This window comes from Eurosta solidaginis, chromosome 5, assembly GCF_040869045.1.
Source record: "Eurosta solidaginis isolate ZX-2024a chromosome 5, ASM4086904v1, whole genome shotgun sequence".
NCBI lineage: Eukaryota > Metazoa > Arthropoda > Insecta > Diptera > Tephritidae > Eurosta > Eurosta solidaginis.
The window spans coordinates 35,877,909-36,019,525 of NC_090323.1; the positions used below are offsets into that span (position 1 = coordinate 35,877,909).

Here is a 141,617-nt window from a genome sequence, read left to right on the forward strand (position 1 = left end):
ATCGTCCAGCATGCATTCGTTCAACCATATTTTGCAAAGAAGCTGGTGCATGGTAGTTACTAACTCCTCGCCGTCGTATTTGAATAGCTCCTCAGACAATCCATCAGCGCCCGCGGCCATGTTTTTTAACCTGTATATTGCTATTCTTATAAGGGGGGATACTAACTCCATCATAATAAAAATACAATATTTATTTTGCTGCGAAGGCAACATTTCTGAATACGATATGAATTTACTGATAAAGAAGCGCCACATCAGTTATTTCGGTACGGATTGTGTAAATGCATATGAAACGCTCAGAAAGGCCTATGACTCTGTGCTGGCATCTCATAAAATTAGCCTAGAATCAGCCTTACTCGCCATGGACATGAAATTTAAAGATTTACTTGCGGGAATTGGCTGAAATATAAAATGCTATAAAGCATTTCAATGCAAAATAGGACGACTCGAACAAGAACAACGAAAGATATGTGGAAGTAATGACTGACGGCATCAACACAATAAAAAATGTTGTCAGCTCTATCAACAATCCGAAGCCTTTGAGCAGTGGTATTAATAGTTGCGCGCTCACACCACATGATCTATCGGTCTCACCTACACGAACTCAACCATGTATGCATTGCCATCTGCTCGCCCGATCACCTGTTTATGCAAATTCTGCTGTTATCAACTGAGAGTCTTATTTTGCTGTTACGCGTCAAATCAATGACAATCAGCATGGTTTTATGTCCGGTAGGTCCACTGTGACAAACCTTTCAATTTTTTCTGATTTTTGCGTATGCGCTTTCAATAGCCGTCTTCAAGTCGATACTATATACACGGATTTCTCGAAAGCGTTTGATAAGGTTATTCACTTAATCTTGATCTCTAAGTTAGACTATCTGGGTTTTCACTCAATATTTTTATCTTGGTTAAAGTCATACCTTAGCCAACGGACTTATGTTGTAGTGGTTGACAATACGCATTCTAATACTTTTATAGCCACCTCCGGGTTGCCTCAAGGTAGTATTCTGGGGCCATTGATATTTGCAATTTTTATAAACGACATTTCGGCCTGTTTCCAGCACTCTAAGTTTCTTTTATACGCCGATGACTTAAAAATTTTCAATACTATCAGATTCATCAGACTTAGACAATGTTGCTATCTGATGTAGAACCAATAACCTGCCGCTGAATGTTAGGAAATGCTGTCATGTAACATTTTCTTAATCGCGTGGCTACACTTCCACCTTGTATTCCGTAGACGGTACCCGTCTCTCTACTCTTAACGAGATTAAGGACTTAAGGCCTTCGCCTCTGCTTTTTTCTTTCTGCAAAGGCATCCCACTTTCCTTTTCAACTCAGGGTAGCGGTCACACACACTTTTCTTAATGCGCTCGCTTTTAACGTAGCCCTGTAGACAGCGTACCTTTTTTCGATTGCAACGCAGTATTCTTCATCGTACCAGTTCCACTGGGTTGACTTGTACTCTCAGAGAACAGATGTGAGAGTTGATTTGCGAAATCATTTGCAGGCTGTTGCGTGTTACGGTCCACTTGGGAGCATTTTCGTGCGAACACACCTAGTGACTGGGGATGGGGCGAAAGTTGCGATACAAAAGTATCGAAAAACAAGAAAGAAAGACCGGCGATCACTAGCGAAAAAATGCCATAAGTTTCCGGCCATGGAAAGTAGAAGAACTTGAAAAAATTTGCAAAACGAAAAAAAAGCAAAGTAGCCATGTGTTTCCGGGCTTAAAACAAAGAAAAACTAAAGAGAAACATTAAATTGTAAAGAGAAAAGCGGCATTCACCGAAAAAGGGACGAGAAGCGACACATAGAGGCGACAGCAGTGAAAAACCACCAATACGGAATTGTAAAAGTGCTCCTACTAATTGCACACTGCTTGCCGTTTAACTGAGCCCCACATGCTTATCAACCAACTACCCGGTCAGCACATTGGCAAAATAATGTTTGCGAATACTTTTTCGCCTTCTAATTGTGGCGAAGCTTTTAGCTAGTATCTAACCGTTTGAAATCTTCCGTCTTTTGTTGCAATTTCCTGCGGACCAAAAAGGACATTTAAGAAACAATTAACGAATCTTGCTGATACGACAGCATCGACAAGTCCGAATTGAAATACCCATTGTTATAATAGTACCAGCACAAGCGAAATTGCTGGAAGACTCTTAAACCAAGACTTCCGCCTCCAGGGCCAGCAGTACGCTGCAGCGTAATACAACGAACGCCAAATTAGCACCAAATCATCCAGGTCGTAAAAGTCAACACGAAGTTTTATTGCCACCAAGTTCACTCGATCACCTCGGACCAGAGCGCAACAACCACCAGCAGTACCAACACAGCGCGCCCAAGACCGCGCACCACCTACAACAACAACGTTTGAAACCGGGTGAGTCCGTTCCAACTCGGGGAAATTATATTATGTATTTATATGAAGTGATAAAATTCGTCACTTACAGATTATCGTTTCAAATTTTGTAATTCACTCCAAACACACTTAATGAACCTAAAGACCCTTTTCGAAAATACGGTATATGAATTCGGAAATTTTAGTGCTCTTAACTCTATTGACCCGTCGGATATGTGCAATGTAAAACCAGTTCTGTAATCTTGCGAGTAAGAAACATTGTTCTGCAAAGCATGTGAAAAGTCAATACAGTCAAGAAATCGAAAACCAAAATTATAAAAGTTCGAATTCTGCGAATTATTTTATTCAAGTCCAGTTGCAGAATAGTGTCGCCGGTATATATATAGTAATTTATATATTTAAATGTGCCACTTTGAATCATAATTTTTTTTATATACATGTGAAAGCCATGGAAATACGGTATATGAATTCGGACATATTGGTGTTCTTAACTCTATTGACCCGTCGGGTATGTGCAATGTAATCTTGCGAGTAAGAAGCATTGTTCTGTAAAGCTCGTGAAAAGTCAATACAGTCAAGAAGTAGAAAGCCAAAATTATAAAAGTTCGAGTTCTGCGAATTATTTTATTCAAGTCAAGTTACAGAATAGTGACCAGTATATATAGTACTTTACATGTTTGAATGTGTCACTCTGAACCATATTTTTTTATATACATCTAATATATATTATAAATGGGAAAGTTTGGATGTTAAGATGTTTGGATGTTTGGATGTTTAGATGTTTGGATGTTTGGATGTTTGGATGTTTGGATGTTTGGATGTTTGGATGTTTGGATGTTTGGATGTTTGTCCAGACGTTTGTCTTTGTGACTCAATAACGCAAGAACGACTGGACCGATTTGGATGAAATTTTGCACACATATAGCCAATAGTCTAGAAGGATCTACTAGCTATATCTTTTTCAAAATGGGCGTGGTCCCCGCCCCCTAGGAACAGTTATAATTTAATTATTATATTTTTTCGTCTTTGCGACTGAATCACGCCAGAATGGCTACACGGATTTTGATGAAATTTGGGACACAGACAGTAGTCTACTAGCGAAATTTTTTTCGAACATGGAAAGAGGGGTGGGGGTCCCACGACCCTTCGAGAAATTATTTTTCATAATTTTTACACATTATAACTTTACGTATACTGGCCTTCACCAATATCACAGACTCAAGGGGTCAAATAAGTCGAGGGCTTACAAAGTAAGCAGTGACACCCTCCGCCCGCCCCCGTTTATCTCCCCCTCTGGTGTAAAATCCATAAATTGTTATAACTCAATCTAAATTTTCTCCTAAATCAATAGTTTTTGGTATCTGGTACATACAGAACGAGATCTAGACAATTTTGGAGGAACGATCAGTGGTCCTCTCCTCTACTCCCGCCATCCGCCCTCCATCAATTGTTTTTATTAGCACGCTTTTATTAGCTTTACCTGTATGTTTCTATCTAACTTTTTATTCGCTCCAATGCGCCTGCTGCCTTATTAACATGGTTTTATAATTAGCTTCACCTTATTTGTAATCCCGTAAGGGTCATATCGAGACCCTTCCGGTATCATTTCTGGACGGTTTTCGGGATCGGTCCGGGATTACGCCGGGGTAATTTCGGGACTTTTTCGGGACTATTTCGGGATCATTTTGGGACCCTTCCGGGATCATTTCTGTATAGTTTACGGGATCCGTCCGGGATCCCGTCGGGGTTATTTTGGAACATTTTCGGGACTATTCCGGAATCATTTCGGGACTATTTCGCGATCATTTGGGGACCCTTCCGGCATCATTTCTGGATGGTTTTCGGGATCCGTGCGGGATCTCGTCGGGGTCATATGGGGACTTTTTCGGGATCATTTGAGGGCTCTTCCGGCATCATTGTTGGATGGTTTTCGGGATCTGTCCGGGATATCGTCGGGGTCATTTGGGGACTTTTTCGGGATCATTTGGGGGCTCTTCCGGCACCATTTCTGGATGGTTTTCGGAATCCGTCCGGGATCTCGTCGGGGTCATTTGGGGACTTTTTCGGGATCATCTTGGGGCTCATCCGGCATCATTTCTGGATGGTTTTCGGGATCCGTCCGGGATCCCGTCGGGGTCATTTCGGGACTTTTTCGCGACTAATACGGGATCATTTGGGAACCCTTTCGGCATCATTTCTGGATGGTTTTCGGGATCCGTCCGAGATCCCGTCGGGGTCATTTCGGGACTTTTTCGCGAATAATACGGGATCATTTGGGAACCCTTTCGGCATCATTTCTGGATGGTTTTCGGGATCCGTCCGGGATCCCATTAGGGTAATTTCGGGACTATTAGGGGATCATTTGGGAACCTTTCCGGCATCATTTCTGGATAATTTTCGGGATCCGTCCGGGATGGCGACGAGGTCATTTCGGGACTATTTCGGGATCATTTGGGATACCTACCGGCATCATTTCTGGATGGTTTTTGGGATTCGTCCGGGATCCCGTCGTGGTCCTTTCGGGACTTTTTTTCGACTAATACGGGATCATTTGCGGACCCTTTCGGCATCATTTCTGGATAGTTGTCGGGATCCCGTCACGGTCATTTCGGGACTATTAGGGAATCATTTGAGGACCTTTCCGGCATCATTTCTGTATTGTTTTCGGAATCCTTTCGGGATCCCGTCAGGGTCATTTTGGGACTTTTTTGGGGCTAATACGGGATCATTTGGGGATCCTCTAGGGGTCGTTTCGTGACTTTTTCTGTTTTATTTCGGGATCATTTAGGGACCCTTCCGGCATAATTTCTTGATGGTTTGCCGGATCCATCAGGGTCATTTCGGGACCATTTTGGGATCATTTGGGGACCCTTCCGAGATCATTTCTGGATCCGTCCGGGATGCCGTAGGAGCCATTTCGGGATTTTTTGTTGACTTTTCCGGGATAGTTTTTGGACCCTTCCGGGATCATTTCTGGATCTGTGCGGGATCCCATCTGGGTCATTTCCGGACTATTTCGGGATCATTTTGGGATCCTTCCGGAATCATTTCTGTATGGTTTTCGCGATCCGTCGTTGATTCCCTCGGAGCCATTTCGGAACCTTTTCTGGAGTATGTCGGGGTCATTTGGGGACTTTTTCGGGATCATTTGGGGCTCTTCCGGCATCATTTCTGGATGGTTTTCGGGATCCGTGCGGGATCTCGTCGGGGTCATTTGGGAACTTTTTCGGGATCATTTGGGGGCTCTTCCGGCATCATTTCTGGATGGTTTTCGGGATCCGTCCGGGATATCGTCGGGGTCATTTGGGGACTTTTTCGGGATCATTTGGGGGCTCTTCCGGCATCATTTCTGGATGGTTTTCGGGATCCGTCCGGGATGCCGACGAGGTCATTTTGGGATTATTTCGGGATCATTTAGGATACCTACCGGCATCATTTCTGGATGATTTTTGGGATTCGTCCGGGATCCCGTCGGGGTCATTTCGGGACTTTTTCTCGACTAATACGGGATCATTTGCGGACCCTTTCGGCATAATTTCTGGATAGTTGCCGGGATCCATTCGAGATCCCGTCACGGTCATTTCGGAACTATTAGGGGATCATTTGAGGACCTTTCCGGCATCATTTCTGGATAGTTTTTGGAATCCTTTCGGGATCCCGTCAGGGTAATTTCGGGGCTTTTTCGGGATCATTTAAGGATGGCTTTCAGGATTCGTCCGGGAACCCGTCAGGGTAATTTCTGGACTTTTCCGAGACTATTTCGGGATCATTTTGGGACCTTCCCAAGATCATTTCTGGATGGATTTCGGGATTTGTCCGGGATGCCCTCAGGGTCATTTTGGGACTATTAGGTGAGCATTTGAGGACAGTTCCGGCATCACTTCTGGATGGTTTTCGGTATCCGTTCAGATTCCTGTCGGAATAATTGCGGGACTTTTTCGGGATCATTGGGGTCCCTTCCAAAATCATTTCTGGATGGTTTTTGGGATTCGTCCGGCATCCCGTCGGGGTAATTTCGGGACTTTTTCTCGACTAATACGGGATCATTTGCGGGCCCTTTCGGTATCATTTCTGGATAGTTGTCGGGATCCGTTCGGGATCCCGTCAGGGTCTTTTCGGAACTATTGGGAGATCATTTGAGGACCGTTCCGGCATCATTTCTGGTTAGTTTTCGGGATCCTTTCCCTGTCCCATCAAGGTCATTTCGGGACTTTTTCGGCATCATTTAAGATTGGTTTTCAGGATTCGTCCGGTATCCGTCAGGGTAATTTCTGGACTTTTCCCAGACTATTTCGGGATGATTTTGGGACCCTCCCAAGATCATTTCTGGATGGATTTCGGGATCTGTCCGGGATGCCGTAAGGTCATTTTGGGACTATTAGGTGATCATTTGAGGACCGTTTCGGCATCACTTCTGGATGGTTTTCGGTATCCGCTCAGGATCCCGTCGGAATTATTGCGGGACTTTTTCGGGATCATTTGGTGTCCCTTCCGGCATCATTTCTGGATCTGTGCGGGATCCCATCTGGGTCATTTCCGGACTATTTCGGGATCATTTTGGGATCCTTCCGGAATCATTTCTGTATGGTTTTCGCGATCCGTCGTTGATTCCCTCGGAGCCATTTCGGAACCTTTTCTGGAGTATGTCGGGGTCATTTGGGGACTTTTTCGGGATCATTTGGGGCTCTTCCGGCATCATTTCTGGATGGTTTTCGGGATCCGTGCGGGATCTCGTCGGGGTCATTTGGGAACTTTTTCGGGATCATTTGGGGGCTCTTCCGGCATCATTTCTGGATGGTTTTCGGGATCCGTCCGGGATATCGTCGGGGTCATTTGGGGACTTTTTCGGGATCATTTGGGGGCTCTTCCGGCATCATTTCTGGATGGTTTTCGGGATCCGTCCGGGATGCCGACGAGGTCATTTTGGGATTATTTCGGGATCATTTAGGATACCTACCGGCATCATTTCTGGATGGTTTTTGGGATTCGTCCGGGATCCCGTCGGGGTCATTTCGGGACTTTTTCTCGACTAATACGGGATCATTTGCGGACCCTTTCGGCATAATTTCTGGATAGTTGCCGGGATCCATTCGAGATCCCGTCACGGTCATTTCGGAACTATTAGGGGATCATTTGAGGACCTTTCCGGCATCATTTCTGGATAGTTTTTGGAATCCTTTCGGGATCCCGTCAGGGTAATTTCGGGGCTTTTTCGGGATCATTTAAGGATGGCTTTCAGGATTCGTCCGGGAACCCGTCAGGGTAATTTCTGGACTTTTCCGAGACTATTTCGGGATCATTTTGGGACCTTCCCAAGATCATTTCTGGATGGATTTCGGGATTTGTCCGGGATGCCCTCAGGGTCATTTTGGGACTATTAGGTGAGCATTTGAGGACAGTTCCGGCATCACTTCTGGATGGTTTTCGGTATCCGTTCAGATTCCTGTCGGAATAATTGCGGGACTTTTTCGGGATCATTGGGGTCCCTTCCAAAATCATTTCTGGATGGTTTTTGGGATTCGTCCGGCATCCCGTCGGGGTAATTTCGGGACTTTTTCTCGACTAATACGGGATCATTTGCGGGCCCTTTCGGTATCATTTCTGGATAGTTGTCGGGATCCGTTCGGGATCCCGTCAGGGTCTTTTCGGAACTATTGGGAGATCATTTGAGGACCGTTCCGGCATCATTTCTGGTTAGTTTTCGGGATCCTTTCCCTGTCCCATCAGGGTCATTTCGGGACTTTTTCGGCATCATTTAAGATTGGTTTTCAGGATTCGTCCGGTATCCGTCAGGGTAATTTCTGGACTTTTCCCAGACTATTTCGGGATGATTTTGGGACCCTCCCAAGATCATTTCTGGATGGATTTCGGGATCTGTCCGGGATGCCGTAAGGTCATTTTGGGACTATTAGGTGATCATTTGAGGACCGTTTCGGCATCACTTCTGGATGGTTTTCGGTATCCGCTCAGGATCCCGTCGGAATTATTGCGGGACTTTTTCGGGATCATTTGGTGTCCCTTCCGGCATCATTTCTGGCTGGTTTTTGGGATTCGTCCGGCATCCCGTCGGGTTCATTTCGGGACTTTTTCTCGACTAATACGGGATCATTTGCGGGCCCTTTCGGCATCATTTCTAGATAGTTGTCGGGATCCGTTCGGGATCCCGTCAGGGTCTTTTCGGAACTATTAGGTGATCATTTGAGGACATTTCCGGCATCATTTCTGGATAGTTTTCGGGATCCTTTCGGGGTCCAGTCAGGGTCATTTCGGGACTTTTTCGGGATCATTTAGAGATGGCTTTCAGGATTCGTCCGGGAACCCGTCAGGGTAATTTCTGAACTTTTCCGAGACTATTTCGGGATAATTTTGGAACCTTCCCAAGATCATTTCTGGATGGATTTTGGGATCAGTCCGGGATGCCGTCAGGGTCATTTTGGTATTAGGTGATCATTTGAGGACCTTTCCGGCATCACTTCTGGATGGTTATCGGTATCCGATCAGGATCCCCTCGGAATCATTGCGGGACTTTTTCGGGATCATTTGGGGTCCCTCCCAAGATCATTTCTGGATGGATTTCGGGATCTGTCCGGGATCCCGTCAGGGTCATTTAGGGGTGCGTTCGAGATCCCGTCAGGGTCATTTCGGGACTTCTTCGGGAATATATCGGGATCATTTCTGGATGGTTTATGGGATCCGTCCATGACCCCTTAAGGGTCATTTCGGGACTATTAGGTGATCATTTGAGGACCTTTCCGGCGTCACTTCTGGATGATTTTCGGTATCCGTTCGGGATCCCGTCGGAATCAATGCGGGACTTTTACGGAATCATTTGGGTTTCCTTCCGGCATTATTTCTGGATGGTTTTCGGGATTTGTCCGGGATCCCGTTGGGGTTATTTCGGGACCTTTTCGGGGCTAATACGGGATCATTTGGGGATCCTCTAGGGGTCGTTTCGTGACTTTTTCTGTATTATTTCGGGATCATTTTGGGACCCTTTCGGCATAATTTCTTGATGGTTTGCCGGATCCATCAGGGTCATTTCGGGACCATTTTGGGATCATTTGGCGACCCTTCCGAGATCATTTCTGGATCCGTCCGGGATGCCGTAGGAACCATTTCGGAATTTTTTGTTACTTTTCCGGGATAGTTTTTGCACCCTTCCGGGATCATTTCTGGATCTGTGCGGGATCCCATCTGGGTCAATTACAGACTATTTCGGGATCATTTTGGAATCCTTCCGGAATCATTTCTGTATGGTTTTCGCGATCCATCGTGGATCCCCTCGGAGCCATTTCGGAACTTTTTCTGGAGTTAGTCGGGATAATTTAGGGACCCTTCCTGGATATTTTCTGGATGGTTTCTGAGATCCGTCCGGGAGCCCGTCAGGGTAATTTCGGAACTTTTTCGGGACTATTTCGGGATCAATTTGGTACCCTTCAGGCATCATTTCTGTGTGGTTATCTGGATAAGTCTAGAATCGTGTAGTTGTCATTTCGGGTTTTTTTGGGACTACTTCGGGAACTTTTGGAAACACTTCCGGGGCGTTTCTGGATGGTTTTCGGGATCCGTCCGCGATAGCGTCGGGGTCATTTCGTGGCTTTTTCTGGATAATTTCGTTATCATTTTGGGATCCTATTAGGTTATCAGCTCATAAAGTTATTTTTTTTACTCAATTACAAAAATAAAATGCATTAGACAGAAAAAAAAATGTTAAACAGATAACTTTATAAGCAGGCTAACGTGAATAGCCCACATATTTCATTTTCTCCTTGCGGACGGGGCCGCGGGTAAAGGCTAGTATATATATACATGCGAAAGCCATGTGAATGGGTAATGCATTACACATTAGCGACATATGCCTTTCTGCGAGAAATTAGAATCTAGTCGCAACAAGGGATAGAGGATTTATGTCTTTGTGATCATGAACCAATAAACTCGTTCTATAATTTTTTTTTGAAATATTTTTTTTACTGCTCCACTATACTGTTGCGACTGAAACGTTACCTAAAAATTCATAAACTGCATGATCTCTATATGATCACACGGCACAAGTTGGTATATACCAACTAAGACTAAAGCTATAAAAGCTTATTAAATTGTTACGAGAGTTTTGCCCGACCATATCTATTGGTGTGGCAATCAAATTTCCATAGACTCGAAATAAGACAAATAAAAGAATGAATTTAATGCAATTCTACTTGCAAAAAGATAAAGTATGTATTACATTCAAAACATAGAACATTGGTATGCAATTTAAATGCAATCATAGAAGTTCCAGATAATATTCTAAGATTAGGTTAGACCACTAAAATTTGTAAGTTGTACCTAAACATTTAGTTAAGAAGTTTCGCATTCCACGGGGTTGGGTTCCTTTTATTTTCCTTCCACTTGCGCTTCAGTAACCCTTACTTCTAGTTTTGCTACATTCGGAATTGTCCTTATATATATATATATATTTATATAAATAGTGCGTACATACAAATTTGATGCATACGGGCGAGCGTTGTCGCATTTAGGACACTGCAGTCTAACTCTACTGGAGCGTAGTTCCAGTTGACTTATTTAATTAAAGGCAATTTTCTTTGCCTTCTCTTACGTATTAGCGAAATGAAATGGAATTTATTGTAACCGAATTAAATACGTCAACATAAGGATAGAAAATAAAACGAGCTCCGTGGCCTTATTGAAACGACATACTTACATATGTTCGAAACAGTATATTATATTAGGTAATGCCTTGAATTTAAAGATGTATAAATAAATTGTAATTAAAATGGGAATGCTGGCGTCTACATTCTTTTAGAAGGCACTTAGGTAAATCAGGTGAGGGGCCACCGAAAAATAGGTGCGTCGGTGGCCATGGATTTGAGGGTGGGAATGCACCGGGCGTCGCAACAACACCCGCGGCGCCCCCAATTTATATTCGGCCCTTTTTGTTTTTCTTATTTTAATTTCCAGTTTTTTTTTTTGCATATCAGCGTTAGTAACCGGCCATGTCCAGTTCGGTAAATTTTTTTTTGCGGTTATTTCTTTTTGGATTTTAAATTTTGAATGTTAACGGTCTGTCCGTGACCTCCGGTTCGGCCGGATGTTGTTTTAGTTTGAATTTATAAGCGTTTTGAGTCGTCTCTGCGCTTTTTGACAGCTAGTTTTGATGGACATGATAGGAATTTTTTTCTGTTTATGGCGCAGGAACAGTAAGGTTGGCAAGGACCCGCCCCAGCCGACAATGACTAGCCAATGTGCACCACCACATCATGCCGACCGCCTTCCTTACTGCTTCCACTGTAAATGCGATTCCATAACATGCGATTACAGCCCTTCGATGTCTAGCTTTCCGAATCGTGCGCACATCAAAAACGCTAGAGGCATGCTATCCGTCTATCACAGCATGGTCGATCTGACTGCGAGTATTTCGATTGAGGGACAACCATTTATATTGATGAATATTTTTATGCATGAGCCTTGTGCTAGATTTGACCATGTTGCGCGCACCGGCGAAGTCGATTAGCCTCAGTATATTAGGCGAGGTTTCATTGTGGAGGCTGAACTTCCCAACCGTGGGGCCAAAAACACCGTCCTTTCCCACCCAGGCGTTAATATCGCCAAGCACGACTTTTATGTCATGGCAGGGGCAGCGATGGTATTTGTGTTTTCAGCTTTCACAGACTGCGTCTTTCACCTCGTCGTCTTTCTCCTCCGTCGTTATGTGGACGCAGATTAATGATATATTAAAAAATTTAGCTTTTATTCGGATAGTGACATGATCTTTTCGACGCTGAAACTGCGCTTTTTTGCATGGCCACTCCATTAAATGTCATAATTTTTAATTTCATTTCTTCGTTCATCGCATTGCTTGCATGGCGGTTTCGGCTTTTGCTTTCACGAGGACATCAACAAGCCGGGCATTTGCACCAATCCCATTAAGGAAACGGACATTCCAGGTGCATGCTCTCAACTAATAGTATTTTAAAAGTTTGGAGGCGTGGTCATCAGTAAAGGATTGTCTTCTTATCCGAGGCCTTAATTGCTCTTTCATTGGAGTGTGGTTTTATGTGGGGGGTCTCAAATCCAGCACACAACCCGCTCAGCGAAGATTAAAGTATTGCTTACACGTTTTTAAAGCGATTTAAGGCGGACGCGGATTAAGAAAAAATTTCGAACCTCGTTTTGTCGGGCTGATAGTTCAAATTATTACTCATACGCCCTGGCATACATCAAAGTGTATGTGAACTTAATTTTGCTATTTAATAAAAAAGGAGGTACCTAGAAAGTTTTTGGAAACTAAATACAATATATATAATTGCTTTGCACAATTATTGGAAGGGGTTGGGTCTGCTGTTTACACTGTCGATCCGGAAATATGTAGACCCTAAAGACTGCCAGATCACTGCAGTGTCTTTCAGGCAGAAGAAAGCAGCAAATTCCGAAGGAAGCGTGCTTAAGCTGCAGTCGCGTCAATATATATATATATATAGTCGCTCAAGTCGGACCATTAATCTATACTGGGTTCCTGGTCATAAATGGATTGAATATAACGAAAAGGCCGATGATTTGGCAAAGGAGGGTTTAGCACTTGATAAATTGACGGTGGGCGTCCAAATCTGTTTGGGAGAAATCAATGGGAGACAGGTGTTGCATATGATCCATCAAGCAGGAGAGGCGTAGACAGAAGCGCAGGTTTCTGGGTGTTCAACAGAAATTGTTTGTTCAGCATGTTGTATACCTTGACATCGGGGTATCCCAACAGACATCTGATTGATGAGGCCACACCTCCTAGGGGCTTAAGGGGTCATCTCCGTATGCATTATAAGGAAATAGGATACCTAAGAACACAGTCGTATGAAGCAAATAACCACAAGCAGGTCCCAGGAATTGTCAGGAATTGCCCGGCGAATCCAGTTCTTAAAAAAATACCCAGAACTCGCAGAAGAGGAACGCACTCTCCCTGGTGAAACGCGAGTCAATCTAGCTCAACTTCGATTTGGGTACTGTTACAGGGTAAACTCTTACCTATCCAGAATCAACGCCAACATACAAAATGTATGTCCTGATTGCAATGTGTCCCCACATAACACCAACCATCTCTTCAATTGTAATGTGGAAACAATGCCTCTAACACCCCACCCCTCTCACTATGGCCCACCCCTTTTGAAATTGCAAGTTTCCTTGGACTCCCGTTAGATGACATTGATGACAATTTGTGATCGGTCGCACCTATTGGAAGCACTGCTGCAACAACAACAGATGCGCGGAGCTGCAAAATTTCTAAGATCATGTGCAAATCCTACGACATTAGACTCACAAAGCTTGCTAATATCTCTGAAGAGATAAGACTTAAGGCTCGCGATGGGCATACTAACTGGAAACTGCCTTCTAGCGTCACATGCTTATAAGTTGAGCCTCGTCAGTAACAGACGAATTAAGAGCTGCAGGAAGAAATGGTTGAGCACGTTCTGTGTTCGTGTCCTACGCTCGCGAGTTCTAGGCTCCATCTCGAGTCAGCAAATTAAGCTAAGCCCTGGAAAACTTCTAGTATTTGCCAAAAAGGCGAGATATTCTACAAAATATGTAAGTACTGATACCTAATTGGGATTTTTCCGTTTGATCGTCCGGTAACAGTATGAACACATTCAGTTTATGTGAGGCCTTTATTAACCGGCCAGTTCAACCTAACTTTGTACAATATCCACGGAGATAATTAGTTAGAGTTGTAGTTGCTTAGAATCCAAGAAATAAAATAAAGACGGAAGGTACACTTTTTCTTATGAAGTATTTGCCGCACCAAATGACATGACATAACTTCCAATACGTACTTTTATTTATGTCCACTTATTTATAATTCCATTTCAACATTCCATTTCTTTTGCGCTACGCGACTTTATTTGCAAAAGCGCATCTCAACTCAGCGATTAGAGGAGCGAAATGCAATTTATAATACTCGGACACCATGACTAATGGACTGCGAATACCTACGAATGCAAACATATATATGCCACTGACCAAACAACTGGGCAGACAATTACATACACACATATATACAAATATTCTACAAAACACACGTGCACATATACAAACACATTTGCACCTCTAATAATATGGTATTTATATTTCGTGGACAAAGTGCCCAGCAAATGGCATGAAATCAAAATAAATCACAATAATAAATTCGTTGCTGCCCAAAAAGTGCAATTCTTCTCTTAAAGAAAAAAAGAGTAAAACAAATAATCAAAGTACGTCGTTGCAATTGCTGGCTGCAGTGGACACTCTTTGGCTGAATGACATCGCGCCAACATTTTTTTGCCGCAGCAAATCAGCCAACAAACAGCCAACCAGCCAGCTAAGCAGCTAGCCCTGACGGCCCATTTGGTCAAGTAGTCATCAGCACAATGCCCAGCTAGCAGTTAAACCCATGTTGTATGCTAGTTTGTATGTAGATCGAAGGATCAACGCCCTGTCAGCCACCTTCATCCATTCATTTCCATTTGTATGTGTCACTTGTGTTGCAGCGGTCAGTGCAAATGCAGACATGCCCATGCGTATGTCGGCTTATGTGTAAATACAGTCGATCGGACAAGCGCAGCCAGTCAGCTAGACAAACTTTTGGGCCAACTGGTGTAGATATTCCTCAACTGGGACGCTTTTGCATTTGACAGTATGTACATATGTATGTATAGTTAGAACGTGTTTGGCCACAACTTAAGCATTCTCACAATGTTGTAAACAAAAACAACAACATTGAACATTGACTGCTGGCTAAAAAGAAAATTCGTACTTTTCCGCTTGCTTAATGTTGGAAATTGCAATTTTCCTTCAGTACTCAGTACAAGATAAACACAATCATGCGTTGCACAAACATACATACATTCATCCATGTAAATACCTATACTATATACATATGCATGTATGCGTGTGTGTAATCGCATTTGTGTCCCAAATGTATATTTTAAATTAATTCCGCTTGTCTTCTACCTTGTTGTTGTTTTTGTTGTTGCATTCGTGTATAAAATTTTTCATATTTGCTTAATTATTTCACAATCAAGTTATACTGACAACAACCAACTACTAGGCACTTGTGCAAAAACAACAATTACAACTAGTTAAACAAAATTGTAAAAATAACAAAACCTTAAATTAAGTGACAAAAAATATGTTGAAATGTTTCAGTTTGTTAATTATTTCAAAAATAGCTGCTGGTCATAGCGCCCAGCTAACTGACAGATTTCAAATTTTTTTAATGGAACTTTCCGTGTCTGATGTGGCTACAGACATTAAACAACATATTTTTACTAGCACTAAATTTGAATTTGATTTACACGCTAGCCAAACTATGATATGGCATGCTATTGTTTACGTTTTATGCTTTCATATCTACTCGCATGTTGTTGATATGATTTACTGTGATGTGTTGTAGAACATAAAGCCTATCGACATGCTATGACTTCTTATACTCTGAATGAAGGACATATGACATAATAGCAGAAACAATGATATGATTTGATGTATTGTAATAAAATTTGATCTGATGTGATTAAATGCGATATGATATTTTGGCGGTTGGGATGTGATGTGATATGTTGACGATGTTATATATAGCCGGTTGTTATATAATGACTTCAGCTTAGAATGTATTTCATATAATATGATGTGGTATTTAGTATACTTGAGTGCCATGCAATTATGGATTTTTTTCGACGTTTAATGGTTGAATATTATACAATGCTATATGATGTGACCTAGCTAGAAATGATATGATAATGACGAAATATTAAAATCTAATTTGACTTCACATGATATCAAGTGGTGAGAAGTGTTACGATGAATTTACTGGTACACGATGCTCAACTATGAAACATGCCATACATTATAATATGTAATATCTACTAGAAAATGCGATATGATGAACTGTGCTCTGATGTGATACGACATAAAGCGATTCACCATGTTATGATGTCCCATTATAATTTTTCTGGTATGATTTGATCTGAATTAATGCAATATGGGATGACATGGTAACGAATTATAAAATGCGATGTATGTGCATAAAAATAAATTTGATATGATGTGATTGAATAGGATGCTGGTGATGTGACGGCTTGAGATGTGATTTTTTATACAATGTAGTATGGATTATTTTGAATATATTTTATCTGCTTGAAGATAGTAGCAGGATTTTTGTTATTTAACACATTGCTTTAACCCAATTAATAATAAGGTTATGATGTCGAAATATGATTAAAATTAAATAAAATGGTATTATGTGATCAGTGTGAATGTGATGTGCTAGTTGGATATTATTGTTGTGGAAAAATACTGCACGGCGTTTTTTATGAAATCTGGTTGGATGTAATTGTAATATGCGATATTAGTGAATTTAGATGATTCGCATCGATGATATGACATGATGTGACATCACATGATGGCCCAAGATTTTACATCACATCATTTGAGAGAGACTGATATGACCCCCAGCGGGTTAGGGGGTTAGAATATACCCGCGGTAGGTATGCCTGTCGTAAGAGGCGACTAAAATACCAGATTCAAGGAGTTGTGTAGCGCAACCTTTTCAGGTTGCCAGCGCAATATATAGCTTCCCCAAACCTCACCTATCCTTGGCGAATCCTGTTTCACTAACAAACGAGGCTCTGGCGACCCCAGGCTCCTCATGGAATTTTGGGGTGGGGAGGGAGGGATGGCCTGAAGGTTGAAGGTGAAATCGTTCCCGAGATGGTCGGGCTAGCACCTTAATGGTGCTGTGTTACCGGAGCGTGCCGGATCTGTATCCGGCAAAGAACCATCACATCGATAACGCTCCCCAAAGCCTTCGGGGAGTAACCTTATCGCTACAACAACAACAATAACGCTTTTGTTGTATAAAAGCAATTACAAGATGGTCATACTAGTATCGATTGGGCCCGATTATTTCATATTATTATTTTATTTGTGAGGTGATATGATTTGACTTGAGATGTGATTTCATTTTACAAAATAATGTGATGTGATTGATTAAGGTGATAACAATGGCAAAGTCCTTCTTTTGCGATGGAGCAATGCTTTATAGAGAATGAAATATTTAACAAAAACATTATTTGATGTGTTACTTTCTCATCAAACGACACGAAAGCGAATGGGTCTGATTTGATAAGCATGAAATTCACTCTTCAACAACTTGTTTTGGATATCACTCCAGTTTTTGCATTGTTTCACTTTCTGTTTGATCTTTTCACACACTTGAAGCAATTGCAGTGCATTCCCTGAGTTCACATCATATCACGAAAATCATAATTGCATATCACATAATGCTAAGGCACTATCGTGTCACATCACATCGCATCCAACTTATAATTTATGGTTCCTGTGTTCATTTCCTTACCGGCGTAGACTCAAATTTTGAATCACAAGTTATTTGGGTTAAAAAATTTATTTATATAGAAAATTAGCGCTTACAGCTAAAAAATTAGAAATAATGATATACACTAACAAAAACCACATTTTTAACATTTTTTAAAACGCTACTCCGAGTCCTTATAACACTGCGCCTCATTTAGCGGCAAACATTTCTGCAACAAAAAGTCCCAGCCATATCCAAAGCCGCAACGTAAAATACTTAAATAACCACGAAAGCATTTATAATAATATTCACAATGAAATTTATAGGGAAAGTACTCGTCGTTAGCCGAATTACAATGCGGACGGTGCGGCTCCAGTGGTTTTAGAGGTTTGACGCTAAGTTCTTTGTACAACTCAGTAGACGCAATATTATGAATACTTGGTGCGCCATATTGCGGTGTTGATAAACGAACTAATGGCTGTTGTGACTCTCCATTATTCTGGTGTACCACTTCCTCTGCAATGGCTGCTGCATAGTTCGAACACTTCAGTAGCGTATCTACTGAGCATTGTTGCATCAGCTGATCGAAATAAGTACCGGCTGGGCACAAGCCAGTGACAGAGTCATCGCCTCTGCAGTAAATGTAACCAAGGCAATTGTTTTCGATTGCTACAAAAGTATCTTCGGCAGCTTCTTTACATTCCTTGAAGGATAGCGCACGAATATGTTTGATGAAAAGGAGCAGCAGAAAGGATTTTTGGAATTGTGTATACATTAGTGCTAAGTTTGTGTACTAATTTTAAAATATAGGCTTTCGTTCACATTCGCTTTTGGCTGGTAGCTTTCTAATATTTTGAAAGCTTTTTGAAACTCTTTTATTCAGGTGAATGGAAGGTTGTGGCTGCATATCTTCTAATTTTGCTTTTTTTCTTTTAATGTCGTTTGTTCGCTCTTAAACTATCAATGCTGCATGATGTTATTTGCTAATTGTTCAGTTGACTTCAGATAACAGACATTTGTTGGGTGTAAAAAAATATGGGTTAAGGTCAGAAACGGGAGATAAAATAATAAATTATTAGTGTCGCAAAATGTATCTAAAACTTGTTCTCTTGGATGTTGTTGTTGTTGTAACGATAAGGACACTCCCCGAAGGCCTTGGAAAGTGTTATCGAGTTGATGGTCCTTTGCCGGATGTAGATCCGGTTCGTTCCGGTACCAAGCCTGACCATCTCGGGAACGATTTGTTGTGACCACATGCGACCTTCTAGGCCATCACTCCCTCCCACCCCCTGGATCCATGAGGAGTTCGGGGTCGCTAGAGCCTCGGCTGTTAATGAAGCAGGATTCGCCACGGATAGGTGAGGTTGACAATTGGGTTTAGAAAAGCTATGATTTGCTCTGGCAACCTCAAAGGGCCGCGCTACACAAACCCCTTGAATCTTCATTTTAGTCGCCTCTTACGACAGGCATACCTACCGCGGGTATATTCTAACCCCCTAACCCGCTGGGGGTTCTCTTGGATGTTGTTGTTGTTCTCTTGGATCGTTTTTCGTGTTGCTAGTTTTTTATAGAAAGTAGGTTACTGTCACAAGTGACATATATCAGAGAAGTATATGGAAGTGCGAGATCTCAAGTACCCAACACTGAAAACTGAAGATAAATTTCGTTCGGGCTGCTGTATCGTTCTCCTTTTCCGCTTGAAATAGAATTACTTCGATATTTACTGTCGTAGCAGAACTTAGCTTAGTCGCCGACTCCATTATGAATCTGTTAAATTTTTTAATGCTTTATTTTTCTTTAGTCTTTATTTAATTGATGTTAAATAAAAATAATACTAATCGAAACATATCAATCAAAATATACCAAAAGGAAAACGAAAACAGTACAATGGACGGGATGTACTCTGAATGGTGTTGTTGTTGTTGTTGTATTAGTGCTCTGAATGGTGTTCTTGTTGAAAATATGAAAAATAATTATAATGGAAAATTATAATAAATACAATTATTTTAGACTTGCAACATAGGACGTTTTTCTTTAGCATCCAAATTGCTGTTTGTTGTAGCATAACCGGTGCCGCCCTGAAAAAATATAAAAGATGCAAAATCCAACTTTTGCAAATGTTAAAGAATACTCACCCTCTGCAAGGGTATGATGTCCTTTTCAGATAATTTTTGATTTGTCAAAGGGTGAATCATATCCTTCTTTATTAGTTTCTCAACACATTCCATAGTGACCACATCCCCGCTGCAAAGAAAAATAAAAATACATTAAAAACAAATACATAATGTACAATAAATAACCAAGCTCACGTTGGTTTCAAGACAGCGCAAGGTACAGCATTGCTCAAAATATCATGCGTTACGGGACATATATAACGTGCATCCTTTGCTATAAGTGAACGCTTATCGGCGTCATCTTTGAGCAACGTAAACTTAACATTAATCAAATCCTTAATTTTTAATGGCTTTCCAGAGACAGGGCAATAAATGGTTGAATCAGGCTTTTCGAGTTTGGCCACACCCGCGTTTGGGCATGCAGAAGGTACCCAAAAGCTTGGTAATTTCTTTTCATTACCATTTGACATGTTAGAAATAGAACCAGCAGTAGATGTCGAAGCAGCAACGGATGTGCTTGGAATGACAGCAATAATACCAGCAGCAGCCGATGATGTTGAACCACTGGCAATATCACCATTGACTGGTTTCCCAGCATTTACGAACTTTTCAATGCATTTCTGTTGTTTTGCATTCAATTCTTGGAGACTTTCATTTTCCTCAGCACGGCGCAAGCGTTCATATTCCTTCAATTTGCGACTATATTCGTTTTTCTTAGTGATCACATACTTTAAAATGGCTTCTTTGTCAAATAGATAACCATCCTTGGTGACCACGGGGTTGCGGCATGGTTGCAAAGTTAAAGAGCAACAATCGAAAGATTTTACTGAGTCCTTTCCAAGACGTTGCGCTTTGGTTCCATAGCCCGATTCTGCAGCATCGCGCCTTTTTTCATTATAGGTGTAAACCGCACCTGCCGTACAATTGCGTGCGTGACGAGTCATTTTATTTAATGCAGCTTCCGATTTAATTTTATATTTCGTAGCTTTAACACGAAAGGCAAATAACTTTTATTTTTTCTTGAGATACTCTTACGAAAGGATATATAAAGTGAGGGATGCAAGATTGGAGAAAACGAGAAAACCAAAACCATCATCCTTGACCAAAACAAAAACCACAAATAAGTGCTTACAAGTTTTGCCGCAACCCAAACCAAGGTGCTGCCAACTTAATTGGAGTTCAGTACCGTACACAAGGCGAATTCATTACAGGTGGTGTTAATCCATCAGCTGATTGCTTCTTCTTGATTATCTTCCATACAACGCCTTGCACTGCAAAATGTCAGTTTATCGAAATCAATGAAAATTTTCTTTTGCCTTGACATTCTTCTGCACGGCGAATTGATTGAATTCGCTTTGCCACCACCTGTATAGATTCGCCTTGACCGTACAAGAGCAATTTCCGGCAGTTACCAAGAAATGCATTTATTATCAGCCCATCTCAATATTCCTTCGGAATTTTGTTTTCGCGGATTTTTTTATTCCCGCGGAAAAATGCCCCAATTCTTTTCTCCCAGGGAGAACAATAATTGGGGAATAGGAATTTCGAATTTTCGAAGTCAGCTGTCTTGTCAATTGAAATTTCGTTGCGCATTTCTTATTTTGTTTAAAAAATGGAAAAGTTTAATTATTGTTGCGAATTTGTTTGAAATTAAGGAATGAAATATAAACAATGCACAGTATTGCATTTCATGTGGTATTCACTGAAATTAGTAATGAATTGGTGACACAGCAACATCAACAGATGAGCATAAGAAGAAGAAGACGGTGGGATAACACAAATCTGTCGGAGTTGTCTGCTTTCATTCAGCAAAGCAATTTTCTGGCGGCCAAATCGAGTTGAGTTCGCCTTTCGCCATATGCCAAAATCTATTTAAGCCTTCTTAAAAAATCCTTGCGCACTTTCTGGATGGCTGCATCAAATATACCAAGAGCTCTTCAGTTGCTTATGATATACTTTTCGACTTAAAATAAAGAATATTGAGGTTGTTGTTGTTGTATTAACAGTGAGAATATTGTGGTAGAATGTAAAAACATATTTTAGCACAAAGTTGACAAATAAGTGTTTTTTCTTGAAAGAACCAATTTCCTTTAACTATTTTGATGTATTCCCTTTAATTTAGAAAGTGAAAAAACTCCTATGAAATGGCAGAGAAATCTCCCTCTCCCTCACATTCATAATACCAAATTTTCTCCCATAACCGGTTTCCGTTTTTTCGAACATTGTTCAGAATAGGAGGAAAGGGAGAAGTGAAAAACATCAAGGAATTTTTATTTAGAATACGAGGAATGGGAGAAGGGAAAAACTCGCACGGAAATTTTGTTTAGAATCGGGTATGTCACAATAACAAGTTTCGGAAACAAAACTTTGTTTAAACGCGGTCTTACGGTTGCTCACCTATTGACTCTAATGCGTTTCAGATATGTATGTTTCGGTTATATTACAGCATTGTTTCGTAACAAAGATTCGGTGTCAGTTTCGAAGCCATAGTATTTTACTTCGGTATTGGTTTTGTTCTTCAAAACTAGTTTAGGTTTCGGGTTCGAGTTCTTTGTCAACCAGCTAGGTCTCCAGTTTTATCTTCAGCTGAAAAACCTATGTCAAAGAACCGATGTCTGAAATGCTTAAGCCCACCTTCTACAGGGGCAGCCCTTTATGCAAACAGTAAACTATCAAAATACACAGATATGCATTTACTACGTCATGGCAAATACGTAACATCAGAAACCAAGGCCAATTCAGTATGGATTCGCCCTGATCAGAAACCGTAGTTTTTTATTTCAATTGCGAATAGCAAATCAACAATTGCCAAAACAAAACAAAATATACAAAAAAAATTTTAAATGAAAAAAGTTGTTCATTTCATTTTCTATAGCAACTTTTCCATTATCAAATACACAAAACTCTGAACTCCCTTATTGTTTTTAAAAAAGGAGGTAATATTTTATGCCATTTAAAAGTAATCGGCAGAAATCGCTACTACCTCCGATTTAATGCGGAATGGGAGGAGTAACTTCTCCCGGCATCATTGGTAACATCCGAGAAAAAACTTGGAACCAAAAATAATTGACAAAAACAAGGTAAAACTTGAATTTTAATTTTATTTACAACGGTAAAGGCACATACTTGACATCAATACGGTTATTTTACTAAAAAAAAAAAGTATAATACTTTCAAATATGAACAGTATACAAATTTGAATGTGCAAAAAAAATTATATATTATTAATGCCTCGTTTTTCAGCGCGAGTTAAAACTAGAGTTAAAGTTGACTAGAGTTTAACACTGCCACTTTGGCCGCTTAAACTGAGATGAGCAGCAAAATTGTATGTTATCGAACAAAGGGGCGAGGTTAAACCATAGTGTACCTATACCAAGTGTGTCAACTAAGCGATAAACGTCAAAACTACAAACAGCCTCGCTCACCTGATGCAAATCTCAGGTCTATAGTTGCATTTTTGGTACGTAAGAGTACTTCAAGCTGAGTTGCATTTAATAGTTAAATTAAACTTTGTAGTATTTACAGATGTAATAGTTGCATATATTTCCGCGGAAATAATAATACTAGATTTGTAGCCTGCAACAATGCGGAAACATACGTAAAGCAAAATTTATTTAAATTAGAGTCAAAATATAAAGCGCCACACGTGTAACATGGAAAAATTTCACTTCTAAGGCTGTTTACACAAATGCATAAGGGCAAAATTAATAAAACGCTTTGGTCACTTCAAAAGCATATATGACACTACTTTATTTTTGCTTGGATTTCAAGCTAAAAAAACTAACGAAACTTTATCGGAACTTCAAAACACAAAAAAAATTTCTATCATGAAAAAGCGAGGCCACTATTCCCCCATAATTAGCGAGTTTGTCATGTTTTTGTTTATGTTTTACATTTTATTTTTACATTGACATTTTTAACAATAAAACAATGCAAATAACACGCGCAAATTATTTCTTTCTCTAATGGTTCACTTTTTTCACAAGAAACTTCATTATAATTGTGTTTTTATGCACCAAATTTTCAAACTAATTTGTCTGAAAAAATAAAGAAAAAACGGCCGAATATCAAAAAAACCTATCGAAAAACAAACTGGCTCGTTTGTTTTTAATGAAAGGTTGTATTTTTTTGTATTTCGTTAGTCTTTTGAAATATAGTTTAGCGCAGGTACGCAACCAAAGCATTTATGAAAAATTTTTCGATACTTCGCCCGAAAGATGAATTAATGAATGCAACACAACCAAAGCGTCTGTGTAAATCCGCTTTAATTTTTGTAGCTGTGAAAGCCTCGTGCAAATATAATGGTGCTGTAATTGCACACAAATCAAACTCCTATATGACGCTACTTTATTTTCTATGTATTTTTCTTGTATTTTCTCTTATATTTTTTGTCGAGGGAGCCAATAAGGTTTCAATACTGGTGAAAGTATGTGAACTATATTTGAAAAAACTAACGAAATACAAGAAAAATTCAACGTAGTTCATTAAAAACAAACAAGCCAGTTTGTATTTCGATAGGGTTTTTTGACATTAGGCAGTTTTTTCTTTATTTTTTCTGGCAAATGAAAATTTTGTTCAAAATTTTGTGCATAAAAACACAATTAAATTCAAAGTGTAAATTGTGTGTGCAAATGAGTTTTCAATAAGTGTACATTTTTCAGTTTTTCATAGTGAACTTGGGTACAGAAATTCAAATTAAAAAGTTTTTCACAATAATTTGAAAAACTCTACGTTTTCTCTGCTTTTTACAATTAAAGGAGCAACCCTCCGTAATAAATTAAGCTTTTAATGAAAATCAATAACTCTGAACTGAACACTTTTCGCCATGATATAAAATTAAAATGCCGTGGAACAGGAGCAACACTTTTGTGACTACATAAACCCTGTTTCAATCTTTTACGTCTCTGCACAGAACCCTAATTGACCTTTTTCAACCGAAACAACAATGGCAACCCAGATTTTACCGTTATGCCCACGTAAGCGAGTGCCTGTCAGAAAGAAGTCAACACACTTGTACTTGTACACTATGGGTTAAACTGTAGTTTAAACTCGCACTGTAAAACCGGACATAAAATTACAAAAAATATAAAGCCATTCAACAAATCACACAGTTTCTTTCTCCTTCTCCTTAACCTGGCTCACGCACTCTTCAATTATCCTCAACACAACCTCTTTTGTCTCTTCCGAAGTGAATGGACAGTTTATGGGTGGTACGTGAATGAATAATGTTCGGTTGCAATTTCTATCTAAAGATTTCAAATATATATAACCACACAGATAATTTCCGACATCTTCCGAACATTTAGCAACTGTAAATTCTTCTGTATCCGCTCTGACTACACTTTCTACGGCTTCATCTGTAGCTATGGGTGTACACCCGCATGATTCAGCGATTACTTGTACGATTTTATCAACATCCAAACCACAATGCAAAACATCTGTTTGTTCCGAGGTGCAATTTAACATGCAAGCACTCGATTTGGGCAAGTATTTTTTCGCATAATCTGGGCGTGCGAATTTATGATTATATGCCAACTTTTCAACATGTATGCAGCTTGCGTGGCCATGTACACCGCAATGTATGACAAGCTGATAAAAAATGTTAAGTAGAAATATTAGTGGATGATAACTAGGTTGCAATATAGTTAACTAACCTTTGGATTACGTGCCCATATTTCGTCAACTGCCTTATCAACTGCAGCATATTCCACGGGTACTTCACGTTTTTCTATCCTAAAGTGATGTCCATGCCATGTAAGCTCATCTGGTAGCAGACGTACGGCCTCCCAGCTGGCGTTTACATCTTCGTGCCCAACAAATGGTCCAAAGCCAGTTACTATTATGAGTTGTTGGTCCGCTACCGCTGGCACTTCTGCTGTTTCCGCTAAAAGCTGAGCCATTTCTGCCCACAGTTTGATATCTTTGTCTGAAGGATATGAGATTATTTTTTTCACTAATCACTATTTATGGCATTCGTAAATAAATTAGCATTAGCCGCCAAGCATCTGATTTTATGTATATCACTAATGGTAACCCTTAAGTGAGTCAGAAGGCTTCAATGGACCCCATGCGACAGTCTAAAGCTATACCTTCTCTCGAACTATGCCGCATATATGAACGTTTATGGAGGTGCAGCTCTAGTATCGTTTCCACTCGAACTCATATGTGGCCAAGGAATTGTGAAATCTATTGTTAATAAATGGAATTGTGAATAAACGAAAAACCTGGATCTGGATTTTGTAATTTTAAGGTAATTTATTCGTTATTTCGGGCCCGTCCTTTTGGTACTTGCACAGAACCCTTTAAAGCCAATAAACGACATTCTCAGCCCACAAAAAGCTCTGCGCACCATATCCTTTCTTAATAATAAGCGTCACACAATCATTCAGTTATGGACGTTTTTATGGTGGATTAGTGTAGAGCTAATATGGACCACTAGTATAATGACTAAATCACGCAGCTCTTCTTTTTTCTTACCATCTTTCAGGCGGCATTTTGCCGACTTTCAATTCGTTTGTCAATTATTTAATATACAGTTTGCTGACGGTAAAGCCTGAAAGGTCGCTTATGGACAGCCTTAGCACCGGCAAAACTTGGATTCATATATGGCCCAGGAATTGTGAAATATTTTAGTAATAAATGTAATTGTGAACAAATGGAAGGCCTGGATTTCGATTTCGAACCCAGATTTTTTTGACGTCGCTCCAAAATCGAACGAGCCATCGAAGAATGCAGACAGCTTAAGCAGGCAGGAAGTAATAAAAGGTAAACGCCACACTACTTTTTCCGACCTTGCTGCTTTCATTTTGGGCCTACATTTAAAGTGGGTTCGCAATATAATAATGCTCTGCAGACCCTCAGTCATTGAGGGTAAAACAAGTGTGATATCTTATCCGTCAATGGCTGACAGGAAGTTCAAGAGGACTACTTTTTAGCGTTATGGCAATGTTTTGACAGAATGTTCAATATGGTGGCGCATAGGGCGGCCTATCTTCAGTGGGTGATGGAAAGAGATACAGAATGAGACCACGATAGTCAAATAAAAATCAGGCGATAGGTTCTATTTGTAATTTTGGCGTCTATGCAGAAGTAGTCACACTTGCCTTAAGCCGTAGTTACCCACGAACGTACGTACAAAAAACCTGTCAGCTGACACGACCTATCTTATGAATGTGCAATGTAAACGAAAACTTACCGACGTTCAACGCATGTACGTACGTAGCCCGGAACGTAGAAAACAAAACAATTTTCAATTTTTCCGTAGGAACGTGTCAGCTGATCGCTCTCTCACTAGACAGGCGTCGGACCTTTATGCCGGGAATTGCCCGGTGAACCCAGTACTCAAAGTAAAGTATCCAAAACTTGCGGAAGAGGAACGCATACTCCCCAGGGAAACGCGTGTCACTCTGGCTCAACTTCGTTCTGGATACTGTAACAGGTTAAACTCTTACCTATCCAGAATCAACCCCGACATACAAAATGTATGCCCCGCTTGCAATGTGTCCCCACATGACACCAACCATCTCTTTAATTGTAATGTGGAACCAACGCCTCTAACACCCCTTTCCCTATGGTCCACCCCTGTTGAAACAGCAAGTTTCCTTGGACTCCCGTTAGAGGATATTGATGACAGTTTGTGATCGGTCGCGTCTGTTAGGTGGGGCGAAGCACTGCTACAACAGCAACAACAACAACAGAGTTGCCTAGTAAACTTTTGTGCGCTAATTTTTTACCGTTTGCAGTTTTCTGCAAAAACACCTAATCAAAGTATGAAAAATTTTAGAAATATTTCGAAACATTTATGTAAAAGGGCAGATTATAAATATGTAATCTATTTATACTTATTTAATAATAAAAAGTTGATGTTTCCATATGCATGCATTCAAACAGGTCGATAGCAATATTTTTTTTGTTGCCACTACGGGCATAAGTTTCGCTCAAATGTGTGTACGTACGGCATACGTATACGTACGTTACACACGTCGGTGGGTAACTACAGCTTTATCCACATGCCCTCTGTCACTCAAACTCTCAATGTTGGTCCCGTCTGCTCGACAGAAGGGTTAGTGGCAGTGTGGCAACCAAATAAAAAACACAAAAAACCATAAATAAGCGACCAAAACAAAAAAGCTAAACGTCAATAGAAATCGTAGAATGTCAAATAATTTTTGATTTTCTCCGATAGAAATTTTGTTGTCAACCTTTTTTTCTGCACCTTTAATACAACTTATCGTGCATTTCATTGCCCATATACGGACTTCGCCCTTACTTGAGTACTCACTTGGCCATTAACAATTGCAAGGGAAAGATTTTTTCAATGAATTTGGACAAAAACGCATGCTTAAACTATTTGTAATATAACAGCAGTTTCCTAGGAGCACCAATTGAACGATAGAAACCTCCAAACACGCGCACTCGTATTCACTGCGTGTTGAAAGGAATAAATCAGAGCTAATCAATAAATTGCATGAATAATTAAAGATTGACAATTGATGAGGTGATAAATGCGTGAGTACTAAAAGGAGGCACTAAAAAGTTTTATTTTAACTTTTGGAGTGAACTAAATTAAACAGTAAGTTATTTTGTATTTGCAAATATGTATGTCAGGCGGCCGCATTTGATAGTTTTAAGCTAATTCATTAGGTATTGTGGACCATGGTCATTGTACCCAATATAAAGAAAAAGCTGTTCTTCAATAAACAGTTTTAAATCCATTCCAATTAGTCTCTATTTAGATGGTGCTGCTCTATCACAGCAGCCTTACTTATTTACCTGCTGGGTACGCGGCCATAACCCAATGTGGTTGATAAACGACATTTTGAGCCCCAAGCAATCATTCAGTTGTAATAGTTTTATTAACTGAAAAAACAGTCCTTCGTCGGTATTAAGAAGGATACTCGACTATGCTTGAACTTCGAAGCTAACTTGAGTGGAGATGAAATAAAATATAAGCTTAAACTTATTTTTTATTTTTTTATGATAAAGATTTTGAGAACGCTAATCAAAATTTACAGAATCAGATAGAAGTTTTCAGTTCTGAAATTTATTCTTTAAATCTTGTCTTTAATTCATCTCAAACTAGCATTTTGCATTTTTTCAAGGGAACCAGTAAAGTTGGATCTGTAACCATTAATAATCAAAGAATTCAACAAGTTAAGAAAGTTAAGATTCTAGGTCGAATGGTGAATAACTTAATGAATGCTAATGATCATCACTCAAAAATTTTAAATGCGTCCTTTTCTCAGATTAATTTATTTAAGTGTCTTACAAATATCAAATCTGGTTTACATCCAAAAACAGCTTTAAATCTTTACAAATCGTTAGTTAGATCAAAAATTGAATATGGTATTACTACTTCAACAAATGTGTCTAGTAACACTTATAAGAGTATAATGACTTTACAGAATAAATTTTTACGTAGGTGTCTTTGTTTGACTCCATCAACTCCGATATAATTAATATATGCGCTTGCTTATGAATTACCTCCAGCAGAAAGGGCACAATGGCTCAAGGCCAAGGAACTTTTTAAGCTTTTTATTCTTAATGATCCAATAATTGGCTCTATAACTAGTAATCCATTTATTAACTCCCATATACTAATACTTATTTACGTTTTCAGGATGTTTTTGACAATATTGATACGATTAACAGTGGTTCTTTGTCGTGAAATTTAATTATAATCACTAATACACTTCGGTCGAAAAAAAGATTGTACGCCTAAGGAACAAATTTTATCTTCTTATAATTCTCTTATTTATGACTATGTTAATAGTGGTTTTACAGTTGTTTACGGATTGATCTTCAAACGGTAATACGGGATGTGTAATTTATACTTTAAAGAATAATGAAGAACATCTGTTTAAGATACCTTTTAAATCTTCATCTTCATTTGTTGAAATTCTAGCCATTAAGGAAGCTATTATTATTGCAATAAATAACAATATTTCTTCCCAAGGCAGTCGCTTCCCAAGGCAGTCGGTTCTATGTACCGGAGCGACTCGGAATTTTTCCCGACCAAGGACTGTCATTTCAGTGTGGCCCCATTTAATTTGTTTCGTCCCTCCCACAAATTGTCATCCTCCCAGCAGCTCCTTGCAGCAGGACTGGTACATATTCTCTTACTACGGGAAGGTATCGAACCCAATCCGGGTCCGTCTCCTGACCCCGGTCCTGAGAAATGGTTTTGCTGCATTTGCCAGAAAAGAATCTTTTTAGGGCGGTCATACTCTGTTCAGTGTGTCTGGTGCAAGGGATGGTTGCATCGGACAGGTTGTTCTGGGCTTGATCCCAAAACCCGACGTCCACGTAACTTTTATAAATCTTTTGTGGCTCCTTGCTGCACACGCCCAAGGGCGTCCCGTAGTCTACGCCTAAGCGTATCCCCACTACCTTCCAGCAGCTTCGCTGCTCAGCAAGCCACAACACACGCCCAAGGGCGTCCCGTAGTCTACGCCTAAGCGTATCCCCACTACCTTCCAGCAGCTTCGCTGCTCAGCAAGCCACAACAAGTACCCGCTGCTGCTCGCGCCCCACGGCGCCAACAACTCAAACAGCTGATACCACTCATAACTACTACCTTCGTAGTAGAGCTGGTAGCAATGCTGAGCATCAGCCCCTGCCCCCGTCTTCTTCCCCCCCCCCCCCCCCCCCCTCTTTTCTGGCAGCAATCGTGCAGGTCAGGGAAACAGACTCTTAGTCCCTGCCTCCGTTTGCACCGTTTGCCAGCACAGAATATATAGGTTTGCGACATCCGCTTAATGCAGCTCCTGCCTTGGGTGGTGGCACTTTCCTAGATGCTCTGGTCTCCGCGACGGCAACCCCTCGACGGGTTTCATCGCGCCATGTTGCCAGGTCGCAAACCCAAATCATCCGGGTACCCCAATGCTTGCCCAAGGGCGCCCAGTCCCAAGGCCACAACAGCAATTGCGTCCTGGCCTTCCACAACCTAGGCGTAGTCACCCCTCACTTACCCCTAGAGTGGCGGCGTCACCCCTCATGCACTTCAGAATTCTGCAGTTCAACTGTAATGGACTAACTGGGCAGATTACGGAGATAGTCGATTTCATGAAGCGGCACAACATCCGCATTGCTGCGATTCAAGAGACTAAACTCACAGCAAGATCTGCATTGCAGACCTGCTCTGGTTATAATCCACAGGATAGACCACGAGAGCGGAAATGGGGGCGGCCTCGCGTTTATTATACACCACTCTGTGCAATATCATATATTTGATCCTGGCATCGACCGCAGTGACAATGTCTTAGAACGTCAAGGCCTATCTGTCCGGTCAGGCGATGCAAATCTAGAAATCATCAACATCTACATCCCTCCTGTCACCTGTTGCCCCAGTGGATACCACCCTAATATCGAGGCCTTACTCACTGGCAACAATCGCATTATCTTAGGCGATTTCAATGCCCATCACGACCTATGGCATTCAAACTTGCGGGCGGACAGTAGGGGTGAGATGTTGGCGGATCAAATAGACGAAACGACGTTCTGCACAATAAACGGAGACGTATGGTAGGAAGCTGTCATAGCTCGCCAGATATCTCAATCGTGAGCGCAGAACTCGTAAACTGCGTCAACTGGCAGCCGATGGTAACATTGGCATCCGACCACCTGCCCATACTTATTTCGTTCGAGCGTACCGCCGACTTCATCGTCACCGAAAAACGCACTTTCATAAACTTCAAAAAAGGAAAGTGGGAAGAATATAAATCTGCAACAGACAGCAGCTTTGCTGCCCTCCCTATCCCGAAAAATTTAATTAAAAGAGATATTTATAATAAATGGTATTCTAGTTTTATTGATTATTCAATTGATCATCCAAATCTTTTTGCGTCACTTTTTCTTGAGTGGAATAATTCCCTGTGGTGTAAAAATTTATGTTTTTCTACAACTGACATTAAAAGGCTTAATCGAATATTGACGGGTAATACTTATGACAAGGCTTATTTACACAAAATTAAGGTGTATAATTCATCACTGTGCAGTTGTGTGGAAATTGACAATTATATTCATAGAACTTTTTATTGCAGTCATTATTCTCAGTTAAGAGCTAATTTTAAAATTTTCACAAATGATATTGATTTTAAATCTATATTTCAATCTAAGGACATTACCAAGATCACTCAGCTTTTACGTTTTTATTAAATATCTAATATTAAATTTTAATATTCTTTAATATTCGTCATTCAATTATTTAAAAATTTTTTATTCTTTTTAAGCAGCCACTTATTTAACTTTTGCTATTGTTTTATATTTCAATTGTTTGATTTGTTTTATACCGATACCTCTTTTTTTTTTGGATGTTAAGAGGATATAAGTTTTTTTTTGCAGAGATTATAACATTTGTACTCGGATTTCATTACCTACAATTACTTGGATTTGAATACAACATTTCTGGAATACATAAATATATACTTGGATTCGTTTATCTACAATTACTTGGAATTGAATACAACATTCTTGGAATTCATTTGGTTTATGGAGACTTAGTTTCTCTGCCATTGATTTAAAGTTCAAAAAAAAAAAAAATTATGATATCTGTAGGAAGTTATGACCTGGGGCTCGTTTCACAAGAATACAACATGTCTTGATTCATTTCCAGCGGAAACCTTTCTTGCGGTTGTACACTCCCATATTGTTGTAGTTCTGTTACAATAACAATCTGGGATTCGTGCGCTTAATTGAGGGTTTGTGAATTTCCTTCGAAAACAAAAAAGAAACTGCCTAGCTACTAGACAAATTTATCCGCCCACGGATCTTGTTTACAGCATGATTAGTAACAGTTCGGAGGTATCAGTTCGAAACTGTCACTTTCCGTAACTGTCTCAATTAGTTTTTCCAAATCGGAGCTTATCTACATATTTTGATTTAATTTTATTTTTGTATTTATTATTATTTTTGTATCTACAGAACCGCTACACAATCCCTCGAATCAAGTGGGTGTTTTAGTCCCTTCTTACGATAGGCGTGCCTGCTGCGGCTATATTTAAGCCCCCTAACCCGCTGTTGTTGTTGTTGTAGCGATAAGGTTACTCCCCGAAGGTTTTGGGGAGTGTTATCGATGTGTTTGGTCCTTTGCCGGATACAATCCGGTACGCTCCGGTAACACAGCACGATTAAGGTGCTAGCCCGACCATCTCGGGAACAATTTATATGGCCATATTAAACCTTCTGGCCATCCCTCCATCGCTACCCCCAAGTTCCATGAGGAGCTTGGGGTCACCAGAGCTTCGTCTGTTAGTGAAACGTCGCTCGAAAGTGAAGTTGACAATTGGGTTGGTGAAGCTATATATTGCACTACACAACCCCTTGAATCCCTCTCCTAACCCGCTAAAGGTGTTTTTTGATTTTCAATCATATACAAAATAAACCTATATGAAAGAAAGTTTAAAACACCATTTGGAACAATAATATTCAAAATTCAATATGAGTTTAAAGATACCTACAAATTCTCCTTTCTATACTAGATATAATCAATTGGGCTACAAAACAATATACTCCAAAAGTTTCAATAACAAACTTCACGGACATTTTTTCTTAAGTTATCGAAAAAATGAAGCATTTAATTGACGAAATTTGATAAAAATGTTGTGTCCTTTGTTGTTGTATGCACTTTAGCTATGGTATTACATTTTTGTCTAATAACGAATTTTTTTTCTAGCCGCGAAATCAGATTAGAGTCTACATCGAAGGACCAGCAATCAACAATTACTTACAGTCCTGTCAGTCCAGCAGCCTAAGCAGCATTTCTTCGAGTATGTTCGGAAGCCTGGGTGATTTTGTTACACGGCATCGTCGAAAATTTATTGTTACGGGCGTTTTAGTTGGCGGTTCTTTTGTAGCAATCAAATATGCGCAACGTAAACTTATTGAATTCCAAGAACGACAAGCGCGTGAATTTTTCGAAAAGACTAGACGTATGCAACATTTTGAATCGACAGAACGTACATGTAATCAAGTAATCTTGAGTATGAGCGCCGAATTATACTCGGCCATAATACGTGAATGCAGCACGGATTCGCTACTTGAGCAGCTACGTCAAAATCCATCGAACAAATTGGAATTGTGGGAAAAAATGAAAATTGTTGCTTTCACGCGACTCACCACATTCATTTATGCCGCTTCGATGCTAGTCTTAACCTTACGTGTACAATTAAATTTACTTGGTGGTTATTTATATCAAGATATCACAACCGAAAAGAAACAAATAACAGATGAACTAAAACAACAATATCTCTCACTTATACAACATTTCATACAAGAAGGTGGTTTAAACGAATTAGTGCGCACTATACGTGCTAAAGTAGTGGCTATCATGAAACCGTTGCCGCTAACTAAACGTTTCAGCTTATCAGATTTAGAACAACTCTTCTGGACATTACAAATGTCTATCAATAGTGATGTGGGCGATACAAATGGTAAAATGGCTACATTTTTACTACCATCTCAAGTGCCAGAATATAATTTAGCTGGACCGCTGTTACAAAAAATGTATAGTGAAACATTAGATTTGCTGGAAAGCGATGATGCTTCATCAGTTTGTTTGAATAATATTTGTCGTGGCTTTTCTTTAACCGTTGATGCAATTGCTGAAAGTATGGGTGAAACTGTGTCATTAACACAACAAACAGCTCAACCTGCAGCCCAAGACAATGTAACAAGCACACAAAACAATAATGCGAGTGGTGGCGATAATGCTGCTGTAGCTGTAAAATCAAGTAACAATGTACTCAATATAAATAGCATAGAAATGGCTTTAGCCAAACTAATACCAATTGTTAGTGGACTAACATCAAAAGGCTTCGATCAATGGACACGACCACAAAATTTGGCTACATCATTGATAACATTCTATGTATTAGATGAAAAGAGTAAAGTATTCGGCGCGAATGTATATGAAACGTTTAGCTCTACATAAGCGCACTAGTAATGTTAATATATATGGCCTTTAAACCTTGTACATAACTTTTATGAAATGTAGCAAAAGTCTGTAACAAACGCCTATTATACTTTAACATTCTTAAAGCCTGCGCTTGAAAACATTACATCTCATCAATGCATGTGTGTACGTCTGTCTGTCGCAACTGTTGAAATTTAAAAATTTTTTTTAAATATTTTTTTCGAATGCATATGCGTATAAATATATATTTTTACACTTCTACGATGTATATATAGGTAATGGACCGTTAATTTATAAAACGGGGAGTTTGAATAGTACACTTCTTGATTAAAAAAAAAAAAAACTTCTTGATTATGTATTTATTTATGTATTTATTTGGTATTTGATTATGTATTTATACCACAAGTGTATATGTATATTTATTTTGCATAAAATGTAGCATCACCTTGGTAGTACATTTAAAATTTAAGGGTAGACGGTAAATTAGAAAGTATGTATTTTATAACCTGCCTCCAAATTCCAGCGTCCGCTAACGCTAAAACTCCATCGCCTAAAATCTCTAAAACGACATCAAGTGCTCAAAAACGCATGCAACACTTACTACCAAGTCGTATGTAAAAGTATAGGAATTAGAGTGTTGCTGCTTGTGAACATGTGGTACTAAATGTTGGATACTTTACTGCGCACTGTATTCTGCTCTAGATATTTTCGGCGATGGAGTTCTAGCGTTAGCGAAAGCTTTAATTTGGGGGCTGCTCCTACATTCTGGAAATTACAAGTGCACCTTTAAAATATGCAATAATTACTTAAGTATATTATACTGGTAGAAGCAATACCCGACGCTCATAATGTGTCTTGCAGAAATCCCAACGTTTCCAAGTCGTGTTTTTGTAGATACAAATGTAATGTACATGGAAAACGTTACACGAAATGTTGCATACTTTGAAGCGCACATCATGTGTTAAGTGTTTTTTTGGAATTAAGCTGAAAAGTCAGCGATTTACGGAGCCCCATTGGCTGTATGCTCCTGACAGGTAAAAAAATTGGGCTAATAATCATACAAATTTTAATTAAATTTTACACACAAAAAATTATATTGTAGTGAAAACTCCTCGAGATATGCCATAAATGCAATTTATACAGGCAATCACTTTAAGAGATATTTTATATCTAACTCATGTATAAAAAATATTAATTCATTCCAAAATATGTACCAAATAAAAATGTGTTTCAATGTTAACTAAAGCGCTGTATTTTATTAATATTGTTTGAAACAATATTTTCTCTAAGCTGGTAACAAATTTGAAATCATCTAATTAATTTGCAATATTTATAAGTTTAAAATATATGAAATAATTAAAAGTAAAAATGCCAGCATTGCGTGTAGTTTTGTTTAGTAAGTTAAAATCTAGTTCCACTCTTCACTCAAATTTACTTTTTGATATTGATATAAGTGAAAAGGTTTCTGTCCATGGTGGTAAAAGACATCATATTTTTATATTCAGTACTGGAAATCACTTATCGTCGGTTGAGTGGAAGTGCACTCTATCTCGTTTGCCGCCTTAAAAATGTTCTAGAACAGTCTGTTAATATAGAAAAAAAACAAGCTTGAGATTTCTGCGCTATAACTCAGAAACGGTGGCATACAAAATACAACAGACATAACTTGTGGTGAATTTGAAAATCTACAACTACGCAACAGCTGCGTCACTGTTGAAAGTTAAAAGTCCAACGGAGAATCGCTCTTGTCAGCAAGTACTATATATTGAGTAAGCAAGTGGGACCTACATTTCTCTCGTCGTTGTTCTTGTATTAACGATAAAGAAACTCCCGAAGGTTTTCGGGAGTGATATCGATGTTGATGGTCCTTTGCCGGATATAGATCGGTACGTTCCGGTAACAAAGCACCATTAAGGTACTACCTCGACCGTCTCGGGAACGATTTATATTACCACATTAGTAGGTAGTAAAAGGGTGCTTACTATGGACAAAAAAATAACCGAAATCTTTACTTTTATTTGAATACATAGTAAAATTGTTTAACCCTCGCTACGAAATGTCAATACAAAGCATGTAGACGGCATCTCTTATAAACGAGAGATTTCGTCAATTAAATGCTTCATTCAATATTTTTTGGAACTTGGGGGTGGGGAGGGAGGGATGGCCTGAAGGTTTAATGTGGCCATATAAATCGTTCCCGAGATGGTCGGGTCAGCACCTTAATGGTGCTGTGTTACCGGAGCGTATCGGATCTGTATCCGACAAAGGATTATCACATCGATAACACTCCCAAAGCCTTCGGGGAGTAACTAATCGCTACAACAACAACAACAACGGCATCTCCATTATTTAAAGTGTAATTTGTATCAAATTTTGAAGCTGTACGAGTTGGTGTGATCTTTAACAAATAGGATGGAAGTCCCACCCATTTTCCAAAATTTAACTCACTTTATATTATTCCAGTTCTCGAAATTTTCGATACCAAAATCGTGCTTTTTTAAAAATTTCAAAACCTCGAGAAGTCTGCATTCGAATTTCGAATTTTCGGAATTTTTTTGAGTGTGCAGTTTTCCTGCCCAATCCAATAAAGTGTAAGTTACCAAAAAGTCTCTCGAAAATCGCATTTTTCAGATTTTCTTTCATATAAATCTACATCTTTTCAAGTTTATAACGAGAAACTGTAAGATTATATTGAGAATATATAAATAATGAGAAATATGATTTTTTATTGAGAAAATACGAATTGATAATGTGAAATGTAAATAGATATTGTGAATATATAAATTGATACTGAGAAATATAAATTGATATTGAGAAAATACAAACTGATAATGAGAATATATAAATCAATAGTGTTACCAGAATTTGTTTGACTACCAAACGGAAGAACCCCAATCAGGTGCCAAAACATATGTTATAGAATAACTGCGTCCTTTTGGCAAATTTTAGCAGTTTTCTAGGACCCAGCTTAATTGCTGCATCGAGATCTGGCAAATCTGCCGCCCCTGATAGCTGGAGTCTGGACCTGGCGAGGGTAGGACACGAACACAGAACGTGATCATCCGTTTCTTCCTGAGCTCACACTTCCTACATTTGCCGTTACTGACGAGACCTAACTTATAAGCATGTGATGCCAGAAGGCAGTATCCAGTGCCCCAGAGCCTTAAGTCTTCTCTCTTCAGAGATATGAGCCATTTTGTGAGTCTAATATTGTAGGCTATGCAAATCATCTTAGCAATTTTGCAGCCCAACGCTTTTTTCCAAGCCTTTCCTGCTTGATGGATCATATGCAACTCCTGTCTCCTTTTGTTTTCTCCCAAACGGATTGGGACGTCTATCGTCTCACTCAGCGAGTGTTGCACCCTCCTTTGCCAACTCATTTGCCTTTTCGTTACCTTCTATCCCTTTGTGACCGGGGACCCAGTAAAGATGTATGGTCCGGCCTAAGCGAAGTTTTCCCAATGCTTCTTTGCATTCCAGAACATATTTTCCGGACTCACCTTCACCCTTTGCATACTCAAGATACTGCAATCCTAGCTCGCAGACCCCAGACCAGTTTACTTATGGCACATCACAATTAAAATTTTGTATGTTCTATGTAGTTACACTTCTCATTATCGCTTTGTATTTTCTTAATATTAATTTATATTTCTCATTATCAACTTATATATTCTCAATATGAACTTTTGTTTCTCAATATGAACTTTTATTTGCCATTATCAATTAGTATTTTCTCAATATAAAGTTACATTTTCAATATAAACTTATATTTTCTCATTATATACTTGAAAAGGTGTAGTACGAAAATTTTTGAAATTTGTTTTGGTTTTTTTGTTGGTTTAATGTTTTTCTTTATGCAAGCAAAATCGAAAATACTCTTCGTGAAAAAATTGCTAAAAATCATTGCGAATATGGTTATCAACCAACTGCTCAGGCAGTTCGACGGAGGGCCCGTCAATCAGATGGCGTTGTAAGTGTCATAAGTGGAAAGTGTCTTCAAAAAATTAGCTCTTTGATGGATCGGGCGCTTCAGTATATACATACCCGGACATCATACATACATAACTCCGCCAAAGAGGAGAAGACGGATATGATCTTGTTTATTAAGAGGTATAAGGTCCCGAATTGGTCTGTGCCTAAGCTGGGATGGATTACACTAAAACAGAAACCTTGTACAAAATATTTAGGGGTCATTCTAGATAAGTATTCTGGGATGGATTACACTAAAACAGAAACCTTGTACAAAATATTTAGGGGTCATTCTAGATAATAAGTGTGGGAAGGCGGCAACGGCACTTTATGCATATAAAAGAATGCTGGTGTGTAGGTGGAATCTATGGAGTCCTTATTTATTGGATAACCACACAAAAAATAACATCACAAAAAATTAGAAGAGATATGCAGGCTAAAGTTCAAAAGACAACCTCGACGGCTGCACTGTATGCCATTCAGCACATTTCACCAGTAGACCTGGTGGTAAAGAACATGGCTTTAACAACTGCAACGAGGCTCAGTGCCTCGAGGCAGCTTGAGCGCACACTATACGGCCATAGCAGTCGTCATTACAGGACGAACAGACTGCCTGATTCCACAGCTGCGCTTCGGAGGAACTCTTAGAGCCACAATAGAGGTGAATGGTTGGCGCAAGGGTGCCCAAATGGTGGAGGAAGGGATACACGTGTACACCGATGGTTCCAAAGTAAAAGAAGGAGTAGGGTCTGCGGTATAATACGTAGATCCGGAAATAAACAAATCGTACAAACTTCCAGATTACTTTAGTATTTTATGCGGAAGTAGTAGCCGTAACCAAAGCAGTAGACACTGGAAGAAAAAAATTTAACTGCAGCCGCGTAAATTTTTATATTGGCATCCAAGCAACAATTAAGAAAATAATCACGCAGAGCGCGGCATCTAAAAGTGTGCTAGAGTATATGTCATCCCTGAAAAGAATACGGGTAGGGCGTTGTGTGTCTCTATATTGGGTTCCAGGACATATGGGAAAAGATAGGAACAAAAGAGTGGATAAAAAGGGTGAATTCCTCAAAGCTTGTACCGTAGACGTCCCAATAAGATTGGGGATATTAAGAGAAGGCGGGAGCTGGATTCGCCCTGTGCCACGAGAGTCATGAGTATTAATAGACCATTAATAGCAACCGTACGTCACCTTTGTGCGTGACCGCCAAACAGCCACAAATGATTTAAAGAAATTGTGTTCGCGACGATTATTAGGAGTTAACCCCAGGTGAAACTACGCTTTGCACGAGATATACAGATAAAAGTGTGACATTTTATGCATCTCTATTTCTCTTCAGCAGACGCAGCAGTACCAATTCCAAAGGCCGGGGTTAGATTCGAAGTCTCTCTGGAGTAGGTGAACGAGGGACAATCCTTTTTCGCAAGGAGCTACTCCTGAAAATATTTGAACAGTGTGCGAGATCTTGAGGCTAAACCCACGGATCTTTCCGAAATGGCCAACACGTTGATTTCCTTAAATACATACAAACAAAACCTTTCTTAAATATTATTTTTTTAAATAGAAAAAATCAAGCTCTTTAAAGTAAGAACACCGGCGTATGCCGGCGCGCCGCCCACGCCGCCGCCGATAAAGTGATCGGCGTAAACCTCTAATATATATATACATATTAGATTTTAAATAACTTCCCTCTTTGCGCCCCAACCAAAAAAAAGCACATCAACAATTCTCAACCAGTAACAACAATGGCGACTATGAACCTTCGATGAAAACAACAACGACGCCGTACTGTCTCTCGCAAACAAAACACAAACGAAAAAGGACATCAACATAGGCAGCATAAACTCACGCACATATACACATGCATATGCATGCACGCATTCATGTTAGCAATGCCTCTGCGCCCAAAAGTGTGCTATACCAGCTGATATTGATAAATGTTTGATTTGTTGTTGGTAGCTCTCAGTGGGCTGATTGGGTGGTGGCACAATGGTAAAAGGCAATAGGACAGTAACAAATTGTTAGATGTAGAGTGTTGTGATGCCGGCAGAGAAATAATATGACAGCTGTGCAAATGATTTATCTACGACGACGATAGCGAGAGTACAACACAAGCACAACACTGACGAGTGAAAAAACGGCTTGTTAAAGCCGAACGAAATGAATAGCAATAAAAGTTTGTGTAGCATAAGGAAAATTCAGTTTGATAGTTGCGTGAAAAGTCGTTACATCGTTGAAAAATATTGGTGTACGCAAGGCGTGCTTTTACTGCAAAATTAATCATCCTTAGGTTTGTGTATGTGTAAATTCAAAGTAAAAGAATTTTTTAACATGGAAAATGTGAAATTACTTTGTGTGTGTAGTAATATATGTAAAATAAACATAAATTTAAAATAAAAAGCCTAGTGGCCAAATCTTGAGTGATAAAAGTGTATGAATGTATGTATGCATATACGTATACAAATGCAACGATAAAGTAATATGTATACATTTAAAGCAACCAGCTTGCACACATATCCTTGTGTATTCTTCAAAAATAAAAGCTTAACTACTTGTAAGTAAATACACTGCCAAGGTATTTCATATTTATGCATATAGATATTTAAAGAAAAAGTGAGGTTAAATATTTAAGGATTAACTAAAAGTCCTACAACTGTAATTCTTGATTTATAAGTCAGTTTCATAATCAAGCAAAGCAATAGAGAAGCAAAATTAAATTAGAAACAATGGTTGACAGGAGACAACTGACGTGCTACGGTGGGCGCAGGATCAAAGGCTGCGCCGCAATTAGCAGTGGTCGACACATGCCAGCAGCCAATTTCAAGTTTTTAACCTTTGCATTATCGATTACCCAAAAAAAAAAATGAGACACAAAAAAAAAACAAAGTTAAATACATAATTCCTTTTCACTTCATTAGTCCTTTCCACCTTTTAACGTATCCAAGTGTGTAAGCCAAGGAGTCATAGGGGCACTAAGTGCAAGGCACACGCCATGACTTGAGTGTTTATCTATTAAACACATATGTGTGTGTGTGAATGTGTGTATAACAACCCAGCAGTGTAACACAGCCATCAACATAGTCCAGCGAATTTAACCTCAGCAGCTACGCTGGCTTTGCGGCCGCCGTGGTGTGGTGGTAGCGTGCTCCGCCTACCACACCGAAAATCGTGAGTTTAACTCCCGGTCAAAGCAACATCGAAAATTTAGAAAAAAGTGTTTCCATTAGAAGAAAGTTTGTCTAAGAGGGGTCGCCCCTCGGCAATGATTTGGCAAACATTCCGAGTGCCTTGCAGATGCCATTCGGAGTCGGCATAAAACATGTATGTAGGTCCCGTCCGCTAATTTGTAGGAAAAGCAAGTAAGGAAGGCTATGTTCAGATGTAATCGAACATTACATACTCAGCTGCCAAATTACAGCTTGCAAAACTTTTAAATTACCTTCCTTTAAAAGTGGGCGGTGCCACGCCCATTGTCCAACATTCTACTAATTTTCTATTCTGCGTTATAAAGTTTCATCGCTTTATCCGTCTTTGGTAATGAATTATCGCACTTTTTCGTTTTTTCGAAATTTTCGATTTCGAAAAAGTGGGCGTGGTTATAGTCCGATTTCGTTCATTTTAAATAGCGATCTGAGATGAGTGACCAGGAACTTACATACCAAATTTCATTCAGATACCTCAAAATTTACGCATGTTATCGTGTTTACGGACAGACGGACGGACGGACGGATGGACATGGCTAAATGAATTTCTTTTTTCTTCCAGATCATTTTGATATATCTGTCCCGATTAGTTATGCCGTTATGGGGTACCGTTATGCGAACAAAATTAATATACTCTGTGAGCTCTGCTCAGCTGAGTATAATTAAAAGGAGTACGACGCGAATTGGAAGAGAAGAGAAGCTCGGCCTAAAATATCTGCTGAGGTTATCACGCCTTGCATTTGGCGATATTATGGGAATGAAAGATGATGCACCAGCTAAGGAAGTATTTTTATCGGAACCCGCCTCTGTAAACAGCGACAGAGACAGCGGCACCCACGCCGCTTGACCAAGTAGCAAACGATTTAAACTACAAGTTAGCGCTTGTTCGCGCAACGAAGAAGCCACTAGCTGGCCTTTTTAGACGGCCATAACTGTTTAAACGGTTAAGCGCCAATTAAGTAAGTAAGTGAAACAGGAATGTAATAAGAAACTAGTAAAAGTCCAAAGGACCACATTCTTTAATTTGATTGACGTTTTCAGAACTGACATTCATTAATTGGCCATCATGCCAGTAATTGTCTCTTGGTTGAATGTTTGCTGTGCTGCCCGGCTGAAGAGACCGTACAAGTAGCGCTTTTTGATGCACATTCTCCTGTAACAAATTGTATAATATAACCTGTGTGTTTACTCAAACCATTTGGTTAGATCAGTAAACCTTCTGATGTCCTTAGCGGAACATTTTCACACCGCACCTAGGACGGGCAGCACAAAACTGCCTATAGCTCGGAACCTCGTCTTAGCCATGGCTGGGCATTCGAAGAGGAAATGTGTGACTGTTTCCTTACAACCATCCACACTACAGCTCCTGCACCTGAGGTTCTTATTCTCTCCGCGTGGAGGCCAAATTGCCACTGTCCTGTAATGACGGATGTGAACCTGAGTACCTTTTTCCTAGACATATTCAGTAGAGGCTCTGTTCCTCTCTGGTTGTAGTCAGTCCATGTTTGCTTGGTGATTTTGTAAATATCAAAAGACTACCAATTGCGTGTTGCGGGTTTCTTGATATTTATAAGCATGTCACTCTTTATTGATGAAAGTGGCCGGTGTACCGTGTCTGGCTCAGGGGTATCTAGTGATGTACCGACCTTTGCCTGTTCGTACGCTTTTTCATTGCTGTCAATGTTCCTCCGACCGTGTATTAAAATGAGTGTGATGGGCGCAAAGTTTGCTGCTTCGCTTAAGGCCCTCTTGCAGTTTACGACGGCCTTAGGGAACGTATGTATATAGTAACTCTAGTGTCTTGAGCGCTGCTTAACTGTCCGAGTATATGCGTTTCTTGGCGTCGCTTATCCAAATCTCTAACAAGAAAATACATAAACAGTTAACACCAAATAAGTAAGGTAGGCATTCCTTTCGGAAGAGGCGACTAAAGTCCACAGACTGTAAGATTGGTTGGTTAAAAAAATCGTTCCAAAGGAGGTCGGGGTGCTAGGACCGCTACCATCGCTGGACAGACTTCGACTTACCTCTTAATTGAAGTATTCGGTATTATTATTTTGGGTCGCCAAGGAAAGGTATACGTTGTTACCGCTCACCTATGATTTTAGATGGGTAGATATGTGTAACTGGCCTCCCTGCCTTGGGCGAAAAAAAGCAGCCTAGACTCAACTTAAGTCCACGTTAACTCTATTTATGTACCACAACTGGATATCCTTGCTTACTTAACTAGTTGGGTGGTAGTTTACGATTAGTTGGTATGACTGAATGGGCGATAATAAATGTGTGTACTAGTGGGTGTTGTCCGAAAGTAACCGCGCCAGCAATCTCATATGGACACAAGTAGGGTGCGTCGAATGGGTTCTTTCAATCTGATAAAAATATTTTTGATATCCAATTGCTCATACTCAGGGGGGTGTGCTTATAAACATGCTATAATATTGTATAATTTCGATTGTATTAGAAACGGGCGCGGGATAAAGGAAGTCGCGAAAACCTAATGAACTTGCGGTCTTCCGGTAAAATTGTTAAAAATATACATTTTTCTTCGCTTTAGTTTGATACCAAAGATACGAGCCCTTCGACACTTGCAGCCGGAATAATTCTTTCGCAGAACTTCCACTTGAACACATAAAGTTCCACGTCATCCGTTTAGGTTGGATAAAGGACTTGTAGAGCATTCTTTTTGTTCTCTAAGAGGCGGCTCTACTTGTGTATCAGCCATGTGGTACGTTATTGGCAATTCAGTCCATAGTAGCTACGTTTATTTTGTCCTGATTAGCATCCGAAAAAGAATATAGAAAATTGGTAGCAGTTTTGCTGTTTATGGGACCTACCTTCAGTTGAAACAAAAGTGGCTTAAAGAGATATCCAAAGACGAGTATTTATGTCAAGACTTTGATTCAAAGTCGAATCCTAACTTTTTACCATTTCAAAAGTTTTGTGCAAATCCGTTTCCTCAATTTATGAGGCGGGTCAGAATATTCTTTGCAAGATCATGATTAATATTAGGACCTAAAAGTGAGCACAATTGAAGCTGTACGTCTCCAAGCTAAACGGCAGAGTGGAAGATGGAAGTATTTTCAAGGGACGTAGACCTCCAACTTTCCTTCATACTTCCCGATCAATTCAATGTATTTCAGGCAAAAGTATCAGCCATTATAGAAGCCACGAAACGAAATCTTTATTTTTAGCGACAGCCAGGTGGCTATCAAATCTCTTGGTTCTTACTCGTTAAATTTTGAACTAATACTAAACTGTCGCTTATCGCTTCAATAGATGGCCCAACAAAACCGTTTACACCTTTCCCGGGACACAGGGTCTTTGAAGAAAACTGCATTGCAGACGAGCCTGCTGGGCAGGGTACCACCAAGCAGATTCTACCCGACAAAGAACGCTTATATACCCCTTGCCACGTGCAAGCTAATGCTAAAATAGCACATCCGCAGTCAAGCCGCGAAGGATGGCTGCTAACACGGAGGCGTCGAACATCATAGCAAAAAATTACAAGATACGATATACCGCAGACAAGAATTTGGGCTAAGCTTCTCTTACAATTTTCGTCGTACTCCTTTTGAATGCAGGATCTTCGGTGTGCATCTTTTGACACTCCTCTCGATTTTTTTGGACGTGTATTACATTGTCATGCTGTCATATATAACTACCGGAGCGCCTTATAGTCGGTGCTGCAAGTGTTGCAAGTAGTATAAAGAGAAGGAAACGTTGGTTCACCTCATCTGCGCGTATGTGGCGTGAGACAGCGCTTCCTAGGAGCCCCTTTTCTAGATGTTGTTGTTATTGTTGTAGCGCTAAGGACACTCCCCGAAGTCCATGGGGAGTCTTATAGATGTTGATGGTCCTTTGCCGGATGCAGATTCGGTACGTTCCCGTAACAAGCACCAAGGCGCCATCCCGAACATCTCGGGAACGATTTAGTATGACCACATGAAACCTTCAAGGCCAAACCGCCCTCCCACCCCCTGCATCCGTGAAGAACTTGGGGTCCCCAGAGCGAGGTGAGTTTAACAATTGAGTTGGAGAAGCTATATTTTGCGCTATCAACACCTTGAAAGGATTGCGCTACATAACCCCTTAAATCAATTTGGTATTTTAGACGCCTCTTACGAAGGCATTCCTGCCGCGGGTATATTCTAAGCCCTCTAACCCGATGGGGGCCCTTTCCAGATAGCCTGCGCCAGGTCGTGGAGTATGACTTCAAAGACTTCGTAGCCTTTATCAGGTTCTCAAAATGGTTCCAAGATAATAGATAATAGTGGTTTTTCGTGGTTACCCAACGGGCTGAATTGTTAATGGCTTATGCGTGCCCTCTGGCAGCCACTTTAGCCTAACCTAACCTAATTACTACTACAACACTTTTTCTCAACGCTTCCATTTTCTTTTTCCTTTTCACAACTTTATAATTACCTACCAATATTCAATTTAATCAACAAAACAAAGTAACACTCCAGGGTCCTTCAACTGTTAGATAATTATTAAAAAATTATTAACTTAATTTGCGATTAAAATGGCTCCGTAGATAATCCTAATGCGTTAAAATATGTTTGCATATTGGCCTCGGGTGTATTGAGCTTGGTAAATTGTAAAAGGTGGTGACATTTTGTGATGTGCACTATCATTAATTAACATAAATACTTTATTAAAAAATTACTGCAATATATTATATGATTTATGCGTTAGATATAACCAAAGGATAACTCTGATTACCCCATACTTATGGTAATACGATAAAAAATTTATATTCATACTTGTATAGGTATGTATGAATTAGAAAAAAGGATACACTTGCAATATATGTATGTGTGCATTAATACATATACATAGGCTTCCTGGGATATTAGGAGGTCTAATACATCCATCTATAAATAGCATACCTCCTCGCCTCTGCTTGCAACAAACTCGTGCATGACTTCGTCAACTTTTGAGTGGGTGTGTTATAAACAGAAGATTTTTTGTTTTTTATATTTTATTTTTTGCTTTGTTTTTAATATAATAGTCGATGCACCTATTGTGTTGAAAACAATGGCGCAGATAAGTCTAGTTGTATAATACATAAGTATAAAGCGCTGAAGGATGGCTTACCATAGGTGGTGTAAAGGGTACTGTTGGTATAAATATTTTGTTGAAAGTTCAGTATTGTTGTTTTGTCTGTGGGCCGTATCATGTCATATATAATATATACTACATTCATATACACTAAGAAAAAAAGGCGTACTCGGGAAGTTCGATGTGAAGACTTACAGGTGTACGTCTAGAAAAACAATGTTTTTAATTAACTAGAGCTCGCCCAGATATTGAAGTTAAATCACAACAGAGAGAGAGTGTTCATGCAAAATCTGGAAGAAAAGTACATACAGGAGCTGAAGTCTAAATTAGGCGTGTCAGTTTATGCTAGATAAGTGGATGACATAATATGCGTTTTAACTACTAAGAACAAAGAGATTGTACTGGAGTAACTTAACAAGCAGCACGGAAATATAAAATTTACAATGAAAACCGAAAAAGACGGAGGAATCAATATTGATAAAGTTGCCAAAAGATCTAACTATGACATATATAGAAATCCAACCGGTCCATGAAGACCTCACATAGACTGAATAAGTCCGTAGTGTTACCAGAAGTTTGTTTTAACGGCCAAACTGAAAAACCCTATCAAAAACCAGGACCTGTGTTATAAAATAATTCCGTCCTCTTGGCAAATACTAGAAGCTTCCTAGGATTTAGGCCACTTGCTGCTTCTAGATCTGACAGCTGTATCACTCCTAATAGCTGAAGTCTTAGCCTGGCAAGCGCAGGGCAAGAACACAGAACGTGCTCGATCGTTCCCTCCTCCAGCCGCACTTCCTACATCTGCTATCACTGAACAAGCCTAATTTAAAGGCATGTGACACCAGAAGGCAGTGTCCAGTCAGAATACCCGTCATAAGTCTACAGTCCTCTCTTTTTAATGATAGAAGCAACCTTGTTAGTCTAAGGTTGTAAGACCTGCTTATAATCTTCGACACTTTACAGCCCCGCGCTTGAACCCACGCCTTTCTTGCTTGGTCGATCATGTACACATCTCGCCTTCGCTTAATATCGCCCAGCCTAATTGGGACGTCTACGGAGCAAGCTTCAAGGGATGCGCCCTTCTTCGCTAGTTCATCCGCTTTTTCATTCCCATCTATTCCCATATGCCCTGGGACCCAATATAGATGTATGCTTCTCCCTGTTCCGATTCTCTACTGCTTACGCTCTAACACGCATTTAGATGCTGTGCTATGCGAGATTATTGCCTTAATTGCTGCTTGACTCTCAATATAAAAGTTAACACAATTGCAGCTTCGGCTATTTTCTTCCAGGGTTTCTACTGCTTTGGTTACGGCTACTATTTCCGCTTGGAAAACGCTACAGTAATCCGGCAGCCTGTAGGATCCGTTTATTTCCGGAACAGCACAGTATACCGCAGACCCTACTCCTTCCACTACTTTGTAACCATCTTTTGAGCACCCTTGCGCCAACCGTCCACCTCTATTATGGCCTTAAAATCGCCCTCGAAGCGCAGATAGGGAATCAGGTAATCTGTTCGTCTTGTGATTGATGACGCTATACTACTATGGCCGTATGGTCGGCGCTCAAGCTGCCCCGAGGCACAGAGCCTGGTTGCAGTTGTTAACGCTACGTTCTTTGCTACCAGGTCTACAGGTGGAATGTGCAGAATGGCATACAGTGCAGCTTTCGGGATTGTTTTCAGGGCTCCCGTAATGCTAAGCATTGATAGTCTGCATAACCCCTCTAATTTTTTGAGGTAGGTTGCTTTTTGTGTGGCTGTCCACCAAACAAGAACTCCATAGTATAGGATAGGGCTTACAATTTCCTGTAAAAACCCAATGAGAAAGAGAGGGCGATAAGCCCCACGTACACCCCAGCATTCTCTTACATGCATAAAGCGCCGTTGAAGCCTTCTTCACCCTCTCCTCCACTTTGTGCTTCCAGGCAGCTTACTGTCTAGGATGATTCCTAGATACTTTGTGCAAGGTTTCTCCTGCAGGGTCACCCCTCCTAACTTAGGCCTGATCAAATTTGGGACCTTGTACATCTTTGTAAAAAAGACCATATCCGTCTTATCCGCGTTGACTTTCAACCCAACATTTGATGCCCAAGTATGAATATCTCGAAGCGCCCGATCCATAAAACCAAAGGAAATAATGAAAAGGAAAATAATAACACCTGGACGACTATGACATATACTGGAAAAGCAACATATAAATTGGCAAACTTCTTTATAAAATACAACATTAACAGTAACTCAGAGGATCCGTTTAGCAGCCACGGCGTATACAAGCTTACCTGCGGATGCCAACATAGTTACATAGGAAGAACCGGACGGCAAATAAGAACGAGGTTCAGAGAACACATTAGAGATTACAACAAAAAAACACTGAATCCAAACATTATACCAGAGTTTAACTGCGCGAATCACATGGTCGAAAATGAATGTTCCCCAACAAACTTCAGTTAGGGTTCTTCACGTACATGCAAAAGGCTGACGTCTCAACGTACTCGAAAACATGGAAATCTATAAACAGAAAACATTCGATGGTAGAATAATAAACGAACAGATAAACACAGTTTCTGACACAATATTCGAGCCTTTAAAACTTGTTTACAAGAAACAAAGGAATCACACAGGTACAACAGACAAACACACAACAACAAATAAACACAAAACAATTAACGCACCAAAACAACAAACCCACAAAGAAGGTCAAACGACTAAAATTACGGACTTTCACCTGCCTCAGTCAGCCACACAAGTCGATCAGTAAAAACCACCATCGGTTCTGAATGAACACAAAGCACATACACATAGCTAAATATACACAAGCATCAATTTTGAAAATACCTGCTCATGTATGAACTATAAATACAGGACAAACGACAAAAACAGATCAGAAACCGGTTTGTCTCGAAACCAAATTTGACAAGCGATGACGGTAACTCGTTCCAATATACATCACAACAGAAATAACTTTACCAGAAACTGATAGTTTGATACTTTTTGAGAAGCGCTTCGTAGGCTTCTAATCGCTTGCAACCGATACCGACAAGTTATTGTTGTATTATCGGTTTATTATACCCCGCATTCCAATGGACGGTCATCCGGATCCCGATAAAAAATTAACATGCAAATGCAGCAATAAATGTATCCATATGGATCACATTGTTGTTGCATTTACATGTTAAACTTCTAACGGTATCTGGATCACTGTCCATTGGAACGCAAGGATGGATAGCAAATTATTATCGTCGAGTTGTCGAATTCTTATCACCTTGCTATCGATTTCTTATCAGCTTGTCATCATCTTATTGGTTACTTATGGGCTTGTTACCGCAGAGGTACACATGTGTCATCGATTTCATATTGAAGTTTTATAGGTACAAACCGTTGAGTCGTCGTTAAAAAATCGGATCGTTCTAATATCCGTCAACTATCCACCACGTCGAAAAATTAACTAAACAAACTGAGTATCTTTAATTAACTCAAAGGTATATTTTTTATAAGATATCGACTGTAGTGTGGAATATCACCATATCTCAGCTACCGTTTTAAGAAGGTCCTATTTCAGAAAAAGGTTTAAAAGGTTTAAGGTCCTGTTCACATTTTTTGTTTTCAAAAACGCCCTACATCGGTATTCGGTTGAAGAACGCCAGACAATTTCCAAAGATTGCGAAAACGTACAACGTACCATTAAATTGAGAAATATCTTATTCAGTTTCAAACAAGCCGGCGGAAATACAAACAATTTCTATAATTATCATTTTTATTTTCAACATAATTTTATCATAGCCATTGCACAAAACTTCTTCATTTTCAAAAACATTACTTCATTCCTTCAGCTATTTTCTTCGCCTTAAGTTATATTTTTTTGGGTGTACCATCTTCACTCATTTTATGAGTAACAGTACTTGACTCCTGTGTAGATATGCGATGAATGTAAAAAACTAATAACAATGGAAATAAAATAATTTAAAAAAAATTTTAGTTAAACGGTTTTATTGAAAACAATACTTACATGTAGTAATAATAATACTAAAAGCTAGAAAATAATTAGGTAGGTCCTAGGTACTAGTCATCACACTCCTCATCAATCTAGGGCGTTGATCAGACAATTAAATAAAAGCGTTGGACGCGCCAAATTTCTATTGATAGTCATAAGTAAGACCAACTGAACCCTAATAAGGTTATTCTACGCCTCACATGTTAAAACCAATAAAACTGTATTTTAATTCGACTATGACTATGGGCCATTATATTTAGTATATGGTGAAGTGAACAGTTGCATCTCGTCTCCCTCTGAAACCGATTTCCTAAGTCATCATTACTTTGGTTCATCCCGGCAGTCAACATCCCAACTTTCACATTTATAATATATTGTAACGAATTTATGGAAATTCCGCTTATTCCAAACCTTCTGCTAACGTTCGAATCGCTAAACTGTTGAATAAATAACTCCAATATTCAATAATGCAAAATGGTCTTTATTTGACTACTTTGAAAGTACTTCACAGTAACACTTATACTTCACAACCAATAGCATCCTTAAATCAAAACTGATTACTGATTACTCAGCTTGCGCTGCTTTTGTACTCTCCGTTGCTTCATTGGCATATTTCTAATAAAGTCTAGACATTTCGCTTTCAAGAACTGCTGTATCTCCTGCTTGGTAATTGAGCTACATATATGTATACCTATTTGTAGTTCATAAAATTTCTCCTATAGCCATATGCGTGTGTATATGTGAGCACCACTTCGGCCGATGACTACATGCGCTTGTGAGTATCTCTCCGTCCCCTTGTATGCATGTGCGTAAATGATGATTGATCTGTTTACGTACACAAGAGTGGCAGCTTGCTTTATTGTTGTTGTGCCTTCATTTAACAACCGATTAGTGATGCTAGTATCACTTAAAAAATGTAAGGCGCGATAACCTCCGAAGAGATCTATGGCCGAGCTTCTCGTCCAATTTACGTCGTGCTCCTCTTGATTTTCCCTACGAATTGGCCGGACGGGACCTACATGTTTTATGCCGACTCCGAACGGCATCTGCAAGGCAGAACCTTATTTCTAAAATTTGTGGTGTTGCTTTGCCCGGGGTGTGAACCCAGGGCATACGGTGTGGTAGGCGGAGCACGCTACCATCACACCGCGGTGGCCGCCACTTAGTGATGCTAATATTCGTCACAATATGTATGCACGGTTCATGGCTTATATAGATATGTTAGTCTAAAAAATTGTGTCTTCTGGTTACTTACAGAACAATTTCGGCATCATTCGGGGATCATTTCCGGACTCTCGAGATTATACTAAGACTGTTCGGGATATTTTTCAGGATGAAATCAGTTCGAAACCGTGTACGGAATCTTTTCGGAACTACTTTAAGAATACCTGAGGATTATTTCGGGATTGTGCACGGAAACGTTTCAGGAGTGTTCATAGGCTAGATACTTTGAGACTATTAAGGGACCGTTTCGGGATTATTTGAGGAACAATTTCGGGATTATTTTAAGATTTTCTAGGACTATTTCGGGACCGTTTAGAGACTGCGTTCGAGATCTTTTCGGGGCTGTTTCGGATCCGTTTCTGAATTGTTTTCGTAATAATATCGTCGAGATTTTTGAGACTATCTCCATATAGTTTCAAGATGGTTTTAAAAAGTACTTCATACTGTTTCGGAAATCTTATCGGAAGGACTGGTACCGACCAAGTTATAGCTATCGGCGGATCTCTTCGTTGTTTTCGGAACGATTTAAAAAAAAAAAAACAATATTTCAGGGGAGTATTAGACCCTACCTTTTTAAGAAATCCAGTAAATCTTTCCTTCTGGTTAGCACTGTGTGCTTATCTCCAGGACTCAGAATGTTTTGCGAACACGTAAGTTCGAGCAGTGTTGTTGCTCAGAATTTAGTAAACTGCTTGGTATTTTGGCAGTTTTCAATAGACCATGTTAGCAGTTTGGAAACAAATGAAACTAATTTTCTGTATTTATTTATTAAAAATACTGTCATTGCACACATATTAATTTGTTAACACAATTCAGCTGTGCAAACACATATATAAACAAACAAGTATATGGAAATTTCCTAAAGCTTCTTAAGAATTAATGAGCTCAACACCGGTAAATATTATTGTTATTCAATTATTATTTGAGTTTTAAAAAGAAGGAAACGTTTACTGGCAAGTTAATGGATGGGGCTCGATAGCTGCGGATGATAACACTCCTCATCTTATTCTCCAAAGAACAGAATTTCCTATAATAGAAAAAAAATCATGTCAGAATATTTATTGGAATATAGCGAACCCGCAAAATTTACCAAAAGCAATAATTTGTGCTGGATGTAGCGAAAGAGGTGTGTGTTTTGGAGATTCTGGAGCAGGGGCCCTTGTGAACGGATGACTTTGTGCGGTTTTACAAAATGCTTGTGACTACCCCGGTGTTCACGGTTTAGGTGTGTTAAGGGGTGTTTTTATAAATTGACTGTTGAGTGGAATATCACCCTTATTCGACTGAACACCGAATTTTGAAACATTTTGAGATAGGGCCTTTTCGAAACATTAGTTCAGATATGGTGATATTCCACTCAGCAGTCGAAATGGCGATATTTTTGTCTTGTATCATGTAAAAAGAAATTGTTATGACGAGTAAATAAATATTTTTGATTGAATGTATGTATGACGCATTTAAATGAATTAAGTGGTGAAACCAAACTTTGATCACGACGGTAAAGCTCCCTCGTGTATGAATAGATCATAAGATACAAATTGCGGAAGAACTACAGGGCCTCAAGCCCTGGAAAACTCCGCTTAAAACAGCTGATCCAACCAACTCTATGGAAGTCAACGTAATCGGTTATTGAAGTCATAGAATAACGCCTTAATCATAACGATACCATAGCCAACCAATTAGTTTTTGGTTTTTCCCAAAATCAATTATTTTTTTGGTTTGGCGAATTTATTCACAAGCTGGAGATTATATTTTTCGTATTGGAAATTTTTTACCTTTTCTATTTTATGAAGTTACCACAGGGGTTTTATTTAGCTTGACTCTACGTAGCGAGCGTTGTTTACGAATTTTGTAATTCACTTTTATGTAACTTCCCGATAAGCCACAAGCTTGAAACTTGGAATATAGTTCAGAGGCCAATGACAATGCAATAAAGAGAAGAAAAACCTCCGTTAGGTGGCGCGTGGATCGAAATATTTCAAAAAATCGTATTTTTGGTCCGATTTGGCTCATATTTAGAACACATATTACATCGTATCTTATCTTAATCGGTTTCGGATGAAATTTGGTACACATATAGCCAATAGTCTAGAAGGATCTACTAGCAATAGGTTTTTGAAAAGGGGGGAGGTCCCCGCCCGCTAGGAACAGTTATAATTTAATTATTGAATTTTTTCGTTTTTGTGACTGAATCACGCCAGAATGGCTACACGGATTTTGATGAAATTTGGGACACAGATAGACAGTTACATCCCAATGACTGTTTTGCGTCGTTTGATATAACTTCGTATTTTTCAAATATACCGAGAAATGGTTTAATTCTATGGCTCATCACATAGTGAATGTTCCTCTAAGCAGAGCCGCGTATCAAAAAGAAAAGATAAAAGTAATGAACATCGCAGAAAATAATTGTTAGATACTGCTGTAGCATTATCGATCAGCTGATAAAAAACACCAGAACAAAAAAGAGCGAAGGGAGAGTAGCTCTTTTTTTGACATGGTGGGCTTGGAAGATACTAAAACTTGGTGTAACATGACGTACGATCTTCGTTATTTCAACGACTTGAAAAAAGTGTACAAGCATGGAAATATAATATTGGCTCCAAAAACTTCGACGAAATTGAAATCCCTCTTAAATTCCACAAAGGACAAATGCGAACGCCTAGAAAACCCGGCGGTATACTCCATCACCTGTTCACAGAAAAACAAGAAAGAAGAAGAATGCGGCGCAAAGTACATTGGCCAATCGACCCGCTCTATAGGCATCAGGTTAAACGTAAAATATATTGAAAATATCGATCCTAGAAGTGGAATTACCGAACATGCCCTATCGAATGAACACTCGATAAGTGAAAGCGACTGTCAAATTATAAAATCCGAATCCAGTGTGAACAGATTAAACATTTTAGAATCCCTTCACATCTACGTAAATAAAAATGTTTGCGTAAATCGCGATACTGGCCCACTGTATTCAAGTTTGTTCTCAGCTGTTCAGTAAACTTCGTTTGTTTTTGTTTATTGTTGGCAGGCCCGCCGAGAGGGGGTGGTAAGGGTGGGATTCCCACCGGGCCTGGTGTTTCTAGGGGGGCCCGGATTTCAGTCCAAATCTCAAAATCTGGGAAAAATTTAATATGTACCTTTACAACTGTAGTAAGTAACTTTGTATATGCATGCATATATACGAATTGAACATATGTATGTATATATCAGTAATGTTCTGTTGCATAATAATTCTGCAATGCATTAACACGCACATACGTATTTACATCCTAACATACATATGTTATAAGTTCAGAAAGAAGTTTCCTTGTTAATTTACTAAACGATCATGTACATATGTATGTATATACGGACATGCATATTTTCGCTTTAATTCTGTCAATGTTCATTTAAATTTGGCAGCATGCAAATATATACATATGTATGTATGTGTGTACATATTGCTGCTTTCCATATAATTCTACCAATGATTCTTTTGAATTATGGTCTTTGAGAAATATATCAAATAAGTTATTGCAAATAGCTTTCAAGTATCTAATTTGGTGAAAATTGAAGATCAAAATCAAAGATTACTATATATTCGACTCCCTCAATAACTCTCAATTTTATCACGCTCTTGGCCCATGAACTAGTTTTCGCAGCTAGCAACATTGCCAAACGATGGGCTAGTGAACAGCTGATACGCAAAATGACCAAGTACCACTCAGTGTTGTTGTGACAGTTGAAGTGTGTGGCTAGTTGTTGTGTTTGCGTAGTGTTTTTCTGATTACAGGTGAGTGATATTTTTTATTTTGTCTGTTTTCCGCAAAGTTTCCGGCTAGATACTCAGATCGACTGTAGTAACCTCCCAGATTGACTGTAATCTCATTAAATTTTAGTTGAAAAGATGTATTCGCATAAGTCTGGTTCCCAAAAGATTGAGAAAATCTCTCGACAAAATCAGGAAACTGAATCTGACCGCAGAAACTCTTCGGGAGTCAATGGCATTCTAAAATATATGAGTTCATTTGAGTGTGTCTTGATGGCTTCTATTTGGTTCAAAATTCTTCAGGCTATTAATGAAAGAGATCTGGTTCTTCAAGAGATGAATGCTACCATTGACGTTGACGTCGACAATCTTCGAAGTTTACTTGCCGACTTGCAGCTTCTACGTGATCAGTGGAGTAAAATTTATAATGAATGCAAAACCGTTGCTGACAATTTGATCGATACTTCATCCATTTTACCACCAGCCAGGAAAAAAAAAACGTGTTGACCCTCACATGAAATCTTCAATGAAGACTGCACTGTTGAAGAAATTGATTTCAAGAGAAACACTTTTTTTGTCATAATCGACTCAATCATAAGTGGAATAAGTAGACGATTTGCAGCTATAAATGAACTAAACGCAACATTTTCATTCCTGTGCCAATTTCCTGAAACAAACAAGAGTGTCAGACTGCTGCAGAAAACTTTGCAGTCAAATATCCTGCTGATGTATCTCAAAACTTATCGAATGAAGTTATACACCTCAAGAATATATACGAAGCAAATTTTGGACATCGACTACCTCCATTCGATTTACTTAATGCCATTTTCCCAAGCGTTTGCATCGCTCTGCGTATATTTTACACGATTCCAGTATCTGTTGCGAGTGGTGAGCGGTCGTTCAGTGTTTTGGTAAGAATAAAAAACTTTCATCGGCCCTGCTCAACCAAAATCAGGGTGTCAAGCCTAGCTACCCTGTGTTTGGAAGCACAAATGGCCAGAAAATGGCCCGTAGATAACTCTCCCACCGGGCCCGGAAATCCTCTCGACGGCCCTGATTGTTGGTATACTTACCAAGTCATTTACTGTTTAATCTTTTCTGTATTTCTTATTCAATTGTATTTTTATTGTAATTGCATTGTATTTGCATTATATTAACTTTTTAATGTTTGACTTCGTTTTTTAGAATCTTATGATTATCTCCTATTACAATGTTTAGTTGAAAACTACAACTGATGATGACACCACGCGCGTGTCGAAATATATTTATTAAATAAAAACATAATTTAAACGACTAAAAGCTTTCGTATTTAATTTATATGTTGTGAGATAGACAACAGTCTACTGGCGAAATTTTTTAAACATTATAGCTTTAAGTATAGTGACCTTCACCAATATTACAAACTCAATAGGTCAAATAAGTCGGGGGCTTACAAAGTGAGCAGTGACACTTTCCGCCTCTTCTTCCTCTCCCCCTCGGACCACACTTTTCTGTAACTTTTACACAATCGTGTCATGTAAGCTGTATAACAAATTACCTACTGTAATACAACTCATTAGAAAACTTTCTAAGTTTATGAGGGAAGTGAAACGGTGGCTACTTGGTTTCAATCATGAGGGTGTAGAAATTCTGTTGCGACCCATCGTATAAAATCCGTTATGTAATATTTATGAAGTTTCTAGCATTATATGTAAGTACTTTGTAATTTATAGTATTTCTTTTTATTTAATATAGTCTTTTTTTTTTTTGTTTTTTTAAATAGTTATTCTCTGGTCTTTACTCTAACTAGGGATTGTAGCAATTATATCTTGTGATTATTATGCGCCCGCAAGCATTTATAATTATATTTACAGGAAATGATATTTCCACTGCTTTTATAATTAGCATTTAATGTCATTAACTATTTTCTTATTTGAATTTGTTATTTTTTATATTGTACTACTTGGAAAATTGTACGTATTTATAAGAAAATAAAGAATATACAATGCAATACAAAATATGAACCAAATCGTACATCATAGGTCGCTTTCTTTTCATGTATGTATTAGGTGTTCCAAATAGAGCCAAATCGGTCCACAAATATGATTTTTTTGCATATCTCGATCCCTGCGCCACCTAGCGGGGATTTTTTTTCCTAGGTCGCTTTCTATTCATGAATGTATTATGTGTTCCAAATGTGAACCAAATCGGACCACAAATACGATTTTTTGAAATATCGCGATCCCTGCGCCACCTATCGGAGTTTTTCTTATTATTTAGGGATATCGCCATAAAGGTGGACCAGGCTTGACTCTAGAATTTGTTTGTACGATATGGGTATCAAATGAAATGTGTTAATGATAATTTTAAAAGGGAGTGGGCCTAAGTTCTATAGGTGGACGCCTTTTCGAGATATCGCCATAAAGGTGGACCAGGGGTGACTCTAGATTTATTTTGTACGATATGGGTATCAAATGAAAGGTATTAATGAGTATTTTAAAAGGGCGTGGGACTAAGTTCTATAGATGGACGCCGTTTCGAGATATCGCCATAAAGATGGACCAGGGTAGACTCTAGAATGCGTTTGTACAATATGGGTATCAAACGAAAGGTGTTAATAAGTGTTTTAAAAGGGAGTGGGCCTTAGTTCTATAGGTGGACGCCTTTTCGGAATATCGTTATAAAAGTGGACCAGGGGTGACTCTAGAATGCGTTTGTACAATATGGGTATCAAATGAAAGGTGTTAATGAGTATTTTAAAAGGGCGTGGGCCTTAGTTCTATAGGTGGACGCCTTTTCGAAATATCGCCATAAAGGTGGACCAGGGGTGACTCTAGAATTTGTTTGTACGATATGGGTATCAAATGAAAGGTGATAATGATTTTTTTAAAAGGGCGTGGGCCTTAGTTCTATAGGTTGACGCCTTTTCGAGATATCGCCATAAAGGTGGACCAGGGGTGACTCCAGAATTTGTTTGTACGATATGGGTATCAAATGAAAGGTGTTAATGAGTATTTTAAAAGGGCGTGGGCCTTAGTTCTATAGGTGGACGCCTTTTCGAAATATCGCCATAAAGGTGGGCCAGGGGTGACTCTAGAATTTGTTTGTACGATATGGGTATCAAATGAAAGGTGTTAATGAGTATTTTAAAAGGGCGTGGGCCTTAGTTCTATAGGTGGACGCCTTTTCGAAATATCGCCATAAAGGTGGACCAGGGGTGACTCTAGAATTTGTTTGTACGATATGGGTATCAAATGAAAGGTGATAATGATTTTTTTAAAAGGGCGTGGGCCTTAGTTCTATAGGTTGACGCCTTTTCGAGATATCGCCATAAATGTGGACTAGGGATGACTCTAGAATTTGTTTGTACGATATGGTTATCAAATGAAAGGTGTTAATGAGTATTTTAAAAAGGAGTGGGCCTTAGTTCTATCTGTGGACGCCTTTTCGAGATATCGCCATAAACGTGGACCAGGGGTGACTCTAGAATTTGTTTGTACTATATGGGTATCAAATGAAAGGTGTTAATGAGTATTTTAAAAAGGGTTGGGCCTTAGTTCTATATGTGGACGCCTTTTCGAGATATCGCCATAAACGTGGACCAGGGGTGACTCTAGAATGTGTTTGTACGATATGGGTATCAAATTAAAGGTATTAATGAGGGTTTTAAAAGGGAGTGGCCCTTAGTTGTATATGTGAAGGCGTTTTCGAGATATCGACCAAAATGTGGGCCAGGGTGATCCAGAACATCATCTATCGGTTACCGCTAATTTATTTATATATGTAATACCACGAACAGTATTCCTTCCAAGATTCCAAGGGCTTTTGATTTCGCCCTGCAAAACTTTTTCATTTTCTTCTACTTAATATGGTAGGTGTCACACCCATTTTACCAAGTTTTTTTCTAAAGTTATATTTTGCGTCAATAGACCAATAAAATTACCATGTTTCATCCCTTTTTTCGTATTTGGTATATAATTATGGCATTTTTTCATTTTTCGTAATTTTCGATATCGAAAAAGTGGGCGTGGTCATAGTCGGATTTCGGCCATTTTTTACACCAATACAAAGTGAGTTCAGATAAGTACGTGAACTGAGTTTCGTAAAGATATATCGATTTTTGCTCATGTTATCGTGTTAACGGCCGAGGGGAAGGACAGACGGTCGACTGTGTATAAAAACTGGGCGCGGCTTCAACCGATTTCGCCGTTTTTCACAGAAAACAGTTATCGTCCTAGAATCTAAGCCTCTACCAAATTTCACAAGGATTGGTAAATTTTTGTTCGACTTATGGCATTAAAAGTATCCTAGACAAATTAAATGAAAAAGGGCGGAGCCACGCCCGTTTTGAAATTCTCTTTTATTTTTGTATTTTGTTGCACCATATCATTACTGGAGTTGAATGTTGACATAATTTACTTATATACTGTAAAGATATTAACTTTTCTTTTAAAATTTGAATAAAAAAAAATTTTTTTTAAAAAGTGGGCGTGGTCGTTCTCCGATTTTGCTAATTTTTATTAAGCAGACATACAGTGATAGGAGTAACGTAAATTACCTTCTTTTAAAAGTGGGCGGTGCCACGCCCATTGTCCAAAATTTTACTAGTTTTCTATTCTGCGTCATAAGTTCAACTCACCTACCAAGTTTCATCGCTTAATCCATATTTGGTAATGAATTATCGCACTTTTTCGATTTTTCGAAATTTTCGATAACGAAAAAGTGGGCGTGGTTATTGTCCGATATCGTTCATTTTAAATAGCGATCTGAGATGAGTGCCCAGGAACCTACGTGCCAAATTTCATCAAGATACCTCAAAATTTACTCAAGTTATCGTGTTAACGGGCAGACGGACGGGCGGACGGACGGACATGGCTCAATCGAATTTTTTTTCAATACTGATGATTTTGATATATGGAAGTCTATATCTATTTCGATTCCTTTATACCTGTACAACCAACCGTTATCCAATCAAAGTTAATATACTCTGTGAGCTCTGCTCAACTGAGTATACAAATTCATGCCGGCCAGCCTGTAAAAGTCAAGCTAAATAAAACCGTTTTAAAACAACAGATCAGTTTGTAAATTTGTGCAAAATACGTATAATGAAATATAGAAAATATAAACAAAATCAGATTGTTTAAAGAGCTGAATACTTTTACATGCAAATTATGTATGTCTCAATAGCATAACGTCACGCTGACAGCTTAACGTCGTTCTATACGATGTATTACTACTCTATACCAGGGATGGGCCTATTTTCGGCTCCTAAATCAGTTTCAGTGCCAGCGAGTGCTTGGTGAGACGTTTGTGTATTTTGGGGTGTTAGGGGAGTAAAAAAATACATTGGAAATATCGTACGCTTCGTCTCAAACGATATTCATCGCAAGAAGCATTGTAAACTTTACCAAGTAGCGCAACTAACAGCTGATCGCTCAAAATTTGCACACACACAAACATCACTAATGGCCATATTACGGAAACCTTAGGGAAATTGAAGTTAAATTTTTAAACAGACAAAAAATTTTATAATTTTGGAATATATAGCATCTAGTACACCTTATTTGCAGTAATTGAAAGAAAATATTTGCTTATACTCAAGTATTTAATTATTTTTTCAAAATTTATCTTTAATATTGATGCAATGATCCAATGCAACTCTGCTCTTCCTACTGTTCTTCATTTCACTCCATTCGAATGTCTCTTTCACTGAATTCGAGTGCCTTCCACTCTATTCGCAACATAACCTCAATTTAAGCTGCTAAACTATAAGGCCAATTAATGGTGACTTATAACCATAAAAACATAACCAGATAAAACAGCTGATCGAACCTACCTTATGGAAATCAATGTAATCGATTAAAGGTGCCATACCATAACGTTAAACCATAACCATACCATAGCCAACCAATTGGTTTTTGGTTTCTCGCCATATCCATAACCTAAAAATATTTGAGTTGGTGAATTTAATAACTTTTTGTAGATTTTATACATTGTTTTGGATACGTTATGACTAACAAACTTATATTTTGTGTAATACGTTTGTAACTTTTTGCGTTTTCTTCATTTTTATGAAATTTTCACGATTAACGCTAACACCATAACCATACCACAGCCAACCAATTGGTTTTTGGTTTCTCGCCATATCCATAACCTAAAAATATTTGAGTTGGTGAATTTAATAACTTTTTGTAGATTTTATACATTGGTTTGGATACGTTATGACTAACCAACTTATTTTTTGTGTAATACGTTTGTAACTTTTTGCGTTTTCTTCATTTTTATGAAATTTTCACGATTTTTAGGTGAAGGCACCATTAATCGATCACATTGGAGATGGTTATGGATTTGGGTATGGTTACGCCTATGGCGTTAGGGTTAAGGAAGTTTAATTATGCCTTATATAGTAAACAATGGCAAGAAGGTTACGGAAACACTAAAAAACTGAAATGAAAATATTATCTCTCAACCTCGAAAACCAATTCCCAAACTGTGTTGCAATAGTACGAAAACAAAAACATAAATTTTTTGGCAAGAAATACGAAAAACGGAATAACCATAGACTGAAGCCGACTTTATGTTAATCAACGCATTATTGACATTCATTTCGCCTTCACATACATTTAATTATATGCAAGTCGATTCATTTTGCAATATATACATAAAGGTATATAAAAAATTATTTTTAAAGTAGTAGCATTAGAGGAAGTAGTAGTAGAAAAACATACTAATGCACGTTTCGTATACAATCGTGGGAAAACGAAACCTTTTTCAGATTTGTTGGCAGTGTTGCCGTGAGCCTAGAAAGAAATGTATCAGTTTATAAATAAAAAAAAAGTACCAATCGCATAAGCAAGTACTAATTATACCGGTTTTATTATAAATATAACTGCTTTCATTTATAAATTTCAAATTATGGAGTAATTTTCAAATTTCTTCAGCTCACATACATATATCGTTAAATCCACACTGCAAAAATTGTTGGAGCATGTGTTGCATGTGTGTTAAATTTACGTCGACCATTTTTCTAATTTTAAAACTTGCTTTGTTTATGATTTGAATCATTAAGGAACTTTTAAAATTACAACTGAAAATTCAGTTCGAGTTGTGAATCACAAAAGCGACATTACATATTTGTGGCCTTTAGTGCGAGCGAAGCCGTCGGTAAAGGCTAGTTTATCCTAAAACGCTTAATAATTTGAACATAATAAGAGCGACGGCAGCTGTATTTTCCACATAGCTCTCAATGTTATGTGTGTTTGTATATTATTCTCTTCCTGTGTTCTTCGCCCCACATACCTGCACTTGATCGTCCCTCACCTAGCACTTAAATGTACAAAGCGTGCCCGTATGAGCAAAAGGCTCATACGAGCCGTTTTGCCCATCGCTGCTCTATACGAATTCTTGAAAGACAATAGGTGCGTACCAATCACCTAATCAGATCTGCACCACGATCAAATTTCACTTAAACGACCCGGGTAGCACTCAACTCATTTGTACATGTAATAAATAGAATGCCTGTCATTTACAAACCTTTTTTCCAGAATTGTCCCTAAAATTTTAGTTTGAAACTCAAAACATATTTTAAAATTAAAGACTAGTACTGTTAGTTCTTGAAACCATGCCGATATACTATCCATATAAAATTATATGGGATTTTTCACTTAAAAAAACTAGAACACCAATACTTTACAAACGGGGTCGGCGGTTAAAACACGTCCAAACATATCGGGAGAAGTATCAGAAGGCGTGTTTTGAACTTTAAAACATTCGTTCCAAGGCTGATATTAAAATATTTTACTTCTGTCTGAAGCTTTTTGCAAAAAAAAGCAATTGCAAATTAAGTTGCGGTTGTTGTATTTATATTTTGTTGTGCATACGCACCCACACTTACACAGAAAAGTGTTCTCTGCGAAAAACTATGGATCGGGCGCAGATTTTGCATTGCCTTGGGGTTCTTTTCTGGGTTTTTGCGAAAATATTTTGACAAAAGCTAAATTTTTAAAATTTCCGAAACTGCTCCAGATAAATATTAGAATCAAAACGTTGTTGCTGCATTTGTATGTTAAATTTTTATCGGGATCTGGATCAGTGTTCAATGGAACTCAGCTATATATACGCTGAAAGTATCAGGGTCACAGGAAGGCATCGAATACTTTAATTTGGAGAAAACATAAAATTACACTAAAGATGCCACGATGAAAAACCCTGTTTGTCTCCGAGATCTCCTAAATCGAATTTGAGACTACTTTGAGCTCACTGTAATTGCAAACCATGATCAGATCGTCTACTTGAGATCGCTTTTTTCCTGTAGTAGACTTGAAATATTTCTGAAATGCATACTTCAGTGTTTCATGGCTTAATAGGCATACGCATTATGATAATAGTGTCACGGATATTAGCATCACTAAGCGATACCATCACTAAGGCGATGCTAAGGCCATGCTAAGCGATATTTACGTCAATACTCAAATCATTTATACACATATATAAGGCAGCCGAGGATGTCACACACAGATGCATTTACTTATACGCCTATGTGTGCGCGAGAGACTGTAAACTACAAACATTCACATCAATAATTCAATCATTATGTCCACACATATGTGGGTACACGCAGCTGAGAAGCAAGGCACAACCATATGCACACATCTTATTTGAGTTGCTCCTAAATGTAGGCAATTATAATTGTGGAAGTGTCGCTCACACATACAAGCATGGGGTATGAGAGAAGCTATAAAATCGTGCAATTTCAGTTATGGCTGAGAAGTTTGAGAGCTCATGGACAATGCTAGTAGATTCTAGAAGATGCGAACGAGGAAGCCAGAGAGTATAAAAGGCCGCAGATGTAGAGGCGCTGGAATTCAGTTTGATTTGAGTTGTCAAGCAGTTACGACTAAGACGATATCTAGCGAGCAATAGCAGTATTATTTTGAAAGTCAGTTTCATTTAAGCTATCAGTTTGGTTATTAAGATATTCGTTGCACAGTTTGAGTGTTATTGTGAAGTATTGTAATAAAGGCCATTTTTCCATTATTCAATATTGGAGTTATTTATTCAACAGTCACAATAGTATTGTAACGAATTTACTGCAAATCCTCTTATTTGCAATCCTCTGCTAAGTTCGAATCACTAAACTGTTGAATAAATAACTCCAATTTGTAATAATGCAAAATGGCCTTTATTAAAGTACTTCACAATACACTCAAACTGTGCAACGAATAGCTTGCTTAATAACCACACTGACTGATAGCTCAATGAAACTCTACTATTCAAAATAGTACTGCTATTGCTCGCTAGATATCGTCTTAATCGCAACTGCTTGACAACTCAAATCAAACTGAATTACTTCTTACTCGCTGGCGCCGCTTTTATAGTTTACGCTGCATACTTCTAGGCTCTTCGATTTCCAGAAGTTATTAGTTGTTTCGGCTACAAAATCGCCAGCCACAACTACGTGCACAAATTATTGCTCTCTCTTGTGACAACTCAGATAAGGTATATGCATGTGTTTGTAGTTTACAGTCTCCCGCACACACATAAGCGTATAAGTAAATTCATCGGTGTGTGACATCTCATCTCTTGCTGCCTTGTATGTAAATGTTGCTCGTCGGAATGTGTACATATGTGTAGACGCAATTATTTATTCGTTTATGTAGATACATAATGATTGAATTATTGATGTGCATTCACGTCACTGCTTAGATCGGCTTAGAGCTGGCAGCACTCCTTAGTTTTGCTAATATTCGTAACACTGCCCTCCACCTAAGTCTGATCGTCCCGATCAGACAAATCTCTCGATCTAAACGCTGCTAGCATCGCCAAATGTACCACTCTTCTACTCCGTGGTTTCTCAATGCTTTGTATGCGGTAGATGGTATCACTGAGCTTCTTCACAATCTTGTACGGGCCTTCCCAACTGCACCGAAATTGGGCTGGGACACCTTTCCGCCGGTGAGGGTTGTTTAACAGTACCAAATCTCCATTCCGGAAACCTTCCGAATTATTTTCCCTGTCGTACCTGTGTTCCATCTTACTACTCATTATTCTGGATCGTTCTCTCGCACTCTGTTGCTTGGCCAATGAAGAACTACTTTGTAGAGCTTGTTCTTGACGGATTGGCTTCACATACTCAGTATCGTTCCGACGTTTCCCAACAAAAGTGCGCGCTGGCTTGAAATCATCCTTGCATTCTTTCTGAAAAATTCTTTCAGTGAATTTAGTGCGTCCATTAGGGTTTGTTGATGCCGGTCTTTTCTTCGCAGGTACTTTTAATTTCGCTTTATTTGGCACATTCGATCCATCAACCTTTGCTCGATCTACTTTCCTTGACTTTCGTGGTCTCTGTCGAATCTCCTCGACCAGCACTCGCTTACTGCTGAACCCTTTTTCCAAACTGAAGTTAAGTGGCACATCTTGGTTCTCATAATGCATCACCCTTCTCTGCATATCGATCTTGATGTCATGGTCAACTAAGAAATCCACTCCCAATATAACTTCATCAACGATCTCCGCCACAACGAATTTGTGTAGAACCATGACCTTCCCAATTAGGACTTCACATATTACTTCTCCCTGAACTTGGTTATATTCGCCTGTGACCGTACGCAACCTCGCTCCAGGTAATGACTTTATTCCCCTGTAGACCAAATCAGATCGAATCAAGGAATGAGATGCCCCCGTATCTACAGTCAGTACACGCTCTTTACCATCCACATTCCCTCTGATGGTAAGACTGCTTGATTTCCTTCCAATCTGCGACACAGATATCACAGGACATTCAACAGCCGGGGCAAGTTTTCGTTCTTTACTTTCGACACGCTCTTGCTCATTTCCGCCAGCTTTGCGTTTACGGCCACCCACATTGTTGGAACTATTAGGACCAAGATCGCAATGACGTGCAATGTGACCTGGGTTGCCGCACTTGAAACATTTAATAACTCCGGCATTCTTCTGTTGAGATCCCCTTAGTGCTTCCAAAATTGTGTCTACCCACTCCGGCCTTTCTACTTCCACACGATGAGCTTTGTATGCTGGTTTACTCAATAATGACGCCGTTTCCTGAGTCAATGCATGGGATACCGTTTCAGAAAATGTTTGCTTTGGGTTCGCGTATGTGGCTCGCTTCGTTTCGACGTCCCGTATGCCATTTATAAAGCTCTGAATCTTCACTCTTTCCGTGTATTCCACGGGTGCATCCGCATTTGCAAGATGAGCCAATCTTTCAATGTCCGAAGCAAACTCCTGCAAAGTCTCGTTAGCTTTTTGGTAGCGGTTTTGCAATTCTATTTGAAATATCTGTTTCCTGTGTTCGCTTCCGTATCGCCGTTCTACAGCAGCCATCAATGCGTCATAACTGTTCCGTTCGTACTCTGGAATAGTCTGTAAGATTTCCGCGGCAGGCCCTTTCAGTGCCACGAACAGAGCTGCAACTTTATCTTCAGCATTCCATTGGTTCACTGCTGCGGTCTTCTCAAACTGTAGCTTAAAGACCTGAAAAGGAACAGAACCGTCAAAGGATGGTGTCTTTACCTTTGGATTACTCGTTGAAACTGCTGGGCGATTTAGTTGTAACTGCTCGATACGTCCTCTCAAAGCATCCACCTCGGCCTCGATTTTTTCTTCAAACTGTAAAATTTTTGTATCTTGCGCCTCCAACTTCGAGGAAATTCGTCCTTCTTGCTCTTCCAGTTGAGCAGAGATCTGCGATGATATCTGTGCTGAAATTTGCGCCGACATTTCGGATATCCGTGTTTCTTGTGCTTCTATCTTCGATGTTATTTCTGACGACATTTCTGCAATATGTGTCTCCTGTGATTCCATCTTGGATGCCATATATGTTTTCTGTTCTTCCAGTTGAGTTTCCATCTTGGATGTTATACGTGTCTCCTGTGATTCCATCTTGGATGCCATATATGTTTTCTGTTCTTCCAGTTGAGTTTCCATCTTGGATGTTATACGTGTCTCCTGTGATTCCAGTTGAGATGCCATTGTCGATGTTTGAGCAGATATTGCAGCCAAAATCATGTTCAAGTCTGTGCTCGTAACTGTCTGCGTAACTGTCTCTTCCATTTTTGTTATTTCCTCGCCATCAAGATGAAAGTCATACTCTTCCACGCCAATTCCTTCTACTTCCATTGCCTCCCGTAGCCGTGCCTGAAGTTCAAGTTTAACGCCGCTTGTATTCAATCCACGGCTCTCCAACTCCCTCTTCAGTTGCTGGATCTTCAATTCACTGAACTTTGCCATGTCCTTGTTGTCCTCTGGAATTTATTCAACAATTCCTCTTCTGACACCAATTGTAACGAATTTACTGCAAATCCTCTTATTTGCAATCCTCTGCTAAGTTCGAATCACTAAACTGTTGAATAAATAACTCCAATTTGTAATAATGCAAAATGGCCTTTATTAAAGTACTTCACAATACACTCAAACTGTGCAACGAATAGCTTGCTTAATAACCACACTGACTGATAGCTCAATGAAACTCTACTATTCAAAATAGTACTGCTATTGCTCGCTAGATATCGTCTTAATCGCAACTGCTTGACAACTCAAATCAAACTGAATTACTTCTTACTCGCTGGCGCCGCTTTTATAGTTTACGCTGCATACTTCTAGGCTCTTCGATTTCCAGAAGTTACTAGTTGTTTCGGCTACAAAATCGCCAGCCACAACTACGTGCACAAATTATTGCTCTCTCTTGTGACAACTCAGATAAGGTATATGCATGTGTTTGTAGTTTACAGTCTCCCGCACACACATAAGCGTATAAGTAAATTCATCGGTGTGTGACATCTCATCTCTTGCTGCCTTGTATGTAAATGTTGCTCGTCGGAATGTGTACATATGTGTAGACGCAATTATTTATTCGTTTATGTAGATACATAATGATTGAATTATTGATGTGCATTCACGTCACTGCTTAGATCGGCTTAGAGCTGGCAGCACTCCTTAGTTTTGCTAATATTCGTAGCAGTATTCTTACCTAACCTGGTCCTACCGAAAGTACCAGGCTCATATTCAGGGCAAAACAGGGCAAAAACAAACATTACCAAACAAAAAATACCTCATAAAAAGTTTATAAAAACGAGAACGTCTCACAAAAATCGACTGAAAACCCCTCCAGATGAGCTTTAAAATTGTATATCCCACCATTTGTAATGGATCTATTATAACCACTAAATATAGCACTTTGCATATTTGGAGAAAAAGTTCGGCGTAAAACGGATTGGCGATTTATTTCGTTAGTTTTTTCTACAGAAATAAAAGAAGAGGCTCGGAAAAACAAAGTATGTGGCCGAAGATCATGATTGCATTGAAAATTCTACCTGAATATTCGACTGATAACGAAATGTTTCAAATGCAGGGCAAACTCTTGCAGACACAGCAGCGGAGACTTGATAACCAACATATTGATTTTATTTAAGTATTGAAGGGCACAATGCATCAAACCCTTACGATGAAACTTCCGTTCCACCACATAACTATGACAAAGTGGGCACAAAACTGCCCGGTCTCCAAAATAATGAATGACGGAAGAGATTAAGTTCAAGCTTCTATCACAATTTGTGGTGTGCTACTTTTGATTTTTCGTAGAAACCGTTAAGGCAGAAACTTTTCATGCCAGAAATACACACATTATCCTTACACAAGACACACCCTCATTACCTGGGATCTCTATATTAATTTTGAATGAGTTTCCGACAAGGCAGAAAATATTACCAATTTTCATATTAACTTTCGCTTTCTTTTACTCAGATTGTCCAGCCAGTGACTGGCACAGTAGGCTAACTAAAGATTCATTCAGGCGTGTCTATATATGCATGCTTCAAATGATACCCATGACAAAATGTACGCCTTATATTAGGCTTATTTCGCTTGATCATCAGAGTTTAAAATATATTCTAGCAGTATTCATTATACTACCTTTAATTTCAAGAAAAGGTTTAAACTTCTCCGAGAAGCTTTCTTATACGTCTTCTTATATAAAGTAAGGTTTCCGTATGACCCTTTAATAATATTTTGACGAATATTAGCAACACTAAGGGATAATATCATCTCTAAGCCGATACTAAGCAGTGACTTGTATGTACATAAATAAAGTAGCGGAGAGATGCTCACAAAAGTATGCAATCATCAGCAAAGTATTTCCCACACATACACATGCATATATCTGAGATGCTCACAAAAGTAGGCAATCATTTGTGCAATTATCGCTCACATATACGCGCGCATATGAGAAGCTATAAACGTGCATCTGTAGTTTATAGCTGGTGAGTTTATAGCTGGTAAACAAGTAGTAAATTCTAGAAATAGAAACGCCTAGAAATATGCCAACGAGGAAACCGAAGAGTATAAAAGCAGCACCAGCTGAAGCACGACCAATCAGTTTGATTTAAGCACGCTACCAGTTCCGAAGTATAAGTGTTATTGGGGAGTATTTTGAAAGTAGTCTAATAAAGACCATTTTGCACTATTGAATATTGGAGTTTTGTAATTCAACAATTTAGCGATACGAACGTTAGTAGAAGGTGTAAAATAAGCGGAGTTTCACTAAATTCGTTACAATATGTTGGAGTATGCTAGCCTTATCATTTAAAACAAGGACATTAGAAACATTACATCCAACCCGTCGAAAAGAACGAGGTTGTAAGGACACCCTCCTAGATAATCCGAAACCAAATATTGTTCTTCATGGCTTCAACATAGCAGTCCGAAAACATAGCTTCAACGATATAACATCTCATAGCGAACGAAAGCCAATGGACGATCATCTACGAAAAACAAGCGCACAGATCTAGCAATGTAACTTAGCAGTGCGACCACACTTCTCATTCACTCCGTACGACCACTGCAAGCACTTTCGAGTTTCAGTGAATGCAGAAGAACAACTTCTATAGTGAGAAATGTTCCGGACGCGAGTGAAGCGCGGTTGTTCTTGTTGTTGTTGTTGTGGGTGATGTTGTTGTGGCTAAGCACGGTCATATTATAAGCTAGCGTTTAGCTAGGAGAGAGTAGTGATACCTATTTAGAAACAAGTAAGGAAGTCTAAGTTCGGGTGAAACCGAACATTACATAACCAGCTGTACACTTGAAATGCTGTTGTTTGTTTTGTGTGCTTAATAGTGTAACAAGGCTGCGCAATAATACATATAAATATGGTTCTAATCTGAACAAATTTTTCTTCGAGTTATGGCTCCCGAAACATAGAAAATTGCTTAGTCATAAAAGGGGCGGTGCCACGCCCATTTTTTTAAATTTGAAGTTTTTCCTATTTATTGTTATAAATCAACTTCGGAAATGAAATACCATTGATACAAAGCTCTTTTTTGCAAAGATATAGCTTATTTTATTCGTGCACGACTCTTTTAAAAATCTTTTATATAAAAGTGGGCGTGGTCCTTAACCGATTTCGTTAATTTTTCTTCGAAGCGTTCTTTATAGTAAAGGCAACCTCTCTGCCGAATTTTGTTACGATAGGAGGTTTCAGGATTTTTGATCTATGATTAATAATATTTGTAAAATTTATTTTATCACAAGTGGGCGGTGCCACGCCCATTTGAAAAAAAATGTTCAAATTTTTATCAAGAGTCTCAATATCAGTCCACACGTCAAATTTCAACATTCTAGGGGTATTATTTACTAAATAATTGGGTTTTTTGTGTTTTCCAAAATGTTATATATATAAAAAGTGGGCGTGATTATCATCCGATTTCACTCATTTTCAATACCAATCTTTTCTGGGTCCAGATAAGCTCGTGTACCAAATTTGGTGAAGATATCTCAATATTTACTCAAGTTATCGTGTTAACGGGCAGTCGGACGGACGGACGGACGGACATGGCTCAATCAAATTTGGAAAGTTCTTGCAGTTATAACGAACTGAATGTACTTAAGTTATCAACGAAACTCTACTACTCTAGGGCAATTAAAAAACAAATAAATGCAAGGCGCGATAATCTCTGACGATATTATAGGCTGATCCTCCCTCTTCCGATTTACATTGTGCTTCTTTTAATTTTTCCTACAAATTGGCAGGACGGAACCTAAATGTCCAACCCCGAACGTCATCAGCAAGGCAGATAAGGTTTCACTGAGAAGCTGTTCATGGCCGAAATACACTCAGAGTGCTTGCCAAATCACTGCCGAGGAACGACCCGACCCCTCTTTTATAACGACTTTTTTCTAAATGAAGAAACTTGTTTCCAAATTTTTGATGTTGCTTTTCCCGGGAATCGAACCCATTATTTTCGGTGTGGTAGGCAAGCACTGCAATTTTTCGATTAAAATGTGAGTATTCATCTCCCGTATAGAGTTCACTATAGCCAATTGTGAGAAAGACTGCAGAGTACCATCAAAGAGGCTTTTATTGACCAAAAACAATGAATAATGTAATTTATCTTTTCTGTGATGTTTGAACTAAACAAAAATTTGTAACAAACAAAAAAAATTTATTATAGGACTCGATTACCTTCTTCTCAGAAGTTGTATGAAATTTCAAATTGTAAGTTTGAGTATCCCTTAATATTTGTTTATAACTACTTATACCATTTTTTGGTGGACGTCTAATGCAACACACCGATGCAACTACAAATCGAGTACTTGCATTTTTCAATTGTGAATAAGGGGACTAATTAAAAACAATATAAACAAAACAACTTTAGTGACAACTAAGTCATCCCAGGATACTTATAAAACACTCGACATGCACGCTGAGTGGCTAAAAGCAGGCTACGTATTTAAATAATCACTGATGTACATATGTGTGTGTGTGTAAAATATAGGTAGGTTTTCCTTAGAAGCGTCGAACAATCAACCTGATTACCTGGAAAATGTGAACGCAGCTTTCAAGTACCATCTGTCCACAAACAAATACAGAGCAGTGTCAACACGGACACACGTATATCACTTAGACGATTAAAGGGATAAGGTGATGATGAAGTGTAAGGACGTGAATGGCGATGTGTGCATCTCTTTTGATGCAACCAAATTAAAGTTTGCATTGGAAAATAAGACGCGAAAGAAAACACTTAAGCGCAAAACCCCAATATGAAGTGGAACTACTCATGGCAATCATGTAGATGAATGTACTCCCTACAGTAGACACCATGTCGCAATTTGGGACGCAGGAAAATTGACATAAATACAAGTATATCACTGCATATGTATATATGTTTAACCGGTTTCATAATATCTAAGCACTTCCGTTACAATTGCGAAGATGGCATGGGCACATGGGCGTACACAGATGAGCTACTCCAGCTAAGAATTAGAAACTAATTGCCACTGTTTGGTACTTTTACCTTTACTGATTTAAAGGTCACTATGAAGTCTCAGAGTTACACTTTCGGACACTACGTCTACTTTCCATCCGCTCTGTATAATGATGGTCAATGGCCTAGGTTGAAGTGGTTGGTGGGTAAGGAGCACGCGTGGTCCATAGCATGCGTCAATAAGTATTGCTCAATAAACTAAGTAATAGGGGGACTCATGATAGCATATAAACTTATAAGGTGTAAAATTATATCCATTTACACACGCGGTTATATGAACGCACCTAGTAATACTCTTGATAAACTTGATTGTTTTTCAGCTGTATTATTTCCACAAAAATTTTTTTGATTGTTATACAAATTAAAAAATACCAAGATTAAGTGAAAAATCAAAACTAAAACGACTTTACTAAGATATTCTTGTAAATTACTTGCTGATGTTGGAGATTTCTGATGAAAATGCCTGCTGTAATGTCTGCAAGGTTGCATTCCTTTGAGTTTATCGCGTTTACACAATGAAATGTGCGCGTAAATTTATACAAATTGTGTAAATGATTTTTCATACAAAATTTGACAGCTCGTGCGTAAACTAGATAAATTTATACGTTTACACACTTTATAAGGCATTTATACGGTTACATGAGTCCCCCTAATGTAATATTTTGAGCAGTAGGAGAGTGTCTGATGAATGTACATAGACACCCAGTGAGGTTTCATACAAAATTGGTTTCTCTGTTGGATTAGCCTGGATCCTCAAACTGACTGAGTGTGTTAAGCAAAGTTGGCAAAACATTTTGGCGTAGTGATTTTATACATTACCAATGATTGCCATATGGAAACATGAAATACACTTCTCGATCGTTAAGAGAAGTCTTACGAATATGGGTAGTCCTTTGTACGGTAATCCGCGATACTTGCACCTTATGGTATTAATCCAACTGCCATCTGAACGATTTGTTTGACCCTTCGGACCTGTGGGTCTATGTATTGTTTTCGCTTATTCTTACAGACATGCCAAGTCTCAGATATAACTTAACTCCTAATAATCTAAGTGTCTTAACCCGGTACGTGCGGATTGAGCCAGGATAGCAACGTCCACTTCTTTTTATTTATTTGTGATTAACTGTTAACGGGTCAAACAGAGCGAGCTAGCCGCATTTTCATCGTGCTAGTATCCTATGCCCACTATTGTTTTATTTCTAAAAATCGAGAGTCCCCTCTCCACTAAAAGGGCTTACCATAGTTTCTTACGCTGGCTACTGTTCGATAATGCAACGATATCTGGTCTTTCTATGGATAAGTTATGCTCTAAAATATACAAGTGTTTGCCAAATCTCTACAGTTTCTTCATCATCAGCTTACACCAACTAAATCCATGGCCACCCTTTTCACGATATGGACTGTGCAGGTAGGACAAGAATTAGACCTACAAGTCAATGGAATTAACTTACGCACGAATTTTTCAACTCACTTCCAGCTTCTGGAAAAAGACAAAGAAACGTTGCTGGTAGCTGTATTTATGGGACACAAGTTGGAAGAAGTTACAGATCTGCCAGTATACAGGACTCCGAGATTCTTTGGGATGTCTGTACTCATGCACAGTCAGGCGAGAATGCTCAGTCCACCATCCCAGACAAATAAGAAAAAACTATGATAATATTGATGAGATGCGACAATACAAACCCAACCATTGATTCGGAGTAGCTAGTGGACACACTTTAATTGAGATTTGGTAAATCTTATGTCAACTCTCATACGGAGAGTGCCGTTATCAAAACCAGGATGCTGACTTTCAAAGGAGATGCATGTCAGTCTAAATCCACTGTGATCTGCAATATGTTAAAGTCTTAATCTATTCTTACTAAATCCTGGCATGCCAAATGTATATATTGTGTCTGTAGTGTTCCCGGATAACACAAACCAACAACCTCACTATGGTCCAAAACTGTTCCAACTGTCAGTTTTCTTGGACTACCATTAGAAGCTTTAGACAACAGATTTCGGAGTGGTCTTGACGACTAATCCTAGCGGGTTAGGGGGCTTAAAATATTTCATATTTCATATTTCTTTATTCAGTCTATGATTTACAAAAATCTTACAGACTATATTAAACATTATTAAACATAAGGTTTATTTACAGTAAACTTAATTTAAAATGGAAAATAACATATTTTTAAAACTTCGACGAGATATCGCAAAATCAATACAATAGGTATTATTGATTGAGTTAATAGCAATTATAGCGCGAGTGATCGGGCCATTAAGTGCGTAATTAGATCTAAACTGGTCAATTACAAACATATTATATTGGCGCAAAGTCCGTGATGGAACATAAAAGTTCAAAGACTCTAACAGTATCGGGCAATCAATATTGCCATTGGAAATATCATAAATAAACATTATAGATGTAATTAATCTTCTACTTTCTAATGTGTGAAGATTAATTAGCTTACACCTAGAGATATATGGAGGAAGAGGCAGATCGAAGTTTATATCGTATAAACAGTACTTCATGAATATTTTTTGCACACGTTCGACTCTCTTATTGTGTACCTCATAATAAGGACTCCATATTATGGAACCATACTCAAGCCTTGACCGCACAAAGGCATTATATAATAGTTTTTTAGTATATGGGTCCTTAAACTCGGATCCATTTCTTTTAATAAAGGCCAGTAAGGAATATGCTTTGGGGATAATAAAATTTAAGTGCTCGGTGAATGTAAAAGACGAATCAAATACAACACCTAAATCCCGAATTTTATTCACCCTAAGTAACGGTTTATTAGAGACATAGTAAGACGAAATCAATTTATTACATAATTTGGAATAAGTATGTAATAACATTTGTTGGCATTCAGCGCAAGCTTATTTTTACAGCACCACTCATTAAAATTATTTAACTCAGATTGTAGTATGAGAGTATCAGACTCCTTCTTGATTCTGAAAAAAATTTTCAAATCATCAGCGTAAAGGAGATAATTGCATTGCTTGAAACAAGCACTTACATCATTGATAAAGAGAATAAAGAAAAGTGGGCCAAGGATACTACCTTGGGGCACACCTGAGGTTGCTACATAAGGCGATGACTTTACGTTGTCAATAACAACAAAATTTATCCTATTGGATAAGTTGAATAAATCCATTGTAAAAATGTTGAGTGGAAACCCATTTTTCGCAATTTAGCCAAGAGAGCTTTGTGCGAAACTCTGTCAAAAGCTTTGGATATGTCCGTATATATGCAGTCAACTTGACAACCATGAGTAAAAGACGAGATGCAGTAATTCGAAAAAACGACCAGATTAGTTACTGTTGAACGCCCCGGAACAAAGCCATGCTGACATGGGCAAATATAACGCTTAACTGCGGACGATAATTTAAACATCACCGTTTTCTCAAAAAGTTTTGAAATCACGGGGATCTTCGATATTGGCCGATAGTTTGTAACGTCAATTTTACTACCACTTTTATGAATAGGTTGAATAAAAGTAGTTTTCCATTCATCCAAAAAGATACCAGACTTTAATGATAAATTAAATATATGCAACAAGGGGTCTGAAACGGAAGCTACACATTGCTTCAGGAAAAAAGATGAAAATTCTTGATAATGACATTGCTTGGAGCTCTTGATCGTCTGAATACTTAAGATAATATCATCAATATCTAGAACTAATAAGGAGAAGTCGAAACAAGACGTTATCTCATTCAACATATCCCCGTCGTCATTCTACAGATCATCAATAGCAAAGTTTGCTTTAAAAAATTCTGCAAACAAATTGGCTGAATCACTAGACGATGATGAATTCTTGCCCTTGTAAGACACAGACAACGGTATTGTTGTAACCGATTGTTTGGAGCGAATTAAATTCCAAAACGATTTAGGATTCGATTTGATATTATTTTCGAAATTGAGAATATATCGATTGTACAGAAACTTATCAAGACAATTAAACTCCTTCGCGTAATTCAGATATTGTTGCTTGAGTTCGGGACTTCCTGATTTTTTAAAAAGTTTATGATATTTATTACGCAAATTTTTTAGAGTCTTTAAGCTTTTGGTATACCATGGCAACTTGTAAACCCTTGCCGGGAAACGAGGAATATTAATATTCATTATTTCCGAGATATTACTTTTGAATAAGTCAAAGCAGTCTGAAAGATTGCGATTATTAAAAAGAGACTGCCAGTCAATATTTGAAATCAAATTATTGATCACGGCAAAATCAAATCGGCTATAATTGAAACCAACTTCATTATTGAGTTTAATATTTCCAAATTCATAAAACTTAATCTCCAATATCAATGGTACGTGATGTTTATCAGTATTAGATAACGGGCAGAGAGAACGAATTAAATTATAATTAAGATCATTACTAACAAATATAAGATCGAGGATTTTACCCGCGACAGGTATGCCTGTCGGGAAAGGCGACTAAAATACCAAATTGATTCAAGGGGTTGTATAGCGCAACCCTTTCAAGGGGTTGCCAGCGCAATACATAGCTTCTCCAACCCAATAGTCAACCTCACCTACCCGTGGAAAATTCTGTTTCTTTAAAAGCCGAGGCTCTGGCGACCTGGAGGGCGGTATGGCCTAGAATTTTTCATGTGGTCATACCAACTCGTTCCCGAGATGGTCGGGCTAGTACCTTAATGGTGCTTGTTACCGGAACGTACCGGATCTGTATCCAGCAAAGGACCATCAACATCGATAACACTCCCCAAGGCCTTCAACAACAACAACTATGCAAGGCGGGGCTCTGTTACTACCATAACAACAACTATGTTTGGACATATTTAACTCTCTAAATAATATCTCTAGAAGTCAGGTTTCCGAAGCTGTGCAGCGGCTCAAGCATGATAAGGGCACTGATCAGTCCAAACGTCGAAACATTTTAAGATCCTAATATAATTAAGCGGAAGCTACCGCCAAAAATATTTGATTCGTCCACATGAACTCCTTCCCACCCTAGCTCGAAGCATTGCTGCGCCTCTGCAATGGCGTAGTATGTATGTAAATCGCAAGAAAACCTCATCTTCGAAAACAACCCTGAGGCTCGTCTGGAGTTTTGTTTACATTCAACATTCAAAATTACACTACAAGCAAGACTTTTCGAGTGATACACGTCACGATTTGTTTTAGTTTTTTATTTTTATTTTTTCATATAAAAGATATAAAATTGGGTTGAGTTTGTTCAGCTTAGAACTGAGATGAGTACATTTATTTTTGTTTTTGTCTTTTTAGCTGACATATGTCTTTAGGTTTGTGTGCATTTGCACCGGCAAAACAAAGAAAACCCTCAGAAAATGTGGTTTTCACGATTTTGGTGGAGTTTCAATGGGTAAAGGAGTTTGTTTCTTCTCCGAGAGCTCACCGCTGTACTCTATTCGTCTTTTTAATGTTGTACTGTTTGTCCATGGCCGGCCACCATCCTTTTTTTTTTTTTTTTTTGCGGGAGGGCTGAAAAATGTCTAATGCACCATAATTGCTGCTGTCGCAGCAACCGTGTGTCCGTAAACTAAAAAACAGCCCCGTTTTTGAACCGTCGCCCACCCCAGTACCACTTTCGCATTACTTCAGGGTGGCGTTCCATATTTCTCATTTTTTAAGAGCCTACTGTTGTCCCTGCGTCCAGGTTCCCGCTAATTTGCTCTGAGTGTCGATTTAATCACTACTGCTTCGCCTGCGCATTTCTCTGCGCTCCCTCTCAGCATCCCTCAGGCGTGTTATGACTATAAATGCCATTTTGCTCACTGCAGTCCAGCACTCTTTCCTGTTGCACATTTGTGATACGAAATTTCTCGTGGTAGGTTCCTCCCCAAAAACTCTATGCAACGAGAGTCTTTCCTCGTGGAAACGGGGGCAGGAGAACATGACGTGTTCTGCGTTTTCTAACTCCGTGGTACACATTGGGCAAAGATGATCTTCCTCTATCGTACGCTTCCATAAATACTCTTTGAAACCGACATGTCCACTCAATATCTGTGTGAGATGGTCGTTCAGTTCGCCGTGCTTCCGCTCATTCCATTGAGCTACGTTCCAAACTAGCGTGAAGGGCCAACGGCCTTTACTCGAGGCTTCCCACCGTTCTTGCCACTTAGCTATTGTTTGCGTCCTCGCTCGTTTCTTGGCTTCTTCAGATGGTCGCTCGATATTAGTGTTATACAGATCGGCCATTTCGCTTGCCAGTAAGTCTACTGGAATTTTCAGGGATCGCGTTGTCGGACACCATCCGATAAGCACTTGCAATTCTTAAAGCTACAAGTCGGCACGCTGCTAATATATCTTTTTGATGGGTCTGTTTAGATCCATACCACGCTGGTGCTGCGTATAGTATTATTGAGCTGGTTACTGTGGACAATAGCTTACGTGTAGCTTCGCTCGGACCACCAATGTTAGGCATTATTCGCATAAGTGCTCCATTAACCTTGATAACTTTCTCTCCCACCGCTCTGAAGTGCTCTTTGAAAGCTAACTTATTCAACGTGCACTCCTGAGTATTTTGGAGAATCCTTTGAAGTGATTTGATGATCCCCGACAGTTAAGACCAACTCGTTCGACCACCGTTTGGACATTTTTAATACCACTTTCGTCTGTTGGCTAGCCAGTTCTAGTCCCGTATTGGTCAGCCATTCCTTTATTCTTCCTACGGCGTCATTACATAATGCTTGAAGCAGTTCCAGTTTCTTGGCCACTACTACTACTGCAATATCATCAGCATATCCCACAATTTGCATGTTTTCTGGTCTGACGAAGGCCGTGTAAAGCCCCCCCCCCCCCCCCCAGTTTGGGTTTTGGACCCCAGTTTTTCTGACAATTCTTTTACCCGAATAGAAGGCTATGTAAGTTTTTTTGACCCTACATTCGATATTCGATTTTCAGCTAAGCTTGCTGTCTATCTCGACACTCAGATACTTGACTCTCGTAGACAGAGTGAGGACAGTCGAAACTATGGTATTTTGTTCTTGTTAGTATCAACTTCTTGCTTTTCCAGGGGACTTCCGGAGCTCACAATGCGGTTAGTTGTAACCGAATCGATGTTGTCTTGTATTACCCAATGCTCCAGCATTGATTTGGTTCATTGGCAGATATGTGCTTACTTTCGGCTATTTTTGATAGGGAGAAACTTGGCTATTTTAACCCAGCTAAAAAAAATTCAGTGTAAAAGTTTTTGTTCTTCGTTCAATTTTGTCGCACATTGTGGGTTCAATTTCGTGCACGGCACACATTTAACAATTATTTTTGCATATGATTTTGTATTCATATTTTAAAAACTTTTCGTACGTGTCACAGAATAATTACTTGGATAAAGACAGGTGAAACACACTTAACATTGAATCTGCATTAGTTTTTAGTACTTAGGCAATTAACCCAAAATATAAACGCCCACAAATACAAAAATGTATCGTTAATACGAAAGTGTAAATAAGCGAGTTTTCTTATCTCTACCGCGCAAACGATTATTTGCTACAAAAAAAACCAATACTATGTTTCAAACGCCCATAAATTCCTAAACTTAAATGTGCTATCACTCGAATTCATATATTTCGATAAATTGTTATACCTTGCATGGTTTTTTTAGGAAGTGGCTATTCGTCCGGAAAATAAACAATTTTTTTTTTATCGTTCAGAGCAAGGCGAATTCATTACCAGTAGTGGAATTCACTAACTTTTTAACGACATTTACCATCGTTTTATTTGCGAATCGATAACTATAACGATTTCGTTATTCAGTAACTATTTTGTATCGATATTTGTTTATCGTAGATCAGCTGTGTTGTTAAATAAACGGCAAGTAAATTGGCTGGGATAAAAATCACGAAATTAATATTTCTGGCAGTTTTGGATAAAAAAGAAAATCGGAACTTTAATTAAATACTTTCAAACACGAAAAGTTGCTTTATTTATAAATCAAATGGCATTTGAGTACTTGGCGTACGTTTTATCACAAGATGAAGAAAGTCCATCGCCAGTGGACAGACACATTCTTAGAGAAGTAGATAACCCATTCCAATTGAATGCAACGGACTTTCAACAGCTGTACCGACTAACCCCGAATTTTGCTCATGATATTGTAACGAATTTAGGGAAATTCCGCTTATATGCAACCTTCTACTAACGTTCGTATCGCTAAACTGTTGAATAAATAACTCCAATATTCAATAATGCAAAATGGTCTTTATTAGACTACTTTGAAAATACTTCACAATAACACTTATACTTCGCAACTGATAGCGTGCTTAAATCAAACTGATTGCTGCTTACTCTGCTTTCGCTCCTTGTATACTCTCTGCTGTCTCATTCCCATACTTCTAGGCGTTTCTTCTTCTGGAATTTACTACTTAGATACCCGCTATAAACTACAGATGCAAGTTTATAGCCTCTCGCATAAACATATGCACATGCATGTGTTATGCATGTGTTTGTGCGTATCTCTCCGCTGCTTGTATGTACATATGTGTAGACATAATGATTGATTTGTTTATGTACATACACGTGACTGCTTAGTATCGGCTTAGAGATGATAGTATCCCTTAGTATTGCTAATATTCGTCACAATTTTATTTCTCAACTTGATGGTCAATTAAGGGGTACAAGAATAACTGCGATATCAACAGAGAAAAAAAAGAAATTAATAACCGCATTTACTTACCTTTTGTTAAAAAAGGTAAAAACTTCACATTAATGACTTTTAAAAGTAGTTAGTATACGGAATTTATTTATTTTTGGCATTCCTTTTGTGCTTTTCGCTTTTTTTAGGGTTCTTTAAGCTGTGCTGCTACCTTTCTACTATTAAAACGAAATTTAAATGTCATTTATTGCGAGTCGTTAAAACTAAGTTAGTGAATAGTACAATCGATAAGGTTAGTTGTATTCCTAGATAGAATTGAACATCTAGTTGACAATCGCAAAAGTTAAAACTAATACCATAGCCATCCAGAAGCACAACTTATCGCTCCTAGTCGGAGCATAGGGCGGACATGAACGCTCTCCAGCGACTTCTATCAGTCGCTAAACGTCTTATTTCATTCCAGGTGGCGGTGGAAGAGCTCTCATTGAGAATCGTACGCATCCAAGTTTGTCGAGGGCGCCCCCTGCGCCGGCTTCCCTGTGGGTTCCATTGGAAGGCCATTTTGGCAACGTTGTCATCTTCTCTGCGGAGAGTGTGACCGATCCAACCCCACTTACGTTTTTTAATTTCAGTGTAGATTGGGGTGTTGTTCGTAAGTGACAGTAGATCGGCGTTGCTTATTGTTCTTGGCCAGAAGATACGGCAGACTATCGATAAGGCATGCGACAAAATCGTTAATTAAAATCTCGACAAATCGCATCGTTATAAGTTAGTGAATTTCAGTACAGGTGTTGTTATCCTAACAGGTGATTAGTTATTGTTGATATTTTCCATACAACGCTTTGGTACAACACTATATCAGTTAATCGAAATCCATGCTAAGTTTCTTTTAATTTGACATGCTTCTGCACGGTGAGTAGGATTGAATTCGCTTTGCTATCACATTGTACCCAAGGGTTTTATTTATTTTTCTGATCAACGCCCTAGATTGATGAGGAGTGTGTTGACTAGTACCTAGGACCTACCTAATTATTTTCTAGCTTTTAGTATTATTATTATTTAATGTAAGTATTGTTTTCAATAAAACCGTTTAACTTAAAAAAATTTGTTTAATTGCTTTATTTACTTAAATTTCACTTACAAAATTGGAACTTATGTTCTCGAAAATATTTTGATGTCACTTCTACCGGACTGTATGTAATATTTGTTCAATGAGCCAAATCGAACTCGATCCTTGCGCCATCTAGCGGCTATTTTTTTCATAATTCGCTTTCTATTCATGTATGTAATCTGTGTTCCATATATGAGCCAAATCGAACCAAACATACGAGTTTTTTGAATATCTCGATCCATGCGCCACCTAGCGGAATTTTTCTTTCTTTTTATCGCACTGTCATTGGGTTCTGAGCTATGTATATTCCAAGTTTCAAGCTTGTAGCTTATCGGGTAGTTACTTAAATTTCAATTACAAAATTCGTAAACAACGCTACATAGAGTCAAGCTAAACAAACCCGTTTAAAAAATGCTGTCTTCAATTCTGGGATAGCAAAGGTTAATATCTTAAAAATTGCAGAAACCATACATGAAGGGTATATTCAAAGTACTATAATAATGTCATAAGTATTGAACAATTTTATTCATTTGTTTTCAATCACAAATATAATTTTAATTGTGCCAAACGCATGCTAAATATCTAACCGTACGTGGGTGTTTTTGTATTTATTGTCTATCAAGCCGTTTAAACGGTTAAGCGCCAATTAAGTAAGTATATCAATTTTCAAATTGCTTTACAAGCATTTATGGAATGATAGAATTGCAATTGTTAATTCGTATAGTAAATAAAAGCAGTAAAATTTATATGCGTGAGTGATTTCAATAAGAAGAACAAAAGTTATAAATTTGTTTTGCTCGAAGCGTTTCACAATACACTTCTCATTTTATGCTGTATTGTTCATCTACAAAAGTTACGCTTTATTAGTTCATGCAATGTAATGAGCTTTTAACGACAAAAAAAAATAAATTATCTTGGGTAAAAAAAAAAATATTTTATGTCATGTTAACAGGATAACATTGAGGAGCACCCTAGTGTTTTATTCGTTATGTGTTTACAACGGTAAAAAGGCCTGATCACCAAGTACTCGTGAAACTCGATGTGTTAACATACAGGTGTACGTCTGGAAACGATTTTTTTTTTAATTTACAAGAGCTCGTCCACGGGTTGAAGTTAACCTACACCAGAGGTAACTTTACCAGACACAGCTTGTTAAGAAGAGCTTCGTCGACTTCTTATTGGTAAAAACCCATATGGTTTTATATCGCTATCGGCTTATTATCGATAACGAACTATTATGGCTGACTTATGCGTTTGTAATCAGCCTATTGTTGCCGATTCATCAGCTTCTTATTGGTTTCTTATCTGCTTGTCATAGAAGTATTGCACGTTTGCCATCGATTTTATATTAAAGTTTTATAAGTATCTTTGTCATAAAAAGCCGACCACTGATAACATGCCGATAACAAACTGGTAATACTCCGATAAAACCTGATAGCTAATCGAAACCTTTTTTAAGAACGAAATCGATAACTTTTTGAAAACACGCCGATAACAAATCTATAAGTTTACTAAAACAAATTCATATCCTTTTTATAAGATACTAGCAGACCCGGCAGACGTTGTTCTGCCCTAAGTTTGGTCTATCTGCATACATTTTAAAAGCTTTCTCTATCTAACTCTGCCCTCCCCTCCTGTTCACTTTTTTAATCCTCACTCTATGTCTTTCTCAGTCTCCTTCTCTTTCCCTCTTTCCTCTTCTCTCAAGTTCTTCTCATTCTTCTTCATCCCTTATTGCCAGTCCCAGAAGATGGTATGTATTTTGTTTCAGTCCCATTCTGAGTCCCAGTCCCACTCCAAATCTCAGCCCCAGTCCTAATACCAATCCCAGTCCGTCTCTGGTCTACTTCCCGGAAAAAAGGATCGTAAATACTAATATAGGCAAATTTATATACCAAATTTCAGGCAAATCGAATAGGACGTATGTCAATATGTATGTGGGTATTATTAATTCATGTCTTTATTTCGGCTTCGCATCCATATTTATCAGTTATGCTAGGTTGATGCGACTGAATCAGATATCACAATGAAAATTACTTTAAAGCTCTCAGCAATAGCTTTCATTTGATATCCATATTACACACACATTCTAGGGGTATCCGGCTCCACGTTTTGGCCTATATCTCGCGACCCTATTCATGTCAATATGTATGTGGGTATTATTAATTCATGTCTTTATTTCGGCTTCGCATCCATATTTATCAGTTATGCTAGGTTGATGCGACTGAATCAAATATCACAATGAAAGTTACTTTAAAGCTCTCAGCAATAGCTTTCATTTGTTATCCATATTCTATAAACACCTTCTAGAGGTTCCCGGGTCCACAATTTGGCCTATATCTCGAGACCCTCAAAGTACTCATAAACAGCTTCTATTTGATATCCATATTGTACAAACACATCCCTGAGCTACCCAGGTCCACGTTTTGATCTCAAGACCCTAGCCGGAACGGAATAAAGAGTATCATATGTCCGTCTCCTGGTTCTATGCTACCTCTCCACTAATTTTCAGCCGAATCGGTTCATGCGTTCTTGAGTTATAAATAGTGTAACTAACACCACTTTCTTTTATATACTTACTATATAGATTTAATTATTTACGACATCACATTAGAAACTTCAAAAATAACAGTATTTGTCCCCCATTTAATGTTATCTATATATATATAAAAATGAAATGTTTATTTTTTAATTAATACGCGAGGTGAGGTGCCTTGTGGTGAGATGGGGTGTGGTGAGGTGAGATGAGGTATCTGTCATTAGGAACGTTTCCTTTCAAAGCGCTGACGCATGTTCCAAACGCAAACCAAATCGGCCAAACAATTTAGTAGTCTGGTGGCATATAATGTACTGAAAACGCAATAAAATTTTGAAATTATGTGGTCAGCCCTGGTCCACATTTTGGTCGATATCTCTTTAAAAGGTTCACATATTATTAATACCTTTAATTTAATACCCATATCGTATAAAAGCATCCTAGGGTCACCCCTAGTCCACATTTTGGTCGATATTCCGGGAATGGGTTCTAGTATGAACCCGGTTTCACCTCCTTGTTAAAACTCTCATCAATACCTATCATTTGATACCCATATCGTACAAAGATATTCTATGACCTATATCTCCAAAAGCCGGGGTCGGGACTCCAGCGTCACCCCGGGAGTCAATTTATAGTAGGAACGTTTTCCTTTAAAGCGCTGACGCATGCTCCAAACGCAAACCAAATCGGTTCAGCGGTTTGGTAGTTTAGTGGCATACAATGTACTGAAAACGCAAGAAAAATGCGAAATCGTAAGATCTCAGCTTTGCGCATATTTCGGCCGCAAAATCAAACATTTTTGAATTGTTTTTTATCTATAAACCTTCCACAAAGAAGGTCCAAGAAACTACTTTTTACAGAATCGAGATCGGCTTAGCCGTTTCGGCAGGCATTTCGGTCGTACGAAAGACATTTCTTTTTATATATATTGTTACGAATATTATCAAAACTAAAGCTGGAGTCATTGGTGCCGTATGTCGTATCGCTGTATCCTCCCTAACGTAATAAGCTGTTTATCGTTACGACGGTAAACCAAAACCCAATTGGTTGGCTACGATACGGTTACGACCTTAGCGGCACCAATAATCGATTGCATTGATTCTCATAAGTTTGGTCGAATCAGCTGTTAAAAGTCTACCGATACGGTTACCGCTAAAGCACCAATGTCTCCAGCTTAAGGGGTGCTGCCATCTCTAGGCCGATGCTAAGCAGTGACGTGAATTCACATCAATAATTCAATCATTATGTATCTACATCAGGGCTATTCATTTCATAGCACAATTGTGCCCTCTCAATTCACACGCATATGATTCGCTCTGTCTTCGTTAATTGAGTTAGTCGTCGCTTGGCACCAATGATGACATGATATGAAACTTCTCGCTCTCTGAGAGCGCGTGAAAATGTGCATTTTTTATAACATTGACCATAGATGCCATCATCCTCAAAATCAAATTTGGGCATTTCGGAATAACTTTGGGGTATTTTACATGGTAAAGGTTTAATTTATGATTTTCACCGAAAACTTACTCAAGATTGTCAAATGGGATATCAAAAAACTCGAATTTTTTCAGTATCACAAATACAAAAAAAAGCTTATTTTACCCGTTAAAAATTTTTCCGTGACAACACGTGAAATTTAATTTTTTGATAGCTAAGATAAAATGTACTTATCTCTTTTCGTGCGTTAATATAACAGCTCATTTAATTTTGTTATTTCTTGTACCTTTTTTACAAATTTTTGATCCGCTTATGTAGGTGAATACACTTGAAATGAAAAATAATGAAAACGCACCGATTTTCTTCGAATTTTTTTTGCGCGGTTTACGCAACTCTGATCTTCAAGACCCATTCTTGGAAACGAATGAAGTTTGTTTACAATCGAATGAACCAATGTTTACAATTGAATGAACTTTAAGACCCATTCCTGGAAACGAATTGAGAGAGAATGAATGTTTCGTATCATGTCATCATTGCTTGGCACTTGGCGTAGCAACATCAGTGGTGGGTATCGGCTGATCGGTATCAAAATATGTATGAAAAATTATGCGCGATACATATGCTTGTTGCTTGCTAGTAAGCGACTAAATGAAAAATCAATTCACCCGCACGATCAGCGCGACGATTGCGCTCACACTAATACAGGTGCACTTTCAGCTTTGAATAGCCCTGATCTAAATAAACGAATCAATAATTGCGTCTACACATATGTACGTATACGAGCAGCGGAGAAGCAATGCACAAACACATGCATATATCTTATCTGATTTGTCACAAGAGAGGGCAATAATTTGTGCAAGTATTACTCAAATGAGAAATTATACATCTGTAGTTGTAGCTGAGAAATTTACAACTAAGTAAAATTCTGGAAGCGCCTTAAAGATGCCACGAGGAAATCACAGAGTATAAAAGCATCAGCGGTAGAGGCGCTATGGGAAGTTTTCGATTAAGACGCTATCTAGCGAGCAATAGCAGTATTATTTTGAAAGTCAGTTTCATTTAAGCTATCAGTTTGGTTATTAAGCCAGCTAGTTGCAAAGTATAAGTGTTATTGTGAAGTACTTTAATAAAGGTCATTTTTCCATTATTCAATATTGGAGTTATTTATCCAACAGTTTAGTGATACGAACTTAGCAAAAGTGCAAATAAGAGGATTTGCAGTAAAATCGTTACAATTGGTGTCAGAAGAGGAATTGTTGAATAAATTCCAGAGGACAACAAGGGCATGGCAAAGTTCAGTGAAGATCCAGCAACTGAAGAAGGAGTTGGAGAGCCGTGGATTGAATACAAGCGGCGTTAAACTCGAACTTCAGGCACGGCTACGAGAGGCAATGGAAGCAGAAGGAATTGATGTGGAGGAGTATGTCTTTTATCCTGATGGGGACGAGACAACAACACAAATTGAAGAGAAAACGAAACATCGCAGACAGTTACGAGCACAGACTTGAACATGATTTTGGCTGCAATATCTGCTCAGACATCGAAAATTTAAGAACAGAAGAACAGAAAACGATTATGTCATCTCAACTAGAAGAACAGAAAACGCATATGTCATCACAGATGGAATCCCAAGAGACACGAATAACATCGAAGATTGAAGCACAAGAAACGCGTATGTCAGAAATGTCGACACAGATGACATCCAAGATGGAAACTCAACTGGAAGAACAGAAGACATATATGGCATCCCAACTGGAATCGCAGGAGATACGCATAACATCCAAGATGGAATAACAAGAGGAGCGCTTATCATTGCAGGTGGCACAAATGTCTTCACAGTTAGAAGCACAGGAAGCAAGTGTAACATCAAAGTTGGAAGCGCAGGATGCAAAAATCGCTCAATTTCAGGCAGAAGTCGATGATTTGAAGGGTCGTATGGAGCAGTTACAACTAAATCGCCCAGCTGCTTCAGCGAGTAATCCAAAGGTAAAAACACCATCCTTTGACGGGTCTGTTCCTTTCCTGGTCTGTAAGCTACTGTTTGAGAAGACCGCAACAGTGAACAACTGGAATGCTGAGAATAAAGTTGCTGCACTCTTCGTAGCATTGAAAGGACCAGCTGCCGAAATATTACAGACTATTCCAGAGTACGAACGGAACAGCTATGAAGCATTGATGGCCGCTGTCGAGAGACGTTATGGAAGCGAGCATAGAAAACAGATATTCCAAATAGAAAGGCCAGATTGGGTGGACACAATTTTGGAAGCACTGAAGGGATCACAACAGAAAAACTCTGGAGTTATGAAATGTTTCAAGTGCGGCAACCTAGGGCATATTGCGCGTTATTGCAACACCAACCCTAACAGTTCCAACAATGTGGGTGGTTGTAAACGCAGGGCTGAAGGAGATGAGCAGATCTCCAAGACCAATCAATCGTTAAACTAAAGCGAGTCAGCCGCAAGGGGCGACAGCTGGCTCCCTCAATTGAATGCCCCATAATCTCTATCTCACAAATTGGAAGAAGGTCAAGCAATCTTACTGTTGGAGGACATGTGGATGGAAAGGAACGTTTACTGACTGTAGATACGGGTGCATCCCATTCCATTATTCGAGCGGATTTAGTCAACAAGAAGATAAGATCATTGCATGGAGCAATATTGCGTACAGCCACTGGAGAAGACAGCACGGTTCTAGGAGAAGTATCATGTGAAGTCGCAATTGGGAACGTCGCGGTAGTACACAATTTTATAGTGGCAGAGATTATTGATGAAATCATAATTGGAGTGGACTTCTTAATCGACCAGGGTATCAAGATCGACATGCAAAGCAAGACGATGCGATATGAGAACATGGATGTACCACTTAGTTTCGGATACGAGAGAGGCTACAGCAGTAAACGAGTGCTTTTGGAACAGAGTCAGCAAATACCACCAAAATCCGAAGCAGTCATCTGGGAAAAGGTTGATGGAGATTGTGGGACAAACAAATTGTGGGTTGTCGAAGCAGCAAACAAATCAGCACCGAACATACTTGTAGGAAAAACCCTGGCTATGACAAAACAAGATGGACGTATTCCGGTAAGAGTACTCAACGAGTTCAAGTCACCACTCAAACTGACCAAAGGAGCTATTTTGGGAAGATGCCAAGAGGCTGAAGTAATTATTAATTGTGAACAGCTCCAGGAACACGTTTCATCTAGTAATACTGATCTTTCAAATGACATCACGGCATGGTCGGAGGGGCTAGAGGAAGATTATCAGAGTAAGGCAAAGCAACTGCATATATCTTATCTGAGTTGTCACAAGAGAGGGCAATAATTTGTGCAAGTATTACTCAAATGAGAAATTATACATCTGTAGTTGTAGCTGGCGGCCACCGTGGTGTGATGGTTCTGGGTACGCACCACGGGCAAAGCAACATCAAAATTTTAGAAATAAGGTTTTTCAATTAGAAGAAAATTTTTCTAAGCGGGGTCGCCCCTCGGCAGTGTTTGGCAAGCGCTCCGGGTGTATTTCTGCCATGAAAAGCTCCCAGTGAAAACTCATCTGCCATGCAGATGCCGTTCGGAGTCGGCATAAAACATGTAGGTCCCGTCCGGCCAATTTGTAGGGAAAATCAAGAGGAGCACGACGCAAATTGGAAGAGAAGCTCGGCCTTAGATCTCTTCGGAGGTTATCGCGCCTGACATTTATTTTTTTTAGTTGTAGCTGAGAAATTTATAACTAACTAAGTAAAATTCTGGAAGCGCCTAGAAGATGCCACGAGGAAATCACAGAGTATAAAAGCATCAGCGGTAGAGGATCTATGGGCAGTTTTCGATTAAGACGCTATATAGCGAGCAATAGCAGTATTATTTTGAAAGTCAGTTTCTTTTAAGCTATCAGTTTGGTTATTAAGCCAGCTAGTTGCAAAGTATAAGTGTTATTGAGAAGTACTTTAATAAAGGCCATTTTTCCATTATTCAATATTGGAGTTATTTATTCAACAGTTTAGTGATACGAACTTAGCAAAAGGGTAAATAAGAGGATTTGCAGTAAAATCGTTACAGTATAGATTAACATCTTTTGATAAGTAATTGATAACTTTTCGATAAAACTTCAACAAGAAGTTAGTAACGAGCCAATAAAAAATCGATAACATAATGATAACATATCGAAAATCTTTTGATGATATGTTCAAAACGTTTCGATAACTCATCGATTAAAAATTAAATTTATTTATTTATGTTTATTGAGCTCTTGGCGGCCGCCGTGGTGTTATGGTAGCGTGCTCTGCCGCAATTGAGCCGAAGGGGGTAAGTACATATCGACTGCTGAGTGGAATATCACCCTGTCTCGGCTGCCGTTTTGAAAATGCCGTATCTCAGAAAATGTTTGAATAACGGCCTAGCTCAGAATTTGGTTGAAGAACGCTCTATCGCAGAATTTTTTCATAAACACCCCAGCTAATGTCAAAATATTATAATGAATTTTGGGAAATTCCGCTTATTCCAAACCTTCTGCTAACGTTCGAATCGCTAAACTGTTGAATAAATAACTCCAGTATTCAATAATGCAAAATGATCTTTATTAGCCTACTTTGAGAGTACTTCACAATAACACTTATACTTCACAACCAATACTTCGCAACTGATAGCGTGTTTAAATCAAAACTGATTACTGATTACTCAGCAAGTGCTGCTTTTATGCTCTCCGTTGCTTCATTCGCATATTTCTACTAAAGTCTAGACGTTTCGCCTTCTAGAACTTCTGTGTCTCCTGCTTGGTAATATCTGTATACATGCATATTTGTAGTTTATGTCTATCTTATAGCCATATGCAGGAGTATGCGTGAGTACTACTCGGCTCATGATTAAATGTGTTTGTGAATATGTCTTCGTTGCCTTGTATGTATGTGTGTAAAGATGATTGATTTCTTTACGTACACAAGAGTTGCAGCTTGCTTTATTGTTGTTGTGCCTTTATTTTTTTAGTATCAGTTTATTAATGGTAATATTCGTCACAATATATTGAATTTGAGCTCAGATACAGCGTTTTTGAAAAGAAATCTGAGATAAGGCGTTCTTCAACCGAATTCTGAGTAAGGGAGTTTTTGAAAGAAATGCTGAAAAAAGACGTTATTCAAATGTTTTATGTGATAGGGCGTTTTCGAAACGGCAGCCAAGATAGGGTGATATTCCACTCAGCAGTCGCTATATAAACAACTGTCAATTTATAAAATCTCGATAAACTCAAAATCACTTGTTAAATTAAAAAACTCCAAAATATGGAACAAAAGTTAAAATATTTCAATAACATTGTCATATTTGTTTCTTTTTAATTTTTCTAGCGTAATGAAGCCCATTCTGTAAATGTCGTTGACGCGGCAAGGCAGCGGTTGAGTAGTGCCTTCCAACTAACGGTACTGCTACACAAATAAGGAGGCAACCTGATTTAGCGTAAGAGAATATGCGCCGTCTGAAATTCTCATTGAAGAAATATTTTTATTTTACGCTCATTTGTGCACTACTTTTAATATTCGGTTTTAATTTACGGTAAGTTTATATACGAACTTTTTTTATTTTAATAACTCCAAATAATTTATTTATTCATCTCAAATTTTTTAGAGAGCATGAAATTTGGAAAACGAAAAGCACGCTTCAACAAACACAGTTACGTTCAGGTGATGAGCAAGTGCAACAATCGCTGCACTACAACACGCACTTATCCTTCACAATTACATCAGTTGAAAATCAAGCCGCCGCATTGGATGCAGGCGATGATAACACCGCCGTCGATGATTCGAATGGTAGCGGCATTGCGGATACTGTGGCAGCGCGTCGACGTGCTGACATAATTAGCTCTAGCAATACCCTGCCTAGCGATACGGCGAGTGATGAACAAAGCGAGCAGCAGCATGTACAATTACATCCAGGACAAGTGCCATTAGAGCCCACCTCATCGCGTCCTTGGTTCTTCCGGCAAGGTGAATACTATCCAAAACAAGCGCCTGTCGCGGCAACGCATGCAGCGCACGACAACCGTGTTGGCACTGGCGGATTGGATGGACAGCGTGTTAAGAAGCATAATTCACGTGGTGCACGACTTTTTCCTTATCAAGATCCATACAGTGATCGCATTATCAATCAATTAATGTTTATGCCGCAAAATTATGACAAAGTGCGCGCTAGCGGACGACTGAAAGTTATATTGCTCTACAATGGGCTAGGTCCATGGAATGTGAAGCAAGGTTGGCACATACTAAGTTAAACATTTGTCAAGTTTTAAACTATATTACTGTAACTCTTATTTTATATATAACGATAGGACGTGATGTCTTCCTACGTTCGAAATGTCCTGTGGACACCTGCGAACTTACATCGAACCGCGGCTATGCTGACAAAGCTGATATGATATTATATAAGGATCATTACATACCAACTGGTCTGGGTAGACCATTGAATCCGAAGCAAGTTAGCATGTTGTATTATTTGGAATGTCCATATCATACACAAAATGTCAAAGTCCCGGATGCTATAAATTGGACCGCCACATACAGGTAATAATAATAATAATAACAGCTTATTCGGATTTGAAGCTTGCGCATGTGCTAAGGCAAGGAGTGAAGAGAAAATCCATTTTCTCCTCGTTCTCTCGTCCTGAAGCTATCGAATTGTTATAACAGTTTCTTGTCAGAACACCGTCTTACATGATTTCTAACTATCTTCCTAGGCGCGACAGCGACATTATGACGCCCTATGAAAAATGGGTCTACTATGACTCGAAAATAAGTCAAGCGGAACAGGATCGCAATTATGCTCTGAATAAAACAAAAAAAGTAGCTTGGTTCGTTTCGAATTGTGGCGCACGCAATGGGCGTTTGCAGTTCGCACATGAATTGCAAAAGTTTATAGATGTAAGTAGATTTAAGTATACGAAATTTCCTCAATACCAGTGAATCTGAGATATCTATTTCCACCCTTAACCTAATAAGTCGTCATCACCTCATCTATTCGCTCGTGTTCCTTAGAAAGCTTGCTGATCATAATGTTACGCTGTCTCACTGGGATATTATAAGCACACCAGCACGCTTAGGGGCTTAGAACATTCCCGCGGTCGGCATCCTTTTTGTAAGAGTGATTTGAATCACGTAAAAGGTTCGACGTTATCATTTCAAATCGTTCCCGAAATGTTCGGGGATCAATATCTGGCAAAGGGCAATCAATTTCGATAATACTCCCTAAAACTATCGAGGAATGTCTTTATCGATACAAGAAGAAGAAGAGGCTCCCTGTGTGATGTCATATCCCTCTGTGCCAGTTAAGAGTAGCAATTCTCAAGTGGAAACGCTTATGTCCATCGATGAAAGCCCGTTGCAAAATTATATTTGATAGATTCATTTAACTTTCCTTCTCAATTAACAATCATTGGATTGAAATAATAATTCATTTAACTTTCCTTCTCAATTAACAATCATTGGATTGAAATAATAATATAGTTCATGTAAGCTTTCGTTGATGGTCCACATAATACCGGCATGGTCAAATCAGATTTCGCTATAGCGCTGAGCTTCATTTAATGTAGGATGTGTTCGAGCTGCAGTTGTTGAGAAGGGATAACACACCTCCTTGGGAGGTGATATTACGATGTTATGGAAGTATCCCAGACTTGACAAAGTAGTTCTTCTCGTTAAAACTTGCCCCATGAATTTGCGTTGTTAAACCATCTCTCTTTATCGAGACAGATGCCTAGAGTCATTGAAGCCAATACCTTTCTCTATCTCAATAGTAATAGCATAGTGATCTACCTCCTCAGACTTGCCTTTGGCATATACGTTTTGAAAACTAGAAAATTATGTGCATATTATTGAAATATTAAATGTAGTTGCTTAGCGGGTTGACAATTATTAATCCTTTGCTCATTTCAAAGTATAAGTTTGCCAATTTGGCAGGATTTCTATAATGTCCTACTTTAGTTATTTTCCTTCAAACTGGCAGGATCTCCGGTCAGCTAGATCACTAGCAGTTTTGCTGATGTTTGATCGGCAGTATCTTCCTCCAGTGCGATCGTTTGTAGCATCTTTGCTTATTTTGGCAAATTTTCTGCTAACTTGTTGATCATACTGGCAGGATCGCCATGTAATATTAAATAGTTTGGAACGCGCTGTGAGGCTTGCGTCTTGAAATATTAAATAATTCGAACACGCTGTGAGGCTTGCATCTAGAAAATTATTCTTTCATTATTTGAAAATGCTTTCTCTTTTATACAAAATTTCTTACTTTACAAATACGTATTTACACTAATACTTACAAACTAAAAAGTACCTAATTCCTAGTACATATATGTATGATAAGTCAGCATGTTATTATTCTAGTGACCTATTTACGGACACATGCAATCAGATACATATAAATATTTTGGCAGTCACATTGACCATTGACTGATCGATAAGTGAGTTGGTAGTTGTTGTTGTTGTTGTAGCAGTGCTTCGCCCCACCCAATAGGTGCGACCGATCACAAATTGTCATCAATACTCTCCACCGGGAGTCAAAGGAAACATTGGCCATAATAAAAGGGGTGTTAGAGGTGTTGGTTTATTACAATTAAAGAGATGGTTGGTGTCATGTGGGGACACATTGCAAGCGGGGCATACATTTTGTATGTTGGGGTTGATTCTGGATAGGTAAGAATTTAGCCTCTTACAGTATCCAGAACGAAGTTGAGCTGGAGTGACTCGCGTTTCCCTGGGGAGTATGCTTTCCTATTCCGCAAGTTTTGGGTACTGTTCTTTGAGTACTGGATTCACCGGGCAATTGCTGGCATAAAGGTCCGACGCCTGTTTCTGGAGTTCACTGAGGACCTGCTTGTGTTTTTTGCTTCATACGGCTGAGTTCTCAAGTGCCGTGTTTCCTCATAATGCTTACGGAGATGACTCCTTAAGCCCCTAGGCGGTGTTGGCTCATTAATCAGATTTCTGTTGGGATGCCCAGGTTTCTGGGTATTCAACATGAACTATTTGGTTAGAATCTCATTTCTCTCCCTGATGGGGAGTATTCTCGCCTCATTATGTAGATGGTGTTCTGGGGACATAAGGAGACAGCCCGTGGCAGTTCTGAGAGCAGTATTTTGGCTGGCCTGTAGCTTCTTCCAGTAAGTGGTTTTCAGGCTGGGCGACTATATTGCTTTGTATGTGGTAATGAGCGTTTATTTGTCTTTTCCCCAAGTACTTCCAGCAAGGGATTTGAGGATTTTATTACGGCTCTGGATTTTCGGTACAATTGCGGCTGCATACTCACCAATATGTAGATCCTGATCAAACGTCACACCCAAGATTTTGGGGTGTAGGACAGTCGGTAGCGTAGTGCCATCGACGTGGATGTTCAAAATGGTCGACATTTGGGACGTCCATGGTGTAAATAAGGTCGCGGAGGATTTGGTCAATGTGACTGGTTGACAAATGTAAACGACTGTGCATTGCATGTGCAAGCAATAATAACCCATTGGTGAACTCCCGCTGAGCACGCATAAATATTTGGGTCGCCTATTTGTGTGGTCTATAAGTGCTTGTGTATTTAGTATTGTTAAGTGCATTCAGAATAAGGGGCATTTCCACGTAACACTAAATTATGTCTAATATACACATCCTGAATTGACCTAAAGTCATTTGACTCTATGTTCTAAGCCGGTCAACCTTTTGGTATGAACGTTGGCGATCTTTCGAGGTGGGCTGACTTGGTATGAAGGCTACTTGGGGCACGGCGGCTGCTTGTAGAATGTCAGAAACGTTTACTATTTTTAAAACTTTAAATCTATTCAAACTAATGCCCCTTCGCTCTCTATCTCTATATCATCAGGTTGACATTTATGGTGTTTGTGGCAATTACAAATGCTCACGCAATACAGCTGACAAATGCTTCGAGTTACTCGATCATGATTACAAATTTTACCTCGCCTTTGAAAATTCTAATTGTAAAGACTATATTACAGAAAAATTCTTTGTAAATGCATTACAACGTAACGTCTTACCAATTGTAATGGGTGCACGACCAGAAGATTATGAAGTAAGCGCACCACATCGTTCCTACATCCATGTCGATGAATTTGCCTCGCCCAAAGAGCTAGCAGAGTATTTGCATATACTTGACAAAGACGATGAGCTATATAATTCGTATTTTAAATGGAAAGGCACTGGTGAATTCATTAATACATATTATTGGTGTCGTGTATGTGCTGCACTACATGATGAAGAGTCATTACGAAAACCGCGCTGGTACACGGATGTCAATGATTGGTGGCGTGGTGCTGGTGTTTGTACAAACGGTTCGTGGCGCAATTTTAAAGCGCGCAAAGATATCATACGAGATGATTAGTGACGATTGCCCATGGTTTATTGGCTGGTAATCGTAGTAAGTGTTGTTGTTGTTAAGAGTAGTAAGTAGTTTAAGGCTTATTTATAATAGTAAACACACGACATGAAAACACACACGCATACTTAGTAGATACAAGGTGTGTTCGGCCAGAAGTTCTAGCACGAATTGTCCAGCATTGAAATTTACTCGCATAAAAGTTGGTACAAGTTTGTACAAACTTTTTGCGGCCTCCAAATTCCGCATCCGTATTTAGTACCATATGGTCACAAGGAATAACCACTTAACTCCTGTGCTTTTACGCGTTGCTTAGGCTGTTATTCCTTATGACTACATGGTACTAAATGTTGCATGCTTTTCTGCGCATTTGATACTGTTTTAGAGATTTTTGATGATGGAGTTTTAGCGTTATGCCAGTTTCACACATTGGCTTAATGAAATATTTAGTCAAGTTTTCTACATTAAAGCCCTAATTGAACTCAATCTTCCATACAAAATACAAATTCTTAATTATCTCATTATTGCTTTATTAAATGACTAATTGAGTGAAAAATCCAGTCTGCTTTGCTCTGTGCTTCGAATTTTATTGTCAATGTAACAAATGACAATCAAAAATAAATTATTTTCAATAATTTACGAAAAATAGAAAAACACGAAAAAATTCAAAATTTAATTTTCGCTGCATTTGCTGCAAAAGATAATATGGCTTTTTCGAAAATGGGCACATATTTGGTTAGGTGCAACATCTATGGATAGTTCCGCATGCATTTTATTTTGATTGTATTTATAGTTAAGTAGGAAACGGCTGCTTTCCATTTTAAATATTTTTTTGTAAAAACGAAATATTTTTTGGGGCTGCTGACAGATGTTCGCTTAATGAAGCAAAAGGTCCTGTATGAAAAGCGAAACTTAACCCAGCCAGCATTTTTTGAAAATTTTGATCAAAAAATATTTAAATATCATACCCCAAGATGATTAAAAACGTTCAAATTTAAAAGCATTTTCTGTTCGAAAATTAACGTATCGTCGGGAGAAAGATGTACCATAAATGTGATTATTCTTGAATAATCATTTATGAATCCTATTTCGAAACGCTTTTTATTCATATTTGATATCATTGTAAAATTGAGCTTTAATAGTTTTAGAGTAATATTTGACTGCTTTTCACAGTCATTTTCTGATCATATTATAATATATTTCAATCGTTTTGGTTGAGATTTTTGAATCATTTTTGAATGCCATTATAATGCATTTATTCTTCATATCTCATTCAAAATATGATACTACATAATAATCTTATTTCATCAGGGGAAGAAAGCATGCGAAAGTGAGCTATTCGAACCACAGCTAACTCGCAAACAAACTTTACCAATATACACCTGCGACTACAACATCCAACATTAGCATTATACTCTGCATCTTAAAATACGGATACGATACGGGATGTTGAAGCCGTATCCAGGTATGTCAAGATAGTTTCACTTACATGGGGTTCAAATAGCTCACAACCTATGTATTGTCCAATCATTATGTATTTTCTGGGAAGCTGAAGGGGAGAAATGGTTAGGGGAATCTTCGTTCACAAGGAGCATTACATTATTTTTGTCTTGAAGAATATCTTTTGCATAATAATAAAATTTTTATATATTTTTTCTTAGCTTCATGAATGAAAAAATATGTGTATGAAAAAAATAAAATTTTTAATGAAAAGTAAAATTTCAACAAGTATAAAATTCATTATTCAGTCAATAAATATATTCATAAAAGATTCAGAAAGCTGAATGAAAAATGATTATAAATTTTTGATCACCTAAAGTAAACACATTTGATTCAAATATGATTCCAAAATGTGATTGAAAATTTATATTCAGTTTTTGATCATCAAAGGTAAGCATATTTGATTATTCCTTTTGGTGGTTTTTATGAAATATTAAAATTTAGTCATTAAACGAGTTCAAAAATGATTCCAAAAAGAGGCGGAAAATGCTTTTTAGTTTCTCATCATCAAAAGTATTCATATTTGATTATTTCTTTTGTTCAATTGTATGATAACTCATTATTTAGTCAGAAAGAGTAATCAAATTGTATTGATATGTAGGGAAATTCAAAATTGAATCACCTAAATGCTGAGTGGGAATTATTTCATTAAATATAATTGTTATTCGATTAAGTTTCTGTGTGAAAACGGTATTAGCGAAAAATAGAATTTGAAGGCTGGCCGAACACAGCTACAGATGCACAAACATACGAACATATTTTTTAGAATTAAGTTGCAGACGAATGAGTGAGTGTGTGGAAAAACAAATCAGGGACCCATTTTAGCAGTTATTTTTGAAAATCTTCACTGTTTCTGTAATCTCAGCAAGAAATCTGCCCCCAATTTTCAACCATCGCTAACGCTAAAACTCCATTGCCAAAATTAACTAAGACAGGTCACAGGGATAACAGCCTTAGGCTATTATTCCTAGCGACCATATGGTACTAAATGTTGCATACTTTTTGGTGATGGAGTTTTAGCTGTAGCGAAACTGAAATTCGGGGACAGTACCTTTATTATAAAAATAATAACTACTTGGGTTTCTGAAACAATCTGTATGAAAAGATAGTTAGTCGTTTATTGCACCTAGTCTATTTTAGTAATTTAAAAGTAACATGTGCTTATGTAAATTTTTTTTTAATTACTAGGGGGCTTTGCCCCTGCTCGCTACGCTCGCCAACCTCACCCATTCTTCCGATAGCATCGCTATCTCCAGTGGGGCCCCGACATTTCATTTTTGAACGTGAGAGCGTGACAATGATCGCATTCTGTTTCTAAATCTCCCATATCTAAATATTCAATCTTTGCCTCCGCATCATATAACCCTATCACCAATTTGCTTTTCTTTGCTTTTGCCATACTGTAATTTTCTCGTGCTGATTTATGCTTCTCGGCTTTCCTCTCCTCATATTTTTCTGCAAGGTTTTTCAAAATTTTTGATTTGTTTTTCTTATAGAATTTCACATCGAAATGTAAATTTTCACTTTGTCAACAAACCTTTTCTTAGCATTGCGACGTTGAATACGTTTTCTCTCCGCCAACTCAGCTTCGGTTAAATTTAACTTCTTTCTATAAATTAAAAAAAAAAAAAAACAGTACATACTACAGAAAGATCATACCACTGAAATAAAATATTCCCGGAAGAAAAAAACTTTTTTATATAATAGAAGGAAAACATATGATATTGTTTTGAGCTACCTCAGCTGATTTCAGTTTTTCGACAGAATATACCAAATGTGTAGATTAGTATAGGTTAGTAGTGGGCAAACGTTTATTGCAATAAAGAAAATCTTGCGTGCAACTGGTGCTCGTTCCATTAGAATACAAGTACTATACTATTTTGAAGGAATTTACTTGTATTCAAAGTGTTCTATTTTTTTTAAGGCTGTTCATATTCGTCCGGAATATTCAATAAGAAAATTTTTTCTTCGTGTTTTTTATTTATTTTTTCTCTACTTTCATTTTACTTTTACTTTTAAATAGGATCCAGAACTCGAATTCCAACCTTCGAATGGTTCCAAGAGGTCCTTTCCAATCCTGAGAGCTGTTCCTCAACGTAATTTGGCAAAGCCTGATTCACTTTGTGGGAAGCCTTATTTTAGACATAGCAGCATACAAGCACCTTCTTTTCGCGCTGTCAAAAGGCTGCTTTGAAGCCAAGAAAAATATGCGTGTGTCGATTCTCTTCTCGATAGTAGTTTTACCAGGTATGAAGCAGCACTGATCAAGCACAATCAATTCGTGGACTTTTCGGCTTCAATCTTTCCCAAAGTACGCTAGATATAATATTGTATGCTATATTAAGCAGGCCTCTTCGCCTCATTTGAACAGCTCGGTGGGTAGTCCTTCATAATAAAATCAATACCTGGAATATGTTACAAAATTGTAATTAACTTAAGAAAGCCCACATACTTACAGATAAAAAAAATATATAATTACGCTTATTTTAGTCATTGAACGTAACAAAATACGCTGATCAGATGATTTTGTAAGAATTTTTTATAAATTCATATTCCTACAAATTATACAAACACGTTCCACAAATCGAAAAACGCACACATACAATACGAAACTAGTATACTTAAAAACACTGTTATGTAGCTTATATTAACTTAGTGTTAAAATTAAGCGATTTTTGTATTAATGTGCGAAACAAATACTTAACAACAAAACCCATAATAGCAATTTTATATTTTTTAAATATGCACGCCAATGAATAGTACTAAAAACTTATTATTCTAAATTCATGAAAGAAAAATTATTAGTTAAATTTGTTAACATTATTAGTTTCACAATACATAGAAATTTGCATTCAAAAATACATACATACTACATATGACATTATGTTGTATTGTTTAAGGGTCAATTAATGGTGACTTATAAACATAAAACCATAACCAGATAAAACAGCTAATCAAACCTACCTTATTGAAATCAATGTAATCGATTAAGGGTACCATACCATAACGCCAACGCCATAACCATACCATAGCCAACCAATTGGTTTTTAGTTTATCGCCATATCCATAACCTAAAAATATTTGATTTGGTGAATTTAATAACTTTTTGTAGATTTTATTAATTGTTTTGGATACGTTATGACCAAGAGACTTATTTTTTGTGGAATATGTTTGTAATTTTTTGGGGTTTCTTCATTTTTATGATATTTTTACGATTTTTACGTTAAGGTCGATCACATTGGAGATGGTTATGGATATGGGTATGGTTACAACTATGGCGTTAGGGTTAAGGAAGTTTAATTGGCCCTTAAGGTATGAGCAAATGCATTAAAATAAGTTGTGTGATGTGAATGCAAAAGAAAATATCAGGGATGCACCTTAACGTTAAGCTAATCGTTTATCAAAAAATTTCCACCGTTTCCGTTGAAACACTTCGAAATATTATCGATAAAGAAATTATCAAGATAAATTGTTTCTTGTTTTTAACCGAAACGAAAAGCTTTCGTTAACGTTAAAAACGTTAACAAAAACGTGATACTTTATGTTTGAATTGTGCTGGCAATGCTATAGCCACGGTGAAGCCGTAAGGAGGTAACAGCGACCGGACATACACACACAAACTCCATGTAATTTGTTTATATAATTCGTTGGTGGTAATGTCAAAAATACTCTGAGAAATGTTCGTACTGTCAAAATTCATGAGAAAAGTTGCAATCAGCTTGGATAATGCTTTCACCTTTAATGACTCCGCCATCAATCAGCTTTGCCAGCATAGTTTGAAATTAATAATCAACATAAACGATTTGATTTCGTTTTGATATGGCAGAAAACGAAACGAAATCATTTCGTTAATTTGACGATCTTAACGTTAATAAACGAAACGAAATGACTTCGTTTCGTTTATTAACGTTGATTATCGTAACGAAATGATATCGTTTCGTTGGTTAAGCATGCCTGGAAAATATCAACACAAGTACATATAATTCTTCCATAAAATAAAAAATATGTAAATACCTATTATTTTTTCTTGGTTTTTCGGCCTTTGGTTTGTAAAATGTTTGTAAATTGTCGAGCTCGAAGCCATACAATATTAAATAACACACAAAAACTTTTTATTTATAAGTGTTATATATTGTCGTTCTTTTATTATCGATATTTCGACTTCAATTAGAAGTCATCTTGAGGGCTAGAAATACAAAAATACAAGTATTATAATAACAAGTAAGAAAGGCTAAGTTCTGGTGTAACCGAATATTACATACTCAGCTGATAGCTTAGCTGCGTTTGTTTCGTAGATAGTTTATAAGTGGTTTTTAATTCCATATCACATATGTACGTTTGGGAAATATCGACCTAAATTGTAGACCAAGTGTGACGTTTTTAGGAACGATTTTCCTTCATCCTTTGTCAAATAAGGGAAAATCACCATGTAGGAAAATAAGCCTAATTTTTAGCTAATTTTTATTTAGCACACATATAGTAATAGGAGTAACGTTCCTCCCAAATTTCATCATAATATCTTCAACGACTGCCAAATTACAGCTTCCAAAACTTTTAAATGACCTTTTAAAAGTGGGCGGTGCCACGCCCATTGTCCAAAAATTTACTAATTGTCTATTCTGCGTCATAAGGTCAACCCACCTACCAAGTTTCATCGCTTCATTCGTCTTTGGTAAGGAATTATCGCACTTTTTCGGTTTTTCGAAATTTTCGATATCGAAAAAGTGGGCGTGAGTATAGTCCGATTTCGTTAATTTCAAATAGCGATCTGAGATGAGTGCCCAGGAACTTACATACCATAATTTCATTACGATACCTCAAAATTTACTCAAGTTATCGTGTTTACAGACGGACGGACGGACATGGCTAAATGAATTTCTTTCTTCGCCCAGAACATTTTGATATATAGAAGTCTATATCTATCTCGATTAGTTTATGCCGTTACGGGGTACCGTTATGCGAACAAAATTAATATACCCTGTGAGCTCTGCTTAGCTGAGTATAAAAAGCACAAAAGTACATGTGTACATAAACATCGACTTACATCGTTGGATGTACCAGGTCGACTAATTTAAAATTTGATGTAATGACAAAACAAGAAAATAAATATAAAAGGTAAACAAATGAAGAAACAAAATTTTAACTAAGAATATAGCATAAAAAGTTAAACTGTATTATTTAATATTGTGTGGCCTCGAGCTCGACAATTTACAAACCTTTATTTATGTGAGTTTTGAAAGTATTAACGTAAATGCAGTTGTATTAGAACTTTAGATATAGTCAAATATGTACTTATTTGGTCCCTTGGAAGATAAGCATTGTGTACAGCTATGGATTCGTAACATCTGTGATCGTATACCTCGTCATGCAAAACCAAGGGCCCGTATCGTGATTTGCGATCACGGAGGAAAAACCAAATTTCACTCAAATGATTAATATGAATCTGTCTATTCTTATAACTATTTATTAAAATTGTAATAAAATATCGATCTAATCACCCTTATCGCGAAGTTCACGCGGAAAAGTGTTCGTCTTGACTTCTTTTGTTCGGGTGAACTTTTTCCGCCTATCGGCAATTTCGGGCGAACAAAAGTTCACTTCGAAACAGCTGATGCTCTATTGCGAATTGGCATTGAACAAATAATTTACTTACAATTGTGTAAATTTTGTAACCAAGCATATATTTCCTTAAAATACAACAAAAATAGAAATAAAAAATGTATAAAATAATGTTTAGTATTGCACTTAGGTTGGTATTGATTGAGCGTGAGGAGAATATACATAAATGTGAAAGCGGTTATGAGGTAATTAAGGGAAAGTTCTAACGCTTTAAGCCGGAGTCATTGGTGCCGTATGTCGTATCGCTGTATCCGTATCCCTAACGTAATCAGCTGTTTATCGTTACGACGGTAAACCAAAACCCAATTGGTTGGCTACGATACGGTTACGACCTTAGCGGCACCAATAATCGATTGCATTGATTCTCATAAGGTTGGTCGAATCAGCTGTTAAAAGGTTACCGATACGGTTACCGATAAAGCACCAATGTTTCCAGCTTTAGAGCTAAATGATCCACTGTAAGCTTAAAATTACTATTTTCAGCACTTTTGAATAACAAGTTAATTTTTTTTTTATTAGTTTTCGCCAATATTACAGGCTAAACAAGTCGGCATTCTAATGTTTGCTAGTTATTCTTACCACTCCTTGCCACCATTGATGCAAAAATTTGGAGTTCCACTAATTGTAAAATTGTGTACATGTCTTCGTTTTTTCGCATAGGGAAAAGGCGTCGGAAAGGACCATGAAGTGGGTCTTAGCCAATCTTGTTTCAGTGAGGTGCTCAACATTTTGGAACCGTTGATTTGTCCACAATGGATAACTTGGCCAACTGATACGTTGTCATAAAAAATAGAATTTACAGCAATACAGGAATTCCACTTTTTCCACTCAGCTTCCGATTGTGCATTACTTATTGATTTATTTCTAATAATAAAAGAACATATAATTATAAGAGTATCAAATTTCAAAACAAAAAATTACTTAAATTTTATTGGAGTTAAGTAGGCTATTTGACCTATTTTGGTTTTCAGTGCAAATAAAACAATTTTACTTCACTGTCGCAGCTCGACGTTTCGCTAGTCACCCTAGCATCTTCAGGAGCGAGATCTATATTCAACAACAAAATCATTATACATATTTTGCATTACATTTTAATTTTTAACAATTAAACATTGAGTTACATATGACAAAAAACAAAAACTAAAAAACTTACATTATTTGTTTATATTATTAACTAAAAAATTAACTAATTATTCGTACCGCGCGCATTGGGTATCATTGTCATACTAAAGTGCTTATAGGCATAGTAGGTACGCAGAGGCAATGTCAGCTGTGTCTTCCTTTTTATTGACTGTGTTTTCCCTTTGTTGCAATATTCGTAAGCTTTCCAAAGTGTATCTCGCTCTCCCTCGTTTGTTTTTGTCCAATATTTTTGTGTTTGTCAGATCAGCTGTGTGTCCACTGGTTGTTGTGTGTTGTGATAATGCGGTGTTGCTTTTGTTTTTCTGTATGTCAGCTTGGTGCTCTGCTAGTCGTACTTTCAGTGACCTTCGGGCATAGTGTACAAGTACAAGTGTGTTGACTTATCTGTCAAGCATTCTGACAGGCACTCGCTGGATTCGGAATGACACCGAATTCAAAATGGATACCATTACCGAGTGCGCCGAATGATTGAAAAATTGAAAAAGTCGATACGATTGGTAGTCAAAAATGTTGTCGTTGAGACCAAAAATGCGACTCTAGACCTGAGATTTCCATCAGGTGAGCGAGGCTGTTTGTAGTTTTGACGTTTATCGCTTAGTGAACACACTTGGTATAGGTACACTATGCCTTCGGGTCGTGCCGATGTATAGCTTATTACATTCCTCGTTCTCTTTTCCTTTGCAAGTTATTTGGTATATGACGTTGCTTTGTTGTAGGGGTTCGATGGGGCTTTTTGTTTGTGTGAAGATATTGGATAGAGTGTGGTTCGATTTATATACGAGAGCAATGTTTTCTTTGTTTTTTAAAATATTTTTGCGAATGTGTTCGGTGAATTTCGGTATGTATGTTACGCTGTGATATTGCTCTCAACTCCTTAACTATAAAATAAACACTGCTAAAAACTTCATAAGTAAAGTTTTGTCCCTAAGCCATGAGAAGTTCCATAACAGCTACATCCACAAAATAATACAAACACTTAAAAGCAACAACTACCCTGATAGCACAATATCTAGTTTATTACAACAACAAACTATGAAAATAAACCAAAACCAACATCAAACACAAACTGAAAACAAAACAAAGCAATATCACAGCGTAACATACATACCGAAATTCACCGAACACATTCGCAAAAATATTTTAAAAAACAAAGAAAACATTGCTCTCGTATATAAATCGAACCACACTCTATCCAATATCATCACACAAACAAAAAGCCCTATCGAACCCCTACAACAAAGCAACGTCATATACCAAATAACTTGCAAAGGAAAAGAGAACGAGGAATGTAATAAGCTATACATCGGCACGACCCGAAGGTCACTGAAAGTACGACTAGCAGAGCACCAAGCCGACATACAGAAAAACAAAAGCAACACCGCATTATCACAACACACAACAACCAGTGGACACACAGCTGATCTGGCAAACACAAAAATATTGGACAAAACAAACGAGGGAGAGCGAGATACACTTTGGAAAGCTGACGAATATTGCAACAAAGGGAAAACACAGTCAATAAAAAGGAAGACACAGCTGACATTGCCTCTGCGTACCTACTATGCCTATAAGCACTTTAGTATGACAATGATACCCAATGCGCGCGGTACTAATAATTAGTTAATTTTTTAGTTAATAATAGCCGTGTTTTTTAACACGCGTATATCCGTTTACGCTTAAACTTTATATTGACTGCTAAGAGACAAACTATAAATACACCTCTGAAATTGCTGCGCATAAATTTTGTCCTACTAAATTTCAATACGCATTATACTCAGATGTAACTGAAATATGTGTCTTTGTTTCACCCTGTACACTAATTCTATGTATTATATGTGTGTCCACAATTCATCGCAACTGATTCAGCTATATGTTATACCCTATGGCCATCAGAGCGTTGCGTCTCCGCTTTTCGGTACACCCTGTTGCTGTAGCTAGTTGTTTTACCACAGCCGCTAGATGGGTCTCCTAAGCATTATCTAAGCGAAGATAGGCGTTTTTTAACACGCGCAAACGAAACGTATACGCGCGTGTTAAAAAACACGGCTAATATAAACAAATAATGTAAGTTTTTTATTTTTTGTTTTTTGTCATATGTAACTCAATGTTTAATTATTAAAATGTAATGCAAAATATGTATAATGATTTTGTTGTTGAATATAGATCTCGCTCCTGAAGATGCTAGGTTGACTAGCGAAACGTCGAGCTGCGACAGTGAAGTAAAATTGTTTTATTTGCACTGAAAACCAAAATAGGGCAAATAGCATACTTAACTCCAATAAATTTAAGAAAATTGACCGGAATCACCAATAATTACTTAAATTTTGTTTTCCTCTCGTTCGCCTGTAAAATGAACAAATTTGGGTGTTCATTTCGCCCGAACAAAGAGTTGCCGATAAGGTGAAATCTTTTTCGAACACGAAAAATTTTTTCGCCACCCTCTGCGATAGGGTGAACAAAAACTATGAATATTTTCGGGTGAAAATAAAACTCGCGATAAGGGTGATTGAGTAGGTATGGTCAATAGCATATTTATATCATTCAAAGCTAGTGATTTAAAAAAATTTATTTCGATCACGAATCGTATAACACGATACAGGCCATTGTTTTTGGGATTATAACAAACGTGATCGTACTACATGTTTCGTATTCTGCATGGCTATATACGTGAACGAGTAGTACCCTGCAAAAATTGTTGGATTAGGTGTTCCATTTTCTTCATGTTGGAGTACTCTAACAATACTCCTTTGCAATGCGTTTGCGGACCACCATCAGCTGATCATTGCTCGTTTTTTAACGACAGTGATCACGACACGATGACGATCGAACAGAGTTGCCAAAAGTAAAATATTGCATGCAAATAACTAATAATAAAATTTTACTTTGGTAACTCTGATAAAATGCAACAGCGCACTGGTTTTATGTATACATATTATATTAGTTTCTTTATTCACGCAAATGCTAAATAACATAAGAATATTCGTAGTATAAAATATAAAAGTTGTATTGCCCCTCTTCATTTACTTTCATTATACCTTTCATGAAAATGAAATGGTATATTAATTTCGTCACGAAACCGAAAATTGTAAGTCCTTAAAGGAAAATAGATAGACCCACCATTAAGTATACCGAAATAATCAGGTTGAAGAGCTGAGTTGATTTAGCCATGTCCGTCTGTCCGTCTGTCTGTTTGTATGCAAACTAGTCCCTAAATTTTTGAGATATCTTGATAAAATTTGGTGAGGGGGTGTATTTGGGTGTCCGATTAGACATTTGTCGGAACCGACCGGATCGGACCACTATAGCATATATCCTCCATACAACCGATTTTTCAGAAAAAGAGGGTTTTTGTAATATCTTACCCAATTTAACAGATTGAAGCTTCAAACTTCACCATATACTTTCGTATATTGCACGTATTGTTGCCTGAAAAAATTGATGAGATCGGTCGTATATATAGTATATATCCCCCACAACCGATTGTTCAGATAAGGAACTTTTCGTAATTACTGCCCTATTTTAAGAGCTAGAGGCTTCAAATTTCAACGAATGCTTACGTATATAGCATATATTGTTGTCTGAAAAAATCATAAAGATCGGTGGTATATATAGTATATATATGGTGGTATATATAGTATATATATATATATTTTCGCAAATTTTAGCCCCATTTTAACAGCTAGAAGCTTCAAATTTCACAGAATACTTACGGATATAGCATGTATTGTTGCCTGAAAAAATCATAGAGATCGGTTGTATATATAGTATATATCTCATACAACCGATTGTTCAGATAAGAAACTTTTCGCAATTTCTACCCCATTTTAACAGCTATAAGCTTCAAATTTCACCGATTGCTTACGTATATAGCATATATTGTTGTCTGAAAAAATCATAGAGATCGGTTGTATATATAGTATATATCTCATACAACTGATTGTTCAGATAAGAAACTTTTCGCAATTTCTACCCCATTTTAACAGCTATAAGCTTCAAATTTCACTGATTGCTTACGTATATAGCATATATTGTTGTCTGAAAAAATCATAGAGATCGGTTGTATATATAGTATATATCTCATACAACCGATTGTTCAGATAAGAAACTTTTCGCAATTTCTACCCCATTTTACCAGCTATAAGCTTCAAATTTCACCGATTGCTTACGTATATAGTATGTATTGTTGTGTCAAAAAATCATAGAGATCGGTGATATATATAATATATATATGATGGTATATATAGTATATATATATAGTATATATATTTTTTTTGCGATTTCGGCCTCATTTTAACAGCTATAAGCTTCAAATTTCACCAAATGCTTACGTGTATAGCATATATTGATGTCTGAAAAAATCATTGAGATCGGTGGTATACATAGTATATATCTCATACAACCGATTGTTCAGATAAGAAACTTTGCGCGCAATTTCTGCCTCGTTTTAACAGCTAGAAACTTCAAATTTCACAAAATGCTTACGTACATAGCAAATATTGTTGTCTGAAAAAGTCATAGAGATCGGTGGTATATATATTATATACTTCATATAAACTGTCATTTTTGCCCCTTTTTTACGGCTAGAAGCTTCAAAATTCATCAAATTTCATCAAATAGTTACGTTTACGTCATATATTTTTGAAAGACGTGATTCGTAGTCATAGTTTTTACATGCAGACCACAAAAAACGTGAAGCTTTGTATCCTCACACAGATTACCTACCTATTTTTTATTTTATATTTATCTTAAAAATTGTTTAGATATGTTCAAATTTCACCAAATGCTTACGTGTATAGCATATATTGTTGTCTGAGAAAATCATAGATACCGGTGGTATATATAGTATATATCTCATACAACCGATTGTTCAGATAAGAAACTTTGCGCAATTTCTTCCCGATTTTAACAGCTAGAAGCTTCAAATTTCACCAAATGCTTACGTGTATAGCATATATTGTTGTCTGAAAAAATTATTGAGATCGGTGATATATATAGCATATATCTCATACAACCGATTGTTCAGATAAGAAACTGTGCGCAATTTCTGCCCCTTTTTAACAGCTAGACGCTTCAAATTTCACCATATGCTTACGTATATAGCATATATTGTTGTCTGAAAAAATCATAGAGATCGGTGGTATATATATTATATACCCCATATAAACTCTAATTTTTGCCCCCTTTTTACGGCTAGAAGCTTCAAAATTCATCAAATAGTTACGTTTACGTCATATTTTGTTGAAATACGTGATTCGTAGTCATAGTTTTTACACGCAGACCACAAAAAACCTGAAACTTTGCATCCTCACACAAAGTACCTACCTGTTTTTTATTTTATATTTATCTTAAAAATCGTTAAGGTATGTAGATCTGTTCACTATATATTTCTTATCTTATACATCCGATTATTCGGAGATTACGAGCGGGATAAGATTATTGTTCAGCCCCATTCATGAAAGGTATGAAGTCTTCGGCACAGCCGAAGACAGTCCCGTTTTTACTTGTTTTAAATTAAATTCACTTCGATAATTCTTTCCGAAACAATTCCTCTTTAGTACTTTGGCATATGATCCTCTGTGGGTGCTCCATGGAGTACTACAGTGAAAGTACTTTGGAAAGTACTCTCACGTATGTACTCTATGGAATACTCACAAACAAAGCGAGAGTGGGATGACCTACTCCTCTCCTAGGAAATCGCAATGTTAATTGGAGCACATTTTTTGTATAAATACAGATTAGATTTGGAGCAGTCCTATACTCCCAAAGGAGTATTCATTACATTATTTATAGAGTACTCGCGTTTTTTGAAGGGTAATAGAACGTAATCGCTGAATTAATAAATTTTTTGGTATTTTCACAACCAATATGAAGTTTGTGTAATTATTAAGACTTTAAAAAATGTTCCAACATACTTTTGGCCCCTAAAAAAACAATTTATTCAGAACAAATCGACATTTGTTTGCCACGTATGTGTTAATCTCATTTAACGCATACGACTAACGTATCACGTAATTTTCTTTCATATCGTAATCGTATGTTACAATTCCGCGCCAAGTTAAATTATTTTCATCCTTCGTTTAACCCCAATAATAACAATCAGCCCAATTCTAAACGAAAATTCCGTGCGAGTTTTCTCCCTTCTCCCATTCCTCGTATTCTAAATAAAAATTCCTTGTGAGTTTTTTCACTTCTCCCTTTCCTCCTATTCTGAACAATGTTCGAAAAAGCGGAAACCGGTTATGGGAGAAAAGTAGGTATTATGAATGTGAGGGAGAGGGAGATTTCTCTGTCATTTCATACGAGTTTTTTCACTTGTTAAATTAAAGGGAATGCATCAAAATAGTTAAAGGAAATTGGTTATTTTAAGAAAGAACATTTATTTGTACAAATTTGTGCTAAAAGATGTATTTATATTCTTTCTCACTGTTAATACAACAACAACTACAACCACAATATTCTTTATTTTAAGTCGAAAAGTATATCATAAGCAACGGTAGAGCTCTTGGTATACAAATTTGATGCAGCCATCCAGAAATTGCGCAAGGATTTTTTAATAAGGCTTAAATAGATTTTGGCATATGATGAAGGACGAATTCAACTCAACTTGGCCGCCAGAAAATTGTTTTGCTGAATGAAAGCAGGCAATTCCGGCAGATTTGTGTTATGCGGCCGTCTTCTTCTTATGTTCCGCTGTTGATGTTGCTGTGGCACCAATTCATTATTCATTTCATTATCACATGAAATGCTATAAATACTGTGCATTGTTTATATTTTATTTCTTAATTTCCAACAAATTTGCAACAATAATTAAACTTTTCAATTTTTTAAACAAACGAAGAAATGTGCAACGAAATTTCAATTGACAAAACAGCTGACTTCGAAAATTCGAAATTCCTATTCCCCAATTATTGTTCTCCCTAGGAGAACAGAATTGGAGGAATTTTTCCGCGGGAATAAAAAAAATCCGCGAGAATATTTAGAATTGGTCTGAATATTAAACATGCTACCAACTGTTCTCACCTTTGGTGTCAGCAAACTTTATTCACTATTACCCTTTAGCTATTTTTATATAAAATGTTTATATTTTGTTGTTCCTTGTTATAAAATCTACTTCTGATTATATTTAACCGACCAATTCATTCTGTCCAAACGCCATTTCATGCGCATACATCTTTGTTACTGAAACTGTTCACAGAAGCTACAATATCATTAAATAGTAAATAAATTAAATAAACATGTTCAAAATTAGAAAACTCTAGAGGAGCTTTCGTTTATACATAGTACATTCGTTACTAGATGTACATACAAACGCAACAGAAAACAATCACAAGAACTAAAAATCCTATTTTCATTTGCTGCTTTGGCATGTTAATATTTACAAAAAATGGTTTATCAACAACGTATATTTGACAATATAATATAAATTTATGCAGATTTTGTATATATGTACATACATTCATTTATAAATTTATGCAGATTTTGTATATATGTACATTCATTTATGTACTTATTATATTAGCACAAACGTATATATTTTCGATGTATTCAATATAAGTCAGTTAGCTTCTTTCATTATTTGTTCCATTGTACAGGTCTTCAAGTAGGATATGTAGCAGCACGCACATACACAGCCACGCTCACCTGATAAAATGCTTGTTCTTGTTCGTTTTTTTTGTGGATGCTATTTGGAACTGTTGTACTTCTTAGGACAAAAAAAAGTTTAGTAGCTGCTATCGAAAACTGCTTAAAATTTTTTTTTCTTATATTACAAAGAAATATACTTATTTACTTTCAAACGAGCACTTAATTACATCTCTCTTTAATAACCATATATTTTGGACAATTTTAATTAACAAATTGTGATACTTTATTACCGGATACGATTGCTAAAACACGACCAAAACCGTCGGGGGAGTTATTAATAGACCCGTTTTGGCCTCACTTCCAATAATTCGAATACTTTTTCTCTTCGGACTATTGACAACAGGACAAAACGTGTCTATTCATTTTTCTTTCCGCTTTTTTGGACGGGTTATTGCAGTCGACCTCGGTTTCAAACTGTTTTTCGCGGAGAACTTCTGAACGGGTAGAAAACTTAACTCACGTGTTTGTATTCTTAATTCTGAAATAACTACGCGTCCTCAGATACCCCAATTGAAGACTTTTTTATAATTTTCTAAAGGACCCATGGGTGCACTTAAAATTTCCTACTAAATTCGTTCAAAAAAATTTACCATCACAGCAACCCATATCTGATATTCCGATTCCTTTCTTGCTTCCCTGTGTCGCTTTCGACGAAGCAACCCCGGTAATTTTGACACTTCGTTCAGTGTCAAAACTCATGTTCCACGCAGGTTCCACGCTAGTTTGACACTGACCGAAGTGTCAAACTGCCGCGTGTTAGAAAGGGAAAGAAATTGTTTCCCTCTCATACATATCATACTTGTAAACCTGTACAATGATTTGTTCCATGGCGCAACGATTTGTTCCGCTATGATTTGTTCCAAACAAAGCTTTTCTAAACAAGCATTCGTAGGAATTACAAGTTACATACATACATATGTTTACTCAGTAAGCAACCTCTTTGTTCGTTTTTTGTTTATTTTACTGTGATAACTATTACTTGGCTATGGATGTAGGCACCACTGAAATAAATGCTAATTAAAAGAATATATATATTACTAAATAAAATCATGACGGAACCATACAAGGTGGCATCATGGTGACATACCTACAAACATAAATAAAAATTCTATCTACTTTGTTTTTGTAAATTCGATGGACAAATGTCAAAATCGAACTGCGCCGGAAGTTGATGCATCAAATCAAATAAAAAAAGTTTATAATCAGCTGTTCCATGCTACCACCTTGTATCGTTCCGCCATGAATAAAATAAAACAAATTAAAACCGTTCGCTGTTGAAGTTTATTCATAATTGATGATAGCGGTAGGTATTTTTCGTAATTCAAAAATATTCGGACCTTTCTAACTATAATTGCCGTCTTCCAGTGAGTTTTACAGGTCCGGCTCACGCTCAATTCTCACGGGAATGCTCTGGATCATTGAGAGACTTGAGAAGCAGATGTTGTGAAATTTTCGCACACGTGAAATGTGATAGGCAGATGTCGCCGCTGTTTTTCATTTAATTCATACGACGAAAGGCTAAGCAGCGACATCTATTTTTGAAAAAGTAGGTTTATTAAAAGCAGCGTTGCCAAACTAAAAAGAAGTAATTAACAAATTATCTGGCTCACAAATTGAACCAGACTTCTATCTGGATTTATCTGGTTAAAATCGTTGTTGTTGCATTTACATGCAAAATTATTTATCTGATTTTGCCACCGGATGACGGCAAATGTTATATCGTCCAGTTTAAACGTTAAGCGCGTTACTACACTTTTTGAGAATACCGGTATTTATGTGTAAGCCCTCATCTTATAACTTTAAACGAGCAATTCTTGTATATTCGTATATTTGTATGTTTGTATAGCCGAACGATCTCGGGAACGGCTCAACCGATTTTAATGATATTTGGCACAGAGATAATGTATCACCTTCTAAGACTTTGTTGTTGTTGTTGTTGTTGTAGCAATGCTCGCCCCACCTAATAGCCGCGACCGATCACAAATTGTCATCAATATCCTCTAACGGGAGTCCAAGGAAACTTGCCGTTTCAACAGGGGTGGACCATAAGGAAAGGGGTGTTAGAGGCGTTGGTTCCACATTACAATTAAAGAGATGGTTGGTGTCATGTGGGGACACATTGCAAGCAGGGCATACATTTTGTATGTCGGGGTTGATTCTGGATAGGTAAGAGTTTAACCTGTTACAGTATCCAGAACGAAGTTGAGCAAGAGTGACACGCGTTTCCCTGGGGAGTATGCGTTCCTCTTCTGCGAGTTCTGGATATTTTTCTTCAAGTACTGGATTCACCGGGCAATTCCCGACATAAAGGTCCGACGCCTGTCTATGGAGTTCACCAAGGACCTGCTTGTGTTTTTCCGCTTCATACGGCTTGGTTCTCAGGTGCCGTATTTCCTCAAAATGCTTACGGAGATGACTCCTTAGGCCCCTAGGCGGTGCTGGTTCGTCAATCAGATGTCTGTTGGGATGCCCAGGTTTCTGGGTATTCAACAGAAACTGTTTGGTCAGCATCTCATTTCTCTCCCTGATGGGGAGTATTCTCGCCTCATTATGCAGATGGTGTTCTGGGGACATAAGAAGACAGCCCGTGGCGATTCTGAGAGCAGTATTTTGGCAGGCCTGTAGTTTCTTCCAGTGGGTGGTTTCTAGGCTTGGCGACCATATGGGTGACGCGTAGCACGTAATCGGCTGGCTAATTGCTTTGTATGTGGTCAAGAGCGTTTCTTTATCTTTTCCCCAGGTACTGCCAGCAAGGGATTTTAGGATTTTATTACGGCTCTGAATTCTTGGAACAATTGCGGTTGCGTGCGCACCAAAATGTAGATCCTGATCAAACGTCACACCCAGGATTTTGGGGTGTAGGACAGTCGGTAGCGTAGTGCCATCGACGTGGATGTTCAATATGGTCGACATTTGGGGCGTCCATGTTTTAAATAAGGTCGCGGAAGATTTAGTCGGTGACAATGCCAGGTTTCGCGAGGTGAAAAAACTGGAGAGATCAGGGAGATAGCCGTTTATTTTATTGCATAGCTCATCGATCTTTGGGCCTGGGCCTGTGGCCATTATTGTGCAGTCATCGGCGTAGGAAACGATTGTGACTCCTTCCGGTGGTGAAGGTAGCTTAGATATGTAGAAATTAAACAAAAGCGGGGATAGGACACCACCCTGTGGCACCCCTTGTTTAATTCTCCTTTGTTTAGATGTTTCGTTTCTGAATTGCACCGATGCCTGCCGACCACCCAGATAATTTGCGGTCCACCTTTTAAGACATGGGGGAAGGGTGGACCCTTCCAGGTCTTGCAGTAACGAGCCATGGTTGACCGTATCAAAAGCTTTTGATAGGTCTAACGCTACGAGTACTGTTCTATGGTGGGGATATTGATTCAAACCGCAATTTATCTGGGTGCTAATGACATTTAGCGCGGAGGTAGTGCTATGGAGTTTTCTGAAGCCATGCTGATGAGGGGCTAGTTGCAAATGTGCTTGGAAATAAGGGAGCAAAATGGCTTCAAGCGTCTTTGCCACTGGCGATAGGAGAGATATCGGACGATATGACTCACCTACGTTAGCTGGTTTCCCAGGCTTTAGTAGCGGGACCACCTTGGCCATTTTCCATTTCTCGGGTATGACAAAGGTGGAAAGAGACAGGTTGAAGACATGCGCTAAATATTTGAAACCCTCTTTCCCTAGGTTTTTAAGCATCGGCATGGCTATGCCGTCTGGGCCCACTGCTTTGGATGGTTTAGCGCGACCAATGGCGTCCTCAACCTCTCTAGCGGTGATGGTAATTGGTGACTCGCTGAGTTTGTGTTTATGTGCGTGTCTATTGGCTCTCCGTCTATCTTTGTCGACCGTAGGATGCATTATATATTGTCGGCAGAAAGCGCTCGCGCATTTTTTCGCATCCGACAGCACCTTATCGCCAAAGGCGATGGAAACATTGTCTTTGTGCTTAGTCGGATTCGATAGGGACTTTACGGTGGACCAAAGTTTACCTACACCGGTAGAGAGGTTACAACCTCTTAATTGCTCTTCCCATTTCGCCCGCTTGTGTTCGTCCACAAGCAATCTGATGCGTTGGTTTATATCCCTTATTTGGGGGTCGCCTGGATCAAGCTGTCTTATAAGGTCGCGTTCCCTCGCTAAGCTCGCGGCCTCCGCCGGGAAGTGGGGCCGGATTTCGGGAATTCTCCCGGCGGGAATGAAACGTGCCGAGGCGGATTCAATGACCTTACGGAAGGCACGCTCCCCTTGGCGGGCATCAGTCGGGATAGGGAGGGCAGCAAAGCTGCTGTCTGTTGCAGATTTATATTCTTCCCACTTTCCTTTTTTGAAGTTTATGAAAGTGCGTTTTTCGGTGACGATGAAGTCGGCGGTACGCTCGAACGAAATAAGTATGGGCAGGTGGTCGGATGCCAATGTTACCATCGGCTGCCAGTTGACGCAGTTTACGAGTTCTGCGCTCACGATTGAGATATCTGGCGAGCTATGACAGCTTCCTACCATACGTGTGGGGGCGTCTCCGTTTATTGTGCAGAACGTCGTTTCGTCTATTTGATCCGCCAACATCTCACCCCTACTGTCCGCCCGCAAGTTTGAATGCCATAGGTCGTGATGGGCATTGAAATCGCCTAAGATAATGCGATTGTTGCCAGTGAGTAAGGCCTCGATATTAGGGCGGTATCCACTGGGGCAACAGGTGACAGGAGGGATGCAGATGTTGATGATTTCTAGATTTGCATCGCCTGACCGGACAGATAGGCCTTGACGTTCTAAGACATTGTCACTGCGGTCGATGCCAGGATCAAATATATGATATTGCACAGAGTGGTGTATAATAAACGCGAGGCCGCCTCCATTTCCGCTCTCGCGGTCTTTCATGTGGACATTATAACCAGAGCAGGTCTGCAGTGCAGATCTTGCTGTGAGTTTAGTCTCTTGAATCGCAGCAATGCGGATGTTGTGCCGCTTCATGAAATCGACTATCTCCGTAATCTTCCCAGTTAGTCCATTACAGTTGAACTGCAGAATTCTGAAGTGCATGCGGGGTGACGCCGCCACTCTAGGGGTAAGTGAGGGGTGACTACGCCTAGGTTGTGGAAGGCCAGGACGCAATTGCTGTTGTGGCCTTGGGACTGGGCGCCCTTGGGCAAGCATTGGGGTACCCGGATGATTTGGGTTTGCGACCTGGCAACATGGCGCGATGAAACCCGTCGGGGGGTTGCCGTCGCGGAGACCAGAACATCTAGGAAAGTGGCACCACCCAAGGCAGGAGCTGCATTGAGCGGATGTCGCAAACCTATATATTCTGTGCTGGCAGACGGTGCAAACGGAGGCAGGGACTAAGAGTATGTTTCCCTGACCTGCACGATTGCTGCCAGAAAAGAGGGGGGGAGAAGAAGACGGGGGCAGGGGCTGATGCTCAGCATTGCAACCAGCTCTACTACGAAGGTAGTAGTTATGAGTGGTATCAGCTGTTTGAGTTGTTGGCGCCGTGGGGCGCGAGCAGCAGCGGGTACTTGTTGTGGCTTGCTGAGCAGCGAAGCTGCTGGAAGGTAGTGGGGATACCCTTAGGCGTAGACTACGGGACGCCCTTGGGCGTGAGCAGCAAGGAGCCACAAAAGATTTATAAAAGTTACGTGGACGTCGGGTTTTGGGATCAAGCCCAGAACAACCTGTCCGATGCAACCATCCCTTGCACGAGACACACTGAACAGAGTATGACCGTCCTAAAAAGATTCTTTTCTGGCAAATGCTGCAAAACCATTTCTCATGACCGGGGTCCGGTTCGATACCTTCCCGGAGTAAGAGAATATGTAGCAGTCCTGCTGCAAGGAGCTGCTGGGAGGTTGACAATTTGTGGGGGGACGAAACAAATTAAATGGGGTCACACTGAAATGACAGTCCTTGGTCGGGAAAAATCCCGAGTCGCTCCGGTACATAGAACTGACTGCCTTGGGAAGCGCTTCTAAGACTTTCTACCTAGGTTGTTGTTGTTGTTGTAGCAATGCTCGCCCCACCTAATAGCCGCGACCGATCACAAATTGTCATCAATATCCTCTAACGGGAGTCCAAGGAAACTTGCCGTTTCAACAGGGATGGACCATAAGGAAAGGGGTGTTAGAGGCGTTGGTTCCACATTACAATTAAAGAGATGGTTGGTGTCATGTGGGGACACATTGCAAGCAGGGCATACATTTTGTACGTCGGGGTTGATTCTGGATAGGTAAGAGTTTAACCTGTTACAGTATCCAGAACGAAGTTGAGCAAGAGTGACACGCGTTTCCCTGGGGAGTATGCGTTCCTCTTCTGCGAGTTCTGGATATTTTTCTTCAAGTACTGGATTCACCGGGCAATTCCCGACATAAAGGTCCGACGCCTGTCTATGGAGTTCACCAAGGACCTGCTTGTGTTTTTCCGCTTCATACGGCTGGGTTCTCAGGTGCCGTATTTCCTCAAAATGCTTACGGAGATGACTCCTTAGGCCCCTAGGCGGTGCTGGTTCGTCAATCAGACAATCAGATGTCTGTTGGGATGCCCAGGTTTCTGGGTATTCAACAGAAACTGTTTGGTCAGCATCTCATTTCTCTCCCTGATGGGGAGTATTCTCGCCTCATTATGCAGATGGTGTTCTGGGGACATAAGAAGACAGCCTGTGGCGATTCTGAGAGCAGTATTTTGGCAGGCCTGTAGTTTCTTCCAGTGGGTGGTTTTTAGGCTTGGCGACCATATGGGTGACGCGTAGCACGTAATCGGCTGGCTAATTGCTTTGTATGTGGTCAAGAGCGTTTCTTTATCTTTTCCCCAGGTACTGCCAGCAAGGGATTTGAGGATTTTATTACGGCTCTGAATTCTTGGAACAATTGCGGTTGCGTGCGCACCAAAATGTAGATCCTGATCAAACGTCACACCCAAGATTTTGGGGTGTAGGACAGTCGGTAGCGTAGTGCCATCGACGTGGATGTTCAATATGGTCGACATTTGGGGCGTCCATGTTGTAAATAAGGTCGCGGAAGATTTAGTCGGTGACAATGCCAGGTTTCGCGAGGCGAAAAAACTGGAGAGATCAGGGAGATAGCCGTTTATTTTATTGCATAGCTCATCGATCTTTGGGCCTGGGCCTGTGGCCATTATTGTGCAGTCATCGGCGTAGGAAACGATAGTAACTCCTTCCGGTGGCGAAGGTAGCTTAGATATGTAGAAATTAAACAAAAGCGGGGATAGGACACCACCCTGTGGCACCCCTTGTTTAATTCTCCTTTGTTTCTACCTAGGTGTTGCCACTCAGTATGTTCCACAAGGTTGCCACCTATTCGAAATTTAAAAAAATTGCATGAAATTTGCCGATATGGGTATCAAACGAAAAGTATTTCACTCCGCATTACAATAGGGACATTTTTGAGTAGGGTTGCCATTTAGGGTTGCCACCTATTCGAAAAAAATTGCATGAGATATGCCGATATGGGTATCAAACGAAAGGTACTTCACTCCGCATTATAATAGGGACATTTTTGCCATTTAGGGTTGCACCTATTCGAAATTAAAACAAAATTGTATGAGATATGCCGATATGGGTATCAAATGAAATGCATTTCACTCCGCATTACAATAGGGACATTTTTGAGTAGCGTTGCCATTTAGGGTTGGCGTAGTTAGACGACATAGTACTCTACCTACTCATATTCTATTAAAGATTTAAAGGTGAACAATAAAGTTAAAAATCTTCGTAAAAAAATCTTACACATGATTCGACTTAATTTTCTTAATTTCACACACGCTAATAAAATTTAAATGCAATATCAAGGTACCGTGGCAAATTCTAGGTAAATATATTTAAATGCATATTTTTGGCAAATATGAAATGAATAATTGCAATTTCTCACAGATTCTAAATAACTTAGTTCTCGATTTCACTAATTTTCATAACAATCCTTTATACTATAGGCTGGAATTACCCATTTCAAATTTTTCATTCCAGTTCATTTTGCGGTTAGTGTTTGATATGTTTTTGAAATCTATTTTTAAGGAAATAAAATATTGGTAAGTAAAAATATATAATATATGTCCATATAAAAAATAGAATTTGATTAATGAAGACATGTAGAAGAAAGTATGTTATGCGGCATACTCGAAGATTGCCGAGCAAAGCTGGGTCGCCCAGGTACTAAGGCATTAACAAAGACGAGGCGATAGTCAGTTTATCAAAAAATAGTTTCCGTCATGGTTTTACGCTCCTTCATTCACCTCATATCTACATGTATTCAAAATGTAAGTTGTTCAGTTATTTATCTTCGATTTCCCAACCCTTCCTTAATTGTAGATATGTGGTTAACGCAGAAACAGGGCGATATGCGGAAAAAAATATAATGAAACACTTTTGATTAAAGCATCTACTGGATATACATAAGTATATTTTTTAATGAGCGATAACATAAAAACAATATGATGAAACAAATTCGTATTATTCATATACCATAACAAACGCTTAAACAGAACATGCCTTAAGTTGCAAGAGAAGACCTTTTATTTCTTTTAAATCTTTGCATTCATTGCCAGCACCAGCAACAATTTTAGACATGACCTTTCGCCTTAATGCAATAGCCTCAACGCGTTTAGAAAGCTGTAATAAAAAACTTAAACTCGAAACAAATTTTGAAAAAGCTTATTTGAAGTTCATACCTCAAATGCGCGCTTTATAATTGGCTTAGGCATGCCCGCTAATTTAGCAGCATTGAAGCCATACGATTTTGGACATGCTCCAGACGTATATTTATATAAGAATGTAACCGTTTCCTGAGTTGGATCTTCATTATCCTCATTTTCGACCATACAGGCCTACAATAATAAATAAACAAAAAAAAAACTACAAATATCTATGTTTTACCGTAAACTTCAATACTTTACCATGTGACCTAATGTAATGCGTATATCCTTATGGAAATATTCGATGAGATTGTGATAATGTGTAGAGAAAAGTGTACGACACTTTAAATTTGCAAGATAGTCAACCACTGACGCAGCTATAGCAGTGCCATCGTAAGTAGCAGTTCCGCGACCTATTTATATATAATAATATACATACACATGGGAACCAATTCTAAAAACATTTTCTTCGCTTTACCCAATTCATCAAGCAATACGAGACTATTGACTGTTGCATGCTTCAAAATTAAAGACGTTTCATTTAGCTCTACCAAAAATGTGCTCTGTCCAGCCATGATATCATCCTGTGCGCCTAATCTTGTAAATATACGATCAACAACCGTGATGCGACAATGTTCGGCTGGAACATGTGCGCCCTTTAATTAAAAATAAATAAAAGTATAAATGTATGTAATAACTAAATAAGGAATGTTGCAACTTACAATTTGTGCCATAACTACAAGTAAACCAACTTGTCGCATTAGCGTACTCTTACCGCCCATATTAGGCCCAGTAAGAATAGAAAGCGGTGCAGGTGTTTCACCTGTTCCCAGTACAAGACCATTTGGTATGAAGTTGTCGGCCACAGCGCAGGGATGATAACCCTCAGCAATGTCAATAAATGGTTGTTGGTCAGCCGATTGCTCTTGCAATTCAGGCACGCATATAATTTGTTGTGCGCGTGCATATTCTGCCAATGACGCTAAGACATCCAGATTTGCTACACAATCAACGCATTGCTTCCAGAGCTCATAGTGATTATAGAATTTCTCAAATATACGTCTTGCCAAATCTTTTAATATAACATCACGTTCCAGCTCAGCATTTTGCATTTGCTTTACAAATGTCTATAATAAATATTTATTATCATTAAAGGATTTAATTGAATTGTTCCCGTAAATGTAGGCATATAAGCAAAATACAGAGAAATCAAGGGGTTGTGTGGCGCAATATATAGCTTCTCCAACCCAATTGTCAACCTCGCCTTCGAGCGGCGAATCCTGTTTCACTAACAGACGAGGCTCTGGCGACCCTAAGCTCATCATGGAACTTGGGGGTGGGGACGGAAGGACGGCCTCAAGGTTTAATGTGGCCATATAAATCGTTCCCGAGATGGTCGGGCTAGCACATTAATGGTGCTGTGTTACCGGAGCGTACCGGATCTGTATCCGGCAAAGGACCATCACATCGATAACACTCCCAAAGCCTTCGGGGAGTAACCTTATCGCAACAACAACAATAACAGACAAATCAGAACGTATAAGGGATTACCGATATTTTGATGTCTTTATTACGAATATCTGAATGAGCGACTCTCTCTAATCCAGACAGTCCAACTTCAATAACTTTTATGAATCAGGCACCGGCCATCGGACTTCAAAAAATCTTTGGCGCGCTTAACTTGAATAACAAAAAGATCTTGTCCAAACTAATGTTTTTTAGAAACTGTGTTTAACCCCAGCGGGTCAGGGGGTTAGAATATACCCGCGGTAGGTATGCCTGTCGTAAGAGGCGACTAAAATACCGGATTGGCCTGAAGGTTTAATGTTGCCATATAAATCGTTCCCGAGATGGTCGGGCCAGCACCTTAATGATGCTGTGTTACCGGAGCGTACCGGATCTGTAAACGGCAAAGGACCATCACATCGATCACTCCCTAAACCTTCGGGGAGCAACCGTATCGCTACAACAACAACAACACAACAACAGAAACTGTGTTTACGAAATTTTTAAAAACTCGTAGTTGGATTCAGCAAAACTAAGACTGGGCGTGTCATACATTTAAAAAAATATAGCTTGAATTCTGTATAAACAATGAACGGTTAGGTTTAATAATGACTTACGCGTGTTTCATTTGTTGAGAAGCGTCGAATGGGCTTATTACCTTTCCGTTGACCCTCTAGCTGATAAGCTTTGCCCGCTTTCCTTGCTGAGTATTCAGGCACCTCAAGTTGAAAACGATTTTTCTCGCCACCGGCTGTTATACGACAACCAAAGAATTTCTCTTGCTCAACAAGATATTCTTTGAATGTATTATTGATGCTATCAATTTTTGTGAGAACATCATCATAATCAGCGTCTACGCCTCGCTCTGGTGCAATGACTCCAGTTCTTGCACCCGCCTCATGATCGAATGCATTCTGTTAAAATGTAAGTAAAATCTTTATTGATTGGAAATAAAATGAAAATTATTATATAATTATAATCAAGAGTAAAGTTGTGATTAATGTAATTGCGATTTTTTAACATATTTAGGCCTGGTTTTTCTTTTAGATCGGACTTTGTTTTAATTTTTTCCATTTAAATTTATTTGCAATTTATCACTTCGCTTACTTCAAAGAATTCTAACTGTTCTGCCAATTTAGGAAAACCTCCAGCTGGCACCAATTGTGTCAAACGCTTCATAAGTGGCGTCTCAAAGCCACTAAATAGCTTTGGAATATCCATTAGCGCTTTAAATCCCTTTAATATAGCAATAAAGTTCAGTATTTTTTTCTTATTATATAACTTCTCTTCGAAGAGAATGGCACGGCCATCAGGGTGATCTTCTGAGATACGCTTATTACCGAACAAATGAATCTGCGCTAAATGTCTTTCAAAATCAGGCATCGGAGCCAAGAAAGCACGCAACTCCTGTAATTCTATAGTATGATTAATTAATTCCGTGATTGCTTGCTGACGCTCCACAATCACACCAAGCTCACAACTTGGTGAACATATCCAGTGATGAAGCAAACGTTTACCAAATTTTGTACAGCAGTTATCTAGTGTTGACTGCAGCGAGTACTCTTCACCAGTAATACGCAGATTAGCAAGTGTAGTGGCATCGATAACCATGTGCCGACGACGCGCTGCTGTTGTCTTCGCTGCTAATTGCTGTATTTTATCAGCATCAGGTGTTACATTCAACACATCTGCTGGTGTGTAAAGATGATAGCGTGCCATTGGTAGTATCTTTTCTTCAAGCTGACATCGTTGTAAATAAAGTATACATTGTCCTAACGCTTTCAATCCAAGCTTGCTATCATCACGTGGCGTTAAACCTAAATGATCAGATTCAGATTGCATCATACGCAATGTTAAGGGCCAATTATCAGCATGGCCTTTAGTATCGTCATCCGAAATGATAGCATAATACTTTTCCGCAAGATGTTTCAGAGTCTTTTCGGCGCTACATACTTTAGCACCAGTAGCGGGCAGAGGATCTTTTAGTATACCAGAGAGCATTGTACGAAATATTTCCTGTGTGCGTTCAGAAATTGAACCTCGTTCGAAGATAAGCTGAAAGTATGGAAAATTTAAAATAAACGACATATGATATAACAGCGTATATGACTTTGTATATAGATTTGCTTATTTTCTTTTTACCAAAACTGGCATGTGATGCGAGAGTAATGTTAAAAGACGTGAACCATTCTTGTCATCTTCAAATTCACCAATATAAAAATCGCCAATAGATGTATCAATATAGCTAATGCCATATTTACTGCAGCCGGTCTCATTCTTTAATTAAAATGAAGCATATTTTCAAACAATAATGATAAACAGAATAAAAACAGCAGTTTTTTTAATACCTTTTCAACCACGGCCAGCATATAATTGGGCTGATAGTGAGCTGTTATTTGGCATTGTGAACCAAATACTTGTGTTCCACGATTTGATATTTGACAAATCTCACGACGCACTACCTTATCAAACTTTGTAGGCTTCTTTGACTTACAACGTTCGCTCATCATTTCTGTGGTTTCCGTTTGCTCGACGCGGGCGACCTTCCAGATAGAAACAAAAGTACAGAATTTGTGACAGAAAGTTATCCAAGACTATTTTAGAAAAGTTTGGAACTTATACCATAAGCTTATTGTGACGTCATATGGCTAGAATAACTATTGACGAAGACGTGAAGAAGGCAGTCGGTTCTATGTACCGGAGCGACTCGGGATTTTTCCCGACCAAGGACTGTCATTTCAGTGTGACCCCATTTAATTTGTTTCGTCCCTCCCACAAATTGTCATCCTCCCAGCAGCTCCTTGCAGCAGGACTGCTACATATTCTCTTACTCCGGGAAGGTATCGAACCCAATCCGGGTCCGTCTCCTGACCCCGGCCCTGAGAAATGGTTTTGCTGCATTTGCCAGAAAAGAATCTTTTTAGGACGGTCATACTCTGTTCAGTGTGTCTCGTGCAAGGGATGGTTGCATCGGACAGGTTGTTCTGGGCTTGATCCCAAAACCCGACGTCCACGTAACTTTTATAAATCTTTTGTGGCTCCTTGCTGCTCACGCCCAAGGGCGTCCCGTAGTCTACGCCTAATCGCCCCTCCACGACCTTCCAGCAGCCTCGCTGCTCAGCAAGCCACAACAAGTACCCGCTGCTGCTCGCGCCCCACGGCGCCAACAACTCAAACAGCTGATACCACTCATAACTACTACCTTCGTAGTAGAGCTGATAGCAATGCTGAGCATCAGCCCCTGCCCCCGTCTTCTTCTCCCCCCCTCTTTTCTGGCAGCAATCGTGCAGGTCAGGGAAACAGACTCTTAGTCCCTACCTCCGTTTGCACCGTCTGCCAGCACAGAATATATAGGTTTGCGACATCCGCTCAATGCAGCTCCTGCCTTGGGTGGTGCCACTTTCCTAGATGTTCTGGTCTCCGCGACGGCAACCCCTCGACGAGTTTCATCGCGCCATGTTGCCAGGTCGCAAACCCAAATCATCCGGGTACCCCAATGCTTGCCCAAGGGCGCCCAGTCCCAAGGCTACAACAGCAATTGCGTCCTGGCCTTCCACAACCTAGGCGTAGTCACCCGTCACTTACCCCTAGAGTGGCGGCGTCACCCCTCATGCACTTCAGAATTCTGCAGTTAAGCTGTAATGGACTAACTGGGAAGATTACGGAGATAGTCGATTTCATGAAGCGGCACAACATCCGCATTGCTGCGATTCAAGAGACTAAACTCACAGCAAGATCTGCATTGCAGACCTGCTCTGGGTATAATGTCCACAGGAAGGACCGCGAGAGCGGAAATGGAGGCAGCCTCGCGTTTATTATACACCACTCTGTGCAATATCATATATTTGATCCTGGCATCGACCGCAGGGACAATGTCTTAGAACGTCAAGGCCTATCTGTCCGGTCAGGCGATGCAAATCTAGAAATCATCAACATCTACATCCCTCCTGTCACCTGTTGCCCCAGTGGATACCGCCCTAAAATCCAGGCCTTACTCACTGGCAACAATCGCATTATCTTAGGCGATTTCAATGCCCATCACGACCTATGGCATTCAAACTTGCGGGCGGACAGTAGGGGTGAGATGTTGGCGGATCAAATAGAAGAAACGACGTTCTGCACAATAAACGGAGACGCCCCCACACGTATGGTAGGAAGCTGTCATAGGTCGCCAGATATCTCAATCGTGAGCGCAGAACTCGTGAACTGCGTCAACTGGCAGCCGATGGTAACATTGGCATCCGACCACCTGCCCATACTTATTTCGGTCGAGCGTACCGCCGACTTCCTCGTCACCGAAAAACGCACTTTCATAAACTTCAAAAAAGGAAAGTGGGAAGAATATAAATCTGCAACAGATAGCAGCTTTGCTGCCCTCCCTATCCCGACTGATGCCCGCCAAGGGGAGCGTGCCTTCCGTAAGGTCATTGAATCCGCCTCGGCACATTTCATTCCCGCCGGGAGAATTCCCGAAATCCGGCCCCACTTCCCGGCGGAGGCCGCGAGCTTAGCGAGGGAACGCGACCTTATAAGACAGCTTGATCCAGGCGACCCCCAAATAAGGGATATAAACCAACGCATCAGATTGCTTGTGGACGAACACAAGCGGGCGAAATGGGAAGAGCACCCAAGAGGTTGTAACCTCTCTACCGGTGTAGGTAAACTTTGGTCCACCGTAAAGTCACTATCGAATCCGACTAAGCACAAAGACAAAGTTTCCATCGCCTTTGGCGATAAGGTGCTGTCGGATGCGGAAAAATGCGCGAGCGCTTTCTGCCGACAATATATAATGCATCCTACGGTCGACAAAGATAGACGGAGAGCCAATAGACACGCACATAAACACAAATTCAGCGCGTCACCAATCACCATCACCGCTAGAGAGGTTGAGGACGCCATTGGTCGCGCTAAACCATCCAAAGCAGTGGGCCCAGACGGCATAGCCATACCGATGCTTAAAAACCTAGGGAAAGAGGGTTTCAAATATTTAGCGCATGTCTTCAACCTGTCTCTCTCCACCTTTGCCATACCCGAGAAATGGAAAATGGCCAAGGTGGTCCCGCTACTAAAGCCTGGGAAACCCGCTAACGTAGGTGAGTCATATCGTCCGATATCTCTCCTATCGCCAGTGGCAAAGACGCTTGAAGCCATTTTGCTCCCTTATTCCCAAGCACATTTGCAGCTAGCCCCTCATCAGCATGGCTTCAGAAAACTCTATAGCACTACCTCCGCGCTAAATCTCATTGGCACCCAGATAAATTGCGGTTTGAATCAATACCCCCACCATAGAACAGTACTCGTAGCGCTAGACCTATCAAAAGCCTTTGATACGGTCAACCATGGCTCATTACTCGAATTACAGATGCAAGTGCATCTAAAATTGATTTATTATATTCAAATTCAGATGAAATACAGTGCAATAATTTGCCTGCATACAAAATTTCAGATCACGAAACAATAATGTTCAATATTAAAACGTCTAAATCATACCAGATGAGAATGACCAAGAAAATCACAGCTTGGGATAAATATAATAGTGAAATCTTAATAAGCATCCTGAGATCATGTAACTTCAACATAAATGAAAACCTACTAATTGATGAGAAAGTCGAATTAGTGAACAACATAATAATGCAAGCTATGGAAAGTTTAACGTATGAAAAAGAAGTTCATATCAAGCTTATGAATAAATGGTACGACAGAGAACTGGCGCAAATGAATAAATGCAAATATAATAATTATAAGCTTGCGATACAAACAGGTGATTGGAACGAATATAAAAATATAAATCGTATCTACAAAAAGCTAGTAAAAATAAAGAAAGTTAAATATATGGAAAATAAAGTCGAAATGAATGAAAATAACGCCAGAGAAATGTGGAAACATCTTAAGCAAGCGGTTTGCTTAACGAGAGATAACGAAGGGATTAAAAAGGCGATAATAGATGGTATGATGGTAGAAAATGAAACTGAGCTGGCAAATGGTCTAAATAGGTTCTTTATAAATAGCGTAATAGAAATTAATAACATCATAGAACCTTGCCGTATAGCACTAAGTGATGTACAAGTCAATTCTAGATTAAAGTTTGCCAAAATAACAACAGATGAAGTTATTAATATTCTGAAAGAGTTCAAATATAAAATAGGCGGCAGAAAACTTATATCTGATGGAGTACTTAAAGACTGTATATCGTATACAGGATATTTCTACGCACAAATAATCAATAACAGCCTAGAAGAGGGTCTTGTACCAGAAAAGTGGAAAACGTCAACGGTGATACCAGTGGAAAAAGTTAAAAAGACAGTAAAACCTGAAGAACTTAGACCCATAAACACCCTGCCTAGTGATTGTAAAATACTTGAAGCTTATGTTAAGAACCAGTTAACGAAATACCTTGAAGATAATAATATACTAGCCCACCAGCAGTCAGGCTTTAGAAAGAAACATTCATGTGAGACAGCTCTTAATTTGGTGATACATGACTGGAAAGAAGAGTTAAATAAAAAAAAAGTGGTTGTTTCAGTCTTCCTAGACCTCAAACGAGCTTTTGAAACAGTGGATAGGGAGATCTTAATCAAAAAAATGGAACGTATTGGTATAACTGGTATAGAACTTGACTGGTTTCGCAGCTATTTGAAGCAGAGGAGACAGAAAACGGTTATAAATACCGTGATGTCTGATGAATTGGAAGTACCCATAGGGTTACCACAAGGCTCAGTTTTGGCACCGATACTGTTCTTAATTTATATTAATGATATAGTTAACGCTATTGAAGGTTGTGAAATTAAACTATTCGCTGATGATGCATTAATAATGATTAGTGAGAATAATATTAATTCTGCACTTTCTAAAATACAACATGAACTGAATAACCTGTATAAATGGTTGTGCGGAAATAGACTGAAACTTAATATAAATAAAACGAAATTTATGATAATAACAAGGAGGAACGTTAATGAGGATATAATTGGTTTAAAAATAAATGATGAAAGCATACAAAAAGTTGACAGTATAAAATATTTGGGAATTATACTTGATAACAAACTCAAGTTTGAAGAACATATAAACTACACAGTCCAGAAAGTTGCGAAAAAAATTGGGGTTATGCAGAGAACATCCAAATATATTCAAAAAAAGTACAAAATAATTATATATAAGTCCATTATAGAACCGCACTTTGTAAACTGCCCATCTATTCTATTCATTGTGTCAGACAAAGAAATAGATAAACTTCAAAAGATGCAAAACAGATGTATGAGATTTATTCTTAAAAAACCTAGAGATACTCGTACGGCTGATATGCTGAGAAGTTTGAACTGGTTAAGTGTAAAGCAAAAGATTTTTTTTCACGCTATGAAGTTTATATTTAATATTAAAAGTGAAAATGTACCTGAATATCTAAGTAAAAACGTAGTATTAGTTAAGCAAACACATAACATTAATACAAGAAATAAACACAATTTCAAACTGCCTTTATTCAGAACTGAAATAGATCAGCAAAATATTTTTTATAAAGGTCTAAAAAGTTTCAATGAACTGCCTCTAGATATAAAAAGTTGTAATGAAATCGGGGCTTTTAAAGCAAAACTTTATGAATATTGTAAAACCTTAGCAATAAGATAGTAAATTGTAATATAATTTAATTTATGAATTAGGCTTTGTTGCCGTAATAAATAAATGAAATGAAATGAAATGAAATGAAATTACTGCAAGACCTGGAAGGGTCTACCCTTCCCCCATGTCTTAAAAGGTGGACCGCAAATTATCTGGGTGGTCGGCAGGCATCGGTGCAATTCAGAAACGAAACATCAAAACCAAGGAGAATTAAACAAGGGGCCACAGGGTGGTGTCCTATCCCCACGTTTGTTTAATTTCTACATATCTAAGCTACCTTCCACACCGGAAGGAGTCACAATCGTTTCCTACGCCGATGACTGCACAATAATGGCCACAGGCCCAGGCCCAGAGATCGATGAGCTATGCAATAAAATAAACGGTTATCTCCCTGATCTCTCCAGTTTTTTCGCCTCGCGAAACCTGGCATTGTCACCGACTAAATCTTCCGCGACCTTATTTACAACATGGACGCCCCAAATGTCGACCATATTGAACATCCACGTCGATGGCACTACGCTACCGACTGTCCTACACCCCAAAATCTTGGGTGTGACGTTTGATCAGGATCTGCATTTTGGTGCGCACGCAACCGCAATTGTTCCGAGAATTCAGAGCCGTAATAAAATCCTCCAATCCCTTGCTGGCAGTACCTGGGGAAAAGATAAAGAAACGCTCATGACCACATACAAAGCAATTAGCCAGCCGATTACGTGCTACGCGTCACCCATATGGTCGCCAAGCCTAAAAACTACCCACTGGAAGAAACTAGAGGCCTGCCAAAATACTGCTCTCAGAATCGCCACGGGCTGTCTTCTTATGTCCCCAGAACACCATCTGCATAATGAGGCGAGAATACTCCCCATCAGGGAGAGAAATGAGATGCTGACCAAACAGTTTCTGTTGAATACCCAGAAACCTGGGCATCCCAACAGACATCTGATTGACGAACCAGCACCGCCTAGGGGCCTAAGGAGTCATCTCCGTAAGCATTTTGAGGAAATACGGCACCTTAGAACCCAGCCGTATGAAGCGAAAAAACACAAGCAGGTCCTTGGTGAACTCCATAGACAGGCGTCGGACCTTTATGTCGGGAATTGCCCGGTGAATCCAGTACTTGAAGAATAATATCCAGAACTCGCGGAAGAGGAACGCATACTCCCCAGGGAAACGCGTGTCACTCTTGCTCAACTTCGTTCTGGATACTGTAACAGGTTAAACTCTTACCTATCCAGAATCAACCCCGACATACAAAATGTATGCCCCGCTTGCAATGTGTCCACACATGACACCAACCATCTCTTCAATTGTAATGTGGAACCAACGCCTCTAACACCCCTTTCCTTATGGTCCACCCCTGTTGAAACGGCAAGTTTCCTTGGACTCCCGTTAGAGGATATTGATGACAATTTGTGATCGGTCGCGGCTATTAGGTGGGGCGAGCATTGCTACAACAACAACAACAACGTGAAGAAGTGCGGTATGTCCCCACATGGCAATTGACGGTAATGTGGAATCAACGCCTCCAACAGAAACTTATTTTTGGTACAACACTGTTGCAACTACTACATTGCCTGAACTTCCCTTAGAGGAGTTTGTTGACAGGGGGAGTGACTGGACAAAGAGGCAAAGGACATGACATACATTATGTGTCGGGATTGATTATGGATAGGTTAAGAGTTTTTACGTGTTACAGTATCTAGATCAAAGTTGAGCTAGAGTAACGCTCCTAGAAGAGCGACACGTCTGTATTTTCTTCTAGTGAGTGACCAGAGGTAACAATTCCCACTGCATTTGGTTACTTTATGGCGGCACAATGAACTAATAACCATTCTGGCCAGATTTTACACATATTTAATTGCAATTATTTTATTATTACCTTATAACCACGATCAATTAATATGGTTGACATCTTATCGAAACTCACTTCCGGTGAACCGGCGTGCGCGAATTCCCCACGCATATAAACGAATCCCAACTCATTTACAGCAATTTCGGCGTCCATATGATATAGTTCATAAAATTTGCCAACTTTGAAAAAAAGCACACAATCAAAATTATCCCTCTTTAACACCCACCATTGTCGTACACCCTTTAAAGGAAAAATGTTTATAGTTTGTTAAAAGAAATTAAGAAATTTATCAATATACAAACAAACCGGAGATAACGAATCCAAATACTTCTCTGGCACATACAATGTAGTGGGATCGTAGTCTGGATGTTCAGGGCGTCTGCCTTGTTTATCTTTTATCTTCTGTGGTTGCAAAAAGTCTAACTTCTGATGTGGCCATACTACTGGCTCATCCAATGTAGAGCTGCTGCATACAATTTGTTCATATTTAGCATCATTTTTAGCAGTAGTTTTATCATCTGTTATAGTGGCTGAAGCTTGTAATGCTGACAATTTTTCCATGAAACTGCATTTTTCGAGCTTTGCTTTCTTTTGCCTTGGTTCATCATGTTGCTGTTTGAGTTAAAAAAAAAACAAATAGATATGTCTGCCATAAATATTACCCAACGAAGTCCTACCTTTTTAAATTTTTCCTGTATATTTGACGCTTTCTGATCGTCACCACTATCTCCATTGTCACTATCCTTTTTACAGGGCTTGTAGTCATCCTCACCACCACCTCGTTTCTTATTTGATTTTAGTGTTGTTTCAGACTCTTCATCATCAGACATTATTATGCGGTGCCTCTTTTTTTGCGTACGTTTAATTGTCATGCACTCATCATCTTCGTCCCCATCAGTAACATCCATTTTCTCACTTTTAACCTGCATCAGTTCTGCATCAATTTTACGCTTAGCTGCCGGTCCCTCATCAAAATGACTATGTCCATTCTTCGAATTTTCCTTTTCACAATCCTTTGTTGCAGACTTTTTGGTTTCATCCTCAGTGGGAGTGTTGGGCAATTTCTTCTTTTCCAAAGTAGCTGGGGAACGTGAAAAATACTTCAATAATGAATTATTAGGCGTGCCACCACCACCACTTTTATTTAACTTTTTGGACATTTTCTGCGAATTTTATTGTAATTTATGCGGAAAAATTAAATCTTTTGCTCATTGTATACAATACTTATCCACAATGCTTTTGCTATGACGTTTTTTTTCAACTGGGGTACATCGCCGGTGTGATTGGGCGCGCATTTTAATGTCATTTGAATTTCGGACTACAGTAATACCTTCAAAAATGGTCTACGCCGTCGTTTTTTGACGCATTTGAAATTGGAAATATTGCGATTGCAAACATAGCACGGTTGCCTCTTTTCTTCCATTTGAACCAAAAATTGTCCCTTCCAACTCCATTTGGTCCGCTGACCCCTTTTTCATATTTTGGTCCTTTTTAGGCAGTAGCCACGATTTTAGTACTTTTCTTCCTTTTTCACTGAGGTTAAAATTCACAACTCTACCCACAACATTTGGCACACTTTCATTAACCCACATTTAATTTTTAATTTACTTATGTAGGTATATGGAAATCTTACCAAAAAAATTGCTCGGTCAATAAAATATAGGAAACATTTTTGGCGAGGCATCTGGAAAATATCTACAATAATACCTGTAGAAAAAGTTAAAAATACAGTGAAGCGGAAGAGCTACGTCCAATCAATACGTTACCTGCAGATGAAAAAATAGTGGAAACAGTGGTTAAAAATCAACTAGTAGCCTACTTAGAAAAACACGATGTAATTATACCTGAGCAATCTGGGTTTAGGAAAAGTCATTCTTGTGAAACGGCACTGAATATGGTAATTGCAGAATGGAAAGAGGATATAAGTGACAAACAAGTTGTGTTATCGGTCTTCCTATACTTAAAACGGGCTTTCGAAACAATAGATAGGGATATTCTGTTGGATGTCATGTTTAAAATTTGTATAAGAGGAATATAGTTGGAATGGTTTCGAAGTTACGTGAGCAACAGGAAGCAAAGAACGATAACTGGAAATTCAATTTCATCGGTTGTTGATGTAAACATTGGCCTACGGCAAGGCTCAGTACTGGCACCAATATTGTTTACAATATACATTAACGATATTAAATCATGTTTAAAACATTGCGTAATTCGTCTATTTGCGGGTGATGCACTGATTACCATCAGTGAAAGAAATGCGGATTGTGCAATGTCAAAGATGCAAGAGGATTTGGAAACTTTATACAAATGGCTGTGCCTAAGAAAGTTGTAAGTAAATGTGGATAAAACCAAGTTTATGGTATTTTCGAAAAACTTAAGTACCATTGTTGTCGATTATCCAAGCAAGGTTGTCTTAAAAATAAGGAACAGTGAAATTCAAAGAGTCGACAAAATGAAGTATTTAGGAGTCTTGATTGATATGAACCTGAACTTTGGAGAACTTATAAGTAATTTAGAAGCTAAAATTGCAAAGAAAGTAGGCTTCATGTACCGAACATGTAAATATATTAACCAACGTCATAAAATATTAGTATACAGATCCATCATTGAACCCATTTTATCTACTGTTCTACAATTCTACTATTATCAAATGATACACAGATAAAAAAAATTCAAATACAGCAAAACAAGGCAATGCGATTAATTTGAAAATGTTCGAATAGAACACCTATAAATTGGCTTAGTATAAAACAGTCCATAAGTTACTTTACATTGAAATTTATTCATCATGTGCAATTAGGAATACTTCCGAAGTATCTGGGCAACAAAATACATTTTAATCATGAGATTCACAACTATGAAACTAGAAGTAGTAAAAATATAAGACCGCCCAGGGTAAGAACTGAGTTCGCTAAAAAGACTTTAGAATATATAAGTTATAAAATGTGTAATGAGTTACCAAATGAGATAAAAGGCTGTGAAAATATTAATAAGTTTAAAGAAAAATTATTTTTATTCTGTAAATCATTAAATTTGTAATGAACTTTTGTTTATTAATTTAAACTAGGTCTTAAAGACCGTGAATAAATAAACACAAAAAAATAATGAAAATAAGAAAAGTGATGGATCTAAGGGCAAACACATTACACGGACTTATCAGAAAAAATTCTTCTTTTTCGGCTCTAAGAAATCTGGTAGGGCTTTCCACTGATGGAGCCATTACGATGGCAGTCGAGTTAAAATTTGAATTGAAAACTAAGTAAAACAATGAAACTAATTGGTTTTATGTTTGGTAGTACATTCAAAATTTTTTACAAAGAAATGCTATGTTAAAATTGCAGGAGTATTGTTTTATTATTTTAACTGTAAGTAAGTTAGGAATAGTTCTTGAAAGCGGTAACTTTAGAAATGAATAAGGAATCGCGATTGAACAAATTTACTTTTATATTCTGATTTTGAAGCATTTTGAAGCAAATGTAAAAAATATTTGTTTTCGAATGAAGTGTTTTGTGTTTTATTCTCGTAGGTACAGAACCCCATAAACTTCAATAACAACGCTGCAAACTAATTTCTAGTACCTACTGAAATGGAAACAAGTTCCGTTATTGCACAGTTGAAACTTTTAAGGCGTTTGATTTTTAATCTGAGCCTGGGTCTAAATTCAGTAAATGTGATTTTTTCAAAAACTACACTTACTAAAAAAAAAGTAAGCATCATTTATGACAGGCATGCTTAACCAACGAAACGATATCATTTCGTTACGATAATCAACGTTAATAAACGAAACGAAGTCATTTCGTTTCGTTTATTAACGTTAAGATCGTCAAATTAACGAAATGATTTCGTTTCGTTTTCTGCCATATCAAAACGAAATCAAATCGTTTATGTTGATTATTAATTTCAAACTATGCTGGCAAAGCTGATTGATGGCGGAGTCATTAAAGGTGAAAGCATTATCCAAGCTGATTGCAACTTTTCTCATGAATTTTGACAGTACGAACATTTCTCAGAGTATTTTTGACATTACCACCAACGAATTATATAAACAAATTACATGGAGTTTGTGTGTGTATGTCCGGTCGCTGTTACCTCCTTACGGCTTCACCGTGGCTATAGCATTGCCAGCACAATTCAAACATAAAGTATCACGTTTTTGTTAACGTTTTTAACGTTAACGAAAGCTTTTCGTTTCGGTTAAAAACAAGAAACAATTTATCTTGATAATTTCTTTATCGATAATATTTCGAAGTGTTTCAACGGAAACGGTGGAAATTTTTTGATAAACGATTAGCTTAACGTTAAGGTGCATCCCTGATTTATGATTTAATGGATTTGTTCATAGTTCGGCTACACAAAAACGCAAATTTTTGAGATTTTTCTTACTAAAACCTAACTACGCTATACATTTTATTTCTTTTCAATTAACAACATAATGCGGGAGGCATAATGAAGGCATAGACTTATAGACTTATCCTAGAAATTTGAAAATATAATACCTAAAAGTAGTGTTTTTGCTTGTGTAATTTGAATTATGTCTCCTATTCGCTAAGTTTATTAAAATTTTGTATAGGAAACCATGGAAATATCCTGAAATTTTATATTTAACAACGACTACGACACTTTTGTGAATTGCTTGTATGACAATCAAATAAAACAAAGTGTTTAAGCCGCCTCCAATAAGATCCAGACGGCGGCGAAATTCTTATGCGCAGTTACGCGGCGAGTGGAAAAGCGCAAATTCACAAGCACTGCCATCGTCAGCAACGATCCTTTTTTCAACGAGTTAGTCAAGTACTATCACTCGGCAAGCGTGGACGCGATCCTTTTGGGTATTTATTTAAAATACGCAAACATATTAATACTTTGAATTTGAATTTTTAAAGTCAAGTTTTTAACGAGTTAATTACTTAGTTATTAAATTATAAATAAAGTGAATTTGAAAATTATTAAATTATAAATAAAGTGAATTTATAACGTTTTTAAAGAAAAACTGTTGACCCTTTTAATTGGAAGTGTTAAGTGTAGCGAAGAAAGACCACACAGTTGTCCATGGTCCTTCGCAGCCAGCTTTGGCCCGCCCCTAAAAAATTTAATTAAGATTAAATTATAAAAATCGAATTTTCGTTCGTTTGGAAAATAAATAAAAAATTTTTAAAACAAAACATACAAAAGTGGAGACACAGTGAATAAAAACTGAGGAGTGAAGGAAGTGCTGGAAAACGAAAAATATTTACATAAATATAAACAAAAAAATTTTTGGAAAAAAAGTGCATAACCCAATCCACCCAAAACAGAAAATTGAGCAAAAAAAAAAAAACAAATAAAAATATTGAGAAAAAGCTCAGACCAGAAAAAAAAAGTAAAAAAAAATTCTAAGTGGATCAGTGCAGTGGGTGCATACATAAACACACGTTTTATACAAAAGTACACAAAATTTTGTACTTTCAAAGTACAGTGCAAAAGAAAACACAAAAAGTACGATTTTGTGAAATACATACTTTTTAAAAAAAAAGAAATATATAAAACTGTTAAAATCAAAAAAAACGTTTTTTGAGTTGGAAAGTGCTTGGTTAAAAGCAACTAAAATATATACATATGTACATATAAATATATACATATGCCCGAATATTTAAAAGGATTTTAAAGAGTTGAATACAAAAAGGAAAAGAAATTTTTTTTTGAAAATTTTGAGAAAAAACAAAAAACAATCAAAAAATTATCGAAATCATCTTTACGCACCAGCGAAGCAGCAGCAACATCAGCCAGCTAAAATCATCGCCAAGCGAGCAACGATAAGCAGGCCAGGCAACACAACAACATACATAAATAAGGAGCAACAGAAAACAGGAATCGGTGAGTAGGCAGTTTTTTATTTTTCATAAAAAACAGAAAGTAATACAACTTTTTTCCACAAAATTTATATTATTTTTGTAAACTGCAAAATCATATATATATATCCACATACACATATATATGAATATTGCGGAAATTTTCTTACCGTTGGTTTTACTGCAACCTTTTTGCAACCAAAAATTGGTAGAAAATATTCCGCTATACCAATAGGCCAAATCCGCCAATTATATATATGTATATATATATATGTATACATATTTCTAGTGGTATTTAACCAACAAAAAATTGCAGTTTACTTGCCTACTCAAACCCACTGTGCAAGAACAACATCAGCACAAATTTCTTCTACAGCTGAGTTTACCCCGTTGTTCGCACAGAGCGTTGAACTTGGCGATACAGTTCAACTTCCAATTCATTTTTCTGCTTCGCAGCGTATATAAAAATCATAATATTCATACGTACATACTTACATATATGTACAAATAATTTCAAGTTGCTTTTCCAACATTCCTATTTCTCCACTCTGTGAACATCATACGTGTACTCACAGGTTCAAGCCGCTCTTCCAGCGACATTCTCACAGCACGTATAGCTACATTAGCTGATCAAATTTCTCAACCTCTCTCATATTTGCAAGTTTTTCATCTTTCTTTGCTGCACTCTCCCAACAGTGCAATCAAGCGCAGCCAGCTTCACAAAAGAAACGCGACATTAAAGCGACGAAGAAGCGAATCAAAACAAACTCTTCTGTTTGTAAACATAAACGGAGAAGCTCCTTTATTCACGTGCATACGTTCGCACAAACAAACATATATACATACGTTTGTATATTGCGCATGTACATTTGTACTTATTCTGTCGTACAAAACTAAGTTTGAGATATTTTCGTCCCTATAGGAACACAGTGAATAAAAACTGAGGAGTGAAGGAAGTGCTGGAAAACGAAAAATATTTACATAAATATAAACAAAAAAATTTTTGGAAAAAAAGTGCATAACTCAATCCACCCAAAACAGAAAATTGAGCAAAAAAAAAAAACAAATAAAAATATTGAGAAAAAGCTCAGACCAGAAAAAAAAAGTAAAAAAAAATTCTAAGTGGATCAGTGCAGTGGGTGCATACATAAACACACGTTTTATACAAAAGTACACAAAATTTTGTACTTTCAAAGTACAGTGCAAAAGAAAACACAAAAAGTACGATTTTGTGAAATACACACTTTTTAAAAAAAAAAGAAATATATAAAACTGTTAAAATCAAAAAAAAACGTTTTTTGAGTTGGAAAGTGCTTGGTTAAAAGCAACTAAAATATATACATATGTACATATAAATATATACATATGCCCGAATATTTAAAAGGATTTTAAAGAGTTGAATACAAAAAGGAAAAGAAATTTTTTTTTGAAAATTTTGAGAAAAAACAAAAAACAATCAAAAAATTATCGAAATCATCTTTACGCACCAGCGAAGCAGCAGCAACATCAGCCAGCTAAAATCATCGCCAAGCGAGCAACGATAAGCAGGCCAGGCAACACAACAACATACATAAATAAGGAGCAACAGAAAACAGGAATCGGTGAGTAGGCAGTTTTTTATTTTTCATAAAAAACAGAAAGTAATACAACTTTTTTCCACAAAATTTATATTATTTTTGTAAACTGCAAAATCATATATATATATCCACATACACATATATATGAATATTGCGGAAATTTTCTTACCGTTGGTTTTACTGCAACCTTTTTGCAACCAAAAATTGGTAGAAAATATTCCGCTATACCAATAGGCCAAATCCGCCAATTATATATATGTATATATATATATGTATACATATTTCTAGTGGTATTTAACCAACAAAAAATTGCAGTTTACTTGCCTACTCAAACCCACTGTGCAAGAACAACATCAGCACAAATTTCTTCTACAGCTGAGTTTACCCCGTTGTTCGCATAGAGCGTTGAACTTGGCGATACAGTTCAACTTCCAAATCATTTTTCTGCTTCGCAGCGTATATAAAAATCATAATATTCATACGTACATACTTACATATATGTACAAATAAGTTCAAGTTGCTTTTCCAACATTCCTATTTCTCCACTCTGTGAACATCATACGTGTACTCACAGGTTCAAGCCGCTCTTCCAGCGACATTCTCACAGCACGTATAGCTACATTAGCTGATCAAATTTCTCAACCTCTCTCATATTTGCAAGTTTTTCATCTTTCTTTGCTGCACTCTCCCAACAGTGCAATCAAGCGCAGCCAGCTTCACAAAAGAAACGCGACATTAAAGCGACGAAGAAGCGAATCAAAACAAACTCTTCTGTTTGTAAACATAAACGGAGAAGCTCCTTTATTCACGTGCATACGTTCGCACAAACAAACATATATACATACGTTTGTATATTGTGCATGTACATTTGTACTTATTCTGTCGTACAAAACTAAGTTTGAGATATTTTCGTCCCTATAGGAACTTTTCAAAAAATATCCCTACAAACCTCAAAGTATTGTAACGAATTTGCTGCAAATCCTCTTATTTGCCCCTTTTGCTAGGTTCGTATCGCTAAACTGTTGAATAAATAACTCCAATATTGAATAATGGAAAAATGGCCTTTATTAAAATGCTTCACAATAACACTCAAACTGTGCAACGAATAGCTTAATAACCAAACTGATAGCTCAAATGAAACTCCACTAATCAAAATAATACTGGTATTGCTCGCTAGATATCTTCTTAGTCGTAACTGCTGATCAACTCAAATCAAACTGAATTAAGCCGGAGTCATTGGTGACGTATGTCGTATCGCTGTATCCGTATCCCTAACGTAATCAGCTGTTTATCATTACGACGGTAAACCAAAACACAGTTGGTTGGCTACGATACGGTTACGACCTTAGCGGCACCAATAATCGATTGCATTGATTCTCATAAGGTTGGTCGAATCAGCTGTTAAAAGGTTACCGATACGGTTACCGATAAAGCACCAATGTCTCCAGCTTTACTTCTTACTCGCCTGCACCGCTTTTATAGTTTACGCTGCATACTTCTAGGCTCTTC

The 141,617-nt window shown here is 38.4% G+C and overlaps 6 protein-coding genes and 1 long non-coding RNA gene across 20 annotated transcripts; 2 read left to right on the top strand and 5 right to left on the bottom strand.

Moving 5' to 3' along the window:
• Nucleotides 1-17,814: 17,814 nt before the first annotated feature.
• LOC137254644 (uncharacterized) lies at nucleotides 17,815-18,570 on the bottom strand. The gene has a single exon (XM_067792481.1). The coding sequence runs from the start codon at nucleotides 18,472-18,474 to the stop codon at nucleotides 17,881-17,883; it is 594 nt and encodes a 197-aa protein (XP_067648582.1). The 5' UTR covers nucleotides 18,475-18,570; the 3' UTR covers nucleotides 17,815-17,880.
• A 904-nt stretch (nucleotides 18,571-19,474) lies between these two features.
• LOC137252560 (nitric oxide synthase-interacting protein homolog) lies at nucleotides 19,475-20,942 on the bottom strand. The gene is made up of 3 exons (XM_067788473.1): nucleotides 20,009-20,942; nucleotides 19,835-19,943; nucleotides 19,475-19,777 (listed from the first exon to the last, which is right to left on the bottom strand). The coding sequence occupies exons 1-3, from the start codon at nucleotides 20,755-20,757 to the stop codon at nucleotides 19,706-19,708; spliced, it is 930 nt and encodes a 309-aa protein (XP_067644574.1). The 5' UTR covers nucleotides 20,758-20,942; the 3' UTR covers nucleotides 19,475-19,705.
• Nucleotides 20,943-22,900: 1,958 nt separating this feature from the next.
• On the bottom strand, nucleotides 22,901-52,876 carry LOC137252561 (pyroglutamyl-peptidase 1). Of its 2 annotated transcripts, none has more exons than XM_067788475.1 (3): nucleotides 52,750-52,876; nucleotides 25,468-25,739; nucleotides 22,901-25,402 (listed from the first exon to the last, which is right to left on the bottom strand). In XM_067788475.1, the coding sequence occupies exons 2-3, from the start codon at nucleotides 25,711-25,713 to the stop codon at nucleotides 24,917-24,919; spliced, it is 732 nt and encodes a 243-aa protein (XP_067644576.1). In that variant the 5' UTR covers nucleotides 25,714-25,739; nucleotides 52,750-52,876; the 3' UTR covers nucleotides 22,901-24,916. The 2 variants fall into 2 exon arrangements, with proteins under 2 accessions (XP_067644576.1, XP_067644575.1); XM_067788474.1 differs by having other exon boundaries at nucleotides 25,468-25,999; nucleotides 52,750-52,861.
• On the top strand, nucleotides 27,967-35,969 carry Pex3 (peroxin 3). 2 transcript variants are annotated; one of them, XM_067756901.1, is made up of 2 exons: nucleotides 27,967-28,385; nucleotides 33,486-35,969. In XM_067756901.1, the coding sequence occupies exon 2, from the start codon at nucleotides 33,582-33,584 to the stop codon at nucleotides 34,740-34,742; it is 1,161 nt and encodes a 386-aa protein (XP_067613002.1). In that variant the 5' UTR covers nucleotides 27,967-28,385; nucleotides 33,486-33,581; the 3' UTR covers nucleotides 34,743-35,969. The 2 variants fall into 2 exon arrangements, with proteins under 2 accessions (XP_067613002.1, XP_067613001.1); XM_067756900.1 differs by having other exon boundaries at nucleotides 27,969-28,321.
• On the top strand, nucleotides 40,933-100,920 carry FucTA (glycoprotein 3-alpha-L-fucosyltransferase A). Of its 4 annotated transcripts, none has more exons than XM_067788471.1 (7): nucleotides 40,933-40,987; nucleotides 92,169-92,373; nucleotides 92,446-93,068; nucleotides 93,146-93,377; nucleotides 93,551-93,734; nucleotides 96,673-97,224; nucleotides 100,706-100,920. In XM_067788471.1, exons 2-6 carry the CDS (start codon nucleotides 92,288-92,290, stop codon nucleotides 97,186-97,188), a joined length of 1,641 nt encoding a protein of 546 aa, XP_067644572.1. In that variant the 5' UTR covers nucleotides 40,933-40,987; nucleotides 92,169-92,287; the 3' UTR covers nucleotides 97,189-97,224; nucleotides 100,706-100,920. The 4 variants fall into 4 exon arrangements, with proteins under 4 accessions (XP_067644572.1, XP_067644570.1, XP_067644573.1 ...); XM_067788469.1 differs by having other exon boundaries at nucleotides 40,939-41,251; XM_067788472.1 differs by lacking the exon at nucleotides 40,933-40,987 and adding an exon at nucleotides 55,904-55,952.
• LOC137252562 (uncharacterized) lies at nucleotides 99,746-105,518 on the bottom strand. Of its 9 annotated transcripts, none has more exons than XR_010953604.1 (6): nucleotides 105,455-105,518; nucleotides 105,223-105,348; nucleotides 104,881-105,165; nucleotides 100,421-101,087; nucleotides 100,220-100,291; nucleotides 99,746-100,137 (listed from the first exon to the last, which is right to left on the bottom strand). It is a non-coding gene; the product is annotated as an uncharacterized lncRNA (long non-coding RNA). The 9 variants fall into 9 exon arrangements; XR_010953602.1 differs by having other exon boundaries at nucleotides 99,748-100,137; nucleotides 100,696-101,087; XR_010953601.1 differs by having other exon boundaries at nucleotides 99,748-100,137; nucleotides 100,690-101,087.
• Nucleotides 105,519-121,463: 15,945 nt separating this feature from the next.
• Nucleotides 121,464-134,312, bottom strand: Msh6 (DNA mismatch repair protein Msh6). Its single transcript, XM_067786663.1, has 12 exons — nucleotides 133,381-134,312; nucleotides 133,010-133,315; nucleotides 132,731-132,943; nucleotides 125,586-125,780; nucleotides 125,380-125,514; nucleotides 124,345-125,292; nucleotides 123,855-124,151; nucleotides 122,454-122,858; nucleotides 122,210-122,387; nucleotides 121,993-122,144; nucleotides 121,768-121,923; nucleotides 121,464-121,708 (listed from the first exon to the last, which is right to left on the bottom strand). Exons 1-12 carry the CDS (start codon nucleotides 133,861-133,863, stop codon nucleotides 121,574-121,576), a joined length of 3,603 nt encoding a protein of 1,200 aa, XP_067642764.1. The 5' UTR covers nucleotides 133,864-134,312; the 3' UTR covers nucleotides 121,464-121,573.
• Nucleotides 134,313-141,617: the final 7,305 nt, after the last annotated feature.

Coding starts and splice junctions, on each gene's coding strand:
- LOC137252561 (XM_067788475.1), bottom strand. CDS start 25,713: ATGGCTCAGCTTTTAGCGGAAACAGCAGAAGTGCCAGCGGTAGCGGAC. Junction 25,403..25,467: donor TATGGGCACGTAATCCAAAG/GTTAGTTAACTA, acceptor ATTTTTTATCAG/CTTGTCATACATTGCGGTGT.
- FucTA (XM_067788471.1), top strand. CDS start 92,288: ATGCGCCGTCTGAAATTCTCATTGAAGAAATATTTTTATTTTACGCTC. Junction 92,374..92,445: donor ATATTCGGTTTTAATTTACG/GTAAGTTTATAT, acceptor CAAATTTTTTAG/AGAGCATGAAATTTGGAAAA. Junction 93,378..93,550: donor AATTGGACCGCCACATACAG/GTAATAATAATA, acceptor CTATCTTCCTAG/GCGCGACAGCGACATTATGA.
- LOC137254644 (XM_067792481.1), bottom strand. CDS start 18,474: ATGTATACACAATTCCAAAAATCCTTTCTGCTGCTCCTTTTCATCAAA.
- Msh6 (XM_067786663.1), bottom strand. CDS start 133,863: ATGTCCAAAAAGTTAAATAAAAGTGGTGGTGGTGGCACGCCTAATAAT. Junction 132,944..133,009: donor ATTTGGATTCGTTATCTCCG/GTTTGTTTGTAT, acceptor TTTCCTTTAAAG/GGTGTACGACAATGGTGGGT. Junction 122,859..123,854: donor TCTCAACAAATGAAACACGC/GTAAGTCATTAT, acceptor TATTTATTATAG/ACATTTGTAAAGCAAATGCA.
- Pex3 (XM_067756901.1), top strand. CDS start 33,582: ATGTTCGGAAGCCTGGGTGATTTTGTTACACGGCATCGTCGAAAATTT.
- LOC137252560 (XM_067788473.1), bottom strand. CDS start 20,757: ATGACTCGTCACGCACGCAATTGTACGGCAGGTGCGGTTTACACCTAT. Junction 19,944..20,008: donor TGCGCTGTCTTGAAACCAAC/GTGAGCTTGGTT, acceptor TTTTCTTTGCAG/CGGGGATGTGGTCACTATGG. Junction 19,778..19,834: donor ACATCATACCCTTGCAGAGG/GTGAGTATTCTT, acceptor ATATTTTTTCAG/GGCGGCACCGGTTATGCTAC.